The 122,310-nt window shown below is 41.8% G+C and overlaps 4 protein-coding genes across 20 annotated transcripts; 2 read left to right on the forward strand and 2 right to left on the reverse strand.

Annotated features, from left to right (window-relative positions):
* The first annotated feature begins 2,819 nt into the window (after nucleotides 1–2,819).
* On the forward strand, nucleotides 2,820–90,319 carry CCDC88A (coiled-coil domain containing 88A). Of its 12 annotated transcripts, XM_065682494.1 has the most exons (35): nucleotides 2,820–2,886; nucleotides 3,433–3,807; nucleotides 3,922–4,022; nucleotides 24,813–24,921; nucleotides 31,086–31,155; nucleotides 35,764–35,822; nucleotides 36,568–36,651; nucleotides 37,197–37,337; nucleotides 38,462–38,631; nucleotides 42,200–42,281; nucleotides 42,794–42,952; nucleotides 46,934–47,080; nucleotides 47,842–47,986; nucleotides 48,488–48,672; nucleotides 51,625–51,762; nucleotides 54,574–55,644; nucleotides 56,209–56,336; nucleotides 60,142–60,283; nucleotides 60,902–61,075; nucleotides 61,624–61,785; nucleotides 64,513–64,790; nucleotides 64,981–65,124; nucleotides 66,214–66,400; nucleotides 66,803–66,948; nucleotides 67,543–67,635; nucleotides 67,828–68,042; nucleotides 73,053–73,136; nucleotides 74,167–74,370; nucleotides 74,665–74,736; nucleotides 75,257–75,343; nucleotides 75,697–75,777; nucleotides 77,183–77,448; nucleotides 78,918–79,407; nucleotides 83,538–83,637; nucleotides 84,184–90,319. In XM_065682494.1, exons 2-34 carry the CDS (start codon nucleotides 3,745–3,747, stop codon nucleotides 83,600–83,602), a joined length of 5,742 nt encoding a protein of 1,913 aa, XP_065538566.1. In that variant the 5' UTR covers nucleotides 2,820–2,886; nucleotides 3,433–3,744; the 3' UTR covers nucleotides 83,603–83,637; nucleotides 84,184–90,319. The 12 variants fall into 12 exon arrangements, with proteins under 12 accessions (XP_065538566.1, XP_065538565.1, XP_065538567.1 ...); XM_065682493.1 differs by having other exon boundaries at nucleotides 83,538–90,319; XM_065682495.1 differs by lacking the exon at nucleotides 75,257–75,343 and having other exon boundaries at nucleotides 83,538–90,319.
* On the reverse strand, nucleotides 89,617–93,316 carry LOC136015882 (prolyl-tRNA synthetase associated domain-containing protein 1-like). 3 transcript variants are annotated; one of them, XM_065682505.1, is made up of 4 exons: nucleotides 93,212–93,316; nucleotides 92,246–92,337; nucleotides 90,828–91,194; nucleotides 89,617–90,143 (listed from the first exon to the last, which is right to left on the reverse strand). In XM_065682505.1, the coding sequence occupies exons 3-4, from the start codon at nucleotides 90,912–90,914 to the stop codon at nucleotides 89,706–89,708; spliced, it is 525 nt and encodes a 174-aa protein (XP_065538577.1). In that variant the 5' UTR covers nucleotides 90,915–91,194; nucleotides 92,246–92,337; nucleotides 93,212–93,316; the 3' UTR covers nucleotides 89,617–89,705. The 3 variants fall into 3 exon arrangements, with proteins under 3 accessions (XP_065538577.1, XP_065538578.1, XP_065538576.1); XM_065682506.1 differs by lacking the exon at nucleotides 92,246–92,337 and having other exon boundaries at nucleotides 90,828–91,152; XM_065682504.1 differs by lacking the exon at nucleotides 92,246–92,337.
* A 1,174-nt stretch (nucleotides 93,317–94,490) lies between these two features.
* MTIF2 (mitochondrial translational initiation factor 2) lies at nucleotides 94,491–105,466 on the forward strand. 4 transcript variants are annotated; one of them, XM_065682498.1, is made up of 15 exons: nucleotides 94,491–94,544; nucleotides 95,117–95,237; nucleotides 95,899–96,130; nucleotides 96,642–96,747; nucleotides 98,009–98,180; nucleotides 98,634–98,794; nucleotides 99,350–99,526; nucleotides 100,050–100,189; nucleotides 101,215–101,339; nucleotides 101,896–102,100; nucleotides 102,671–102,923; nucleotides 103,621–103,761; nucleotides 104,550–104,714; nucleotides 104,915–105,055; nucleotides 105,213–105,466. In XM_065682498.1, exons 3-15 carry the CDS (start codon nucleotides 95,906–95,908, stop codon nucleotides 105,380–105,382), a joined length of 2,181 nt encoding a protein of 726 aa, XP_065538570.1. In that variant the 5' UTR covers nucleotides 94,491–94,544; nucleotides 95,117–95,237; nucleotides 95,899–95,905; the 3' UTR covers nucleotides 105,383–105,466. The 4 variants fall into 4 exon arrangements, with proteins under 4 accessions (XP_065538570.1, XP_065538571.1, XP_065538572.1 ...); XM_065682499.1 differs by lacking the exon at nucleotides 95,117–95,237 and having other exon boundaries at nucleotides 94,525–94,544; XM_065682500.1 differs by lacking the exons at nucleotides 94,491–94,544; nucleotides 95,117–95,237 and having other exon boundaries at nucleotides 96,050–96,130; nucleotides 96,606–96,747.
* A 542-nt stretch (nucleotides 105,467–106,008) lies between these two features.
* RPS27A (ribosomal protein S27a) lies at nucleotides 106,009–108,325 on the reverse strand. The gene is made up of 6 exons (XM_065682503.1): nucleotides 108,275–108,325; nucleotides 108,118–108,179; nucleotides 107,797–107,851; nucleotides 107,569–107,654; nucleotides 106,916–107,047; nucleotides 106,009–106,199 (listed from the first exon to the last, which is right to left on the reverse strand). Exons 2-6 carry the CDS (start codon nucleotides 108,163–108,165, stop codon nucleotides 106,050–106,052), a joined length of 471 nt encoding a protein of 156 aa, XP_065538575.1. The 5' UTR covers nucleotides 108,166–108,179; nucleotides 108,275–108,325; the 3' UTR covers nucleotides 106,009–106,049.
* Nucleotides 108,326–122,310: the final 13,985 nt, after the last annotated feature.

Below are 122,310 nucleotides of genomic sequence, written 5' to 3' on the forward strand. Positions count from 1 at the left end.
GTCTTTCTGCAGGAACAGTGGCCAACAGCAATGCTGGGAGCACATGCAAAAACTGGTGGTGTAGATGGAAGTGAAAACATCTAAATTGTTTAATCAAATCTTTATCTCAATGTTATGGAATTTCAGGATGTTTTTCAAGAACCGGGGAGGGACTCGTCATTAGGGACTGTAGTGATAGGACAACAGGTAATGGGATTCAAACTGAAACAGGGGAAGTTTAGATTGGATATAAGGAAGAAGTTCTTTACTATAAGGGTGGTGAGGCACTGGAATGGGTTTCCCAGGGAAGTTGTGAACATTCCATCCCTGGCAGTGCTCAAGGCCAGGTTGGACAGAGCCTTGGGTGCCATGGTTTAGTGTGAGGTGTCCCTGCCCATGGTAGGGGGGTTGGAACTGGAGGATCTTAAGGTCCTTTCCAACCTTAACTATTGTATGATTCTATAACTCATGAACCAGTTTATTAGCATGTGACTACTGTGTGGGTTATCAACTTCTGCTACCCCGATTCTTAATTCCTAGAAATGGCTTTATCCCAAAGCCATTACTGCCTAATCAGAGCCCACAAGAAACAAACTGATGAGGCAGGTAAATTCCGCAGCATTGCATGCACTGTTGCATGTTATATACTGTTGCCAGACACAGGGAGCTCAGCGGCTGGTTAGTCAGGCTCTTACAAAAATGCTTTTGTAGTTGCCTTTAGGGGTTAGTAGTTGATTGAGAATTATTTCACCCGCGGATCACCAGATTCTATTCAGATCCAAGGCTGCAGACTTTTCCTCTTAGTTCTTTTGTTTCACAGGAGGACTGTGGGGAGAAACTTGATGAAATTTAACAAGGGCAAGTGTAGAGTCTTGCATCTGGGGAAGAACAACCCCATGTACCAGTATAGGTTGGGGGTTGACCTGCTGGAAAGTAGTGAACGGGAAAGAGACCTGGGGGTCCTGGTGGATAGGAGGATGACCATGAGCCAGCAATGTGCTCTTGTGGCCAAGAAGGCAAATGGCATCTTAGGGTGCATTAGAAAGGGAGTGGTTAGTAGGTCAAGAGAGGTTCTCCTCCCCCTCTACTCAGCCTTGGTGAGGCCGCATCTGGAATATTGCGTCCAGTTCTGGGCCCCTCTGTTCAAGAAGGACAGGGAATTGCTTGAAGGAGTCCAGCGCAGAGCCACAAAGATGATTAAGGGAGTGGAGCATCTCCCTTATGAGGAGAGGCTGAGGGAGCTGGGTCTCTTTAGCTTGGAGAAGAGGAGACTGAGGGGTGACCTCATCAATGTTTACAAATATGTGAAGGGTAGGTGTCAGGATGATGGAGCTAGGCTTTTTTCAGTGATATCCAGTGATAGGACAAGGGGCAATGGGTGTAAACTGGAGCATAGGAAGTTCCACGTTAACATCAGGAAGAACTTCTTTACTGTAAGAGTGACAGAGCACTGGAACAGGTTGCCCAGGGGGGTTGTGGAGTCTCCTACACTGGAGATATTCAAGGCCCGCCTGGACAAGTTCCTGTGTGATGTACTGTAGGTTACCCTGCTCTTGCAGGGGGGTTGGACTAGATGATCTTTTTAGGTCCCTTCCAACCCTTGGGATTCTGTGATTCTGTGATTCTGTCACTCTAAAGATCTGGATTGGGAGGGAAGGACATGACTTTTGCTGCGAATGTGTTAATTGTGTGAATTAAAGTCATTTAACTACGCAACTCTTAAATGTTACATATTAATAATTCAAAGCCCGTAATTTATTTCCCCAATGTTTTACTTACACATTCTCTTCAGCTCCACATACGGGGAAAAGGTCATGACTGGATATTTTTTTCTACTCTTGGACCATTAGGATTAATACTATACCCAGTATTTGGGTTAAAAAGCTTAATCTTGTGTTATCTGTTACGTGGTGGTCTCCAAAAGGACTTCATTTCAGTTTCACTGCACTGTTCAGTAGTGGTGGTTTGGGCTTTTTTGCTAAGCTGTGCATAGAAAACTAAAGGTATTTGGTCAAACACTGCTGCAGTTTAATTTGTACTACATGGGAAAGAAGCCGGATTTACTCCGAGCTTTCGCAAGACGCTTCGTGAATAAACTACACGATCTATGAAGCAGACACGGTCCCGTATGGCAATGCGGAGATGTGAAACACAAGTAGCAAGAGACAGCTTAAGGACAATAGCTTAGGCGAGCAAACCGCTGTCATTATTCGCCTCCCAGCAGCCAGGTCGCCCCCCTCCCCGCTCAGTCCCTGCCGGGTGTGCCTGGCTTTCACCTCAGGAGCAAACCCGTCCTGCTTCCCGCAGGCGGGAGCGCCGTGCGGTGCATCCCCCATTTTACCCTTCAAGGGCGTCAGCGACTCCAATGGGAGTCTCCCCCCTCCCCTTTTTCTTCCCACACAACGAGGTTTTCCTCACGGACACCTCATTTTTCCCCCCTTAAAAGCGACTCGAACAGCATCTCCCTCACCCCAGGGGCAGACCTGCGTGTGCCAGGCCCCCGGGCGCTTCTCCTTCCTCCTCATCCTCCTTCCTCCTCATCCTCCCTCCTCATCCTCCCCTTAGGGCCGAAGCCGCCTCAGCCGCTCTCCCGCCTCAGCTCCCCCCGCCCCTGCCCCTCACGCGGCGCGGCCGTTGAGCGCGCGCTCCGCCGCAGCGCGCCGCGCACGAGCCCTGCAGCGGTTCCCCCCCCCCCCCCCCCAACTTCATTCTTTGGCCCCGCCCCCGAGCAGCGGGAGGGGAGGGAGAGAGGAAGGGCCCGGGTCCGGCGGAGGGATCCCCGGTTACCGCGCACACAGAGCGGGGCGGAGGGATCCGTGCGCTGGAGCCGCCCGTCAGAGAGAGAGAGAGAGAGGGAGGGAAGGAGGGGAGGGAGTGATGCGGCGCAGCCGGGCTGGCTGAGGAGAGGTGGCCGTTATCTGGGAGCAGGGAGTGGGAAGCGGGGCTGGTGCGGCGGGAGGCTGAGGCGGGGTGGGGGTAGTGGGGTAGGCGAAGAGCTGGACACGGGGGTTTAGGGCTGGGGAAGGGGGTCGGGGGGCTCCGGAGGCCGTGGGGAGCGGCCAGTGCGGGGGAAGGGCGAGGTTGTGGGGCGAGGCGGCGTGTGCCGGTCCTGCCGCTGTGTCTCGTTTGGTGGAAAAAGGGAAGGGGCTAGAAAAGGGAACTGCGTTAAAATAGCCTCTCATCCCTGCCGGGGGCTCCTTCCCCCTCTGTGGCTGCCGTGCCACTGCGGGGAGGGCAGCGGAGGGGCTCTCTCGTGTGCGGGAGCAGCCCGGGGGGCTGAGCTGGGGGTCTCTGCCCCTCATTGCCTCCCCTCATCTGGATTTTTGTGTGTGGGGAAGGGGCAGGATGAGCCTGCGGAGTTTTACTGGAATTTCTCCTTCCTTTCTGAGGAGCTGCCGCTGCTGAAGCAGATTTTTTCCTTCCTTCCTTTTTTTTTTTTTTTGTCTGATGCAGAATCCCAGTAGCTAGGCAGCCTCCCTCTTTTCTTCCGTTCTTCTACCCCTTCGGTATGTAGGAAGGGAGAGACATCAATGGAAAAGCTGAAATACGCGTAGATGGACTTTCAGATGCCTTTTTTCTTGCACGAAGAAGATAAATCCCAGTTGCCAGCGCCCTGACTTTTTGTTGCTGTTGAATTGCTTGGTAAAAATGGGGTTCAGTTCCTCCAGCTAAATCCTCGGAGCAGTTCAGAGTTGCTACAGCAAAGGACTTCAGGGTTTTTTTGCATCGGAGGAGCTACGTTGATGTTAACCGTTTTCTTGTAAGATGGAGAACGAGATATTCACACCCCTCTTGGAGCAGTTCATGTCTAGCCCTCTTGTCACCTGGGTAAGCATTCATCTCACACCTTAACTCATTTATGTGCTCATTGTTTGATGATAAACGCCTCGCGGTGGGGAACAAGGTGGAGTTAGTGTCACGGTGGTGATGGTTGTGTTTTAGGTTAAGACATTTGGACCGTTAGCTGGAGGAAATGGGACCAACCTGGAGGAATATGTGGCGCTTGTGGATGGCGTGTTTCTGAACGAAGTCATGCTGCAAATGTAAGTGTGTGCGAGTTGTGCCTTGGGTTCATTTTTCTGCTCTTCTTTCTCTTGCGTGGTTTTATTTAATACGAAAACTCTTTTTTCCCCTCCCCCATATTCACCTTGGTAAGTTTCTCTCTTTCATACTTGAAGTAGTAACATGGTTAGTTAAGAGGAGACTTGGGAGCATAGCAGATACTCTTCACAGTTTGCTATCCGAGTGGTGTATTTGCAGGATGTATAGTGTAACGCAGGCTGAATCACGATATGCAGAACTTACTGGAAAACTGGATGACTGTAAATAGTTTCCCAGGTTTCCAGTGGGGAAGCATAAGGGTTCATTCTGCTGTAAGTCATGCTTGTAAACAAAAATCTGAATAAATCTGCTTGCTGATAAGATTCTAATACATGTCTTGGTTCATGTGACATGCTACTTAAGGATCATATGCGAGTCACATAATGTTGTTTACTGAGCAAACGGACTGTCCTTCAACTCCTGCTGTATTTTTCACAGTTCTAAATCAGAGTAGGTAGTTGTGCAGTGAAACTGATGTTTTAGTTGACTCTATAGAATGTTTTCTGGCTGTGAACCAGTGATGAAACATTTTTACATGGTTTTATAAACTGCTTATTCAAAACTCTGATTGTTAGAAACATTTCTTTATAGTGACTTTTTGTTCATTGTAGTTGTGACTGGAATGTTGCCCACTACTGTAATGCTGGAGGGTAACTCTTTTGTCAAGTGCTTACTGATCTAATCATAAAAGTGTTACTAGTGGAAAAATCTTCTCCATGCCTTTTTTTTTTGGGGGGGGGGGGGGGGCATTTTAAGTCTTTACAGAGAAATACAGTCTTTGTTTGTATAGGTATGAAAAAATGTAGGTTTATGAATGGCTGGATAGATACTGTTGTGGTGTGTGAGCAGCTTGTGTTGACAGCTGTTCCTCAGCAACACTGCTCAGTGATGGGCATCCTTTTACTCTGTTTACAGTTTTGACTCATATTTAGTACTTTAAAGGTTTTTGCTGTTGGTATTCAGCTTGTACAATTTGTCTATGTAGAAAGATCCACACATTAACCATATTCAAGTTTGAATTTGCATCCTTGTGAAATCAGCATTTGCTTTTGTCATCTACTTTTGTGCAGCTAAAATTCCCAGTGTTCACTCATATAATACTGAGAAGCATGGAAAACTTAGTGGAATTTAACTTTTTGGAAGAAAAAAAACATCTTGAGCGTATTTCTAGCATATTTTAATAAGAATTTGAAGTGATGCATTCACTGAATCATGCTGTTTTTATTTTATGTATTTGTTTTCTTGGACTGCATCTAAATGAAGTAGTTTCTCAATGGTGACCATGCACTGAACTTGTGGAGCTTGTATCTGGTGAAAATGTTTGGAAGCTGGATTTGGTACTGGAACTGGATCAGGGTGGTTGTGAAGAATATAGCCTTGAAATTAAACTTTTTGAACACTTAAGAGTATAAATTGATATCTGATACTTACGTGGGATATGTGTATGTAAAATGGAAAGCTGCAGAGAGGGAACGTTCCCAGCTTAAGCCAGAGTGCCTTGAATTTGGCTTTGACTTTGTGCTTTCTTCATCCCATACAATGATTACTGTAGTTAACTTAGGAGTTGGTTGTGTGTGTATTAAAAAAAAACATGCGCATGGGATTTAAATGTAAAAATAGCTTGGTAACCAGAACACTTAAAACCTGCCTTAAACTAGAGGTGTGGTATAAATAAAATTCATTTTACAAATATGTACCTACACTGGAAGGTGTATTTCATTGAAAATACCTTTTTTGGGGACTGAAATGTATTACAGTTGGTTACTATGTAAGAGTACAGTTCTGGAAACTTCAGTTCTGGTTTGGAGGGCTTTAGTTTGTTTTGGGTTTTTTGCCAGGCTTGAAAGAGGGGAAAAAATGTTTCACGTTTTGCAGGCTGATCCATCTCTGGTGAAGTCACTGTGGAAATCCGTGTTAGCTTCCAGTCCTGTTCACTTTGAATAGCCACCTATTAAACACATCTTCATTTGCAAAAACATTTCAAAGATGCAGCTCCAACTACTCATCTCTGTAACTTATTTTCAGTATTTTCCCATTTTATTAGTATTTCTCCCTTTCCCTTTCAGTCTTAACTGCTGTATGTTGAGAAAATGGGGCAGAAAAATTTGTATCATGTGATGTCAAAAGCAAAATATTTTGCTACAGAATGTTATGTTTTGGGTAATTTTTCTTTTAAGCCCTCACTGACTTAATTCACATGACCTCGAGTTCTGTGGTTAGGAGCTGTGGCTCTCTTAAAAGCTACAGAGAAATGTTCCTGCAGAAGTCATCAGGAGTGTCATTTGTAGAAATATGTGGAAAGCACCACTAGAAGTTGCTTCTCTTACATGACTTGTGTTATATAGCGCTTACTATTTGCACCAGTTTTGAGATACTAAGGCTGTTCTGGTGTGGAAATACAGCTAGCGCATACCTGTCAGCTAAGGGCTTTGTGATGTGGTGGTGGTGTAGATCATTTTCTGTGGTTGTAAAGCTTTTTGCAGCATGAGGTGCTTTAAAGGCCCTTAAAAGCAAGAGCAGGTGGAGGCTGTTAGAGGTGCTGTGGTCCTGCTTTATATATGCTTTCTTACTTTATTTTTGCTAAATGTTGAAAAAACAAATTATCTGACCGTAAAAGTGGGTGCTAATATTGGATTAGGCATGGTTTGTAAACAGTTACACAGTCAGGAAAAGTGGCTTTGTTACTTGGAGAAGGCTTTTTGTTCAGTTAAAAAAAGAGTTAATCCCGCCCTCCATCAGCTACAAGTGAGTGGTAGTATGGCATTTATTTCTCCTTGTGCTTGTCTAGACCAAATCTATTTTCATCAATTGTAATGATTTAGACAGAGGAAACAGATGTCAGCATTGGAATAGTTGCAGAATAATGGTACTGAGATGGTTGGGTTTTCTCAGCATTGAGTTTATTAGTACCTCACACATGAGAGAATAATTCATTGAATTCCGTTTATGTCTTTTGCTTTTGAGTTTTTGGACATTTTAGTACATGTGAAAATTATACAGATTCCATTCAGTTTTACATCTGAAGAGCTCTTTCTTTGCTGGAGATGCCACAGGCCAATTTTATTATTATGATTTCATTTCATTTTTAATTAAGGAGAGTTCCAGTGTTACAATATTAGCTCCTAACTTGAGAGAATGTCTCTCATTTCCTGTTTAAATTTAGGTCCAGTTCTACAAAAGTATTTGGTTACCTACCTTCTGCTGGGATCAGTCAGTATCTGATACCTCTGGATAGAAACCCATCTGTCTTTCTAAATCTGAGCCTTTATCTTTGTGTTCTTTGATACAAACGGAGGTCATGCTTCTTGGAAATAAATCAGAACTCAAGAGATCACTGCAGTGGTGTTCTGCCACGGCAGGGAGGTGGAGGAACATACCAAGAATACTTCATACCTTTACTATACTTCTATATCATAATGTTTCTAATGTTATGAAGTGCTTGTATACTTGAGTAAAATAAATGAAACAGTATTTTAATGGATTTAGTCACCTGTTGCACATCTTGGTGCAATTACAGTAAAATAATACTTAGTTGTCTTAGAGATGTTTTTCCAGAACCTAACACATTTATTTTAGCCTCAGTATTGCACTGCTTATATGCTCTTCTGATCCAAAAAGACAGAGGTTTCTTACAGAAACACTCATTTTCTAAGTGTTTTTAATCTTCATTTCTGATATGTTAATTGACTTCCAAAAGGATTGTATAAGAAATGCTGAAAGTCTTTTAGTACAAACTGTGTTTCCCAAACTGACAAGAGTCTTACTGGTTCCTTTGGATAAAAATAGGCAGCTGCAAGGAATTAAGAGATTGAGACTTTAATTGCATTTAGCACCACCATTAATTTTTGTTCAAGTAACAAGAAACTGTATTTTAGTTTTAAAGGTTTTACTTTATTATGGTTTGTATTTGTGGAAATGGATCTGTTCGAACTATTGGACAAATACTGTGTGCAGAACCAGTATAGGACCAAACTCTGAAATAAGGTTCATTTAATCCACTGTCTGGAGAACCTGTCTGTGTTCATCACAGTGTTATGTTCATGACTTGTCTTAATTGACTGTATTTATCAACATTATCCATATCAGTTGCATCCAGACATGCTGAAAACTACTTCAAAGGATCAAGCATTTTATTGCTCTGTTTTTTTTCCTCTTTGCTGCTTTCCCCCTGTTTTTCACTGGCTGGATCCACATGCCTGTGTTTCACACCCATAGAATTTTCCAGGTGGACTGGCTGACTCGTTCCTTCCATCACTCTGGTGTGTGCCTAGAATGTGTAGAGTACTTCATTGAGTCTTATTCTGAGCTCTTAAGTCTCAAGTTGTATGCTTTTTTCCAAGCAATTGAGCTTGCCAGCCCATACTTCTGGCTTGCATATATCTTTCCCTGAAAACTGGACTCCATCTCTAGTGCTTGAGCCAGCTGCCTGTCTGTGTGGAAGGCTTCAGGAGCATGCAGTTAACTCTTTTGTGAGAAGAAGACCAACTGGCAAGAGGCAGCTTCAGGTGGGGAAAAAAGGCTTTGGGAAAATGAAATTGAGTTTGGCAGTAAAATTGTGAGCATGTACTTTAAAGAAAAGTCAAATATTATGAAGTCTGTACCTTTCTCACCTTCTTGAAGCAAATGGATTTGACTCACACCTTTCAGCTGTCAGGCTTCCACACAAGGAAGGTAGATGTCACTGTAGTAGCTGGTGAGAGTTCTTGCTCCTAAGAGTGGTTTTGCAGCTGTAGAGCCTACATTTTTCTTAAGGAAAGCTGGATTTATGACATTCATTTTTCTTGTAAAGAAGCAAATTCTGAGGTATCCAGAAGAATGTGCACCATGGTCAAGTTTGCTGGAATTACAACCTTTTGATTACAAAAAAGGAAAGGGTAGTTCTTAAGGTGTAATGATGATTAATTTTGCAGTGAACTTTGAATTGGGCAAATGAAGGGAACATACCTATACTTCTGAGGTGTTTGGGCCTTTCATGGCTAAAGGGAAGTGTGGCTTGAATGTGGAATGCTTAAAGTATTTGCTCTTTGCTTATGCGTTAAGTTTGATTAGGGTTTTTTATGCTTTTGTATTTTTTTTTCTACAGTTGGTGTCTGCTTTCCTTCATCCTGTCTGCTCTGATTTAGTAAACTGTTCTGTGGTTCACTTTAGTTTCTTGCAGTATTTTAAAGATCAGGAAGTAAACAATCTTCCTCTGCATGTATGCATCCACTTGTTTATCTCTTCTGCATGTGCTATCTTGAGTATGTCTCTTTCGCTCTGTCTCCTTGTTTCTTTTGGTAGTGTACTACTTATCCCATCCTTAGTCCAGGCTGGTAGCAGTACCTGTGTCCAGGGAATAAAAGCTGAGTTAAAAAAGCATTTCCTAATACATACAGAGATGCTCCCTTGAGTCTACCTGCCTGCTCCAAAAATAGCAGTCTTGGTTGAAAGATCTAAAATCAAACTAACTTGTTTCAGCAAGGAAAATACTCTGGCAAGGGAACAACATATTCATTATGGTTTTACAGTTTTATTTTCAGTTTATTTTGCATTTCACTCACATTCTATATGCTGTAGAATAATGAAATGAACCTACTGAGAGCTTTCTAGGCTATATATTATGTGTTTCATAAAGGTAAGAGTGTGCTGACACACCATCTCCTGAATAGCTGAGGGCTGTTTTGCTTGTAGAGACACAGGGATGCTGCATTGGAAGACTACACAGCAGAGGTGCCTGAGCAGAATAATGGAGGAGGTGCAGCCAGAGAACACAGTGCAGCACTACTAAATAGAGCTGTTGTTACCCAAGGTTGAGTTGGCTTTAGCTGAAGTCAGAGGACCATGTGGGGAACACCACGAGTGTGATGTTGAGCCAGAGGAAGACATCTCCCCTGTTTGGCAGTAGTGGCTGTGCTGTGTGCTGTAGCAGTTCAGGCGTGATGGCTGAGTGGTTCATCTAAGCATCATTTGCCCTTTGCAGCGCCCAGCATTCAGGCTGGGTGAGCTTTCTAGTTCCAGTTATGGCTGTCTGTGATATTTCTGTTTGTGGAGCTGACTTTGCTCTTTACCTGCCTCTGCTTCTGTGCTGTGGCTGTCCTGTTTCCCTGTGTTGTAAGAAAAGGCAAAACACAGCTGCTTTTGCTCTACTTTTTGTACCAGAAAGGCCAATTTGCCCAGGTGGCTGAGATGCCTTGAGCCACCCTACGATGTTGACATATTTCTTTGTTGTATAACAGCAGTAAATTCCAGAATTTTGGATTAGCTACAGATGTCTTGCCTGTGCTGATCAGCTTGCATCTTCCCCTGGCAAGGCTGCATTTCTTCAAGTATCATGACTGGTCTGGGGATCTCTACACCACAAACCTTTGCCAAGTATTGCTGTGCTCTTGATAGTTCTTTTGAAAACTAATCTAGTACATTGACAAATTGGTTGCTAAATCCTAGTATGGTTTGTGTTGGAAGGGACCTTAAAGCCCATCCCGTTCCAACCGCCTGCCACAGGCAGGGACACTTTCCACTAGATCGAGTTGCTCCAAGCCCTGTCCAGCCTGGCCTTGAGCACTGTCAGGGGTGGGGCAGCCACAGCTTCTCTGGGCACCCTGTGCCAGCACCTCAGCACCCTCACAGGGAAGAGCTTCTGCCTAAGAGCTCATCTCAATCTCCCCTGTTCTGGCATGTTAAAGCCATTCCCCTTGGCCTGTCCCTACAGGCCCTTGTCCAAAGCCCCCCTCCAGGTTCCCTGCAGCCCCTTTAGGCACTGGAGCTGCTCTCAGGTCTCCCCTTCAGGAGCCTTCTCCAGGCTGAAGCAGCCCCGCTCTCCCAGCCTGTCTCTAGAGCAGAGCTGCTACAGCCCTTGCAGCATCTCCATGACCACATCATCTGGGCACATCTTAAGCTCATTTTAAGATCATTTAAGCAGATCTTAATCTTGTGTAAATTCAAGGTTTTTCTTATGTATTTCTTCTGTTAAGAAGGGATTTTTTAGCTTTGTGTTCTTTCATATGTTCCATTTGGTTTCTCCTCCTTTTTCTCTAAATATCAATTTGTTGCCTGCCTTGTCTTTCACACTGTACCACTTTTCCCTATGCAGTAATTATTTAGGGATCAAGACTGTTTTCAAAATGCTGTTTTGTTAGAGCACATGACCTCAGTGGTCAGAGATTATATGGTAATAACTGTGCAGGAGTCTCTATTTGTTTGTTTGCTTTGGTTTAGAGTCCTGTATCTCAGCCTTCAGATGCTCCAAAGAGGGATGGCCTCTTGGGCAGTTGTTAGTAAGCAGTACTTAAAAAATGCCCCCTGTTTGTTTCATTGGACTAACGTATGTTAAGGCATTGAATCAAAGCAAGACTACTGCTTGACCCAAACTGTTGGTGTGTTTTCCATTGGCTTCCCCTAAAGAAAAGGCAATAATAACCTTACATTGTATGTTTAGACTTGAAAATAGTAAGGGATGAACTTGTCAACAGTTTGTATTATATTCCTGTGTGTTAAGTGACTCTTTGAATGTGTTGCACATTTTGATACACTTGAAAACTTGCTTCCGTTCCTGTACTGGTAGGAGATAGAGTCTACTTGGGCTTATTACAGGATTTTATCTGATTTTAAGCTGCAGTGAAATATTTGCTCTAGTTTTTGTTTGTATTTTTATTTTCTTAAATCAGCCCTTGAGCAGAAAATGTCAGGTGTAATTTCCTGGCAGTTTGAGAATATACTTGTATATTGAGAGTACTGTGTATGCCAGACAAAAGCAGAATACAGATGCTAGTTTATGTATGGTAGAATGTAGAAAAATGTCATACTTAAAAAGTGCTGGGTTGCATCTTAGCCGTAATATTAATCCTTTAAGAGCTTATACGTATGCTTATCTTCTAGCTTGAGGTAGTCAACAGGGGTAAGGTCCTTCTGGTATATCTATATATAAAAATCAGTAGGAGATTGTACATGCATTGATATGCACGCAGAATCTGCAAGGCATTTCAGTTGGTGTGCTGAAGCAATGAAGTTGCTCACATGGATGAGATTTTTACAAGAAATGTAACTTATTTTCTTTGGCAATCCCCGTCTCTCCAGGAGCCTTGCATATGGATTTGTCTCTTTCTCTAGAATAATCTGGGCAAAGGCTCAGATCTGTCAGCAGTTGAAGAATTGGTACAGGAAAAGATGAAGATGTATATTGTTATTAGCTTACTTACAGAAGGGTTATTGTCCTTCATAAGAAAAGTCTAGATTTGTGTTCTAACCTGAAGTATTTAATTTGATAATATGATTATCAAATAAAGCAGAGTGCATAGTGCTGTGGTGTTGGAAGTTCAGGTAGGAGAGAAAAAATACATACAAACTTAATCTTTTAAGAGTTTTTTTTGGGGGGGTGGTTAAGCTCAAGTAAAGAAGATACATAAATGTGTCTTAAATTCTACATAAATTATTTTCCTTTATATTAATATGTGAAACAACTTTGCACATTAGCTCTACAAATGTCATTTGCTGAGGGCAATAAATGTTTATTTCCTTCTCTTCTGTTCTGCTTGCTGCTCCCTATCTGTGATGACAACTTTCTGGCCCTATTCTGCTTCTTTTATAACTCTGTCTGATGTTTCTTCCAGACCACTTAACCTGTATGTTTGCAGAATGTTCTTTTCAAGGTAGATTGTAAAAACATTTTCTCACTTTAATGCCTTCTGATGTTTGGTATCAAGTCGTGCTGCATCTTGTGATCCAGATGGGAGAGTGCTTACTTGCGTAAGGCTAATCTTTCTGTCACTGGATTATTGGGGGTGTAGACATTTGCAGTGTTTTAATGGCCCATTACATGAGGTGTTAATCAGGAAATCAACTAGTTTTCACTTACTCTGTTAAATAGAATGGACTAAATAGATCTGAAAGCTTAAACTCACTTTAGAAATAAGAAATGTTGACCCTCAGAGGGAAAATAACACACAGTGGAACTGTACAAAACTTAAGTATTGCTTGTCCTCAGTACTTTTTTTTTTTTTCTGTGGTATGCCTATCTTCTGAAGGGGGCCTACAAGGATGCTGGAGGGGGGACTCTTCATCAGGGACTGTAGTGACAGGACAAGGGGTGATGGGTTCAAACTGAAGCAGGGGAAGTTCAGGTTAGATATAAGGAAGAAGCTCTTCACTGTGAGGGTGGTGAGGCCCTGGAATGGGTTGCCCAGGGAAGTTGTGAATGCTCCATCCCTGGCAGTGTTCAAGGCCAGGTTGGAGTGGGCTTGGAGCATCCTGCCTTAGTGGAAGGTGTCCCTGCCCATTGCACGAGGTTGGAACTGGAGGAGCTTAAGGTCTCTTCCAAACCAAACCAGGCTGGGGTTCTATGATTCTGTAGATTTTCCTTTCCATTACTGGCACTTTTTGGTTTGGTGGTAGCCAGTTTACCTCTTCTCTGTGGAGCAGAGGCTGCTCCATGTTCTCATTGAGAGTTGCAGGGAGCTCACCCGAGTTACTCAGTGCAGTTGGTAGTGATTCACCATTTTCAGTCTTTGGCAGAAAGGTTTGTTTGAGGTTTTTTTACATAATGTGATAGGAAAAAGAGTACATCTGCCAGTCAAGCTGAAACAATAGTAGTAAAGTTGTTCCATGCTATGCGATGATAAAGACAGCTGTTGATCTGTAAGCTTGGAAGGTATGGATTTTTGGGGGGTGTTAATTCAGTGATACAAGTGTGTGCTTAGTAAATGACAAGTAAACTGTTTTATTTCCTTTTGTTTTCTCCTACATGTTGCTCACCTGCATGCATCTTCCTTATTACCATTAAGGAAAAGTGACAGAAAATCTGGTCTGTTCTGGGCTCTCCTTCTTTTTTAAAACCATGGGAGGTATACATTAAAGATCAGCCACCAGCCTCTTGAGTGTACTGTACTTTGAGGTCTTTAATGCCATAAGTTAGTGGTGGACTTGGCAGTCCTGGAATAAAAGTTGGACTTGATCATCTTAAAGGTCTTTTCCAGCCCCGTTGATTCTATGATTTTGTCTGGCTGTTTGCACATTCAGATGTAAACCTGGGAGTGCACAGATGTGAGGGGATTTCTCTTCCTTCAGATAATACCACTGAAGGTGGGACCATCCAGCAGAGCAGTGTTGGTCAGAGCAGCCCTGAGGTGCAAGGTGCAGCAGGCCCATGTTGATGGAGAAGAGTGAGGCAGGGTTACTTGGCACAAAGGCTTGTGGCACTTCTTCAGGTACAGTTATTGCAGCACACTTTAGCCATGAGTAATTCGGTAGCTCCTCTGCTGTGAGTGCCAGCAAGAGAGCTTACGCACTGTGCAGCTACCCTGTGAGTAGTTCAGTCTGGTCAGATGGTGCAGAGGTAAGGCAGAGAGTAGGAAAGCTGTCTCATAATGCTCAGTATCTACTCATATGTTCTTGGCACTGTTCCCCTTGATCCCCACTAGCCAATCAATTTGTTGTAGGCCACTTGGTCATGGTTTTTTTTAACGTAAGCATAGAGCTTCGGCCTCCTGATAGTTTATGATATTGGATGTAATCCTGGGAAATGGGTTTTGTGCCCGGGCCAAAAGGCTTTTGATGTCAGACCTACTTCCTAAAACTCACATTAGCTTGAAACAAAAAAACATTGCTACCAGCTGCTGAACTTCTGCACATACAGTCAATCTTTGCCAAGTGCAGAGTTAGCAAAGTGTGCTTAAATGGAGATAGTAATGGGCATCTTGTTTTGTGGTGAAGGATATCATGCATTTGTAGTGGTATCTTTAGATGTTTAAGCAGGTGTCTGCAGAATTACATGACCATGATTGCATTGATTGCTGCTCAAACACTGTTGTTGGAAGGGTAAAACTACAGGCACTTTACAAGTAAGAGATAGATTATCATAAATGCCTGTTGAAAAGCCAAGGAGAAGTGGTTAGTATAAATCATGTTTGCTTATCTTATTGCAAGTTAGGATTAGAGCATCCTTTTACTGGATCCTGTGTAGATAGAACAGCTGAGCTGGATTCAGAAGTGAACACTTCTGCAACTCTAGAAATTATATCCCCTGTGTCTTCAGCAAGTCAGACTGTGGCTCACCAGTTGTATCAGTTGTGTGCATTGTGTGATGTCACTGGGCCATCATGTTGTTCAATATTTACAAGGGCCTGTAGGGACAGGCCAAGGGGAATGGCTTTAACCTGTCAGAAGGGAGACTGAGATGAGCTCTTAGGCAGAAGCTCTTCCCTGTGAGGGTGCTGAGGCGCTGGCGCAGGGTGCCCAGGGAAGCTGTGGCTGCCCCATCCCTGGCAATGTTCAAGGCCAGGTTGGACACAGGGGCTTGGAGCAAGCTGCTCTAGTGGAAGGGGTCCCTGCCCTTGCCAGGGGTTGGAGCTGGATGAGCTTTAAGGACCCTTCCAGCCCAAACCAGGCTGGGATTCTGTGAATATCGTCAGTACATTGCAGCCTTTGGGCTTGCGTGTCTTGCATGATACTCTTCAAGAGGTGAAGGGACTTTATTGCCATCTCTTCTTCAGATAAGAATGTGTTGACTTACTTCTCTGCAGGGTTCAAGAATGGATAGTCTGTGTCATAGGATCTTAGAATAAACTAGGTTGAAAAGACCTTTAAGATCAAGTCCAACTGTTATCCCAGGACTGCTGTCCTTAGGGAAGTCATCCATTTAAATCCATTTCTGTCAACACAGGAATTCTGGCAAACATGTGCTGGAAGTATAGCAAAGGAGTTAAGATTTTTTATTTATTTATTTTTTTAATCTTTTTGATAGGTTTAGCGTGGAAGCAGCAGCAGTTGATCATACTGATAGATGCAGGAGGACTTTGAAGTATGCCATCTTGTCCCAGCCTTTCTAGAACATATATGGTCAGAAGGTTCAGCCACTGAAATACTGTACTTCAAAAGCTGCCCTATCCTTTGATACAGTAAATCCTGCAGGCTGACCCTTTGGCTGTGATCGATGAGTTTAAAACTGATCCAGCACTACACTGGTGGAGGGCAGTGTTCCTTTTGTCCCACATGCAGAGGTGCTTCCAATAGATCCATTGCCACAACTACCTGCTTTGTCTGGTGTTGCTTCAAATGCTTGAAGCAAAGTGGAGATTATCAGTTATTCTCCAGTGAAGGCCCTGATCTTACTTCAGGTTTCACAGTAAAAGGACACTGCTGTATTAAATTTCTTTGCAAACCACATTTTGTATGTGTGTATTATTTTTCCTACTAATAGTAGATAATGGAAATGCTGCTTTATCATTTGAACTCTATCCCAAAAATCCAGTATCAGTAATTACTGAAGTATTTGGCAGAGAGGAGGAATAAGCCTCAGTCTTCAATTAAAGGAACTTCGCAAAATATGCAACTTTATTAGGCAAACAACACTTACGTGTAGGTGAATACTATGCTGCTGTAAATTAAAACAGAGAGTAACAGTCAGTATGTTACCCTTTGAGATGCACACTTTTGGAGAATTTCTTCCAAAGTGCTTGTTTCAGCATTTCACTATATTGAACAAATTCATTCAAACAATGATATATTTAGAATTAGAGTGCGTTGTAATACTAGAGTTAATCATGAAGCACCATCAAGGAACAGATGGCAGGAGGGGACACAACTGGTTTGCAGTCTGCATAGATTTAAGCATGAAGCCATTAAGCTATCAGATTCCCATTTCTGATAGATTTTGGTCAATGAAAAATTAAAGACACCTAATCCCTGATTATATGAGGTCTCAATCTGTAACTCATGAAACTGGTAGGATTTCAAAATCACTGAAGTTCTCTAATCAGGAGTTTTAAACTAATGCATTATTGGGATAGATGCTCCTGTCTGGTTTTACTGCATTGAAATTAATGTATCTTGTCATAAGTAGGTTGCTCTTAAATGTAAAATTGCTTAAGGGTATCTTTTACTGCTCTGCTTCCTATTGACTTCCGGACAGATTTGCCCTATTTTGCCAGGCTATTTGCTGCTGAAGCAGTTCAGTATCTCCACCTAATAAAAGCAGTTTAGAGCATATATTTGCCTTAACAGTATTTACAGTGTAACAAGCACAGTAGCCATTACAATCTCATATTGTTTAAAAAGTCTTTTTTAAAGATGTCTTTTACAAAGGTCTATTTTAGATCTGATTTCTTTTCAAAATATTTGATTTGCATCTTATTCCCAATAGCACATACCAGTTTATTTCAGTGGTATTGCACCAAATGTATCCTAATGAGCAAAACTGTTTGGTATTAACATGTAATTACTGCAACATTTTCTTAGTCATAGAAATTAAATAATTCATTATAATACAAGTAATTTATTAAAATCTGTTATAAATTAGTTGCCAAGAAAATGTGAACAGATTTAAAGATGCATGCTCTTGAAAGTACGGATTCTGGTGGCTTATGTTTAGAACTTTATCTTTCTGTATGAAAAAATAGGCAAATTTGATTAGTTATTTCAAGTGCTTGGTGAGAAAATTAGTATGTCTGTTCCTGGCTTGGACCAGACTGACAAATTACAATTATACAAACAGCATATAATGGAAAACTTGTAGCTAACATTGTGCTGTGTTATTTCCTCTGGGAGACGAATGAGTTAAGACATCAATATTTAAGAAGATGGACTGTATTGACTAACTGAAGATAATTTAAAATGGTGTTTTGTGGTTTAAGGAGACTACTGAGCTTTAAAGTTGGAGGCTCAGAGGAAATGAGACCTGGTTATCAGTATTGGGAATGAAGGTGGGTTTACTTTTTACAGTAATAAATCTCCTGCTGAAGGACCTAATCACAGCTCTTTTGGTAACAGTGCACAGTGTGAGAAGTGATCTGTCAGGTCTGGTCTGGCTGTTCAATGCACTCTGCAAGTCAGAACTGACAGTTCAGACATAATCTGAAAGCTAGAAATCAGTGACTGTGGATGAAGGAACGCAAACACTGAAAGATTCTTCTATCAACTGGTCTCTATTTTAGATGTTTATGTTTCAACAGGTGGGTCATTTTAGTAGGGAGCCTATTAACATCCTGTGTTTATAATCACTGAATGACATAATGTGGTTAGAAAGATTTAAATGACCATAGCAGAGAGGTAAAGGAAAGGTATTTGCACAGGAGGGTATTGAGAGCAGGATATCACTCCAGGAAGAGTTAGAGGAAGTTTTTTTTCTGAGTAAAAATCACCCTAGTCATTGCTCACATGTATTGAGTGAGAGTGGCAATGACAGCTTACCCCCCTTGTTTGAAGGATAGCGAACCAATACAACAATCTTTACCAAAAATTACAAAATCAAGGAAATAAAACTTCCCAAAGGCTATAGTGCGTTACGTTGTTATGAGGATGATCAGGGGTTGGAGCACCTCCGGTATGAAGACAGGCTGAGAACATTGGGGCTGTTCAGCCTGGAGAAGAGAAGCTGTGTGGAGACCTCAGAGCAGCTTCCAGTATCTGCAGGGGGCTGCAAGGATGCTGGAGAGGGACTCTTCATCAGGGACTGTAGCAATAGGACAAGGGGTGATGGGTTCAAACTGAAACAGGGAAGTTTAGGTTGGGTATAAGGAAGAAGTTCTTTACTGCAGGGGTGGTGAGGCACTGGCACAGGGTGCCCAAAGGAGTAAATGCTCCATCCCTGGCAATGTTTAAGGCCTCAGGCGATACAGTCTGGTGTGAGGTGTCTCTGCCTGTGGCAGGGGATTGGAACTGAATGATCTTAAGGTCCTTTCCAACCCAAACCACTCTATTTCTATGTTTAACTGCATTAGAAATGATTGGTAGAGATTAATGTTAGTACTGATATTTAAGTAACTAACTTTATTAGCCCTCAAAAACAAGGGGTTAAACTTCCTGTTACCACAATCTGTTTTAAAGTTCTGTTGAGAAATGTCAAGGGAACTCTGAGGTCTGGTTTTCTGGTGGACCTGGTGTTGTAATCTTTTGGAGAAATGCAGTTAATTCTGTGCACCAGGTTGTCCTGGGGCTGACATTCTGATTTTGCTTGGTGATAGTCTGCACTAGCACAGGATCATATAACTGGCCTGTGAGGGGGTTTTTCAAGTGGTAAAGATACAGTTCCAGAGCACATCTGTGGCCCAAGTTTTCCCAGCAAAATTCAGCCTCCGTAAACTCCTGCCTGCAATTCATGCCAAAAAGAAAATGCCGAGGTTGAATGCTTTCTGTTCTGAGATACAGGAATGAATCCTTTTGATCCAGAACAGTATAACTTTTATCAAAAAAGAAGCCTGGAATTTTCATAAAGTGTAAGGAATTTGTCAGCAAGTGAGTTGGTCTTGATAGATGCAGGTATGCACAACATAAGAAAAAATATATCTACAGAGAGAGGGGGATATGTGGGTTGAATTGGTGGAAATAAATGAATGTTGCTTTACTTTCAGCAGCAGTTGATACGTATCAACAGAATATCTAACTATCTTTGGCAGTGTATAATTTGGTAGAGTTGATTAATATGCTGTTGGTTTTCTAAGGATTATGATGGAGAAGATGAATCATAAGAATGATTTGCAGTGATGCTGTTGCCAAGCGTCCACTAAAGTGTTCTGTAAGTGCCCAGATTCCATTGTATCTGTAGTGCTCACATGTGAGATGTGAATTACTTACTTTTGTACTGTGAGGGGAAATGCTGGTGTTCAGGAGCAACATCCAGGTACCAGTATAATGACATCTTGCTATTCCTGATCTGACTTCAAGGATTTATGTTTGTAACATCAAATAAAACACAAAGCTCATATGTTCTGTCTTTGGTGTATATGAATCCCTGTAGTGAAATATTGTCCTGCAGAACTGTCAGGGTCTAACTGGAGGAAGCCCCAGTGTCAGACCTCTTCTGTTTATGATCCCAAGAGTGAAATTGAGACGCAAGTGAGGTCAAGGACTGTAATCAATCAGTTGGTTTGTTACAAAAAAGACTATTATTATAAACAAGAAAACTATTATAAAAAAGAGGTAGCAATAGGGCAGACTGGAAAAAGATAAAAATGAAGCAAAGATTGGGGTTGCAGAGAGAGAGTCACCACCATGGATCCAGCAGTGTCCTCAGGGTCCGTACTTGTCCTTGGTGGTGGGAGTCCCCCAGGGTCCATAGTAATTGTCGGAGGTGGGTGTCCCAATGGTCATTACCTTTTCCCCCTTTTATTATGAGTTGGGGGGAATACCTGTGTTCTTAATTTCATGTACTGCACTCGTGGACCAGTTTCACTGGCCTTGCAGCCAGCTCTTCAGCTGTGTGTCTGTAGCAATTCCTCACACCAGTCCTTGAGACAATGGATGAAAGAGTCTTGACTCCTCCCACCCATCTCTCAGGCAATGGATGGTGGAGTCCCATTTCAGTTCCTCACACCCTTTTCTCAGGCAATGGACACTGGGATCTTATCTCAACTCCTCCCATCCATCTCTCAGACAATGGACAGTGGAGTCCTATCTCAGCTTCTCATGCCCATCTTCGAGATAGTGGATGGTGGAGTCTGATTTCAGTTCAATCTCTCACAAGAACATGAAGATAGCAGTGGTGCCAAAGATGTGGAACTAAGAATTTGTGTCCCAAGAAATCTCGGGCTCTATCTGCCCATTTGTTAATTCTTCCACACCAATATCTTAGGCACTGTTCAGGAATTTGTTTCTGTGTTAATTTCCCATTTGTACTATTGGTATATGAACAATTTGTATTAAAAATGTGTAAAGACTTACAGAATCACAAAAACCACAAGGTTGGAAAAGACCTTTCAGACCATCAAGTCCAGCCATTCCCCCAGCACTGCCGAGGCCACCACTAACCCATGGCACTGAGGCCTCCTCTCCAAGGTATGTGAACACTTGCAGGGGTGGTGCCTGCAGCCCTGCCCTGGGCAGCCTGTTCCAATGCCTGAGCACCCTCTGGGGCAGGAATTGTTCCTCAGCTCCATCTAAACCTGCCCTGGGGCAGCTTGAGGCCGGTTCCTCTTGTCCCATCCCTTGTTCCTTGGGAGCAGAGCCCAGCCCCTCCTGGCTCCATCCTCCTGTCAGGCACTTGTAGGGAGCCATCAGGTCCCCCCTGAGCCTTCTCTTCTCCAGACTGAACCCCCCAGGTCCCTCAGCTGTTCCCATCACACTTGGGCTCCAGGCCCTGCACCAGCTCCATTCCCTTCTCTGGCCCAGCTCCAGCCCCTCAATGTCTCTCTTGTAGTGAGGGACCCAGAGCTGAACACAGGATTCGAGGTGCGGCCTCACCAGTGCCCAGTGCAAGGGCACAATCCCTGCCCTGGCCCTGCAGCCGCACTGGTGCTGATCGAGGCGAGGATGCTGGGGGCTTCTTGGCTGCCTGGGCACAAGCTGCTCGTGTTCAGCTCCATCACTCAGCACCCCCAGCTCCTTTTCCATGGGCAGCTTTCCAGCCGCTCTTCCCCAGTCCTGGAGTGTTGCATGGGGTTGTTGTGGCCTAACACGGTGGTATGTTTACATACTCATAATGAAGACATAGTGCTATGCAAATGGTAAAGTTTTTGTTCTTACAAGATCTAAATTTTCTAGTAAAGCTTTTGAAATGAGGAAGTGGAAAGCCTGAGCTTTTATGACGTTTGTATTTTGAATTCTTGTGGTTGCACACTAATTTTTGTGTTGATACTGAAATAAGAGCTATTACAATATCCAGGAAACTCCAGTGCCCTCCTTTGTGAGTGCTCTAAAGGGCGAGCCATGTGAAATACATGGCTGTGGAAATGCTGCTGAAGATGAAAAAGCCTGGCGATAATCTGATAGTCATTAAGATTAAAGATGAAGATTAAGGGCCCAAATCGGCCATTTGGAGATACGAACTAGGGGACTTCAGCTAATGTCTGTATGCCGGCAGGGCAGCAGGATTTGTCCTGGATTTTCTCTTCTGATTTTAACCGATTTAAATGAATTCAGTTTGAAGAGGTGCTCAGTTCTACACATCTCCAAAGCATAATCATTGTTAGCCCATTTAGTCCTGTTTGCAGCTGCAGGTTGGCTGAATTAATAAACCCAAGGTGACATCTTAGTCACATAGTTTGGGGTAATGTATTTCAAAATGTACTTTGTTTATGGTATTTTTAGGAAGGTGGGGATGAACATTAGGAATGAGCAATTACCCATTTAAGAATCCATGTCCTAATTTTCCTAGATTTATATTAATATATGTGAGAAAAAAGATGCTAAGCTTACTGCTTTTCTTCTAAAAGTGACTGTGTTGGAGGTGCGTTTTATGTGTGATCTCACTTCCTTTCCCTGTATTATTTTTTTATGTTATTTCTGTCCATGCTTACAAACCAGGAAATTCTGATAGCAGTAAACTGAAGAAAACAATATAGATATATCTCCCTAAATGTCTAGCATGCTAAAACCAAGAAAAGCTGTAAAAGGTAAATTAAAGTTTGTGTAGGTAACTTACATGTAAATATTGTTTACACGTGAAACTACCAATCAAAGTGATAAATTGCATCAGAATAAATCATAATGCTACGAAGTTCAGTGGAGTAGAGGGAATAGCTCAGTTTGGGATGCAGGTGGTTTACACTTACACATTACAGTTGAGTATCTGTATAGAAGCATATGAGTCACACGTATATGAATTATGTGGGCTGCTTACATGTAGTTTCTTTACATATGTTCTGTACAGTGTACATCCTTTTTCTGGTGTCCTCTGCGCAGCCTTCAGCTTGTGTGCATCAATAGCATCTGGTATTCAGGTTGCAGGTTCTGGGTGTTCTGCCAAGACAGCTCATGCTGACCTGTAACCTGCTCCATTCACTCTCCTTCTGAGGAACTCTGTGGGAATAAATACACTGTGTTCTGAATGTGCTGTTCAATAGGCAGTTCCTGCTCTCCAGGGGCATGTGGACCTGTGTGTAACCTGGCAATACAGTGCACCCAGGTGACTGGGGAAAGGCTGTGATGAGCCTTTACATGCTGCTTAGAACCCAGGTGATTCACCTGTGGAACAGGTACAAATGCAGCCCTTCCCTGGAGTGTGACTGTCTAGTAACTGAAACATCATCTGTACCGTGTATAGAACCCCATGTTGGAAGGGACCTTAAAGCTCAGGGACCCCTTCCACTGGAGCAGCTTGCTCCAAGCCCCTGTGTCCAGCCTGGCCTTGAGCACTGCCAGGGATGGGGCAGCCACAGCTTCTCTGGGCACCCTGTGCCAGCGCCTCAGCACCCTCACAGGGAAGAGCTTCTGCCTAAGAGCTCAGCTCAGTCTCCCCTCTGGCGAGGTTAAAGCCATTCTTCTTGCCCTGTCCCTCCAGGCCCTTGTCCAAAGCCCCTCTCCAGGTTTCTTGTAGACCCTCTTAAGGTACCTCTATTTAAACAATACTTGTGCTAAAAAATTGAAGAATTAAGGTTTTTTGGCAAATTTGGTAAATTCTTTTGCCTTAGTATTTGGTTGTGTCCACTATAATACTCAGGTCATTTTTGTATTATAACAAGTTACTCCTCTTTCTGCATTTGATTCCTGACTATAATCCCTTTCCAGTACGTGTTGTTATTGAATTCTACTATACTGCTGTCACACCACCTTTGCACTTTATTGTGATTGTTCTCAACTGCCAGAATGTTCTTTGAAGTTTTGTGTGTGTTGGTTTGATTTTTTTATTCCTCCCCATTTTTGCCAGTGGCAGTTCTGGTAAGAGTGTTCTGTATTCCATTGTCTAAATCGTTACTGACAGTGTTGACCGAAACCAGACCCAGCAGACACACACCCCTGCAGGAACCTCCAGTGTGACAGTGAGAAATTAGTAGTTTGAGTGTAGTGTCCCAGCCAGCTGCACACTTATCTGACAGTAATGTCATTAAACAATGCCATAATATCATTAAATATCCAAAGTTGTGTTGGGCAACTGTATTAAGTGTCTTTGTAAAAGTTAAGATACTTCACACTGACCTTAACTTTTGAGTTCTGTACAGGGTGTGGGAGAGCTGCACTGATTCTGCATTGTTTTCCCTGAAAAATCATGAGTGATTGTCACCCTGTCTTGTATGTGACTAATAACTTGGTATGTTATGAGGTATTGAAAAAGGCTGACTCATCTGCATTTCCTCAGATCCTTTCTGCTTTGTGAAGGAAAAATGGATTGATTTCCTCTTTGAAGCCAGGATAAACCAGGGGAAAATCTGGTAGTATGTGAGAATACGTGACAATAACTCCAATTAATAATGCCTTTGTTGACAGATTTCACTGAGCTGTAAATAACTGTGAGATAATTTAGTATGTGCTGGTGTGATGGATTTCATATTGCTCATTGTTCTGAAAGTTACATTCTGGCTTTGTGCCTCATGATAGTTAAATAGCATCATACAGCTTTCCAGTATATAGATATTTGATAATGTAGCCAGACTGAATTCTGTTATTGGTAATTGTCTGCATCAGTGAGAATGATTCCTGATGTCTGCAGTGTATATGCTGGGATATTTACATTACAGCTGTGTTCTGCTTTCTGTATTCTGTCAGGGAGAAGTGCAGAGCCAGAGCCACAAAAACTTTCTTCTCGTATTCGTTCTCCTGTAATTGTGATGGGTGCTCCCAATTACATATTCCACTAATAGCCAAAAAGGGTGCTAAGCTGAGTAGCTCTATCAGAGACACATGTTTCAAGTTATTAAGTTGTTTCTTTCTGCCTTTGGCAGTCGCTTCTACAGCTCCTCCTTTACTTGTGGAGGGGAAAAAAAGAAAAGAGGCGTGGTGATGAAGACAAGAAGCTGTTATGCTGGCACATTAACTGTATCATTTGTTTTATAGAGAGCGCATTAGAGATTAATGTTCAGTGCGTTTAATTTATCCTTTCTTTCTTTTTCCAGTAATCCAAAGTCTGCTAATCAGAGGATAAACAAAAAAGTAAACAATGATGCATCACTAAGGATTCAAAACCTGTCTATTTTGGTGAAACAAATAAAAACTTACTATCAGGTCAGTAGTTGTTTCTTGTATTGTGCTTTGCCTGGAATTGTTTTTGAGTATTCTTTTATAGTTATGCCTAATAACAAAAATAAGATTAATATTTTGAGATACTTCATGGGTGGTTTATAAATCTGGTCACGTTTTTCATCATCGTTAATTTGCAGCTATGGTAGTAGTCTGGAAACACTTGGATATGAGTGATGATGATCTGTTTATATAATAGATATTCTTCATGTTTGAATACTCATATAGTACATTAAGCAGTATTGGTTGGTATTTTTGAGTTGAAGCAAGTTTTGTGCCTATTGCAGAAGTCATCGCATGTACATTTAGTGTTATCATTGGAATCTTTGTAAGAGAAATGTGGTGAAATTTATTGGGCTTAGAATTGATTTAATTTTCAGGAGGAAATATCAGTGAGGTGATAATGATCAAATAGGAATTCATAGTAAATGCAGTGCTTATCTAATCTAGAGCTGTAAAATAGGCATTTAATTTTTGTGTATTTTGTGTAATAGGTAAGACCTGGTACCTTCCTTTCTAGCCTGGAGAGAGTGGTGTACACATGGGCACACTGTAGTAGAATCATAGAATGGTTGGGGTTGGAAGGAACCTTAAAGCTCATCCACTTCCAACCCCTGCCATGGGCAGGGACCTCTTCCACTGGAGCAGCTTGCTCCAAGCCCCTGTGTCCAACCTGGCCTTGAGCACTGCCAGGGATGGGGCAGCCACAGCTTCTCTGGGCACCCTGTGCCAGCGCCTCAGCACCCTCACAGGGAAGAGCTTCTGCCTAAGAGCTCATCTCAGTCTCCCCTCGGGCAGGTTAAAGCCATTCCCCTTGGCCTGTCTGTACAGGTGCTTGTCAATAGTCTGTCTCCTGATTTCTTATAGTCCCTTTAGGTATTGGGAGACTGTTACAAAATAGGAATGCACTGCAGATATCATCAGTATCCCTTGTAGTGTATCTTTTAATGCCCTTCCACACTTCTCTGCTCCTTTTTGCTGAAAGAGTCTACATCTGGGAGAAAATCTTTGATCTACCTCTGGCACTGCATCATGGCAGAGCCTGCACTGATGTATGCTTTGCCTCATGTGTACACAGTGTGTTTTCAGAAACTCCAAAGTGCACTGACAATTCCCAGCTGTCACTTCCTGCAGTGGTCAACCACTGTACATCTTTCTAGCTCACACTTTACACATATGCATACTTCACATTGTTCTTTACTTGGCAGCTACTATATGTGGATCTAAGTGCTGCTGCAAAGACCCATATGCTTCTCTATTTCCTGATGGTACTAATTTTCAACCAGGCATTAGTATTTCACAACTGGTCGAACACTGGCAGGATTGATCTTTCTTTGAACACAAAGCATTCCCTGTGCTGCTTTGGCTTTATAGTATCAGCAATGCTATCAGGCAGAATTGCTTGTGTTTAGGTAGCTTATCTTGGAATGACTCCAAACCTTTGTTAGAAACATTTTATTATAGCTTTTTAAAAATAAAAAAGTATTCTTAATAAATGTTAAAATGAGGCACCAGGCCTTTAGTGGTTCAAGTTTGTCCTGTGTAAGTGTAAGCTATATGGAACTGCATACACTTTCTCCCTCTTTCCTTCCTCACTCTCTGAGGCTTGTGAGATGCCAGCCTCCCCACACAGTACAAGTGAAGCTACGTGCAAGCACTGCAGGTCTGGTATTTGAGTAGGAGTAAAGACATTTAGTAGCCAATCTGCAACACTTGTTCAAACGTAAAATTGCTTTTTCCATGTGTTGATGGTCACTCAGCGATGCCCACATGTGTGCAGGGAGCTTTACACATTGTGGTAGTTCACTGGATTTGGAAAGCAGTGATGAAGGATGAACTGTAGGCTGTGTTGCCTCTCAAGCATAGTGCAGCCTAGCACATGGAGTGTTTCCCCACAGCCCCTCCGTGGGTTAGCAGGGTAGCATAGCATGCTCAGTTTCAAGAAGGAGTCAAGTTAGTTCCTGTCACCTGTAAAATTACCCAAGGCAGAAAAGCTAGTGCTTGATGGATGCCTTGTAATCAGGCTGAGAGGCCACTCCTAGCCTGGGGTACACCTTGGCAGAGCAGAGGCATGAGCCCTCACACCTGAGGGCTTCAGAAAGCTGTACAGGTATCATGCTAGGTGTATGTTCTCAATGGGCTTCCTGAGATCTGAGAGTAGTCAAACATGTCAGTAAACACTGTCTTGAGGTACAAGATTAAACAATGTCTGGAATATTGCAGTAGGAATAAAACATTAATTGTAAGGGGACTTTTAATTTTTAGCATTATGTTATCCTAACTGCGAAATCTAGAGAGAGACCTTTTTGTGGCCTTTCAGTACTTAAAAGGGGCCTATAAGAAAGATGGGGAGAGACCTTTTAGCTGGGCCTGTTGCAATAGGATGAGGGGTGGTGGTTTTAAACTAAAAGAGAGAAAATTCAGGCTGGATGTGAGAAAGAAATTCTTACAATGAGGGTGGTAAAACACTGGCACAGGTTGTCCAGAGCGGTGGTGGCTGCACCATCTCCAGAGACATTCCAGGCGAGGCTGGATGTGGTTCTGGGCAACCTGATCTAGTTGAAGACATCCCTGTTCATTGCAGGGAGTTGGACTAGATGAGCTTTGGATGTCCTTCCAAACCCAAACTGTTCTATGAACTTTTTATTGTGAGCTTGTCCGTGCTGGTTTGTTCTATGTGGTTTTTATGACATCTGTGGAAAACATTTGTTTAGCAAATTATTCCATTAGTGTTTTAAATACATTTATCAAAAAACCTGCACTTATACAACATTCAAAATTAGAATGTTATGTGAGATTATACAAGCGTTTTGGTTCCTGTGTCAGCTTTGTTCTTCTTTGTACTTAGAATTGCAAGTCTTTTTACCAAGGAAGCTGCTTTATTTGCTTTCAGCATCTTACTAGGTCCCAAACGAGTCTTTTGAGCCTGTAAGCGTGTGAAGCAGCTGATTCAGGAGAACTGATCCCCTTATAAGTTTCGGTGGGCTTGGGAGGTTTAATAGTGAGCCCCAAGAGTGCTCTGTCAGCCTCATTGGCAGATGATGTGCGAATCTTTAATAGAATAAATGCTAATGAACACTAAAAGTTTATACAAGCAGGATTCTGTAAATAGGTTTAGTTTATTTTTGCAGGTTAAACAACAGTGAAGTATGTGAATTTTGGAACACACGAGTTCCAATTGCAGGTTTTTAATAGAAGAAACACAAATTGAGAGCAGTTGTACCAGGCTTACTGATGCAAGTTAGCACCGTGTGACAGAAAAGGTGATAGACATCTTTGAAGCAGGGTAAAAGTGTTGTAAGAGGTGATAATGGCATTGATCCTTAGAAGATACATCCTTTGGTTATCCCTGCTTGTTACTGTGCTTCACAATAAGAAAAGCTTTATAATAATAATACATAATAATAAGCATCATGGAATTATTTGGGCTATTACAACAAAACAAAAAACCCACCAAGCCCCCACTTCTTAACATATGTAATTTTCTTTTGTAGTATCTATAAATACTCATTGAATTCCTTACATTTTGCCTGTTCTTTATATTGATTTAAAACTTCCTGTGGGGCACTTCATATATGTTTTTTTTTTTTGTTTGAAAATTGGCTTTGTCAAGATCTCAGGATCATAGAATAGAATAGACTAGGATACAAAAGTAATGTTTGAAATTCATGATGTTTGAGTAGGTCAAAGCTATTTTCTCCCTTCTCATAATGTCTTAGGTGTGTGCAATCAGAGTATGTGTTTTTCAGTCTAGTGTTAATTGAGATATGGTTTTTTATGTAACCCTATTTTCAAGAAGGAGAAATTAGATGACCCAGGGAACTACAGAGCAGTCAGTCTCACCTCTGTGCCTGGCAAAATCTTGGAGCACATTCTCCTGGATGGCATGCTAAGGCACATGAAAAACAACAAGGTGCTTCGTGACAGCCAGCATGGCTTCACTAAGGGGAAAATCCTGCCTGACCAATTTGGTGGCCTTCTATGATGGGGCTACAGAATTGATGGACAGGGGTGGAGCAGTTGATGCCATCTACCTGGACTTGTGCAAAGCGTTTGACACTGTCCCACACAACATCCTTGTCTCTAAATTGGAGAGAGATCAATTTGATGGATGGACCACTCGGTGGATAAAGAACTGGCTGCACACAAAGAGTTGTGGTCAATGGCTCGATGTCCGGCTGGAGACCGGTAACGAGTGGTGTCCTCAGGGAGCGGTATTGTTCAACATCTTTGTCGGTGACATGGACAGTGGGATTGAGTGCGCCCTCAGCAAGTTTGCCGATGACACCAAGCTGTGTGGTCCGGTTGATACGCTGGAGGGAAGGGATGCCATCCAGAGGGACCTTGCCACGCTTGTGAGGTGGGCTGATGCCAACCTTATGAAGTTCAACCATGACAAGTGCAGGGTCCTACACCTGGGTCGGAGCAATCCCAGGCACAGCTACAGACTGGGCAGAGAAGAGATTCAGAGCGGCCCTGCAGAGAAGGACTTGGGGGTGCTGGTGGATGAGAAAATGAACATGAGCCGGCTGCAGTATGCGCTCACAACCCAGAAAGCCAACCGTATCCTGGGCTGCACCAAAAGGAGTGTGACCAGCAGGTCGAAGGAGGTGATCCTGCCCCTCTACTCTGTTCTTGTGAGACCTCACCTGGAGCATTGTGTGCAGTTCTGGTGTCCTCAACATAAAAAGGACATGGAGCTCTTGGAACAAGTCCAGAGGGACTGGAGCACCTCCTGTATGAAGATAGGCTGAGAAAGTTGGGGCTGTTCAGCCTGGAGAAGAGAAGCTGCGTGGAGACCTCAGAGCAGCCTTCCAGTATCTGAAGGGGGCCTATAGGGATGCTGGGAAGGGACTCTTCATTAGGGGCTGTAGTGATAGGACAAGGGGTAACGGGTTAAAACTTAAACAGGGGAAGTTCAGATTGGATCTAAGGAGGAAATTCTTTCCTGTGAGGGTGGTGAGGCACTGGAATGGGTTGCCCAGGGAGGTTGTGAATGCTCCATCCCTGGCAGTGTTCAAGGCCAGGTTGGATGAAGCCTTGGGTGCCATGGTTTAGTGTGTAGGTGTCCCTGCCCATGGCGGGGGAGGGGGTTGGAACTGGATGATCTGGAGGTCCTTTCCAACCCTAACTATTCTATGATTCTGTGTGTTACACTAACTGATACACAGGTATAGGTGATAATTTCTACAGTTGTTTTTCAAGAATATTGTAATTTTACAAATTTATCATAAAATTAGTTGACTTTTAGGTTAGATTTTTAGTTTACGATATGACACCTAATTTGTGCCTTTTTGATGTAAAAAGGTTGTTTTGGAATACATTGCTTATGAATATGAACATTTTATGTATTAATGAGAATGTAACTGTGAAAAAACAAAAAGCTGCTGATGGGATGGCATCTGCTGTCAATAAACATCTGGGAACAGGAGGAAGACTATTCTGCTTCAGAAGAATTAGGCTCTGTCTAGACTGGGGATTTGACCTGATTACAGCCACTACTGGCTGACAGGGACTATGCATTGATGCATTCTATGGAATAGGTAGGCAAAGCTGCTGCTTTGAGCAAACTAAACTCTGCTTGATCATGCAAATAGGGGTTTGTACCTTTATGGTTAGGATTTTCCCAGCATAACTGCAGCAACCCCCCTAATTTTCACATCCATGTTTTGGTAAGGCCACTGAGACAAGGGACATGAAATAGGGGAAATTGATCTTTGGTACTGTAAATGAAACTGAGAGTCAGTAAAGTAAATCTTATATCCATGAGCCAGCAAGAGAAACATGATCACTCATAACTTAAAGGAGTTTGCTACCTTCTGGGACACGGGATGTAGTTGACACAAGATCTGTTAGCCAGCTCATTGCCATGAGAGGGTTTTACTGTGTTGTGGTGATCTTGCAAACCAGTAAAACAAGGCTTTTGTACAAGTAATTCATATTTGTAAGTTTGGCTTGTTGTTTTTCTTTTAGAGTCCAAATAATTAAGTATTGAACATGTGTGTATTAAGACCTGAAACATTTTAAACTACTTAATGTAATACTCTTCAATGTATGTAATGTAATTTCTCTTCAGTGATGGTTAGTATTTGATGTTTGTTTTTATTCAATGCATATGATTAAAACAATATTTTAATTAACTTTTGTAGGAGAATTTGCAGCAGCTGATCATGATGTCTTTGCCAAATGTATTAATAATTGGCAAGAATCCTTTTTCTGGTAAGTCTGGTTTTAACTCAGATGAAAATTCACATACTTATTATATCATTTCACTTGAAATAGAATTCATGTAGGATTGAGCCTTTCAACAGAAGATTGTGTAAATACTTGTAGCAAATAAGGGGTTTCGTAATGACGAGTAACGTTTTCTTTGTTCACACCAAGGTCCACACTTTACAATAATGTGCTCTGTCCAAACCTCAGCACTGGCTGTCATTAGGATTTATACTGAAAGGAAGTGCATTCCCAAGCAACCAGTGAGCCGCTGATACAACAAAGTATAAGTTTGGTGTGTTCCCAGTTACCACGCTTTCAACTTTCCTTACGTGAGCGCCCCCTGAGAGAAGAGGCAGTTCAATGCATCTCACTTGATCCAAGTCCTAATCCTTGTTTTTCCTTCCCCAAAACTCTCCTGCTTCTCTTGCATCGTTACCTGAAAAATATTGCAATGACCTTCTTGCTTTCTCCCCTGAACTGACACTGTCTTCTCCATGCTCCCACCTTCTCTGCTTCCAGCTCTGAGAGTTGCAATTTTCAGACCAAGAAAATTAGCCTGTGTGGACCCAGCTGACTATCCACAGCCACTTGGGAATCTCTGCACCATGCTCTCAATTCCAGAAGCACGGAGCAGACACACCTGGCCTGCATGGAGCCACTATGGATTGGGCAGAATTTATTTACTTGGGTCTAATGTGTCCCAGGTGTTCTACTTCTGATGTTCTAGCACCTCAGCAGAGAGGTTAGGAACTACTCTAACAGGCTGTGTAGCTTCCCCTGGCTGTTTTTATTCATTTGAGATGTCTTATATGCCATGCTTCTGTGTATGTGGGACAAGATTCTTCTCATGAGCAAGAAGCCCCATCTGTGTTACTTTGCTTTTCAGTTCCAGGGTTCATAACATTGATATTTTCCATATCCCATCTGCATATATGCCATTTCTGTAGGTATCCTGATTTGTTTGATTTTCACTTGCTGCTTTTGAATATTGCTGCTTTTGCTTCTGAGGTCACAGCCTTTTAAGTTTCTCTATGTGTAGATGCTGTAATCTGTCATATGCACAAAGAAGTGTGAATGTGGTCTCTTCTTTTCCAAAAGCGTAGAATGCATTGTGCTTTTATAGTTTGATTCCAGGCTTTCTTAAGGTTTTCAAAAGCCTTCATGGATTTGCCTAGAAACCAGATTTAGTGGAAAAACAGATAAAAAAACCCAGGTCATAGTATTGTTTTTGTAGTGACATTTTTTAGTCTCTTCAAGATACTGAAACAAAACATGTCTTAAGAATATTTTATCGTATAAGATGAAGTCTTATTTAAAATGCACTACAGACCCCCACAGAGCTAAAGTAGTATTCAGTTGTATACATAGAAATCTGTTCTTTAGTCGTTAAAACAGAGGCTTCTTCCTGTTCGGAGACCTCAGCTAAGTCTATGCAGCTTTTGTGGTTTGGCAGCTCGAACCTCTGCTGGTGTATGCCCTGCTCTCCTGTGGGGATGTTATTGGATTTGTGAGAAAATACAGACTTTACTGTAGCGTAGCCCACATTTTGTAAAAAGAAGTGCTATGAACACACAGTATTCCTGAAGATGTTTCAGATTCCTGCCTGGGTTCATCATGGAGTTTGGTCTGAATCAGAAGATAGACCTGTTCTCTTGGGTGCCATCCAGAACCTTTCCCCTTTGAAACTTAGGCCTGCTCTTGCAGTGTCAGCTTGAAGTGGGCCTCATCCCTACAGGGATTTTAAAGCTTTTTGCTTTGGTGGGAAGTGTAGTGAAATCAAACCTCAGTGACCTTTTCAGAGACTTGCTGTGCAAATCTGATTGCACCAAGGCCAGTCCCCATAGTAAAAGTCGATTCTCTGATAATGATTTGGATTTGGTCAGCTAAAGCTTAGGCTGTAGCTGTGATTTTTCACAGGGATGTCTCCCAGTTTTCCCCCTTTGCACTTCAGGAATGATTATTAGAGAAATGCCAGAGGATGACAAATTGCAGAAGGCCAGGGCAGGTACGATCTCAGGAAGAGAAACGTGTTTGGCTGTATCAGAGGCAGTTGGCTAACCAGGGAAAATGCAGCTAGAATGCTGGATTTGAGCTCTGGTATAAAAAAGAGGTCATTAGAGGCTTGATCAAGAAACATTTCAGTGGAGCTAATTGGCAGGAAGCCAGTTGGAGGAGAGAACTGGAGGAGAAGTGCTACAGACTGTGACTGTAAATGTGAAGTTAAATTACAGAGGAAAAGAAGAAAGGAGATAACAAGGTGAATGTTCTTTAATGGGGGAAGAGGGAGGATTAAAACAAGTTTGTATTTCTGAGGGAGCAAGCCTGAGGAGGATGGATGGCTACAGAGGGGATGGAAGTCAGGGATAAGAGTGAGTGCAAGGAAGATCAAAGGAGGATACGGTAGGATAGGGACAAAGTTCAAGTAGCAAGTTGAAGGGTGTGGAAGAGAATGATCTATTTTTGTATTTGTGATGGGGACAAAAAAAAAAGAAGAAAACCATGCAAAATGCTTGATAACAGTGGGAAGCTGAGGTTGTTCAATATTTTGCCATGTTTCCTCAGGGAATATGGGGAGAGACATGGAAACAATATTCAGGTAGGCTTTTAAAAGGTGGTCAAGAGATGTTGAAGCAGAGTGTAAATGAGTGTCCAAGGAGGAGTACAGGGATTGCTTTAAAAAAAGGAGAAAAGAAGTGATGAATTTATTAGGATAAATGAATGTAGGATGCAAGATGCTGGGATGGATTCCTTCTACTGCAATATCCTGGTTAACCTTTATTGATCAAGACAGGCAGCCAGGTGGAATTCCCCTTCTTCAGCTGAAGTAGTGAGCTTCTGATGAAATATGTTCCTTGATGTTTTCTGTTTCTGTGCAAAAGGCTTCCTAGCTCGAGTCTTTGGGATACAAAGTCTCTATAAATGATTAAGGCTCTCCCATTTGAGCTCATGTTCTTTGTAACCTATTTACTTGACAAACCTCTTGGAAAACTTTAAAGTACCATGTTCATTGGGATTATACACACTTCCCTCTAACAAAAGGAGGTTGAGTCAGTCTTGAAATATACTGAATATTCTAATGCACAGAGAACTGGAGCCATAAGGAAGGTGGAGAAGCTTAGCATTTATCTTTCATCTCTGCTTTACGGCAGCAGGCTTGACTCTTCACTGAAAGCTAGTAATAAACATTAAGCTTTATGTCCTTTTAGGTTTTTTCTTGATTTCTTTTTCGTTTCCTCTTTTAATCAGGATTACCTCATATCTGTAACTTTTTGAGAAGGATTTGACATTTAATTCACTTACAAAATACTGTGGATCAAAGCAAAAGACCATTTGCTTGTAAGTGAATAGTTACATCTATCTCATGTGGAGGTTCATCCTGAATAGCCTTAGTTGACAAGTGTAGAAAAAGATTGCAAGCTGCCATTTCAGAAAGAAGGTTCTGATGAGTTTTCTTTTAGATGCTTATAATCATCATAGAATCAACTAGGTTGGAAAAGACCTTTAAGATCATCAAGTCCAACCATTACCCCTTATGATCATTGGAGATCATCTGTGTTTACCAACTGTGTCCTTCAAAAAAAGGGACTTCAGTAACTTAGATCAGGTTCCAGAATGACTGTGCATACTTTAGTATATGCTAGACATTCGCTGTTTGGTATTTGGACTGAGTGTGACTCTTGGTATCAATCGTAGTTATACCAGCTGTGTCACAGAGTTTTGCAGAACAGAAGTCAGGTTTCTAGCCAGACTCAGCTTTATTATTTTTGAGAGCATAACTTTTGTCTGGTTAGCTAACAGTGAAATAAACTACTGGCTGAAATCCAGAGTATATTGGAGAAAGGATCTTGTTAGGATCTTTTTATTCCTAGATAGCTGCATGGATAGTGGTTTTTGTTTCAATAAAGCAAAATACGTGACCATATAGAATTTAATTCCAACCAGCCCGAGCTATTTTGCCATCCTGAAATTGGTTGCTTTATGGCATTTGCATTCTAGATGCAGCATATATGTAGTACAAGATGAGGATATTTCAAATGTAAAAAGTAAGAAACATCTTTACTATAATCTGTAAGCGGAGTCCTTTAACTTAAGCTTCTTTAGGAGATTAAAATGCTTAAAGCCAGATGTGGAAATACATTTTGATTTTTAGATGTGCAGATTCTAATACAGCTTTACAAAATAATTCAAATGAACTCATCACCCAACTCTTACAGCTTGGGGGTGTCAGATAATTGAAGTGCTTGTTATAACTATCTTGAGATATCTGAGATTACAGTTGAAAACTTGATTGTAGGTCTCCAGAGCACTTCTGAAAATGTCACTCACAACTTTTGCCTTACAAAGGGCTGAAATGCTGTATTTTTTTCCACTTAAAGCTGTTATGGCTGTTAAGCTGTTTGTTAACACTGAAAGTTGGCAGTTAAATGGCAAAAAGAACTAAGTTGAAAGCTGGCAAAATGGGGTTTTATTAATCTTTTTGCTTTCTGAACTAGGTTAACATAAGTTATATGAAAATAAAGAGAAAACCTGATGTTTTCTGAGGGGTAGGGCAGGAAGCTCAAATTCCTATTTTACGCCTACCATTTTCTTACAGTTCTGTTTTCCTCTTAGAGCCAGGTACAGAAGAAATAAAAAAACTCCTTCTGCTTTTACTTGGTTGTGCAGTTCAGGTAAGTTTAATGATGTTTATGTCCGTGTGAAATAGTTTTAAGTGTTACAGATCTCTTTTCTTACTATTTTAATGCTTTGACCTTCCTTTCTGTATTGGTACTATTGCCTTCCTGGAAAATCTGGATATTCTTACAGTTAAAATGGCTACAACGTCTCATGTTTTATTGTACAAATATAGCAAACTCTGTATATGCCATTTCTAATAGTTATTAACTGTAATATTGTTATTTACCTGATACCGTAAGGAAAGGAAGAAAATTGTAAAGTATTACATCCACTTATCGTACTGATAAATCTTATTAATAGTGTTTCTTGTATTTAATGAACTTTTTGGATGACCTGATGTTCCTATTAGGGAAATTTGTACCATTCAGCTAATTAATGTGAAAAAATAGAACCAGTTATATGTTCATAACAACTTAAATAATTGAGTACTAAAGGAGGACACTGAAAAAATACCTGTGGAACTCACTATCATAAAACGTGAATAAGTAGCTATTTAAGAAATCTCTTCCTTGCCTCATTTCAATATCTGGTTTTTATCATTTCGTTAGTGTTGAAAGTTATAATTACTGTAACATGGCATAAACCAAGTATTTATTGTTCCACAAAATTTTTGGATACTAATTTAGTAATGTGATGTTATGTCAGCTTTATTATTTTAGCTCTTAGATATGCAAAGGAAGAATGTAAATACTCAGTATGTATAAAAAATGTATATAAAATAGATCTCTTTATTTTTAGTGTCAGAAAAAGGAAGAATTTATTGAAAGAATCCAAGGTCTGGATTTTGACACTAGAGCAGCTGTTGCAGCCCATATTCAAGAGGTATGTTGGGGTTTTCTGTGCTTTTAACTTATTTGGAGGTGGAATATTGTGTTGTAGGAAGATTAATTACAGTTGTTCAAAACCAAGTAAATCAAGTATGTGATTTGTATACCAAGTGGTTTTAGTAAGGCAAAAATGCCTTCACTTTTTAACTTGGTTCACAGAAAGAATTCATGATTGAGGTTTTTTTTGGCCTACATTGTTAAAACAGGACCAGGGAGCAAGTTTGTTGCTCCAAGAAATTCTTATTGTAGTTTAGTGAATTTGTCATGTGCAAATTTATTTATAAAGTATAATTCTAATCCCATGTATGTGCTATGTAATAGATATTAAGTCATAGTCACCTTTTGCTTCTCATTTTGCTAGAAGTACAAAGTGCTACTTTGAAGTATTCCATTACCTACAGTTTAATCTACTTTAAATGGTTTTCCATACCTTGTCTAGGGAGTTTAACCCATAAAGTTTCAGCTTTATTTTCCTTATGCTTCCTTTCTATCTCATAATTTAAAGGGAATGGTTTTTCTCTTCCATATCGTTCCGTCCAGGTAACTCATAATCAGGAAAATGTATTTGATCTACAGTGGATGGATGTCATTGTACTGACACAAGAGTATGTTGAACCTCTCTTGAAAAATATGGCATTACATTTAAAAAGGCTTATAGATGAAAGAGATGAGCACTCAGAGGTATGGATGTGGTTTTTTGCTTAAGAGAAGTATAAGAAATTCTTCTTTTAAGATGATCCAGCTTACCACTTTCATAACTAATAGTTTAATATATGTTCTGCTAGCATATATAAGCAAGGATTCCTTACTGCCAGAAAGCTGTTTCGGGTAGTGTTGGTGTGCATACTAGTTGTTGAATACTGTGACAAAGTAGGAAAGGTAATAGCACATGATCTTCTCCATTAACCAGAGTCTGTAACAACTTTGAATAACCTTCCTCTGTATCTGGAAACAGAAAATCCAAAGCTGTATCAGCTGAACTTTCCAGGAATCACTAAACAGTTTGCAAGCCATTCACTGAAAGATGTCTGTCACATTACTGTATCCTATTACACAGGTTTGAACTGGAGCAGGATCCATACTAGGAGAAGGAGCTTTTACAAGCTCATCATGTGGTACAGTCACTGTTCTGTGTGAGAATCAAGAAACAGAAGTGTAATCAATAAAAACCAATTTATGAGTCATCTTGATGGTCCCAGTAGAGTGTGGATATGTTCATGTTGCAATTATTCTGAATGTTCCTTTGACATCAACTGTCTGTCCAGTTCACAGCCTTAATGAGTAAAACAGAAACTGGACAGTGAGGCCAGACAATGTGTGGTAATGCTTTTCTGCAACAAAAAGGCAAAGTAAAATACAAGAGATCTTCGTATTAGGATAACACCTTTATTTATAGGATGAACTAGGAATATTCCTGTAGGGCTGATGCTATATTCAGTTGGCAAGGATGCTGTTGCTCATTGAACACCAGTTTCTTTAGAGATACATGTTTATCCTCATGTTCAAGGAACTCATGACCAAATCCATTCTTTGCACTGATAGTTTTGTGGACTTAAAAGGCTAAATATGAGTAGTTTAAGAACAGTCAAATGGTACTGTTAGAGGTGGTTGCTTTTGATTTGCTTTAGGAGCAGAGGTGTATTTTAGGGCTTCTGACTTCTTCTAGGGCAAAACTTTTCCATTATTCTTTGCTTCATTTCAGTCTTTGCTTTATTAAGGCAGTGAATTATAGCGGTTTCTGACATAAAAGGCTCTCTGAATGCAGTTTTGTATTGCTTTATCTCTTTATTTTTAAAACTCCTTAGACTATCATAGAACTCTCGGAAGAACGGGACTGTCTCCGTTTCCTACCTCACGCATCGGCAGCACAATCACCTTGTGGATCTCCTGGCATGAAGCGCACTGAAAGCAGACAGCACCTCTCAGTAGAGCTAGCAGATGCCAAAGCAAAGATAAGAAGGCTTAGGCAAGAGCTGTGAGTACATCGTGGAAGTGTGTTCAGAATTACAGGGGTTTAAATGTTGTTTATTTCACACAGTAGTAGTTCCCTCTAGACAAATCCTTTGTTCTTTCAGGTGTTAAATTACAGTTTTGAGTGCTTTTTTTTTACTTACTGCACCCCAGGAAGCATAGCTCTTATAATGTGAGCATATCTGGGGACCAGTGTGACAAATGCAAGTTTTTATCTGTGTTTGTCTTAATTTGTATTATGAATTATATTAATGTTTTAACCATGAACACATGGAAATCAGTGAACTGGTGCTGTGCTAATTTTGTGTCTTTTGTACTCTGAACTGACTGTGTTTGAGCAATCCCTTGAGCATGTTACAATGCAGTACTGAGCTCTTTGTTCTACGTAAACTGTTTGTCTTTTAGAAATACAGCTAATCTAATGCAGCCTTGCCTTTTCTCTTACATATTGTGTCCATATTGTTGTTTCAGAGGCAAGTTCTTTGTGCTTCCTCTGTTGTTCATTACCATTAATGACTGTCTGACTGTAGTTTTAATATATCTGTGTTTATATATGCTTCTAAGACAATAGCTTTGCACTTGAGGGAGTTATGGGGTGACACTCAAGAACAATTACATGGGCAGGCAGGTAGGGACTGAAGCAAGAGATGCGTCCTCAGCATTCCAGGATTAGTGACAAAAACATCCTTTTTAAAGGGAGATTGTGCTGTAGCGATTCCTGGTCAGCAGCATGATTGAGTTACCTGTTTCTTGTTGGAAATAGAGTAAGAAATAGTCATCTGTGGTTCATTCATGGTTTATGAAACATCTTCACTTTTTGCAGAGAGGAAGAATTTATCATTAATTTCCTGTCCCCCATCTCTTTGTTTCTTTCTGTGTAGAAGATTCCTTGTCTGCACAACACTTGTTTGCTCATGCCCTTCAATGCTGTTTCACTCTACAGAGAAAACTGTAGAGTGCCATGCCACTTTACAGAGAAAAATGAAAGAAAGAAAGGGAATTCTGCAGATCAAACTCCTCTGAATCTCTTGACCCACTGCAAACCTGGATGCAGTGAAACAGACCTGAAGTTTACTGGCAGGGGGTGGTCATTTATGTCTAAGGAATATATAGTTTGTAAAATGAGTAAATTTTGTAGCTTGGGTCAGTTATGGTTTCTTACAGTTTCCAGCTTTTACATTAATCCAGTTAGGGGTTTGCCCTCTTCTCCTGCTGATGGTGACCTCTTAGCTAGGGGTATATGCCTCTCCTTCACCTCATCCAAGTGAAAAATTAGTCCCATTGTAACAAAGATCTTTGTTTTTCACATTCTCATTAAATTCTCCTTTTATCCCTTCTATTTTATGAAGAAAGCTGATTCAGTAAGTGGGTACTTACTCTGTCTTCATAGTCTTGAAACAAATCTGAGCAGTAGTGAAGAGTTAGAGAACAATAACTGTCAAGTGGAGAATCTGTTTCTCCCTATAGCAATGTGTAATGTTGTTTTAGCAGAGTAAAGTATGTGCAGTCTGAACTTAAAATACAGACATCACATCTGAAGAGGTTCAGTATGTAAAGCAACTTGATATAGTTTAGAAACAGCATAAATAAAGAGATTTTTCTTTCACTCCAGCATATCTCATGGAGAGAGGAAACAGGTAAAATTAAATGGAAAGTTGAAGGTAGCAGAAGTCAATTACCAGCTCACTGGTCTGCTCTTAGCAGTGTTTGTGATCAGATCATCTCTAGCTGGCTGGGTTAAGTATCTGGTTGATTTACTCAGAGCATCCCCTTCCCCCACTACATCCTGGTCTTCATGAAGAATAGAGGACAAAAAGATAGGGCTCTTTTTTTTCCTGATGTCTGTATTATTATGTGTCTACTGAAATGAGCCCGCCCAGGATATTCTATAAACAGCTGCACCAAGAAAATTAGTGAAAAAATTGCTGTTATTAGTTTGATTGACAGTTAATAGATAGCCTAAACACTGCACACTGCTATGCTCTGTATAATTTAGTACAATCCTCTCTAGTCTGGAGCTGAAGCATGCAATTAGGGCAACAGTGATGGCTCAGAACATCTCACATTTTGCACTCTATTTGAATTCAGTTCGTAAATAAATTTCCTTTATGCATAGCAGTATATTTAAAATACTAGACTTTGATGAATTAACTTCTGTATGTGGCATTTGTTATTAAATGCTGAGTGGATTTGATAAATTTAAAATTAGATTTATTCCAGAGTTGAAAATGTTCAGCTGAAAATCTATTTATAATCTGGTTTTGGCAATGAACCTGGTTTAAGATGCACTGCAGCTAATACAGTTTCATACAAAGGGTCTGTAAAGACGGTTCTTTCGGTTGGATGCAAAACAGCTATTTGAGGCTTGTAATAGAGAAACTCCAGAACTGGAAATTGCACACGTAATTTTCTGTATTACGTCCTGTGTCGTTCTATGGAGAACAATAATACAGGAATATGAATGTTAATAGGAAAGTTACAGTGATCTAACATAGCAGAGAATACATTTGTATTCCTGTATGGTTTCTGAACACCGATGCAGAAGGAAAGCTCTGGTATCTGCTGTGCACAGTCAGCTATGCATAGATGAAACCTTGTATACTTGGAGGCTGTCAAGAAAGATAATTCATGGTGAGATTTGGCTCATTTTTGAAAACAACTGGTCTAGTTTTGTTTAAAACAAATATATTTTCCATTAGTATGATGACTTTTAGATTGTATTATATGCTTCAGTCCATTAAGTTCTCTTATTTCCTCCTTTTTGTTTCATATTCATATTCCAGAACATTAAATAATACAGTAACATGTTTGACTACGCAGTCTATCTTTGACAGATCTGAACTATTGGATATGGCAGGTTTTTTCAACAGTGAATACTGGTTGTTGTAAGGTGCAGTTGAACTTTGAACACTGGGTATTCCATGTCTTTGAGAGAATTAACTATTTCCTTTGCACTTAGAGTTTAATGAACTAATTTGTTGAGTATTGAGAAGCTGGAAGTTAAGAATTAGTCATGTAAACGTTGTAGGATTCTACATTTTTCTTATTGCAGAGTTCTACATAGACTGAAACAGACACCGTGGTGTTTCCATAAAATTAAAATTCATTAAGCATTTCATAAAACTAAGGTTGTGAAGTTCCTCATTCTTTTAATGGATAAAAGCATCTGAAAACCTTCATTCTTCTCCCTAGGAAAAATAACAAGAATCTAAAGGTGCTTTGTGAGTTGGCTTTACCTGCTCTGTGACAGGGTATATCAGCGGTCACTGTCTGGTTCTCCTGGGAAATACTTGGACCTTTTGAACGTATACTTTGAAATTAGTCTAAGTTTGCTTTCGGGTGTGAATTTCTGGTGCACATTCATGTGCATTGTCTGGGCTTTTTTACCAAAAAAGTTCCTTATCACAAAAAAATACCCCTTATTGCACCCCAGTGTTTTCTGCTCCACATCTCCATGAAATTGTGGATTAAAAAAGGGAAGTCTCACAAATTTTAGTGTATTGTTGTCAAATGAGATGATGTTTACCGCGTTTTGCAGTTACATCCAACTGGTTTGTGTTTTCTCTTTTAAGTGAGGAAAAGACTGAGCAGTTGCTTGACTGTAAGCAAGAACTTGAGCAGATGGAAGCTGAACTAAAGAGACTTCAGCAAGAGGTACAGGGTTTGCAGACGTATTGTTTAATAAAGAAAGGGGGAGAAAAAAGTGGCCACCACCAGAACAATTCCCCTTCCTCCCCCCTTCTCTTTGTCTTAGGAAGTATGTTTTCATGCATTTCTTTATTCTGCACTTTGAACATCAAATCAAAGAATGGTTTGGGTTGGAAGGAACCTTAAGATCATCCAGTTCCAATCCCTTTCCACAGGCAGAGACAACTCGCACTAAACCATATTACCCAAGACTCCATCCAGCCTGGCCTTGAACACTGCCAGGGATGGAGCATTCACCACTTCTTTGGGCAACCTGTTCCAGTGCCTTGCCACCCTTACAGTAAAGAACTGTTTCCTTATATCTAACATAAAATACATGTTTTTTTCTTTACCTTTGTCAGTATTAATGTATATCCCTCTGCATTACCCCAACTTAAGTAATGAAGCAACCATATTACCCCTCAGCGTGTACTGCCCAGTATTCTTGCCTTTAATTTCTGTGTTTTTGTATTTTCTAGAATATGAATTTACTCTCAGATGCCCGTTCTGCCCGAGTGTATAGAGATGAATTAGATGCCCTTCGTGAGAAGGCAATTCGAGTCGACAAGCTTGAAAGTGAAGTCAGCCGCTATAAAGAGAGGCTGCATGATATTGAGTTCTACAAAGCTAGAGTGGAGGTATAGTAAGGAAAAAAAACACTGAATAACCATCATTTTTGTTTGGTCTGGCTTTCTCAAAGTTATTTTGATGACTGAAACATTGGGATGTAAAAACAGTGTCACAGCTTCTGGCTCTGGGATATATGATAGTCAGTCTTTGTGATAAATAACAGGTTTTAGGGAAGAGTCCCTGTGTCTAATAGAATCATAGAATAGAATCATACAATAGTTAGGGTTGGAAAGGACCTCAGGATCGTCTAGTTCCAACCCCTCTGCCGTGGGCAGAGACACCTCACACTAAACCATCCCACACAAGGCTTCATCCAACCTGGCCTTGAACACTGCCAGGGATGGAGCACTCACAATCTCCCTGGGCAACCCATTCCAGTGTCTCACCACCCTCACAGGAAAGAATTTCCTCCTTATATCCAATCTAAACTTCCCCTGTTTCAGTTTGAACCTGTTACCCCTTGTCCTGTCACTACAGTCCCTGACAAAGAGTCTGTCCCCAGCATCCCTATAGGCCCCCTTCAGATACTGGAAGGCTGCTCTGAGGTCTCCACGCAGCCTTCTCTTCTCCAGGCTGAACAGCCCCAACTTCCTCAGCCTGTCTTCATACAGGAGGTGCTCCAGTCCCCTGGTCATCCTCGTGGCCTCCTCTGGACTTGTTCCAGCAGTTCCATGTCCTTTTTATGTTGAGGACCCCAGAACTGCACACAATGCTCCAGGTGAGGTCTCACAAGAGCAGAGTAGAGGGGCAAGATCGCCTGGTATGCAGTCTGATCTGAAGTCAGCAGTATTCACCCTAGCTCTAAGCCAGCAAGACCAGTAGGAGCCTCTGTTTAGGATATTGAGAAATCCAAGGAGAAATTACTTAAAAATAGGCTATAGATGTGATAATTCATTTCTCCTCTTGTGGGTCTTCTACGAGAAGGTAATTTTCCAAGTAAAGTGTTGAGGAAATAGTGGCTATACATATAAATAAGTGTAGGATGACTGCATTCCATGGGTAAAATATACTAAAAGGATATACACTGATACCAGCCAAGAGACACCTACAGTTCTGTCATGAATTAGGAGTTTAGGAAACCAGTCATCAGCATGCAGGATTTTATCAGGCCGTAATTCTGCCTGTAAATGGCCAAATTGCTGGGGGAATGTCAAGGCGGCAGAATTTGTGAAAGAAACATTTGTGGGAGTCAAAACTAATGAAAGTTTAAAGGCATTTTTAAGGTGGTTATTGAAAAAAGAAACTCTTAGTAAAGCTGGAAGAACTCAAAACGAATGCTTGTTGGAAAAATATTATGTTGCCTAGATGTAGTTGCTGAGATGCTGGTATGAAGCCCTTTCTTTAGAGTCAAAATGACTGAAAAGGAAAACCAAGATACTAGGCTAGGTTGTGGCATGGAATATTTGTACATAACTTCTTCATTTAATGTGGCCCCTTGGATTAGGGCCTGGGTAGGATCTCAGGCATTCATTCAGTACTTCTGCTTTAAGCATGGTGTTTTTTATATACCCATTCGTCTCCAAATGAGAGAGAGCTTGGTGTTAGCCAGGGCTTTAGGACCTGAGTGATGAGGTGTCCACAGCCTTTTATAGCAGTGTTTCACACTTTGATGATGGCTTTACCAGTTCTGAATTGTGTGTTTTCTCTACACCTTCCAGTGTAGGGACTCCAAAGCAACATCTCAACATTGTGATCTGTGGTAACCTCCTGATTCAGTTCCCACTGAACTGCTGCCTAGACATGATACAATATCCCCAATGTTCTAGTAATTGCATCTGAAAAATGTCATAATACTAATGACCAGTGATAGAGCATCCTCTAGAATGAGTTGAAACCTTTTAATGAATGTATGCTTCATATGTCACAGCATAAAATAGCTACTACTGATAAAAGCTGATGATAATGAGAAGAGGAAAACTGCAAGGCAAAACCCAGATATTTTTGATGTTCAATGTAGATCCTTCATCTAAAATTTCTAGTAGCTTTATTGAGAAATAAAGCATACCAACCAGCACGAGAATTACTTGTGTTTTAATGGAAAATTAGATAGAGTTTTTCCAAGTGACCTGCAGTGTAAAAAAGCTAACAATGGAGTGTACTGAGAGATAGGTGCATGGTGCAGGTAAGATGTTGTTAAAGGGGCTTTAGACATTTCTGAAACTTAAAATAAGTCGTGGTTCCCATGGCTTTTTATTATTTTCAAGATGACTTGTTCTTAGCCTTGCGTGTGGAAATTAATTTTACCATCTTACTGTGTAATGTGAAATAATATGATGAAATTGGAAGAAGCTTTCTCAAGATATACCAAATACATACCTTAGTAGCTGTCACTGAAGCATCCATTCTTGAGGGGGCTCCAAACCTGCCTTTCCACACCACTCAAAAACACAGGCTGGGAACCACATTCCAGCTGTGGATCTTTTCTCAGTGCTCAACGTATTTTAAACAAGATGTTGCTATTCAGCATGAGCTCAGTGATAAAGGTCCAGTGCTGTGGTTTATGTTCCCAAATTTCCTCAGAGTTTGTTGGCTGTTACCTCTGTGATGCAGTAGTTCAGAATACCTGGGGCTGTTGGAAAATCAGGTACTCTTGAATGGTAAGCATTAGCCTGAGCTTAATAATGCATCTTAGAAAACCTTTGTGTAGGAGCTACTTGAAAACCATCTTACATGAATGACTTTCTAAGTCATGATTGTATCTACTACTGCTGTAAGAGGGACTGAATGCATATGTTTAAAACACCTGGTAAAGGAAAAGAGAGTAGTGTACAGGATTTGAAAATATGTTGAAACTGTAAAACCCCCTAAAATTTGTTTACATGTTTCACAGCTTTTAAGCTCTGATTTTTCAAGCATGCTTGAATGGAGACAGATGTTAATTAGTTGGGTTTGCTTCATTATAATAATTATAAGTTAATTTAATATTTGTGTAGGGAGGAGTATGAAGGATAAATATTTATGTGTTCTATTCACTGATCTTTATTTCGGAGTTTGCAGCTGAAGTGTGAAAAGTTGTCTTTATATCATGAGTAAAATTGCCAGCACTATGTTTTTACCCAATATTATTTTCATCAGATGTCATTAAAAAAATCCTCTATGTACATAAATCAAAGCTGTTTGGGACCTTTGATTGTGGTTGTATTTTAAGAACACGGTTGCGTTACAGCATCATGTCCTGACTTTGGGCTTAAGTAAGTTACAAACCTGATTATGGCCTATAGGAAAAATACTCTCTTAAGTTTTATCCTCCGTAGCCTGCAAGCCAAAGAGTAAGGAGTTCATTGTGATAAGATAAATTAGGGACTGAAAAGGAGTATCTCCATCCGCCTCCAGTCTTTGACAGTGGCCAATAGTAGATGCTTAGAGGAGAATAAAAGAAAAGGGCAGGCACTTGACAGTGCTTTCCTGTTGTGCTCTCCAGCCTCCAGCTTAGGAAAATCACACTCAGAGGTGGTACTTTGGGGCTTTTCACCCTTCTCTTGCATGAATTAGGTAACTCTCACACATGTAAGCCTTTTACATCTACACAATAATGCAGCAAGGAACTCCACAATTCAGTTCAGTGGTGTGTGAAGTAATTCTGTTTGTTTGAGCCTGACACCTGTAATTTATATTTGATGTCAGTCTTTTGCTTAGCTGTAGTCCATATATGTGCAATACATCTTTCCAGATCACATCTCAAATACAGACATACTTACGGTTTGATTGTAGTTATGAGCACCTTACTTATTCCGCTATGGTTTAGGGACTACTTAATTTCTCTTAAATTATGTAAAATTTACTTTTTATAAAGATTTCATAAGTTAGTTATGTGAAATTGCTTTATGTAAATTTGCTTTATGTAAATAGTCTACTACAGCTTCCAAATAAATGTTCTAGCATTAGAGCAACCTTTCTAAAACTAGTTATGAGTTATGATGTGTATCAGCGTTTGTGTGGAAAGGAAATACTTCTGTTGTGAGTTTTTTCTTGTTGCTTAATTCTTGCAGGAGTTGAAGGAAGACAATCAAGTGTTGCTAGAAACAAAGACAATGTTGGAAGATCAGTTAGAGGGGACCCGAGCCCGTTCTGATAAATTACATGAGTTAGAAAAAGAGAATCTACAATTAAAAGCTAAATTACATGATATGGAGATGGTAAGTGGAGGATGGTAGAGACAAATGATATGCATTGAATTTCATATCCATTTTTAGTAGAAGTTCCAGACCCAATAGTGGGAGAGAGGTGGAAGGAATGTCTTGATTTACTATAACAATTTTCAGATAGTTTTCCTACAGTAACACTGGTTCTACCTAGAGAAGGAAAAATTGCAAAAGCAGTACTCTTCCTAAAGGCAGGACAGTGCTTAATTGAATAGCTAAAATATGATAAGAGTTACAGAGACTCATTAGTAAATATGATAGGATCCATTGTTTTTTTATGTGAAGATAGTCTGTTGTCACTTAAATATTGGATGCAAGAGGTTATTCATGTTTCAAATTCTGGTAGTATAGTGACATATTTATCAGAAGGTTATTCCCAAAATAATTTCTGGGTTTAACCAGTTCTACTCCAAAAAGTAAATATGCTAAAATATGAAGTCAATTTGATATATTATTATATATTATAATAAATACATTGTCATGTATACTTTATATACTTTGCTGATACTTGCAGAGAAGTGAACTTTGAAAAAGAAACAAGTAATCATTGCCATAGGCTCTGATAAATAGAGGTTCTTCTCTGCATAATTTCTTTGCTAGTTGTAAGTTCTCCATACTTTTCCACTCCCTGTCTCACCGTGTGTTAGGACACCAGAAAATGCACTTTTGCGTTGCTCTGTGGCATACTTGATACTAAAATACTGTGTATGTTGAGACATCCTTTTTTTAATGTTACATGTGAAATACCTTTTAAGGAGCGTGATATGGACAGGAAGAAGATTGAGGAACTCATGGAGGAAAATATGACTCTAGAAATGGCCCAGAAACAAAGTATGGATGAATCATTGCATCTTGGCTGGGAACTTGAACAGATAAATAGGACTACTGAACTTTCTGAAGGTAAACCCTAGTAATACTTGCAGCTTAATAGATAAAATAGAAAACCTGGAAGCTCATTTAAGGTTCTGGATTCTGTAACACAGATCTAAAGTTATCTTGCTTTACTGTTCTCCAAGTTAAAAAAGACTTTTTAAGGCTTTTCAGAGTAGTTGTTTGCAGAGATAGCTATGGCAAGAGTTTTGAACCTTCCAACGCAGCGTGCTTGGTCATTCATTGGATCCATACAAATTATTTGTGGAAATATACCAGTATGTCCTCAGTTGCAGGAGACAAATCTCTGCTGTGAGTAAGAACATCAGGTTGAGTAGAACATTTCCTTTCATGCATCTACAGTGTTAACTGTTGGGTAAGGAGGGTGGGTCATTAATCCTGACTAGCTCTATTCACCAAGAATGCATTGGAGGACTGTCAAAAGCTTCAGCCCCCTAAGCCTAAAACCAAAAAGTCCCAAGAATTCAAGGTAATAAGTAACCTTTTTTTAATGGTGTTTTTCTCTTACAGTGCCACAGAAATCACTTGGTCATGAAGTGAATGAACTGACATCAAGCAGGTTACTGAAGCTGGAAATGGAAAACCAAAGTTTGCTGAAGACAGTGGAAGAGCTACAAAGTGCAGTGGGTTCTGTAGAAGGCAGTAGCTCAAGGATCCTGAAAATGGAAAAAGAAAACCAAAGACTTAGCAAAAAGGTAATAATCAGTGTCTGGTTTGAGCTGTGTATGAGTTACTTGATGCTGCTTGCCGTTTTATGAATTGCTGTTGGTTTAGGTGAAGTATTATGGAGCCTGAATAGTGTTTGTAAGTTTATGGTAAAAAAAGAAAACCACCTCAAAGGTTTTTATGTTTTCTGGTTATGCTTTTTCATTGATGTAAGTCTGTGACCATTTTATTCAGAATGGTGTTATACCATTGAGGAGAAAATTACTGACATATTGGGGACATAATAAGTAATGAAAGTATTTTAAGATACTTGATAACTTTATATTAATTTCTGTAATTATTGAGTAGGGGAAATTATGTGTGCAGGAGTGAAGGGTGATAAGGCTAAACCGAAAACTTGGTCATGTATCCTCATTCATAACTGAAAATGCGAGAAGATGGGCCAGGGAACTGATGAGCAAGTGAATTAGAAGAGTTTGTCAGATATATCTGTGCTGATCTACAATATTTTACTCTCCAAATTATCTGTATCAAGTACAGTCATTTAGTGATATTTATAGAGAATAAAAAATGGGAAAAAACTGGAATTAATTGCAGTGGAGTGAAATGAAATAGCTTTTTCTTCAGCAATATTTCAGATGTTAGACTATTCTTGGAGTGGGTAAGAGATCATTAAAAAACCTAAATTGAAAGAAATCCCTCGTGTATTCCATGCTCCTGTGCCTTTTCTGATTTCTTAACAATATGGTGGGTTTTGCAGCAGCCTCTGTGCTGCTTTGGGTTTCTGCACAGTACCAGAATGAAGCTGGGAGTGTGCGAAAGAAAGAATAGGTATATAAGGTACATTATGTAATATATATATAAGATGTAGCTATATAATGTACAAGAAAAGTTGGGGCTGTTCAGCTGGAGAAGCTGCGTGGAGACCTCAGAGCAGTTTCCAGTGCCTGAAGGGGGCTACAAGGATGCTGGAGAGGGACTCTTCATCAGGGACTGATGTGATAGGACAATGGATGATGGGTTCACACTGAAACAGGGGAAGTTCGGGTTGGAGATAAGGAGGAAGTTCTTCACTGTGAGGGTGGTGAGGCACTGAAATGAGTTGCCCAGAGAAGCTGTGGTTGCCCCATCCCTGGCAGCTTTCAAGGCCAGGTTGGACAGAGCCTTGGGCAACGTGATCTGGTATGAGATGTCCCTGCCCATGGCAGCGGGTTGGAACTGGATGATCTTAAGGTCCTTTCCAACCCAAACCATTCTATAATTCTATATAAGCAAGCAATAGTAGATTCTTGTGATTTTCTGACACTGTTCCTACCACTCTGAATATCTGGCAATATGTCCTTTTCCTCAGTTAGAATCATAGAATAGTTAGGGTTGGAAAGGACCTCAAGATCATCCAGTTCCAACCCCCCTGCCATGGGCAGGGACACCTCACACTAAACCATCCCACACAAGGCTTCATCCAACCTGGCCCTGAACACTGCCAGGGATGGAGCACTCACAACCTCCCTGGGCAGCCCATTCCAGTGCCTCACCACCCTAACAGGAAAGAACTTCCTCCTTATATCCAATCTAAACTTCCCCTGTTTAAGTTTGAACCCATTACCCCTTGTCCTGTCACTACAGTCCCTGACGAAGAGTCCCTCCCCAGCATCCCTATAGGCCCCCTTCAGACACTGGACGCTGCTCTGAGGTCTCCACGCAGCCTTCTCTTCTCCAGGCTGAACAGCCCCAACTTCCTCAGCCTGTCTTCATACGGGAGGTGCTCCAGTCCCCTGATCATCCTCGTGGCCTCCTCTGGACTTGTTCCAGCAGTTCCATGTCCTTTTTATGTCGAGGACACCAGAACTGCACACAATGCTCCAGGTGAGGTCTCACAAGAGCAGAGTAGAGGGGCAGGATCACCTCCTTCGACCTGCTGGTCATGCTCCTTTCGATGCAGCCCCTAGAAACAGTGTTCTGAATGGTGATCAATTCAGCAGAAAGCTTGAAGTAGAACAAAATGTGTTATGAATCCTGTACACATAGTCTGCTTCTGTCTTCTCCTTTGCAAAAGCCAGTGAAAGTGCCAGTATCCCTATAAAATGTGCACTGGTCTGCTAAGCAACGGACCGGGAACATCTGGGTTTGAGGGGAAGAAGGAGAGGGAAGCAGAAGTCAAACATTAGTATTCTCATCCCAAGAGAAGGATTTCATTCAGGTTCCGTCCTAATTATTGCCATGCTTTGTGCAAGTTCCATTCTGCTACCTTTTGTGATTTTATTTCTCCATATTCTTTAGCAGCAATATAATGTATAATTCAGATAACTTGTTTCTAAAAGCATTCCCCTGCCTGGGATCTGAGTTGTGTCTGAACTCCTCTAGGATCGGGTAATGCATCAATGGACTTGAGTTAAAATATGAACCTTCCAGCAGATGGTTGTTTAAAAATACAATGTATATGTTGCTTTTAAGTGACTAATTACAACTTATACCTGGGAGAAAAATCACACTTGTCTATTTTCACTTATGAGCAGTTTTGTTGTCTGGCAGCATTGCAGGCTGGAACCATTCGCCAAAACAAACCTCTATGTTTAATTCCCAAGGAATCACCATAGTATCTCTTGAAAGAGTTAAGTAAAATTAAATGCTCAACCTTTGTAAGTTAAAAGGGACTTGGAGGAGCAGTTTAAATCTCACTAAAATGGAATTTTAAGAGGAAAAAAAGATGCTTGGAGAGGTATCCAGAGCCTAATAAAATCTGATGTTTTTCTTATGCAAAAGTACTTTATAGATACAGACTGAGCCAGGGAAAAAGTCTGGCAGAAAGAAATTTTACTCCTAGAAGAGATGAATTGTTTCAGATAAAGAACAGAAAATCCCATGTTATTCTTAACTTTAACCTTTTTATTCATTTTTATAAGAGTACCTCCAACCCGGCTCAGAGTAATGCTGTTGTCATGTGTAAGTACGTTGTAAAAAGCTTGTTTCTTTTTCCCTAGCTTGAAGAGCTAGAGAATGAAATTAGCCAAGAGAAACAAAGTCTTCAGAACAGTCAAAATCTGAGTAAGGATTTGATGAAAGAAAAAGCACAGCTTGAAAAGACACTTGAAGCACTTCGAGAAAACTCAGAGCGCCAAGTGAGTAGCAGAATTGAAAGTCTTAATTCTGCATTGCACTGTACTGTTCTCTTCCTGTGCTTTTTTACAGTCATAAAGGGATTGTCAATTTAGCAGGCTTGCCAAAAGGACCTATCTGCAGCAAAATAGCTTGTCTGAGACCTGCAGGCAGTGAGAGACATGACTCATTTTTAGCTGAGGCTTTACTGTTAGTTTTAGAAGTCTCTTAGTGTTCCGTAATGCTGCTGTGGCTTTCGTGGGCTGTGCATTCGCTGTGGTTGCTTAGAGGGCGTAGCTCAGCCAAAACAGAAAACTGGGAACTTTGGAGGTAAGCCAGGCACCTCTCAATGGAGGAAAACAGGTTCCAGACAGCTGGACAGTGTTTGAAGTAATGCTGGAGTACTAATGAGAGTTACAGCAGCCTGTCCCTCGAAGGGACCAGACCAGTGTAGCAGAACTGCTCTGCTGCTGACTGTTCCTCCTGTGTCACCCACAGTTTTGTTTGTCTGGAGTAGGATCCATCATACTCAGATTCATAATATTTCCCTATACTGGAATGTTTTCTAGCTGTGGCTTATAGGTGGATGGCAGAATGTATTTTTGGTTGCCAGAAACTGGGTCTTTGTAAAACATTTGAGCTGTATTTGGGAGGGTTCTGGATGTCACTGGTTTGCCTGTGTCTAATGGGTGCTAACACCTTCTCAAGGGCTTTGCAGAGCAATTCAGGGGACCTGTGGAAGGCAGCTATTAGGAAACAAGATTTATGGAAACTTCTGGAAACCCCGTATTTAGTAATCAAGTCCTTCAGAATCAGAACTGCAGTTATCTTTTATACATTCCACTGATCCTTCTTGATGAGATCAGCAGCTTTTTAAAGTACAGCATTCTGAAATACAGAATGTTGTATTTCAAAGATCCTGATACATTTAAAGGCTCAATTTCATCAGTAAATGAAATTCCAGACATAGAACAGAAAGGAAAAAAAGCTTGCCATTGAAGCTGTACTTTCAGTTAAAGAGAACAGTAGGGATAACTTTAAAAAAAACAAGCCAGCTTGTCTTGTTTAGAAGTGTTAATTGCTATAGAAATTGATTTATGCATTGTATTAGAAGTGTACTCCAGGGAGAAAAGAACTAAGACTTTCTGGAATAAGTCCTAAGTCCCAATTCAGCCATACATAAACTGTTGTAAACTTTTTGGAGTAGGACCGACATTTCAGTGGGGCTGATTCTGCTTAAAATAACATACTTAGGAGCTGTAATGGGTTAGCAACATCTTTCATGTCGTTTATGAATCCTGTGCTGGAACTTATGGGAGTCAACTATACAAGGTTTATTTGATTTCATCAAAATTATGGATGCATTGATCATGATTTTTTTGTTTAGTTTGGATTCTAAAGGCAGAATTGATGGAAAGGAATTGTGCATGTGCAGTAACATAGAAAAGAAGCTGAAGACCTCAGAGCTGCCTTCCAGTATCTGAAGGGGGCCTACAAGGATGCTGGAGAGGGTCTCTTCATCAGGGACTGTAGCAATAGGACAAGGGGTGATGGGGTTAAACTGAAACAGGGGAAGTTCAGGTCAGAGATAAGCAGAAGTTAGAGTGCTGAGGCGCTGACACAGGGTGCCCAGAGAAGCTGCGGCTGCCCCATCCCTGGCAGTGCTCAAGGCCAGGTTGGACACAGGGGCTTGGAGCAAGCTGCTCCAGTGGAAGGGGTCCCTGCCCGTGGCTGGGGTTGGAACTGGATGATCTTAAGGTCATTTCCAACCCAACCCATTCTATGATTCTATGAAAGTTGTGTTTTTAGACACCTGTTTATTAGTTTCTAGTTAATGGCTTCAAAACAGTTTGTCATTGCGGGGGATGGAGCTGTAGACCCTTTAATTAATAGTTACATTCAAACTCGAATATGAAAGAATAGTCTATAATTTTCTCAGGCTGTTTTTCAGAGCAGCCAGCACTTTTGCTTCTCTCCCAAGCAGTTTATTGTTGAAGCATCCTTTATGTTTTGTTATTAGTGTTTCTTTAAATATTGGTCTAAACAAATTGCTGGATTTTACTCCCTGTAGTTACGTACCCAAATAGTTTCAACTGATTTGGAGTAACTGGAAGAGTCAAGAAACACTGAAAAGGAAGATGTGAATTCTGCCTTTATACTTGTAGGAGATCTGGGAATATGTTACTTAAGAAAAGAATTCAGTTCCAATATGATTTACTTTCTCTGGAAGCTGTTCTGGAATATCATGTCCAAGGGTTCTTTTTAACTCAAAACTTAATGGGACTTTGCTGTTTCTTCGCAAAGTGTTACTGTCTGTGATCAGGATGCCCTTGTATCCCACAATACTTTTTCCAAGGGAAATAAAGACACTTTTGTGGCTCTCACACCTCCCTCCACGTAAAGTTTGGTTCATAACTTGGCTGCAGGTTTGTTTTTTGTGGCTACATATCTCTGGGAATTAGAGTTGAAGAAAAATAATCCATATCTGGTTAAACGCAAATGAAACTGAAACGATGCTGAGAAGCAGACTGAGCTTTGTTTTGCTTTGTGCTTGTGTTGGTTTTGGTCTTATGTTATCTATTAATAGCCAAGAGGAAGAGACTTTCATTTTGACTTACTTTGTTGTCAAGCCTGCACCTGTGTACATACACAGTGTGTGTAATGCTTCAAATAAATAATTCAAATAGAGTAAAAGGATAGTTCTTGTTTTAACTAAAAATGAACGAGAAATATGATGGAATCTTTTAATCTTAGTAACTTTCCGTTTATATATGGAAATAATTACTTGTTGGAGTGTTGCTCACCAGAGTTTACTGTTTTTCTACCCAAATTAGATTAAGCTATTAGAACAAGAAAATGAACACTTGAATCAAACTGTAGCTTCTCTAAGACAACGCTCCCAAATCAGTGCTGAAGCCAGAATGAAAGAAATCGAAAAGGAAAATAAAATCCTTCATGAGTCCATTAAAGAGACCAGCAGTAAGTTAAATAAGATTGAATTTGAGAAGAAACAAGTCAGGAAAGAGCTAGAGCACTATAAAGAGAAAGGGGAGAGAGCAGAAGAACTGGAGAATGAGCTGCATCGTCTCGAGAAGGAAAACGAGCTATTACAGAAAAAAATCACTACCTTAAAAATCACTTGTGAGAAGATCGAGGCCTTAGAACAAGAAAACTCAGACCTGGAAATGGAAAACAGGAAACTGAAAAAGACTTTGGATAGCCTGAAAAACCTCACTTTTCAATTAGAATCCTTAGAAAAGGAGAATTCGCAGCTTGATGAGGAAAATCTGGAATTAAGAAGAACAATTGAATCCTTGAAGTGCACAAGCATTAAAGTGGCACAGTTACAATTAGAAAACAAGGAGCTGGAGAGTGAAAAGGAGCAACTTAAAAAAAGCCTGGAGCTCATGAAAGCCTCATTTAAGAAGACGGAACGCTTGGAAGTCAGCTACCAGGGCCTGGACACAGAAAACCAAAGGCTACAGAAAGCCCTTGAAAACAGCAATAAGAAGATTCAGCAATTAGAAAGTGAACTACAGGATTTGGAGTCTGAAAATCAGACTCTGCAAAAGAACTTGGAAGAGTTAAAAATCTCCAGTAAGCGCTTAGAGCAGTTGGAAAAGGAGAATAAGTTGTTAGAGCAAGAGACTTCTCAACTGGAAAAGGATAAGAAACAGCTAGAAAAGGAAAATAAGAGGCTTCGCCAACAAGCAGAAATCAAAGACAGTACTTTAGAAGAGAACAATGTAAAGATTAGTAACCTGGAAAGGGAAAATAAATCTCTGTTTAAAGAAATAGTTGTATATAAAGAGTCATGTGTGCGCCTGAAAGAACTAGAAAAAGAAAACAAGGAACTCGTGAAAAGAGCCACCATTGATAAGAAAACCCTTGTCACTTTACGAGAGGTAAACAGAAATCAGTTACCACTCCTGGCATGTCCTGTTTGGTATGTGGAGAAATGATACCTGTGTGTTTCAGAAAGATCTTATATTTTGTAGTTTCTGTGCTTTAATCTGCATACTAATAGCATCCGTAATGGGTACAAGTAAGGAAAGTGTTAGACAATCAAAATTTATACAGTCATAATAGTCAAATGGAATAATAGAACCATATTACACTTAATTCTGTAAGGTTGCTTGCAGATTGTCATGGAGCCTTTGTTAAATGAATGTTGCTCTATGCTTCATGTCAGTATTGGTTCTGGCTGAAATCTTTTCCCTTCACTGTAATGTTCAAAACCAAGTTTGAAAGGGAACTCCTACAGCAAGGAAGGGAGTGAACACCTAGGGTGAAATCATACTGTAGTTGCAGTGTGATGTCTGGTCTAGCTGAATGGGAAGGAAAGGAGAGTTACCATTGAGTTATTCAAGTCATGTAGTCACAAAAGACTCTTGCCTCAGCACTTCTAGGGTTAAGAGTGCATCATTTTATTTACATGGTAATTCTGACTGTACCTTTCTCTGTGCAAGGACTTGGTGAATGAGAAACTGAAGACTCAACAAATGAACAATGATTTAGAAAAACTGGCCCACGAACTTGAAAAAATAGGCTTAAACAAGGAGCGCCTCTTGCATGATGAGCAGAGCAGTGATGACAGGTGAGGATGTCAGGGCCTACCTGGAACAGGCAGAAATGAGGCTCTTTTTCACTCATAAAGTAGTCCTACAGACTGGTTTTGTGCATACTCTGAGATTTTTTTAAGGCACATTAATAGACCCAAATTGGAACTTGCTATTCTTTGAAATAATAAGGTAGTTGATGTGCTTTTCCATTCAGCTGTCTCTGAAAGAGAGTTGCCACTTTTTGTCACCAAGAAATTTCTTGAAGTCTGTCAGTACATAGAGCTAATGTATAATTAAAATGCTTTATGTTCGAGTTAGCAGCAGGAGCAGGAGCAGTAAAAGATAATAGAACCAAAGTGGGCTTTTTCCTTCTTGACTGCTTGACTGATAGAAAGGGTTTTTACACTTTGTCACACAGTGGTTACCTTAAACTGTCTCACTCTTTCCTTCCACTGTTTCCTTCTAATCCTTCCTACCAAAAGGAAGCTGCTTTCCCACTCAGACTGGTTGGGAAGTGCCCAATACTTGAGTGTCTCCAAAACTTCATAGTGGCTCTATCACTCTACCACACCTGCCATTATAAAGCAGCTGCTATCCTGACATCTGTTTTCTTCTACTGTATGTTGTGTTCTGTCTTGTCATGCAGGGATTTAGGGAAAACTTGTGACAGGAGAAAAGCGTGGGCTTCTAGCCAAGCTTTATTCCATGATGCTATTCAGTTGTGCTATTGAAGAAAACAAGAAAAGCTGCTGCCATGGTCTGTCATTATAACTGATTGTCATGAACATTTAGATTGATTTTGGGTCTTCTACGTCAAAATATCTGTATCTATATCCCCCCCCACCCAATCAAAATCAGTTTCTCTTTCTTGCTGCCAATGCTCTGTAGGTGGGGTGGTGCCAGAATCCTGTATGAAGAATCTGTTACCACCTCTTGTTTTGTGCTTGTGTCTTTCATCCACCTTTTATCAACCCACAGACCAGGAGTTCTGTCAAGAAAAGTCCTCAGAACTTGACTAGTGAGATCCCTTCTGATTTGAGCATTACTGTGTTGCACGAATATACCAGACAATGAAAAACAATCATTGAGCTGAGTTGAAGCTTAAACTGCTTAGATGAAGAAGTCCAGATTGAGCAAGGTTTTTCTAACCCATGTTCTAGATTCCAAGTGGTTGGAGTAAGTGCTCCCATGAAGGGAGAGAATGTTGTCCTGTGAAGGCACTTTTGTAGATTATACTACATGAAAAATTTGAAGCTACGTCCCCTTTCCAGACAACAGCATTTGTCCTTTGCTAGTGCTTATACTCCTAAAGATCAGCTGTTGTGGGTTCACTTCTTATAGGTTAGTTGGTTTGTGACATTGGGCCATATAACACTGGTGTTTCCTTCGCGTTCTACTGAATGATGTTACGTTTGATCTATAAATTATAATTTGGAAGATAATTCTGGAGTTGCATGTCTCTGGAAGAGGGAGTTTCATCCAGCTTTCATTAAATTATAATCCATAAATGAACTTTCAACATACTTCTGGCATATTTCACGACCCGTTTCATTTCTTCCTCTGCTTCCAGGTTAGCTGTGTGTGGGAATTACACAAAGAAGTTAATTTTCATTCCCTCCACATCCCTATACTTCTTTTCTAATGGGTATTCCTTTTGCAAGGAGCTCCTGCACCTTTTTGCTGTGTATGTATTAAGAGCGCAGCTCGGGGCAGGCTCAAGCATTGCATACTGATTGACCTGCACTTGGCAAATGGCTGCTGCTGGCATTAGATCTCCTGTAATGTGGTGCTGCTCAGCTGCACTGCATAAGAACAGCTCATGCCTAATTCTATGCAGATTGCCTTGCAGAAGGAGATAACGCCTGTCTAGAGGGGTGTTCATGGTGAACTGGATTGTCCAGCACTGCCCATGTGAAAGTACCACAAAAGCAGATGGAAGATTTGATGGTTCATGATATTTGGCCATCAGGCTGTTTGGGTGTGATGTACCTGTTCAGGCTGATCCGAGGAGGTGAAATGTGTGGGAAGCATTAGATCTTGAAGCTTACCTGGAGCACTGTTTAAAGCTGATCTTTGAGCTCAGGCTTGTGGCCACATTGTTTTAAATGTGAAGTGATTTGGGCTACACTACAGTTTTCAGCTTCTCAAACTTCGTGTAGAGTTGGAGATAGTGAATGGGCAATATTTGTTTTCAAAGTGGAAACATTGGTTGGTTTGAAGTTTTGCTCTGCCCCTCTCCTGCCTTTCCATTATTCTCTACTTCCTCATTCATCCAAAAGGTACCTGGGTTTATTTCCTTACATTATTGCATAGGTGAGGCATTAGCAATTATTTCATCATGTACATTATGGCCAGAATGACTTCTCAGTGTGTTTTTGGTCTGCCTCTCTCATGTTGGTGATGGGAATTAAAAATGCATAATTTCTCTCTTTTTGCTTGGAGAGAGCTGCTTGTGGTTTCTGTTGGATGTTCTTGGTAGCACTGCAGAGTTTTTCTCTTGGGGCCTACTACGTCTGATGAGTTAACTTTGAAGCGTTTTCCATTTTCTCTATCCCTTCTAATAGCTGTTGTCTTTAGGCAAACAGATTCATGGACGTTGACCCTAAAACTGAAATAGCCAAACCTCAGTGGAGTTAGAAAGTTCCTACTGTCTTTGATTATGAGGTGTTCAAAAGGAAACTGGAGATTGGGTCTCTGCTATTAGTCTTTTCTCTTCTTTGTTTTCTGTGTAATGTATAACTGGATATATGCTTCAGCTCAAGAAGATGAAACACTGTCTATTCTACTTGTCATAGACTGCCTACTATTTCTTAAGTCTCTGAGAATTACTTGTCAGACCTTAAAATGTAGGATTCTCATCCTACTACATGATGCTACTGGACAGCTCTCGACTTATTAATCCTCTTACCATTGGTCTTCTGCTCCAGTTCCTGACTAGATCTAATGCTCTTGTCCATTCAGGAGTCTTTTGCAGTCTATTCCTTTCACTAAGCTGATAGATTCTTCAGCAGTCAAGATTAAAAAGGGGGATATTAGTGGTTTGCTTTATTTAATCCTACTGTGGGGAGAAGTGGGATGTTTTCCAGATTCTGAGCACATGTACAGAGACTGAACTGCTTAAGAGTGATTAATGAGTGTGGCTTTTAGTGTTTTCTAAAAAGGAGATAACTGTTCTAAAGGGATATGTTCTAAATCTGACCATTTCTCTCCCAAATATGTAATTAGGGAGGTTTAGGTGCCCTAAAATATTATAAATGTAGTAAAAAAATGGCAGTTTTACACATTGGGAGTGGTAACAGTCTTAAAAATAGCAGCAGCTGGGCTGAGTGAGCAATTTGCACACTCATACATCAAATGAGTATGCACCTGCAAAGTGCTGCGTTCATCTCCCTCCCTGCTCCTCCTCTTTGTGAGCCAGCAGGAAATGGAAATTGATGAGAATCTTGCTCTCCAAATACTTCACATCCTAATTTAGTTCAGGTCCCCGCTGGATTCTCTGGAGGGGAGCCAGAAAGAAGAGTGCTGTCATCACACACGTGCTAATGATCCAAAGCCAGCGCCCTGCTGCTGTGGCTCAACGGGGCTTTTTGTCTTTCTGATAGGTTTTAAAAGAAATAAGGTTTCAGAAATGGGTTTGGCTGTCATGTTCTGGTGTTTTAAACACAGGACTTGCTATCACTACTGAGGTGCGTTCATGCTTTTGAATAGAGCAGCATCCAAGCAGTTTTGCATGTAGCTTTGAGGTTACTGTTTCAGAACAGTTTAGAAGTGAAATACCTCAAACAATCCTTTAAAATACAGACTTTTATATGTGTGTGTGCGTGTGGTGTCATTGACCAGTAGGTACAAGCTTTTGGAGTCAAAGCTAGAATCCACGCTTAAGAAGTCTCTTGAAATAAAAGAAGAGAAAATTGCTGCTCTGGAGGCACGTTTAGAAGAATCAACAAATCTGAACCAGCAGCTCCGTCAGGAACTTAAAACAGTAAGAGAATGGTGATTTTTTTTCAATAAGATCAAATTACTCCCATTTCAGTTACTGTTATTTCTACACTCAACCTTGTGTGAGACAACAAAAGGTGGGCACCATTCAGGTGATGTAAAGCAGGACAAATGCATGCCTGCCTTTTAAGACTGTAGTGATACAGGCCCAGTGTTGAAATCACAGGAGAAGTTGATGAGTTTATTCATTGGTCATAGAATGTGTCAGGTGGATGAATAATCTGAGGTTGATTTGATTTGCGATGTCAGAAGCAGTCATTTTCAATTACATGCCATGAACAGCCCAAGTGGGCTGGTTAAAAAGTGAAATAGAATCTCGTTTGTTGTAGTAGGTGGTATAGTAGGTGGGGGGATACAGCTGAAAGCACTGAAATAAAACAGAAAATAGAGGTCTTTTTCCTTTAGAAACTTGTTAGGGTTAAGCTATCCATATCCATAAATATCTTGTACATCATCTCGCAATCATATGCAAAAAGCAAATCTACCAACACAGTGATGTAGCACTTTCTGTTCTTTGAAAGATGGTATGCTCATGTAGTCAGTTAGGATGTAGAAAATGGAAGAGGTTGAACCTAATGTAAGTTGTCCTAAATAATTTCAGGTGAAAAAGAACTATGAAGCCCTCAAGCAAAGACAAGAAGAGGAAAGGATGGTTCAGAGTTCTCCTCCGAGAAGTGGGGAAGATCAGTCTGTCAATAAGTGGGAGAAGGAAAACCAGGAAACTACTAGAGAGTTATTGAAAGTTAAAGATAGATTAATTGAAGTGGAGAGGAATGTAAGATGTGTTTCAAATACTATTCTGATTTAGGTATTTATTGTGAGCTGTTCCATTAATATAAATGAGAGGATTTTTAAGGAAATACGCAATTTATCACCTACTTTATGATCCAAGCAGAATCTGAGTTAAATATAGCTTGTGAAGCAGCTGGATTTTGCTGGATTCTGTTCTGGATTCTGCTGTAAAGCACTTGACCAGCATATAGAAGGAAATGTGGAAACCTGAATTTGCCCTTTTGAATCCATAAATATCTCTAAATCCCTTTTATATGATCTTTATTTAAATGAGTCATGGAGATTTCTCTGCTGGTTCTCCATAGGTACAATAGTAGTTACATGTTTTTTCAATCTTAACCTGTAGTGATAATATTGCTGTGTTACATGGTTCTACAGGATGATTTACACACTGGAACAGAACTGTAAATCTCTGTGAAGTCATGCTGCTTTGTTTGTTTAGAAGAAACAAACTCTAGTTTAAGTATTAACTTCGGTTCAGTAAACAGCTTTGAACTCTCATTTTCATTATATTTCCTTTAATGTTCTAAGAATGCCACACTGCAGGCAGAGAAGCAAGCACTCAAGACACAATTAAAGCAGCTTGAGACACAGAACAGCAATCTGCAGGCTCAGATTCTTGCACTTCAGAGGCAGACTGTTTCTCTACAGGAGCAAAATACAACTCTACAAACTCAGAATGCCAAACTGCAGGTAATATTTTCCTGGTTTGCTTTCAAAACTAAAATGAATGCAGAGGGTTTTTTCACATGGAAGCATTTAAAGCTAATGGCAATAATGGATTTAAAGTCACAATTTGCTTCTGGTACCGACATGGAAAAGAAAATGATGTGCAAACAATCTGCACTACCGGCAGTCAGTATTTTGTTTGCTGATGAATAACAACATCTCTGGAAGTCGGTTTTAATCCTTCATGTTTGTCCAATTTAAACTCCTAACTTTATCCTTGGAGTGGAGAAAATTCTCATATCCGGTCTTCTAAGATATTTTTCTGTTTATATTTCTTTTGTACTTCTAAACTAGGTCAGGGTAATAAGGTGTCCAAAGAGACACATAAAAACTACTCCTACTACTACTTAGATTGGATATAAGGAGGAAGTTCTTTCCTGTTAGGGTGGTGAGGCACTGGAATGGGTTGCCCAGGGAGGTTGTGAGTGCTCCATCCCTGGCGGTGTTCAAGGCCAGGTTGGACGAAGCCTTGGGTGGGATGGTTTAGGGTGAGGTGTCCCTGCCTATGTCAGGGGGGTTGGAAGTGGATGATCTTGAGGTCCTTTCCAACCCTGACTATTCTATGATTCTACTCAAGTATGTGAAGATTGAATTCAGATAATTCAGAGACAGAGAAATGAGTGACCATGGGCATTACAAAAGTGATTGCCCACAGTCGTGCAGCTCTTAGAGCCAAAATTCAGATGTCATTCTTCATACTTTCAGAGGGTTATTAAATACATAGCTTGTTTTCCTCTGGTAAATGAAATATTCTTGTTAATAGATGTAATGCTTTTTGGAGCTCTGAGAATTAAAACTACTTAGAGAGGGAATGCAAAGTCCACAAATCAGCAGAAATAGTAAACAGTGTCAGGAATGATGGAGGGTGGATGGAAGTCCAGGAGTGAAGGAGTCTTTAAATGAGTAAACAGTAACGAGTAATGCAGTTTGTGGATGTCTCCAGTTATCCTCCTGCCTGTTTCTGGAGAGCAGGATGTGGTTGTACCACAGATGCACTTTCCATCTACCACACTGAAATCTGATTAGTGCACTCCCTTTTGTGGCTGGAAAGGCCAGGAATGGAACAGGACAGCGATGCACGCACTGTGTCTTGTCTAGTCATTAAAAACTAGTGGATGTGGGCATGGAAATGCACCATTTTAATCAGATGAGGACATATCTCTGAGATTCAGAACTCTTTGAGGGTTTTGTAATACCATTTGTCAAAAGAAGTATCTACGTGGTTCCTTTTTGTCATGAATTGCACAACAGCACAGGCCTTTCCTATTGGATAAACCTGGAGGATGAATTAACTGCAGGTATTTAAAGTATTGAGGCAGTGAGTTGGGAGAAGGAAGCACTTTTTGCTTTTATTTTAAATCAAATATTTTTGTGGTGAGCTTCACTAAGCAATATAATTTCTGTTGCTGGGAGTGACTGGGTGATGTTACACCCAACAGTCAGAGAAAGGGAGTTCTTTTCTTCCTCAAATTCAGCTATTTTTTGCTCATAGCTTCAAGCAAGTTGCAAGACAACTGTCCATCAACTCTGAATCAAAATGAAAGGTGAAATTTGTTCATGAAAATAAAGTGATTTAACTATTAGCTAAATCTGAAGTGCAGACTGAGCTGCTCTACACGGGCTATGTCAGAACTGTCCTTAGGCAACTCTAATTCTACCGTTCCTTCCAGTTCCCGTAAGGAGCATAGAAGAGAAAAGATGTCTTAAAGGACAACTGGGAATTCTGAGCTACTTCAAGCTCGGGCTTCAGTCTGGGAAGTTTCACAGCATACACATGCCATCAGACATTACTTCATTTCCAGTGAGAGGTTCAGCTTTCTCGTCTGTAACAAAGAATGCTGCAGTTCCAACAGAAAGGGATTTGTTCCTTAGTAACAGTGTGCACTGGAGTGATAGATTTTGGGGTTTTTCCCTTAATAGATACCCTGAGGGCATTAGAAGCCTCAGTAGTTTGTGGTTTTCATCTCTTGAATAGGAAAGAGAAGGAATCTAGCCTAACACAGGTCAGATGACAAGCATGTTAAGTATCAGCCATTCTTTTAAGATCATCAATGATTAGTTCAGGTTAAGCTGTCCAGAGGCACAGAAAGTAAAGTTGTTATTGTTTTGGGGTTTTTTTAATCTGTCAACTGTTGAAGGCTTTAATGTGTTAATAGATATTAATACTCTTCTGACATAATCAGTGGAGAAACTGTACACCAGCTCTCACATGTACATGGTGACCAAGTGACATTACTGCTGTTGGAAGAGAACCAGGGATGTGCAGTTCCTCAGTAAAACAGAATATGGGTGGTTCCTTCCAGGTGCTATTGTTTCATTTCCTTTACTCTCTGTTAAATGAATGCTACTGTTTGAAGTCTCATTGTAAAGAATATGTGAGTACAATAAGAATTTTGTGGGAACAATAGAGATTCTGTACAATAAAGATTAAAAAAACCCAAACTATGCCAATATGAAAGCTCATTTTATTTTAGTCATATCAGGCAAATGCTCATCTCATCTATACAGCACTTTAACAGGTATTTGAAGGTAAATAATAATTTGATATCCTCCCCACCATGGCAATAACTTAGAAGGTTGCTAAGATGCTGAGGGTTAAACTCAAGAAATCTCTCAATAGGAGGAGATGGACAAAGCTAATCCAGACCGTGGAATTAACTTGCAGCTCTTGTCAAATGTCTCTGACTGCAGGTTGAAAATTCCACCCTTAACTCTCAGAGCACATCTCTTATGAACCAGAACGCGCAACTGCTGATCCAGCAGTCTGCTTTAGAAACTGAGAACGAATGTGTGCTCAAGGAGCGCGAGGATCTGAAGTCACTGTATGATTCACTTCTCAAAGACCATGAGAAACTGGAGCAGCTGCACGAGCGCCAGGCTTCTGAGTACGAATCTCTGATTGCCAAGCATGGGAGTCTGAAATCTGCACACAAAAACCTGGAGGTGGAGCATAAGGACTTGGAAGATAGGTAAATACTAATGGGCATAAGTGAAATTAGAGTCTGCAACTCCGGAGGAAAAGCCACTGTATAACTACTACGAATAAAATTAGTATTGAATGCAACATTAAGATCTTTAAACTTGGAAACTTTTCTCCAAAATTCCATATTTTCTTGTCAATCCACAAAAAAGTAACTAAACTATTATTTTTGTTTGCAGGTACAACCAGTTGCTGAAACAGAAGGTGCAGCTGGAAGAACTGGAGAAGGTACTCAAGGTAGAACAGGAGAAGATGCTGCAGCAAAACGAAAAGCATGAAACTGTAGCAGCAGAGTATAAAAAGCTCCGCGATGAAAATGAAAGGTAAAGCAGAAGTCAGATACAGAGTGGTGCATATGGAATAGATTACACATAAAATAATACACATACTCAGATACAGAATATGTGTGTTGGCAGAGCTCTGAGCACTTGCTAGTACATTCTAAGTAAGTGTTGTATCCTCTCTCATTTCTTAATACCTGGTGCTGCAATTGAGGACATTTACAATTCACACCTTACAGCAACTCCTCTTGTTGGTCTGTGATACAGTCTTTTTAGAAAGGCTGAATAGGAAGAAACCAAACTCAAGCCCACAAAATGTAATTATTATATCCTGAGGATACTTAATTCCACATACTGTCTTCAGGAATGCCAGGCCAAGCATGATGCAGCATGGTTGTGAGCTGTAGAGGGAGCAAACCACTCCGCATGAGTTGCTTAAGGGACAAGATAATTGAGGTTAATACCAGTAGGAGTAGAAGCATAGTGGGTGGTGAAGTCCTGCTTGACCCCTGCAACTGAGATACGGCTTGCCGTAAGTACTTAGGTTTAACAGTAGTATTTACATAGCATGATACTTCCCCCCTCAAGCAGAGGCATTAAGGTTTGTTCATCTGGCAAAGAGGCTCACAATTAAATGCCTCCTACCTTTGGCGTTGTGTGAGGAGGATTAGTAGGGGCTGGAGGTTGTTTTTAGAAAGGGACATGGCCAGGCCCAGCAGGGACAGAGGGAGCCCAGAATCAAGATATGAACATCCATCATTGCCAGAGTTTCGATTGTTCCTATTAATTACTGGTTTGTGTTGGGAAGAAATTCTAGCTTGTTTGTAAGATTCTTGTATTTTGGAAAGTGGGATCTTAAAAGCAGTTGTGATGTCTGCATTTAGAAATCCTGCTTTATTTTTAACCATACAGAGAACCCAGAGTGGTTGACTTAAATCAGAATGCATACCTAGGAAATCTAGACTGAGATGACTTACCTCCAGTGTGTGATAGCAAGAAATGGTTGTATGGGTTCTATGGAGTAGCAGAGAGCTACTCCATAAAGAAGTGTCATTACTCGCATGCCCTCTGAAACATGGGTACACTTCCTTCTATCTACATATATTCCCTTATGATGTCTTGTAATTCCAGGCTTACTCACACCTACAGTCAGCTCTTGAGAGACAACGAAGTTCTCCAAACAGACCATAAGAATTTGAAAACACTATTGAACAATTCCAAACTAGAACAAACGCGATTAGAAGCTGAGTTTTCCAAACTCAAAGAACAGTACCAGCAACTGGATATTACATCGACAAAGCTAAATAATCAGTGTGAGGTATGTGGGAATTATGCTATTTATCATGACTGATGTCACTGTAATATTCATATAAATGTATTTTTAGATTCACAGAAGTTATCCTCCTGCCTGTTTCTGGAGAGCAGGATGTGGTTGTACCACAGATGCTTGAGAATTAATCACTGGGTTTATAGATAATGAAGTGGGTCTGAAGACATTAATATTTGCCTGTTGTGCAGGCAGTACAAAAACTGGGGCTCCTGTTGGGTAAAACTGATTTAAGTTATTTAAAGCATCGAAGAAGCTTTTATCAGTTGAGTCATGATAAATTTTTCTGTTTGATTTGAGTCCCTTTGTACACCTCAGTTTTCTTGGTAATCTCATTCTGTGTGTAAATATGCTCACATATATATGCATGTACCATTTCATGTATTTTAACAGCTGCTTAGCCAGCTTAAAGGAAATCTGGAGGAGGAAAACAGACATCTACTAGATCAAATTCAGACATTAATGCTACAGAATAGAACATTACTTGAGCAGAATATGGAAAGCAAGGATCTCTTCCATGTAGAGCAAAGGCAGTACATGTGAGTCTTTAAAACAATGAAATTATTGTCTTTAGGGCAGTTACCGTAATACTTCTTCAAAGCTTCTGTTTCGTATAGAAATCAGCATTCTGAAATGTGCTCCTTCTGAAATGTTTCTCTTTTTAAAAGACAAATGTAAATTATATATGAAAAGCAGATAAACTACAAACACATTTCTGGTCCTGAAGGCTCAGTGCAACTGTGTTCATTGCTGATGATGCAAATGAGGACTAAAAATGTTACGTATTCCTCATTCTGCTACAAGCAAAGTTTCTGGGTTGATTTGAATTTGAGAGAATAAGTGCATGACTAAATGATTCTATCAGAGCCCCGGTGCTCTTTATTATTGTTCAAAAAGGGGGAAAGTTCTATTGTGTAATAAAAGCAAATGGGTTTTTCTTGAGTTTATATCATAACATTAAATGTAAGACTTGGTTTGCTGTATCTTTCTGGAGTTTTCAGTAAGAAACATGCCTTATACAAGAATTCCTCATAAGAGACAACTTTGAGAGAACAGCTATGTAAAGGAACGTGCTACTTACACATTATACATGCATTTTTGAAGCATGCATTATCATTGATTTCTGTTAACAGCGACAAGCTGAATGAATTACGGCGACAGAAGGAGAAATTGGAGGAGAAGATAATGGATCAGTATAAATTCTATGAGCCGTCTCCACCAAGAAGGTACTGATGAACATGATCTAAGCACAGGTCTAACCCACGGCATACCTGTTCTGCTCCAGCTGAAAATCAAGATCTCTTTAAACTTCAGGGGAGCAGAATCATGTCTGTGTTCTTGCTTACAAAGCAGGAAAAGTCTGGAGGTATGAGTGATGTGTCATTAATGCCTTCGATGTGCTGTGTCGTTGGTAACAGAAGGGGCAACTGGATCACTCTGAAAATGAGGAAGCTGATAAAGTCCAAGAAGGATGTTAACAGAGAGCGCCTCAAGTCCATGACTCTTACACCCACCCGCTCAGAGTCCAGTGAGGGCTTCCTGCAGCTGCCCCACCAGGACAGTCAGGATAGCTCCTCTGTGGGCTCCAACTCTCTGGAAGATGGGCAGACCTTGGGCACCAAAAAGAGTAGCAGTGAGTACTGCAAAACATTTGTTTTTCTATTAATAATCCTTGGCTGAATGTGGTTTTGATGTGATTAAAAGTTAAGAGGTGCTGGAAAAGGCTCTGTGTTTTGGAAGGTTTAAGTCTTTAGGAGTGAAGCCTGAATTCATTTATTAATGACAGGTCTATACCGACTTCTTGCAAACCCTTTGAGTGTTTGGGCAGGAACTAGTTCTTAGCATATCTTCAGCTCTAAATACTAAAATGCATTTACAGTGCTTGGATAAGCTGAAGCAGGCGCTGTTCCTGGGTCAGGTGAGCAGAATCCTGGATATACTATGTCCTATGCCACCACTAGAACCCTTTTCTGTTTGTCCCTCTTGTCCCAGCATGAACCTTTCCCCTTGCCTTGGAAGTGCTTTCCAAGCTGTGACTGTGCTACCATCCTTTAGCTGTCAAATAGATCTGTCTGGAGGTGTTTCTCCAGCATCTCACAAAACGAGTGATGAAGAACTTTTATACTGTTTGAATAGGCAACAGGAAGAGGCAATTTATAGACATAACCTGTTAAGAAGCCTAAAGATTGGAGTTAAGGGCTGAGGGAGACTGAGGAGGGTTACAGAGGTGGGGATGGATCCAATATTCCAGACACAATTTGCTCTCCTTGCAAGAGCCCAACAGCTGTCACGTTAGGATGCCCGTTGTAAAAAGGCCACATGCTGTGCAGTGTGTCCATTTATTATCTATATATTTTGTAATCCACTCGTGGCATGAATCATAAACTGCCCAATTTCTCACAACTTGAGCGATAATATTGCAGCCCCCGTGTCAGGTTGCAATGATTCCCTTTAATAGTTACGCACCAAAAGCATTTTGGCTGTGCATGTAAAAGCATCAGGCTATGCGTGTGTTAACAGTCACTTTTGCAATGCTTTTATAAATGTGATGTCTTGGGTTTCAGAAGACAGCAGATTGGTATCCTGGCTTCTGTGCCAGCTCTGAATTTGCTGTGTTAGAAATGATTGAAGCCATGATGATGCATTTTTTCTTCTGTACTTCTTGCAGAAGCTTAGTCAAAGCTAAAAACATCTAAACCCACTATGTCAGGGGAGCTAAAAATCCAATTTTAAAATCCAATTTGTGAGTACTTTATTAATAACTGAAGAAAATAGTAAGTTTGAGGTTACATTTTACCACTTTCTTGCTAACTTGGCTTTTTTCAGTGAGGGTCTGTTAAGGTTCAGAACAGGTACTTTTGAATTGAAATGAGCAACTGTTGCTTTTACATCTCAACTGAAGTCTTGTGGAACTCGGGAGTGGCTGAAGCTACAGTGGATGTGTTTGCAAGTGTGTTAGTTTGAATCCAGAGTGTGCATGCTTTGGTTCAGACCATCCACATCCGTGTCAGTGATTCCATGTTCTGGAAGGGCTTTTGTGTGTGACAGTTTTCTCTGCATGATACTTGGGACCTTGTAGGGTGCAGTTACCTCCTGGTGGAGCCACGGTTGAAGTTCCCATGGCTGATCCTCAAAGAGGTTTGAAGTTGTTCAGACCTCATTAATTTCTGCTCCATGGACTTTGTTCATGTTCCCCTTCATCCCAGTGTATTTATCCATACACTGGAAGGGCTGATCCAATCCTGGATCCTAACCTTCCTCCATTACACATCGCCATGGAAACCACAGTTTTTGATAGAATTTGGAGGACTGATGTGCCAATTCAGTGCTGACAGTTTGCACCTCACAAAGCAGGAGAGTATCTGGGTGTGAAGTACCAGTAATGGTGCACATTTTGCAGTCTGTTTCTCCTGCTTTAAGAACAACTGTAAACCCCAAATAGCAGGACACTGCGGCTTTCTTTTCCGTGAGAAGTGGCTTGGCAGTAGCAGCTTCCACTGAAAGAAGCTACAAGAAAGAGAAAACCTCTGAAGTTGCTGCCTGTCCACACATGTGCTCAGGTACTGTAGCTTTCCACACTGGTTGTAGGCAGTTTGGGGTATGGGAAGAGACAGGTTCTGTTGCACCCTGATCCCCTGTGCCTAGGAACGGAGATGGTTCCAAAGGAAGTGTCCTCTGGAAAGCAAGGGAAGGCAGCTAACATTCCCCATATGGCAGTCACTGGCACACATCACAATATTCTCCAAAGCCAGAGGACAGAGTAGCTGACTTGGAGTGAGCTATGTAGGTTTCCTACCTCATATCCCCTGTCACAGAAAGCAGGAGGAGATACTGGCTCCAAACTGAACTATCCTGCTACTAGCACTGCTGACAGATAGGTTCTCTGGGTGAGATCTGTGGATTTTCTGCTTTGGAAGCTGGCGATGGAGGCTGCTTCCCTGCTGCAGGACACTTTCTGCTGCAGATGTTTTCAAGAGACCTTGAAACACTCATCTTACAGAGACAGGTGATCTTGGAGCAACAGTCAGGTTACCCTGTTCTGCAGAGACAACAGCACCTGAGGTCTCAGAGTGCTTGAAGTCCTTTTGGCTCTTGAGGTGCTCTGGAAAGGAGGGGAGGACACGTCGTGTCATAGTGGAGGTAGAAGTAGTATATTGGGCTCCATTTTCTACTACCAAAGCATTCAGATGTCTGCCTAGCATTTTCTTGTGGCATGAACAAAGTGATTGGAGGATTTTAATACTGTCCATACAGAATTCCCCAGAGTATTTCTGGCAAATGGCAGGAAGATTACAAAACGGGAGGTTTCCTGATCAGTGGAGGAATCCCGCAGTACTCATCATTCATTCTCAGCTCAGGGAGCAAGAACATGTTCATTGAATACTGAAAAGAGAAAGAAAAGCTGATGAACTGGAGTTTTTTGAGTATGATACAGTCTGTGACTACTACGACAGATACAGTCTTTCTGCCATCCTGGCTTTAAAGCCTTGTGGAATAAAGGTGTAAAGGGCTCAAGCTGCCTAAGGTAGACTGTGGTGCCTCTTTGTTCCTGCTGTAGCTTGGCCATTCCAGTGGTTTTGTGCAGGATGTTTCTTTAGTTGTATTCTATGCAGAATTCCCTTAGGTAATTGCTCCACTCCAGGAGGGTGCATTTTGCCAAGGGGCAGGTTTTGATGGATGATTTCCAGGCCATCGATAGTTGCAGTAGAGTTTCTTTTTGGTGCAGTTGCTCAGAGCCATAAATCAGTCCTCTGGGAGGTTTCTGTGTTAATGATCAAGAACCAAAGGTGACTTGGACATCCTCTGTGTGCTTTTTGGTAAGATTTGGGTGGTCATTTTTAATGAAGAAGGATCAGATATCTATAAAGTATTATAGAGTGAGGGGGGGGTTGTCTATAAAGGGTTAGAAGGCACAAAGAATCATGTTTCACCATGATGGCAAAAAGTAGAGCAGGATTGCCTCTGGTTTGATGGGATTAATGCTAAACCTGATTATTTGCCTGTTAGAAGCCTAGTCTGATGCTGTGCCTCATGCTTCTTTGGCAGGGTTCTGTATACTATTAAATACACAACACGCTTCTCCTTTGTGGGAGGTTCAGCAGTGCCTCTGCTGTTTATGAACCAGGCAGCATCCTTGTTTGTGTTGGATTTGGCTTATTTCCTCAGGGTCTACAAGAGCAGGAAAGCATTATTGATCTGATAAAACCCCAACCAAAATAACTGCTTATTTTGAAGTACATACAAGTATACGTAGATGATAAAATATATTTGTATAGCTTATATATACCCAAATACTGTATACTTCTGTAGTGGATAATTCACTAAGTGCAAACACAGAATAATAGGGAGATTAAAACTATAGATACCTCTCCAGTATAGGTGGAGAGGGAGATGTCCTTCTCTTTCAGGATAGTTTATGTGCACTTGTAAACACATACGTATATATAATGCTCTAAAAACTAAACTGCTATATAACAAGCTACTGGTAATGCAGAAACCCAGTGTAAATGACAAAGTACGTGTCCCAAGAGTGACTTGAGGGAGATGAAATGAGCAGATCTTGGGCTGATAGACTGGGCTTTCAGACCTGCATAAAGGATGCTGGTCGGTAATTCCATGACGGATTTCTTTATGGATCTTTCCATGCCAGTCGTTTGCATGTGGCTCCTGTGTGCTTGGCAGCTGGCTGACACCTCTATCTGGTGATTGAAAAAGCAAGTGTTACTAGTGCCGAAGAGCTGAATCTAAGCACTAGATTCACTTGGGATTCTCCCTCCTCTATCTTACAATACTATTTGTAATCTTAACTCTCTTTTCTGATATTTTATATATATTGAACTGATCTCAATTTTCTCTTAGCCCTCCCAAAGTGTTGCAGCAACACTCACATTTGGATTTAATTCTTCTGTTTTTTGATAAATCTCGTATTTCAGCGAAAAGATTTGGTCAGTCCCATTCCAGCCCATAAACCGTGACTGTCCTTTTCCTATTACAGATTTGAAGTGGATTATTTCAGTAAAATACTACAATCACTGCATACAAGCAGTAGATTGAACATCAGGTCCCTGTCATTTTCCAACAAGACAGTAGATAACCAGTCATCAGTTAGCACACAGTATAGCAAATAGAGCCTGATAATAGATTGGGTCCTATTGGAGATGCAGGGCAAGGCATTACCGGAGTGCTTAATCTCAAACAATAATGGTGTGAACAGATTTTAAAGCAGAATTTGTACTTAGTTGCTTTCATTGTAAGCTTTTTTTGCTTCACATTTTCTTTACGTTCAAGAAATGTTATTTTTCACAGTAAAAGCTAGATAATCCTCAATTTCTATAATAGTCTGCGAAGTTACCTGTATGTTTTCCAAGAGCTTGGCACTTAACTTTCAAACTGTATTACATCTTCACCATTATTCTCAGTGCATTTCTGAGGTTGTTAAGGTTTTCCTAGCGTGGCTTTCATATATCAGTGTAGCTTTCATGTGTCATTGTCACACAGAAGCATGAGAACGATAGCGTGTAGCATAGCTTAAACTCAGACATTCATTTCTGTCCTTAGTTTCAACATTTAACTTCCATCTGTTCTTCTCCCCTTTTTCTTTCATTTCCCTGTTTCCGTTTTTCCTCATGCTATGACATTAAAGTGGTTGCACTGAAAAGACTGCCCTTTTTGAGGAACAGACCGAAGGAAAAAGACAAAATGAAGGCCTTCTACCGTCGCTCCATGTGTAAGACTTTCTGACAGTTCAGCTTCTTCTCAATGGCTACACTGGCTTCCATTACTAATTTTTCACTAACCTCTCCCTGGACTGCGCTGTATTTTACCTCCTCTTTTGCAATGTGCAAGTCCTGCTACAATACAAGGAGCTGGAGCTTTTCCCTTTTTCCCTTTTTTTTTAAACCTTGGCACTGAATACTTTATATATGTGCACCCCCCCCCCCCAATACTATACCCACACTATACACACACATGCACATACATATATATATATTCAGTGCATTGTGACTGCATATATTTGTATACATAGTTGTCTATATACACATCTCTATGTGTATATAAACTGACAGTGCACTGTGTTAAACTAAATAGTTGCAAATCACACATTTCATAAGCCTTTTGTTAAGAAATCACTGTAATCTTTTGTTTAAAGAAAGGGTAGAAGATAGTGCGAGGCTCTATGGTGGTCTGTCACTCTTCAAGTATCCATCAGTCGTTGTTGCCAAAGTGTTTGTATTGAGTTGATTTATTTGGTTTTCCAATGAGGGGTGGACAGTTTTCTCTAGTTAAAGTGCAGTGAAGGGGAATATCATCAGATGTCATCTTTTCCAGACCCTTTTATTTGTTGTTATGTGAAATCCAGTATCCCTGCAGTAACCTGCACTGTACAAGGATCCCGTATCACTGTTGACATCATGTTGTATTACACCTTTGCCCATTTTATCCTTCTCCATTCCATTTTCTCATTGCAAACAGTGAATCAAAGCTTCTAACACGCATACTGCAGCGCAAGCATGGCAATTATATGTAATAAAAGCAGTTTTAAGACCCAAACTGAGCTGAAAGGAGTCGCTTGACTTACACCACTCCTCACTCATTGAGCTGATTGCATGTCATAACACGGATGATCTTGTGCTTGTATCTTCCAGTATTCAATATGCTTTAATGCTTAGAAAACTGTCCAACGTTTTGCAGTACAAAATAAGACCAGAAGCGAATACATTGACCACGCTGATCATTTGCTTTCATTTGCATCCCAGCCATGAATGACCTGGTGCAGTCCATGGTCCTAGCAGGAGGACAATGGACAGGTAGTTCTGAGCATCTGGAGGGTCCTGATGATATATCTGCGGGTAAAAGGAGGAAGGAGTTGGGAGCTATGGCCTTCTCTACTACAGCTATCAACTTTGCAGCTGTCAACTCTTCTGCAGGCTTCAGATCCAAGCAGTTGCTAAATAATAAAGGTATAGGTAGAAGCTTTTTGCACCGTGACGTGACTGTATGTAACAGCAATTTCGTGTAAATACTGGGTTTACTTCTATGTTAAGTTATTCCACAGAAAGCAACTTCAATAACTTGAGTTGCAGTGCTAAGATGTGGCATAGGTTTAATAACTGTAGTTATATAAAGTGTTGGTGGGGTTTTCCTACAGCGTGTTGCCTAAGTAAAACTGGATTGGTTTGAAAAATGCCTCAGTATATTTTACCTATTTCAATAATCATTTCATTTTACATCTTCTTTTATGTCTCTGTGCTTAGATACCACATCCTATGAAGATGTAAGTCCACAAGGTATTAGTGATGATTCTAGTACAGGATCGAGAGTTCATGGTAAGAGGTGAACTTTAACTAACTGAATTAAGGATACATTATGTGAATGTTAACCAACTTTGCAAGGAAGAGTGAATGGCATGGTTAGGAGCGAGCATGCTTTCTGTGATTTGCCTCTCTTGAATGTGTAATCTCATTTCTTCAGATTGTTCTTTTCTTTCTTAACTACTACATCAGATATTCTATATCTCTAGTAGATATTCTATCTAGTAGAAAGTATCTATGAAGTGCATCTGAACAGGATCAAAACATTTTCCCTTTAAGAATGCATTTGGAGTTAATAGTAAAAGAAAAGAAGTTATGATTTCCATCCTAAAAGCCATTTTAAACCCAAATCTGAATCTGGCCTTTATCCTTCAGTGAAACCTAAATTTGTTATGTATTTCATACTGTCATTTCCTTCAAGCCACGCTTGAAGCGAAAGCTGCAATAGATTCTGTAGCAGTGAAGCTTTAATAAAATGAGCAGGAGCACAGACCTTTCTGGGGACAGTAACAGCGCGTTTCCTTGTGTTGCATAGGAGTGCAGGCCGTTATCTGTGCAGATGCTCTTGCTCCTCCTGTTGGTGGCATTTCAACTCTGTGCAAGGTTCCTTGTCAAATCTGTTGTAAGTGACCTGCTCACCAGCCGCTTGCTGCACGCCCTTCACCTGCAGACCCTGGTTTCCCACTAACCAGCCTGGTTCAACTCTAAACATACACTCTGTTTCTCTATTTCTCTTTTCCTCTCCCTTGTACCTTTACTATTCCTGTAGTGCCCTTTCCTAAAGTGTCCTCTTGGGCTGCCTGGAAATCCCTTCGCTTTCTGATGTGTAAGAAACCACTTTGTTGGCAATGGGCATGCTCAGCCTGTGCAGTAGTGCATGATCCTGCCTCTGAGCATTCTGTGAGCAGAATGTGGAGGTGCCGTGCCGCCCGCTAAAACTCGGTTCCTCATCGTGTCTCCTCATTTCCCATTTAGCTTCCAGACCAGCCAGCCTTGATAGTGGCAGAACATCCACTAGCAATAGCAATAACAATGCTTCACTCCATGAAGTCAAAGGTATGCTGTAGGCGAATTCACATACGTGCTTCATGTTCATTGTTTTCTCTGTAAGATCATCTATTCTAGGTTAAAATAAGTGAAAAATAAAAGAATTCCCACTAAACACCACAGACTGATTTTGTTTTAGGTGTTTTATAGCCTTTGTTCCTCAAATTAGGAGAGGATACTTAATATAACTCATGTTTTTCATAAATATTAAAGGGGTGATATTGGTACATAAGTTACAAACTATCGTAAACCAAACCTAACCCAAGGAAGAAGGTTACAACATAAGAACTCCCCCAAATGACTTTAAAAGGGCTCATTTGGAAGCAAGGAATTGCTCCATTATGGGTTTTTTTCTCCTAGCATCCTACTGCTGTAAAGCTCTGTGTGTAACACACAAACTGGACAAAACGGCGGCTGAAATACCAGCCTGTAGTCATCTGTATTTGTTTCTAAAGGATGGATAACATCCCTGGATTCATAAATTTCATAGATCATAACTCCTGAGACATTTTTGGTTATAATGGGAATAATAATCTCTAGCTGGAGACCATTGGATGTACTAGACTAGAATGCTGCCAGCTGAAGACTTCATTTAATACTAGTGGTTTGCATTTATTAAACAGTATCAGGTTGGAAGCTGAGAGGTGAATGGCAGCTTGCGATTCGGATTAGTTTTATTAGTTTAATTTGTGTCTGTTCCATGAGTCTTTGGGGTTCTCCTCACCCCATTTTCTGTACAGCATTGGAAATCTTGTTCTTCAAAGTTAATTTCGTTTCTTGGGAGTAACACAGCATAGGAAATGCTTGATTATTCATCAGTATTTCTCAAGCAATTCACAATTACTGAGCAATAAAAATCGGTGCTGTGGAATTCATTTTGCATTGGATGCTGTGTGCTTCCTTTAGGCCACAGTTGTCAGAAACTAGAAGTAACAGCAGAAGCTGTGGGAGAAGCAGTGTGGGAGAATTGTCTTCATTGAAGAACTGTGTTTAAGAAAACATTTTCTGTCCATTCCATGCTTTGTATTTCATTAAATGTAAAACTCATTACTGGTGCAGTAGAGCATGTGCCTCACAGCGATGCTGAATAAGAATGGGGGCTCCTCTTTAGCCCCTTGGAATGTGATGTTACGTAGGTGGAGGCCCAGATTATAAGTGAGAGGTAGGGGTTGTATTCAGAAACCCCCATGATGTTTAAAGAGCCGTAAGAGGTAAGTCAGGGGAGTGCAGTTGTGTTAAATCTGCTTGGTTTGAGTAAGAAAGGACAAGTGGCTTTAGTATTTTAAACTGGATTTAATATTTTAAGTGGACTTTGTTAACTGAATCTGATACTGTTCCAGATGTGCGTATGGTTGTACTGTTCAACAGCTCCCATATATTCCTATGGAATCACTGAATGCCGTTTGCCCCAAAGCAGGTGCAATTCACAATCAGAGCAGGCCCCAGAGCCACAGCAGCGGGGAGTTCAGCCTGCTGCACGAGCACGAGGCGTGGTCCAGCAGCAGCAGCAGCCCCATTCAGTACCTGAGGGCTCACACGAGGTCTAGTCCTGTGCTGCAGCAGAGAACGCCCGAGGCGCTGGATGCTCGTGGCAGGCACCTCCGAACGGGTTCCCCTGGAAGTGAAGTCGTGACCCTGCAGCAGTTTCTGGAAGAGAGCAACAAGAGTACCTCCAGCGAGGTTAGTTTAACGGATGCTGTAACTACGTTATCCCATGCGCAGAGTCAGGGGAAGACTCAGAGCGAGTAGAGTGGCTGTAAACTGTGTGGAGTTACTGATTGCGTCTGCATTAAGGAGTGGTGCGGACGGTATCCTGATAAACTGCACTCACTGTATTACACACAAAATCAGTTGGGATTTTGCAGCTTAACTCCTTCCAGGTTACTGAATCAGGCAGGAAAGTCCATCTCTCTTGCACAAAACTGACACCTGGTGCACTCACCAGAGCTCAGGTGAAGGCCACGCACTCAGAGCAGGTTTACTTCCCATTCAGCTCTTGTCCCCAGTAAGCAGATGATGCTTTACTTCATCCCCTGAGGAGAGGCTCTTGTCTGCTTCAGATTCATCTTTTAACTGGGCACAAAAACAAAGAGCTTGGAGCTCATTGAAATCTGAGAGGAATCAGGCAAAGAGAATGTTTCTTTCAGTTGGTGGCAGTTTGTTAGAAGCCCAAAATCACCTTGTCCCTTAGTAATTCAATTGCTTCTTCACTAGTTCTTGAGTAGTAGAGATGTCCAAAAGCCAGAAGAGCTGTAGGATAAAGCAAGCCCATTACTGTGACTAGGCCCTGCCCTGAGAGAGGACCAGAATCCATCTGGTTTTAATGCCACAGTTGAAAATGAAGAACACACGTTCACATCTGAATTGATTGGGGAAGTCAGAGGTTCCAGACTTGAATCTGGAACTGAGTTCCTGGATTTTTTTGCTAGATCCTTCCAGTGACCTCTCACCTGTGGAGTCCCTCACCAGAATTTTGGGGTTTGAGCATTAGACAATACTCTTCTGGCAACAGAAGCAATAGAAACTACCTGAATTATCCATCCACTGCTGTTCGTGTACCACAGACCTATTCACAGCATCACAAAATCATTCGGGCTGCAAGGGGATTCAGGAGGTCTCTTTCCAGTCTTCTGCCAGAGTATTTCCTGAATGCTTTTAGCGGAATTCTTCCCAAATTGCCTCTTTCAAGAAAAAATGGGGAGCTCTCTGGTCCAGATGGAGGCACTGCGCATGCCCCAAAGCTCTGTGCTTTGCGTTGCCGTGTGAGGTTTTTGTCTTTGTTATTTGAGCGATGGAGGAATTTGAGCTTTCAGCTCCCCATGCTCAGTGTCAGTTGCAATGAGTCCACATGAAATGGTTCAGGAGGTATCAGTGCGTGATGGCACAGGGCAAATGAGTGAGAAGATGGAGTTTTGAGCATATGATTTGCTGAGCTGATCAGTGTTAGAGAAGCTAACTCCAGAGAGTTGTGCTCTGTCTGCTTTTCAGAGTACTTGTAAGCTCTACAGAAGTCTCAGTGGTATGTACCATAAACATCTAATGCTACTTCTAGATCTGAGAAATCAAAGTACTTTTAGGAGTTGTTCTCCATTTATGTCCACAAAGGTGAGGATTCCAGTGTATAAATTCATGTTTCACCTTTGTGACAGATGAAATCAGCAAGTGAAGAGAATCTGTTAGATGAAGTGATGAGGAGCTTATCCGAGTCCTCGGAGCTGGCAGGGAAGGAGAAGCTGAGGAAGCAGCCGTCTGCCGGTTGTGGCATCGTGAGATCACTGAGTGTCAAAGCCACCATTGACTTCTCCGACGGACGATCCCTAAAGCCAGAGCAGCTGGTGAGGCCCAGCCTTCGGAAAAGCGACGATCCCACCGTCACTAGCTCTCCAGTGAAGTTGACAGGAGGCACCCAAGGGAAGGCCAAATCCGTTAAGGAAAAGCTCCAGGGGAGCGTTTCCCAGCGCCAATCCCGCGATTGCAATCCCTACGCCACCTTACCTCGTGCCAGCAGCGTCATCTCCACGGCAGAAGGAACCACCCGAAGGACGAGCATTCATGACTTCTTGTCTAAGGACAGTAGGCAGCCTGTGTCAGTGGATCCAGCGCCAGCCCCCGCCGACAGGAGCGTTCCATCGGCCTCTAGTGAGTACTCAGCACACCAGTTACCCTCTCCTTTTGTTCACTGTGTGGCTTACAGAGTAGATTGTGTTCCACAGAGCGATGCAGCTACTGCAGTTAAACCCCGTACTGTAGGATGTCACTCAGAGGTGCCTAAAACTTCCAGGATGGAAAGGTCAAATTTCCGGGAGAGAACTTTGCTAAGCTCAAGTGTGTTTACTGATAAATCCTCTGGTAACGACAGCACAGGGTCGCTCACTGTGGCTCAGCCATTTTTATCCCTTAACACTGAATTAGTCAGTAATATAAGTGGGTTGCCTCACAGACCTACATCCAAACCAACTGAGCAGGCAAATCTGTCAGCATTTAGATCAGTGCCAAAGAATCCAGAGCAGCCCCCTGCTCCCCAGGAGCCTGCTCGTAGTGACCCACGGTCAGCTCTGAGTAGTGAACTTGCTCCTACCCCGTGTGTGAACACCAGGGAGGCTGAATCCCCACTGCTGGTTTCTGAGGATAACAAAACTGTGTGGTACGAGTATGGCTGTGTATGATAAGGAAGTTGTATTTTATATATATATATATAGTCTCACACAACACATAGGTGTTCTGCTCAGTGTCCACTGGACTCAAGAGATTTCACTCCAATGACAGAACAATCCCATGTTAGATCTGCGGGTGGCTGTTTGTAGAGCTCAGTTGTGTACTCCAGCATGTCTGAATGTGTAATTGTAACCTCACCAAAGCCTGCATGAACCATTAATTGCACTGTATATATTTTGCATGCCTTGAAAAGTCTTTATAATGCAAGCTATGGTTTTATTTGTCACGCATCACAGATACTTTGGTTTCTCCCCGTATGATGTTACTGAATGCATGTCAAAGCAGTCGCATGCTGCACTGCCACAAATGGCACCAAGAGCAATTCCGGTACAAAACCAGGACTTTTCAGATGTAACAGTAACACAGTGAGGATGTATTGGGAGTAAAAATACTCCCCCCTCTTCTTGCGTAAATGAGATACTAATGAAGTGGTTAGAGAGATTCCAGTGTCTTACCCTTTTCATTGATGCCATAGCCTGGCGTAAACGCACTTTGCACAAGGAACAGGTTACAGCCCCATTAATTCAATGCCTCCAGCTTGCACAATAAACATGAATTACTGCTCATAGTTATTACATTACTTGAACATTAATAAATGCAAAGACCATTCATAATCCTAATAAATCTTAGGAGGAGGTGATAAATACTCGCATGATACACAGCACTTGTAATGAAAAAATGACCCTTTCCACCTCTTCCCTTTTGTATGCTTTGTCTCCACGCCTGGTGTACAAATGTGGTGAAGTGTACGGTTTATTAGGAGTCAAATAATGGAGTTATAGGAGACCCCTTGTGATGTGTGGTAATAAAAACCTGTATTGATCGTGGTGGAAGCTCATTTTTTCTTCTGAATAGAAGTAACACTAATACAAATAGAAAAGAAGATGTGTGACAGGGATGACTGTTACATTAACACAGCTAAATAAAAGACACAATCACCAAGGCATTGCTTGTAAAGTGATGTGAGTATAGGGATGCTGAAGCGAGTAACTCGTTAAATCCCAAATGACCAACTACAGAGAAATGCTGAAAAGGAATTGCTTCATGTGCCCCTGTGGCTGCAATGGCTTGAAACCTCCTGATGGTGAATATATAACAATATATATATAATCTTATAATATATATATATAACAGTTTAAAATCGTATCGTACTTAAATTCTCATTCATTAGGCTTCAGATGACCACTTTTTTGCCAGAGGCCGTAGTTACCAACAGTTATGGCAGGCGAACATTACGTATGCTATAAAGACCTGAATGACAATATATCTAGAGGAGAAATACTTCAGATCTCCAATACTGGAAATCATGAATGCCATATTCTGAGTTGTACGTTTGAATCTCTTTTGCCGGCGGTTCTGTGGCACTCATGGTACTGCCGGAGCTTTAATTCCTGAGTCTTTCACTAGGGAGAGACCAAATTCACTGCTCTTTGAGGGAAAGCAGCAGACACATCCCGTATCTTAGCCTAGAAAATCGCCATTTCAAACATGAGAGTTGTTAATAGGACACGGAGATAGCCCTTCCCAGAGCTCCAGCTCCACTCCAAGGTGGGGAAAAGGAACAGGGGCAGAAGTTTGGCTGTTTCAGAGACATTTTGTGCAGGATAAAATGACAGTTTCACAACGTGAAGCAGCCATCCTTCCCCATGGCTGCAGGCGTCCCTTGATACAGGGCTGGTACGTGTTGCTCAGGCGAGCTGTCAGTTATTGCCGAGCTCCTCTAGAATTGTCTCACTGTTAAAAACCCCAACCCCAACTCTGAAATACCATCTGCATTTCACAGGCAGCAGGATCAGTGTGTGCTGCTCTCTGGCCCTGTCACTCGACTTTGTTTCTGTTAATCTCTCAGTGTGTTGGAATTAGCTCTGAGGTGAACAGTGCTGAAGCGACATGCGCATAGCACATTTTGCGGGCTATTTAAGGCATTATAGAGCTCCCAGAGTACTTATTATAAACTCACACTGTGCTGCCAGTATCTGTATCATCTGCTTAACCGATTGCAAGCCTGTGTCTTGCAGCAAGGCTGCTTGTTAGGATAAGAACAAGGTTTGTAGCTCGGGGTAGTATCTTCTCCTTAGATCAGCTGCCGTTGTCCGAGACATCAGATAAGCTTTAGCGCATGATACTACCTCGTTTGCCAGCTTTGTCCTGCTTAGGTCCTTAGACTGTCAGAGCTACAAACCCCGCCAGTATTGTCTCCCGATACATTGCAAACCCGTCAGCATTGAACCCTGACTGTAGTCAGGAGCAAGCCTAAGGTCTAAAGAGAAGTTGTAGAGGTCACCCCCATAGAGTGAAGGTAAAGCTGCTGTCTGGGCACTGGATATGCTGTTTCCAGCCCCTGCCCATGCAGCACTGCAGTTTCAAGCATCTCATTTCTCTTCCTAGCACTGAGCTTTCCAAACAAACCAAACCTGGCAGTGAATATCTTTACCTTTTAATGCCTTTTCGCCTGTGTTTTGCGTTACCCCACTGCAGGGGCAGCATTAACACAGTTGCTCTCTTAAACCCAAAGGGCTTCAGAATACCTGTTAGTGCCTTGGAACATGAGTGCTTCTTATCCTCTACAGCAGTTCTAGACTCACCTTGTCCAGGTCAAGGTGCCATTTTGCATGGTTTATAACCTTCTAATGAACTGCATTTCAGTTCTGAGGGTACCAGCTTTCTGTGCTCCTGGGTTTGCTCCACAGAGTTTAGCACAGCAGCACACGCACGCTGCTAGAGCTTTTAGCTTCTCTGAATGACAAATTGTCAACATTTCTTTATTATATATGAGAGAAAGCAAGTATTTCCTGTACAGAAGGGTTGTGTTTTCTTCCTATTTTATTCTTTAACAATAATATCATGGATGTCTCTTGTGGTCTGTGCTCAAACAGTGGAAGAAGCTGTGAGGTTCCTTTCAGACCAAACTGCTGCCACTCCTTAGCCGTGCAGATGGTGCCCTTGCTCATTCCTTGGTCCCTGCTGCCTTTAAAACTGAAGAGTTTAGGGCTTTGCATGGTAATTACAAACACTAAATAGGTGGCTGCTGGCCAGAAGAGGCTGTGTTGTTCAGGCTCAGTGATGTGCTTGCTGTTAAGGTTTGCTCGATGCTTTGCTTGCAGTGCGTAGTAAATCGAGATCCTGCATTTTGCACGTTCAGGGTGTTGCATGCAAAGTTAATTCTGTGTTTTGCAGAACTGATGAACACAGATGAGTCGAGTCCTTGCTCTGCTGGGTTCAGTCAGCCTGGGTTCCATTGGGTTGTGATCGTTTCCTTTTCATACAGGCATTTAGGGTTAGTGTATCTGAAAGGGAAGTGTATCTGATTGTGGTCTGGAGAACAGTACCTGGTTATTCTGATTGCTAGGATGAATTGTAACAAGTGTGGTTGAGCAGGCGCTTCCAGTGAGTTTCTTCCATCCCTCTCCTCTGTCCTTTCCTCTACGAACAAACAAGATGTTTAAGTGTATCCTTTTGCTCTACTAATGAGTAGAATGTATTTTAATGCATGAGAGGTTTATTTTCATGTCCTGGTCAACACAATGAATAACGTGAAATGCTTTTCTCTGCAGATGTGGAAGCTATCCCAGAAAGCAGAAATTCAAAAAGCAGGTCTAGGGAGCAACAAAGCTCCTAATTCTATTACCCACTACCTGAGCTGTGGGCCAAGTGGTGAGTTTCCTGCCCAAGACGTAAATGAGATTAATTTCATTTACAACAAACTAACAGCATTACCTATGAGAACAAGTGCCCATTGCATTAACCAGTTGTAAATGCTGCTTGCTTAACTGGCTTCTGTCTCGCTTACTGGTTAGGCCGGAGCAGGATGGTTTCCAGCAGTTGTTTTGCCTGTGTAGGAAAGGGACTATGATCCAATCAGCCTTCTGCCTGTAAAAACGACATTTACTTTATTTCTCATATTTCTTGAGGAAGAAAGTTAAAGAAAGGAGTAATGTTGAAGTCAGTTCTTAGAAAGGGACTGATACATCTAAAAGGACAGTTTAACAGAACAAAAAGTGTTCCACAGCACAAGGAGACTGCCTTTGTACAAAGCTTGTCTTTGGCATCCTGTCCTCCTCTTGACTCCATGAAACCACCTTTGCTGCATGCTGTTAGTGCTGTTAGTTCTGTTAGTGACTTAACTCCTGTGTTTTATACTTCCCCGCTTTTAAGCTTTTCTTATGTTCTTTTCTCTTTCCACCTTTCAACTGAACGCAGAGAGAAAAGTGTCCTTCAGTATCTCAGTATGAAGCCTTTATATCTGAAGTAACAAGACAGCGACTGTAGGAATCAGTAATAAGAATTAAGGGAATTTTTTACCTTCTTCGTGACTAGAGCAGGCAAGAAATAAAAACCTACCTACCTTCCTCCTTCCTTCCTTGAATCAAGGAGCTCTACTGGAGTCTGCTGCCGGAAACTTGTAGATGGTCTTAGGAATTATTGCACATTGCACTGTTAAGATCTACTGAATAAAGGACAGTTCTCATCTCTCCCTAAGGACCAAGGATTTTAAGGTCTCAAGAATTTACTCCAGGGGAAAAAAAAAAGAGAAATACAAATACTTCTTTCCTCTTCTGTTTATGAAATTAGCCACTGATTTGCTTAAGCTTCTGCTAATAATTAGCCAAAAACCCCCCTAACAAGCAGTTTCTCTTCTGTACACCTAAAATGCTGTAGTATTTTGTTGGAATTGACTGTAAATACAGCTCCAGACCCCTCCCCGCTTACTGGCACTTCACTGCCTTACTGGGTTAGCATAATCTGCATGAAATTGCTCTTTAAAACGTTTCTGCTGATTTTTGTTGCGTTCTGCAAGGGAAAAAACCATGTTTACAAACCTGACAAAGTTCGGTGACGAACACGTGGGAGCCATGGGATGATCGTATGATACAGAGATCGTTTGTCAGTTGTGTTCTTCACAGTCCCACACGTTACTCCGCGGGTGTATGTTCAGATGTTCCCGGCAGGACGTTGTCGGGTATGATTTTTCTATGCCTTTTCTTTTACTACAAGGCTGTTTTCAACAAGTGGCATTGCCAGGATCAAACTGTCTTACGATGTGTGTGTACTGACTCCTTTTTTTTACTTGTTTGTCCTTTGACATGGGCTGGTGGTGGCTTTAGGAGGTTTCTTGATAGCAAAAGAAAGAAATGTAAATAATATCACCTGCATTTTACAGTCGGTTCCCCTTAAGGTTATCTTTTACTAGCAAGATACATTTTGTTCATTATTGATTTATATTAAAGTCGACGAATGTTATTGGTACATTCAGTGGTTGCATATATTTGTCGTCTTGAAAGCCCATGGGGAGAGCTCACAGGATGTGTATGTGAACTTGCAAGCAGAGCCAAAATGAGGTTCCTGTAGTTGTATTTTACTACAACCCCATAAGCACACTCATGCTCCAGTTCTAATGGGTTAACTGTGTAACCTCCTCCCATCCCATCCTCTGACAGGCGTGCAGGTAACTTCACCTCCAGCTATCTCCACTCACCTAAGTGAAGGTAAGCTGACGTGTTTGCAGGGTTTAGCACTTATAATGCCTCGAGCTGTCAAGGACAGTTGGAATGGAATTGTTTTCACTGGAGGGAAGATGCAGTTCAGCAAATTCAGAAGCATCCTGGCACCTAATTTATTTCATTTTACTGAGATTTTGTCAAAAAGGGTAAAAAGAGGAAAGTTGGAGAAGCTTTCAAAGGAAATTCTCTTGGTTTTCTTCCTTAAAGCGACTTCCTTCTGAGCTACCTTTGATGATAAAATATCCTAAAAGATCCAGATCTGCACAGAATGTTCTGGGTTTACAATAGAAATACTCGGTTCAGTCTGGGATTGTTTTCCCGGAGAGCTTAAACATTTTTAGTTGTTTTTCTTAAGTGAAAACAGGACCAGTTGCACAGCTCTGCGCCCATAGAATGTCCATTCTTCCTCTGCAGACATTTCTGGTGTTCCATTAAAATCACTGGCTTATTGTGACCAGCTCACACTGGCATCCGGTTCTGGTCCCTCATTCTCAGTGCCAAGCTTTTCACTGGTTCCAGCAGAAGCGTGGGGTGTTTTGTGGAGTATCCACACAGAGCTGCAATCCCAGGAGGATCCGAAGCCTGCAGTGCTCCTGGTGTCCGGCTCCACAGCGGTTGGCTGCTTTTGTTGGAATCTGGAGCTCAGTTCCCCACGTTGTAACTGGTACAAAGATGTTTTGAGAGGGATTTGGGCATCCCAAGCCACACAGTAACAGCCATGCTGGTTGTATTCATGGGATCCAAGCAGCTGGGTGGGTTCAGGTAGATCCTCTTGGACCCATTGGGCAAGAGTGTAGTGCCGTGACAGGCATTTCTCTGTGAGCAGCACTGCTGGGCACACATAGCCTGCCCTCACCACGTGTGGCTGTGTTAGTTTTGGCCCATGGGCATCTCCTGATGGTTCATTTATTAGCTCAGCTCTTTTCTGTGTTCATTAAGTTGTCCCGGATCACCCATCACAACTTCCACACTTGCTTTCTGCATGTTGTTACACCTTCCTAAAGCATCGGTGCAATCACAGCCAGGGTTACAACTACTCATTAACTGATAACGGGTGTTAGAAATGAACCCCCCATCCAAAAACCTACACAAAGTTTACTTGTACAAGAGCACCAGCCAGCGCCTGGGGACAGAATTCCCCCTGCAACCCAGTCCTGGCTCAGGCCTGTCTGTGCCAGTGTCAGTGGGTTTTTACTCACTTCACCTGCATCAGCACAGAGGCCAGAGCGGGATTTGGGGTTGTGACTGCTGAATTAGCCAAGCCCAGCACCAGAGACGCGGTGGTGTTTGAGAGATCAGGATCTCCTTCTTGCAGCACTTTGTTTTGCAGACGTCTTGGAGCAAAGGAGCTGTCAGGAAGCTCTCCATGCTCTGAGAGTTCCGGTTATTTTCTTTCTCCTTATTAATCTTCCCAGTCTGTGCCCTTCAAATACAATAAACGTGTACATTTAATTAGGGAGCTGCTTCACGTGCTCTGAAACACAATCTCCCAGGGGAAGACCAGGGTGGCTGTTCGACAGTGTGTGTACAACAGGGGTACAGACACTGCTTTCTCCTCAAGCACTGCCAGATCTGTCACTGCTGGTTCTGGATCACAAGCAGGTTGTAGTGCTGTACAATGTGTCAGTTTGATTTACTTTGCTGAGAGTCTGCAGAGGATTTAGTGCTATTCAGAACACGTCTTGTGTCTGTTCCCAAGACATGCTGCAGCCCCAGCGAAGCAGCTCATGTATGATTCGTGGAGTTAGATGATGATGATGATGTGTGTAAATAATGCTTTGATATTAATAAAACTGCCTTAAAGGAATGTACCGAGGTGTGAAACAACACTCAAAAAGCTCTTATTTAAATCTGTAATTTCCTTTACATATTGATTTTTTTAATGTTTGCCACTGTAAACATTTATTAATGATGTTATTAAAATGCCAAACCAAATAATTCTTACTCTTGTGTGTACATCAAGACACACTCTCTCTGGAGACTGATGTTGCTGGAAGGATGTTGGTGTTCAGTTGTGGTCAGTGAGTCCTTCTCACTGCTGGTGCAGAATCTTTCCTGGACAGTGTTAGTTTGTGTTGTTTCTCTGTGTGTGGCTGCTCACTAGACACTGTTTTGATATTATTTAAATAAAAAAGGCACTAATTTAATAAGTAAATGCAAAAAGAAACCATTATGGGTTTGCTAAATGTAGCATTTAAAGCTTTGATTTTGCCTGGTTGTTACTTCTGCTGAGAGAAGTCTCAGAGTCTCTCCTGAGGACAAAGGTAGATAGATAAATTTTAGGCAGTACAGAGCTGGAGATCCATGAAGCACAGTAAAGGGCTGTGTGCATGCGTCTTTAAAACAACTTTTCACATTCAAAGCTTTCTGGATATAAAAACCTTGACAAGTCGAATATCATTTTGGGTTTAAGTTATAAAGTATTCTGGGGTACCACAAAGAAACCTTAAAGGGAAGGGAGACTGAGTGGCAAGCAGAGGGTAAAGTAAATTCTACTCTTAAAGACACATAAGACAGTATCCACATGTTCCTTTCAGTCATTTCTTTATAAAACCACATGTATCTGGACATCATTCTAGTGGCTTTTCCTACAGCATCAACATTTTTAGGTCACCTCTTTCCCACTTGAGATGACTGCAGTGATGGGGTTGGTTTGTGTCTTTGGAATATGGCCGGGAGAATTTAACAACAGAATGCTTACAAGACAGCAGTTCAAGCACATGGCTCTGAGAACAGGTTATCAGATCCTTTGGAGGATTTGAAGGACACCGTGGTAAGGCTGTTTGTGCAGTGACTGACTTGCTTTGCCCTGTAAGATGCTTTTTCTTAGTTGGTCACTCTGTAGAATTTAAAGTTTTACTTTCTTAATAAGAAAAAAACAGGAAAAAAATGCTGCATCCTTTAGAGTGATGCAGTAGCAAATAGACATCCAAGATCACGAGGTCTTTAATGTGGTTTTTCATCCTTCTGTGTTCGGTTCTGTCTCCAGTTCGTTGGTGTTATTGCTTGTATGTGACATTTTCGTTAGGCTGTGTTCAGAAGCCCTTTTCCTCATCATCTTCATACTATGTCCCTTGCTCTCACTGCTCCCCTGTCTCTGCGTTTTGGAAGGGTACGTGTTGCCACAGCACATTTACTGGGCTTCATGGAGTTTCTGCTGCTTCTGTCTTCAACACACATTCTATTTGAAGGGGGTGTATTCATTTAGGCGAGAGAGGAGAAGGAATTGAGAGATTGCGTGTTGAGCGTGTACTGGTCTTGGGACAGCAGATGTTTCTCTGTACAAAGTATCACCTACTGAAAGCCAAATCAGCCTCCCCTCAACCTCTTGGAATGCGTAGATGGTTGTCAGGGGAAGGCAGTCCCCTTCTTCCTATGGGAGAAGCTCAAGTACAGCCCCTTGTTGTATCCTCTCCACTTCTGTAGGTGCTGGTTAAAGCACACTGGAGCACAGACACAACAAAACCACACGCAAACGTTGGTACAGCTCCCGATTGTATTAACTTTCCTCCCAAGCATCACCAACACAGATCAGGAACACACAGTAATGTTACTCCTTCAAGCTCCTCCATTAGAAGGGAGGCTGTTACAGGGGTTTGCATCCCGGTTGCTGAGAAGCTCTAGAAATGAGAGAGGTGCATGTCTGTGCTCATGGGGTAAGCACAAGGTAACTTCCCAAGGGGAGGATACTGTGAAAGTGAAAATGCAGCTTAAAACATAGACAATCAAATGTGGTTCTGGTAGTGTAGGCAAACTGTTTCTTTCTAGGTGAAAATAAGAAAGCAATGTGTAGTAGAGGATGAGTAGGTACAGGTACGCAGCAGAGACACCTCTGTCCTGTGTGTACTGACAAATATTGTGGAACTTTTAAGTTAATTTCTTAGATCCTAATGATATTTTAAGTTTAACCCTTCAAGGCCAGTACCACACATGGGAAGTTCCAGTTTTATCTGTTTCGTTAATAAAGACTGTAACATTATTTAAGTAACACCTTTTCTGGTTACTCAGTGATAGACTGCAAACATGTCTTGTCTTTTTAAGAATATCCTGTTCAACTTCTAATGACCCAAAGACAGAATTTTTTCTCACCAGATTATAAACTTACACAATTGAAAGAGTAAAAAGGAGTGAGCCTGTTTTTTTCCAGTTTTATTTGTAATGGGACTTTCGCCAGTTTTTCTTTACAAAACCTATGCCTCGTCATAAAAAAGTGAACTTCAGTTACTTTGTGTCCTCATCAAAACGTATGATGATGGGATCGTGCCCTGTTGATCTCACAAACCTCAAGAAGTCGTCAGGGCTCAAACCCATGGTTGCAGAGTTTGTCATTGGGTGGAAATACACCTTCTCGTGGCCACCCTCCAGGAAGGCAGCGTCCAGCACCAGCTTCACCTCCCCCTGGTCACAGAAGAGCGCCAGTGGTGTGGCACAGCCCTGGCCCACCTTCAGCTTTTCCAGCATGGAGTTTTCATCAGCAAACCTCAGGTTCCCGCTTCCAAGGCCCAGCTTTTTCGCGAGATCAGTTAAATTGATTTGCCTGTTGTGCAGGAGAGTCACCAGCCAGAAGCCTTTCTTCTTTTTGTCTTTAAGGAAAAGGTTTTTACTGTGACCTCCTTTCATGTGTTGGACATGAGGCATCATTTCTTCAACAGTGAACACCTGGAAAATGCCATCAGTGCAGTGTGAGACACTGTATCCCCATTAGACTTTTGGTTGTGTACTGGCAGTATCTTTTGTTAAATACTTAGAAAATGACTGAATGTTACACTCAGCCTAAAAACTGTACCCTTTTATGAAGGAGTTTTAAGAGAACACAAATAAAATGTGACATACTGCTCCTGCTCACTTCCTGATTCATTTCTGTCTCCTATACAGCAAGAGTTACACTTTAAAGATGCAGACAGTGCTGACAGCATGGCTTTTAGAGGCAGACGGGAGTGACGTGGCATGCGTGCTTTTGAATGGGAGTGAGAAACACTCTGGAAAGCTTTAGATGCCCTCAGCTTCTAAGTGAAGAAGTGGGTGAGCTGCAGCTCCTAAAACTTGAGGGGGAAAAGGGGATCTCGGGAACAGAAACGCAGAGAGGGATCAACCCAGTCGTCGTCCCCGTCCCTCCCCACCCCCCCCCCAAACATTCTGCCAAGCCAATGGCTGCAGGTCCAGTGGGGGAGAAAGTCCATTTCGATTCTTAATTATGCTATAAAATCATCTACAGAGCATAACGCTGCCCTGCAGCTCGCTCTGCCCTCTCTGTGTAACTGCATTCCTCTAATTAAGATGCGGAGGACGCAGAGAGAGGCACGCTCGGAGGGGGCAGAGCTGCGGCCCTGCGGCGGTCCCTACCTCGGGGTGCTCGGCGGTGACCGTGGCGATGCCCAAGTCCCGCAGCCGCTGCTCCAACGCCTCCCGCAGCTCCGGCGCCGCCGCCATCCCCGCCGCGCTTCCGCCCCTTCCGCCGGGCAGCGCCCGCCTTCCGCGGTGCTAACGGGGCGCCCGCGCTGCTGTGGCCCTCGCACGGAGACCGGGATAGGAGCCGGGTCGCTCGGCTTGCAGGAACCGGAGCTGGGTCCCTCGGCTTCCGCCCTGTTGCGGGGATCGGCCGGCGGGAGTAAGCCCTCGGCAGCGCAGTGGGTCAGATGGGAAGTGCGGTCTCGGCCATCCGGTCGAGCTGAAAGCAGGGGAGTTTGGAGCTGGTTGCAGAGCTCTTCATCTTAAAACCAGGACTGGATCAGAATGTGAGGTCTCCATCTGTGCGGGCACTCAAAACCCGAGGGGACGTGATCCTGGTCAGTCTGGGATCCGACCCTGATCAAGCTAGGGTTTGAGACCATCTCCAGAGGTGCATTCCCACCTCCACTGCTCTGTGATCCCACCACACAGGAGACCAGAGCTTGCTGTCTCCTATGGGGCAGATGAATCTGTCTGTCCCTCCTGTCATACAGCTCCAGGAGCTTCCTGCCATCCCCCTTCAGCCCCTCCTGTCTGGAAAGCAGTTATCCATAACACTCCTCCATACATCCCCATACCTCCCCTCCCATGCAGCTCAATACATTCCGTGTTTCCTAAGACATTCTGTGTCTTTGTCACACAATGACTTTAGAACAATACGTGCTTTGACATACACTAGGTTTCCCCATCCAACATAAACTGTATTTGGTTCAAACACTGGTTTCAGAACAGGTATTCATTCTATATATATGCATCTGCATGTGCTCACTGTAATTTCAGGTGCCACCTTAGTTTTGCTGAAACATTGCTGCTAAAGAAGGAAGTTAAGAAAGAATCAAAGCCAAAAAAAACCCAAACTCTTTAGCCAATGAGACAGATTAAAAAGGAGAACTGCAAAATCAGATGTTTGTGGTTTACTAAAGGCAACCAGTAATAACGAAGAGCTGCCACTAAGGGACAAAGCCAAGCACTAACGGCCACAGTTAACTGGAAGCTATTTCTACAACCCAAACCATGGTCCTGACTTGTGACATCAGAAATTGTTTCTTTTCAGTTTGCCCTGCAGGAAAACGGGCGGTCTGTAATGAAGCTTTAAATTAGAACATGGATTAGAACATGTCATTTAAATTAGAACATAAATTAGAACAAGCATGAATCTGTGGTTAAGAGACACGTGGACACAGTATGACCCACACTAACTCCCAGAGCCTTAGAGCAGCACACAAAGATTTCCAGGCAGCATCCAGTGGAAGATCAACCCAAAAAGCAGATTTGCTGCAAACTCTGGCGACTGTTTTGCATGATAAATTTACCTTTTAAATAGTTTCCCAGGTGAATCCCAGGCTCATGTGAAGGACACGCTGCCCTCAGGATGAGAGCTGGCAGCTCTGTGGGTCATAGCATCCTAGAACAGTCAGGGTTGGAAAGGACCTCAAGATCATCCAGTTCCAACCCCCCTGCCATGGGCAGGGACATCTCACACTAAACCATCCCACCCAAGGCTTCATCCAACCTGGCCTTGAACACCGCCAGGGATGGAGCACTCACAACCTCCCTGGGCAACCCATTCCAGTGCCTCACCACCCTAACAGGAAAGAACTTCCTCCTTATATCCAATCTAAACTTCCCCTGTTTAAGTTTGAACCCGTTACCCCTTGTCCTGTCACTACAGTCCCTGATGAAGAGTCCCTCCCCAGCATCCCTATAGGCCCCCTTCAGGTACTGGAAGGCTGCTCTGAGGTCTCCACGCAGCCTTCTCTTCTCCAGGCTGAACAGCCCCAGCTTCCTCAGCCTGTCTTCATACGGGAGGTGCTCCAGCCCCTGATCATCCTCGTGGCCTCCTCTGGACTTGTTCCAGCAGTTCCATGTCCTTTTTATGTTGAGGACACCAGAACTGCACACAGTGCTCCAGGTGAGGTCTCACAAGAGCAGAGCAGAGGGGCAGGATCACCTCCTTCGACCTGCTGCTCACGCTCCTTTTGATGCAGCCCAGGATACGGTTGGTTTCTGGGCTGCGAGCACACACTGCCGGCTCATGATCATTGTCTCATTGACCAGCACCCCCAGGTACTTCTCTGCAGGGCCGCTCTGAATCTCTTCTCTAAAAATCCATGTGCATGACCCATGTGCGGGTCCATGTGCTTGTGCGGTCTTTGTGCCCAGTGCACCTCCCTGTGCAGGAACACAGACTGCACTGAGCACCTTTGTACAAACTTTGATATTTAAGTTTGGGGGTTTTTAATTCTGGTTTATGTTTTAGATGTTTTTTCCCATCTTACCTTTGGAGAAACACTCGAGGGCCCTGTGCATTGTCAAGGCATCAGTCCCTGACACATTTGTCAGCAGGTGGTCCCTTTGAAATACAGGACACGGTTTTTGGTCAATACCCTGCATCATAAATGAGCAAATACAACAGTGAGATACTGAGGGCTGCACAACACATAGATGCCACCTATTCTGTGTGGAAAACCACCTGTGTGAGCTACTGGAAGTCCCACATTAAGGGCAAAGTGTGTAAAATGAACAGCTCAAACATATAAAGTTATGGGTATTACTCGTAACACACAATTTGCAATCACTTCATGGGAGAGCACTGTAGAAGCAGTTATAATTTGGGATTATCTCCGGGTTTTACAAACAGCATTGATTGAATAGTGAGTATTTTACAAAAAAAAAAAAACCAACAACAAAACAACAAAACAAAACAAAAGAACCCACAAACCCACAAACATTTACAGAGCTTCCTCTCAGGTATTTTTTCCCCTAGTCTATTAGGTGATATTATTTTAGAGATGCCAAATTAGAGAGAACTTTAAACACAGCCAGCCATGTTAAAGCTTTGGAGGTGGGAGGACACAGGATCCCAGCCTGGTTTGTGTTGAAGGGGCCTTAAAGCTCCTCCAGCTCCAACCCCTGCCACAGGCAGGGACCCCTTCCACTGGAGCAGCTTGCTCCAAGCCCGTGTCCAACCTGGCCTTGAGCACTGCCAGGGATGGGGCAGCCACAGCTTCCCTGGGCACCCTGTGCCAGCGCCTCAGCACCCTCACAGGGAAGAGCTTCTGCCTAAGAGCTCAGCTCAGTCTCCCCTCGGGCAGGTTCAAGCCATTCCCCTTGGCCTGTCCCTACAGGCCCTTGTCCCAAGCCCCTCTCCAGGTTCCCTGCAGCCCCTTCAGGCACTGGAGCTGCTCTCAGGTCTCCCCTTCAGGAGCCTTCTCTTCTCCAGGCTGCCCCAGCCCAGCTCTCTCAGCCTGGCTCCAGAGCAGAGCTGCTCCAGCCCTCGCAGCATCCCCATGGCCTCCTCTGGCCTCGCTCCAACAGCTCCACGTCCCCCTTGTGGTGTTGGACATTGCAAAGAAAAAACAGCATCTCCTCACAGGCAGAAGAACCCCAAATGTAAGTGTGTGTGTGTGTGTGTGTGTGTGTGTAAGTACAGAGCCGCAGCTCAAACACCACCCACAGCTCCCTCCGTCCTGTCAGGAGATCTCCCGCCTTCCGTGAGGAGAGGCAGCGAGCACTGACAGTCGCCGCTGCGCATGCGCGATGACCGGCGCGCCGCCGCCGTGCGCCTGCGCAGTATGAGCGGCTGAGCCCGGCGTCCGGTACCGAGCTGAGGTGTGGAGGGCGGTCATGGCGGTTTCTTGGTGGGGCGGGGTGCGTTGGGTCCGCGCTGCCCTGCCCGGGCTGCGGGCGGTCCTCGGTGCTGGAGCCCCGGGGAAGGGGATGAGGGAGGCTGTGACCGCTGCAGCTGCCGGGCCTGCGGTGCCGGTACGCGGCGGTGCGGCGCAGTCCCCCCGGCAGCGAGGTGAGGGTGTTGTGAGGCGGCTGCTGGTGCCCTGCCCTCAGGGGTGAGCGCGGGTTGTCAGGAGGAAGGTCTGTGCAGATGGGAGGCTTCTGTGCGGTGCCAGCCGAACCGATGAGCTGAACTGGCATCGGGGAGCGCCCATCCCGGCACTGCTGAGCCTGAGAGCCGGGGGCGGTTTCCTTGCTGTTAGCAGCCTTCCCGAGGTTTGCGCTCCGTGAGCTTGTTCTGTCTCATCCTGACCTTGTGCTAGTTTTCTGTGTATGCAGTCTTGTGGGTTCCTTGGCTTTACCGGTTCTGTCCCTTTAAAGTTCTCATTAGGGAATAAAACCCCACCAAAGTAGTTGGTTTTGGTTGGTTAGTTGTCGTCTTCTCACTTCTGCAGGTATCTGGATACAGGAGAGTGTATAAAGTGACTGCAGTTTTGGGAGGAACTGATAGCATTTCACTCATTCGGAGCTGCTTGGAAGATGGTCCAAAACCACCTCTGAGGGAAGAGGTAGAAGGTATAGGACATGGCATCGCTGAGCACAGGGACTTAAATAGCTCTGAACAGGAAAAGAAGTTCAAATAGGAGACTGTTGTACAGCGTAGTTCACAAAATGACCCAAGCCAAAGTTAAGATGGTTAAAACAAGATGTGGGATGATCTGACAGAAGCATCTTGGAAAGCTTAGTTGCTAAGGCAGGGCTTAGCCTCAAAGGACATCTCTGTCCATGTGACAGCACTGGTATTACTACAGCGCTACGGAGCTGTAGTGGTGTATATGCTCTTGTAGAAGCATACAGCAGATGTGGTTTACAGAGGAGCTTGTTGCACCTGGGTAACTACTGGTATAGAACAAGACATGCAAATGTCCCTTTTTTTCTGGGTAATGTCAACCCAAAATGTATAGTTTATATTAAAGATCAGTGGAGGAAGGTGTAAGATTTGTAAGCTGTGGTGCTATTAGTAGATCTGTGTGTCTGCAGTGAAATAGTGGAGGGGAGTGAAGCACTGAAGGGAACTGAAAAAACTGGAGCAGTTACTGAACAGATCAACTTTTTCAGCATTAAAAGACCTGTTTTGAAACACAACACTCGTGCCTTGTGTTCCTGCCTGTATTATCACAGGGAGGAGTATCTTTCAGCTTTGAGTCTGATTTCAATGTGTCCTTTGTATTTGCAGTGAGGAAATGAATCGGGGGTTGATCCTGAAGTTTGAGAATCTGTTGCAGTTACATGGTGCTTGTCGACAGCTGCGGACTCTGTCCTACAGGAAAGTTTCCAGGGCACAATGGAAGCCTGTGCAGTCACCTGCACATCCCGTGGGATCAGTCCTTCTGTATCCACACTTCTGGCAAGAAGACAAATCAATCAGTATTGCCTTATCGCAGCGCAGACATCTAGCTACAAAGGAGGTGACTGACAACATCCAGTGATCTCTGGGTTTATGTGGAAAGTACAAGAGCTCAGTTTGAAGGTTTTAATTACAGAAAGCTTTATTAATGAATATAGAGGAGCTTTTATAAATGTATAAGACAGAATGTACTTAATATATGACTGCACTGTGACTTCCTCTCAAATGTTAGTGTTTATACCAGCAGCATCATGAATCCTGCAGAGGCAGGAGCAAGTCAGTTATTATAAACAGAAATGAAAATTATTTTGTTAATTTTTCCCCTGGTTTTGAAATATTCAGAATGAAAAAGATTAAATGTAGTATCCTGTACATTTTAAATATTCACCATGGTGTGTTAAGTCATTCATTTATCATAGTTCATTACTATCATAGTAAAAATACATGCTTACATCATGTGACTTGATTTTTTTTTATTAGTGATTTACATAATTATCTTTTTAATATTGTTTTTATTATTTCTTACTTTATGCCAGCTGTGTGTTCCTATATATGTGTCTAATTCCATGTAGGAGACAAAAAAGAACAAAAAGAAGGTACTGCTAACAAAAGGTGAAGTGGAGATAAGGCGGAAGATGACTGTTGAGGAACTTGCACGAGCTATGGGTAAAGACATAGGTGAGACCCTGCCCTGTTTGAGATCAAGTGAAACACAGCAGTTAAAATCTGTCATGCCGCTTTCAAGAGTGGCAAAGGGAAAGCTGTCTATGATGGCATTAGTCAGTGGTTGTTAATCCCTCCCTTAGCAAGGTAGATTGCACCCATACCAAAGGAAATGTTGGTTGACACGATGGCAGACTAAAGAGACAAAAAATCAGGTCATCCAAATTTCTTTAATGTGAAGAAGTCAGGACTGTCTTCCATCCCAGTAGGAAGGCTTCAGATCCACGTGAACTGCTCTTCATGACTGTTTTTCTTACTATTAATATATAATTATTCTGGGAGGAAAGACACTGCATCCTGGTTTGTCAGTGCTGGACCTCTGTGAGTAAAGAATTTGTGGCTAAAGAGAGAAGGCATAAAAGAACTTCAGCCTGTAATCCAACCCTTGGATCTTGGGTTCAGGAGCAATATGTATTTCATTAAAACAAGTCATTTGATTAACTGGGAATGGGAAGGACTGGTCTGGAAACACTCCCCTCTTTAAGTTACTGCCGTAAGAGCAGGGTTACAGAATCAGCCTTGTTCTTTTAACCCCACAAACCATTCAGGTTCCACAGTGGCTCAGCTTGACCAGTTCCAGTGGCGTTTTGAGGGTTATTATCATGTTTTGACTGTTGATATTTGGAATAATTCCATACTTGTATAATGCCAATCTTCAATCTCTTTTTCTCCAAAAAGGTGGGTACTTTGTGTGGCAAGCTCTCCTCTCAGCAATGAAGAGAGAAGCAGAAAAGTCTGTTGTGTCTTGCTGTACATTTCTGAGTTAGATTTGTAATGGTATTAGGTCACTGTGCAGCAATTTTTGACTAGTGCATCATGGTCTGTATTTCTGCTGTCAAAGAAGGGGGCATATGAACAGATTTATCAAATTTCCTCCCTCCTTGAATCATTTCTTCGCTGTTTGGTTTAGGTGAGTTTTAGTTGTTTCCTTCTTAGGGGTTAATGGAAAAGCAGGCTCTGAAAATCTGAGTGAAAAGTAAGATTGCAGCCTCTAATAAGATAGTCATTTTCAGTAGATGCTTCTCAGTCAAGTTCTTCTCTGCAAGTCTGTAGCATAACAGGGACTTGCAGATCAATCTAAAGGCGAAATGCTTTGTGAATGAAATTTATTAGCATGATATAAACGACTAATGAAAAAGTCTTAAACTATGTGAAGTGGGATGTTTTTGTCCCACATTTTTGTGGATATAATTGTTAAATGTCTGTCTTTTTACAGATCATATTTATGAAGCGCTGCTGTACACAGACATTGACCTTGATTCACTAGAACCAGATTCCATCTTATACGAAGACCATATCAAGCTGATTGTTAAAAAATCAGGAATGAAGTATAAATCGGCAAAACTGAAAGAGGAAAAAGAAAGAGAAAACACAGATGCTGTCAAGAGGCAAGTTGTGAACTGCTCTTTTTGGTTCTTTTTATCCTCCTTGCTCCTGCAGGTGTTTTTCATACACTGTATTTCCTTTGTTCTGATGACATGTTGGTAATATCTGATACAGTCATGATCTGGTAATATTTAATAGGGAAGTTTTACTATTTTGATTTCTTTGGCCATAAAGTTGATACTCGGATTTGATTTTGTTTAGGTGAGGTTTTTCTGTGCTGTTTCCTGGAGAAAAGCCAATTCTTTGCCTTATGGAATTGCTGTATTAATTGCTGCAGTAAGACTGAATACTAACAGAGCTAACTGTGGTGTGTAGCTGGGAGTTATGGTCTCAGTGGGGAGCCTCACCTGTTCATCACTAAGTTCTGGTAAATGGCTCTTTGTTAGCCGTAGTGGGTGTGCATGTCACTCAATGAACTTTGGTATTTACAAACCACCTCATTGCTGTAATTGTAGGCCTCCTGCAGACCCAGCAGTACTAACCCCCAGACCCCCTGTTGTTACCATCTTGGGCCATGTAGATCATGGGAAAACCACCTTACTTGACAGCCTGCGGAAAACTCAGGTGGCAGCAATGGAAGCAGGAGGCATCACCCAGCACATTGGTGCTTTCCTTGGTATGAATCATGACTACATGCTTGTGTAGAAACCAGCTTACTCTCCATCTCACATCTCGCGCTGACTTTCTGCCTGTTCGTTGGGGAAAAATCTTGCAACATTAACAGTGTATATGTAAGCAGTGAAAAAGGAAATCATCAATTGTGATAACTGTCATAACTGTGTGGATGGAACTTAGAAGCGGATTGTCTGCACAGTTGATATTAAACTAAATGTTCAAGGCCAGGTTGGACAGGGCTTGGAGCAACCTGCTCTAGTGGAAGGTGTCCCTGCCCATGGCAGAGGGCTGGAGCTGGAGGAATTTTAAGGTCCCTTCCAACACAAACTTTGTTTCTACTATGATTCTACTTTGGATTATTGAAGATCCCAGGACACTTTTTCTTCCCTGAGGAATTAAAAGCAGGTTTCACTCCATGCCAACAGTTATCCATTTGCCTCAAATATGTCATTATTATTAAAAACAGTTCTTAAAGGAGTGATTCTTGATTTATAGTAGGTCAGATAAAGTTCTGAGAAATGCTGATTTTAAATGTACCATATCCATTTGTTCACAGTGCATTTGCCTTCTGGGGAAAAGATAACTTTTCTGGATACTCCTGGACATGCAGCTTTTTCAGCCATGAGAGCAAGAGGTACCCATGTTACTGACATCGTCATACTGGTTGTAGCAGCAGAAGATGGAGTAATGCAACAAACTATAGAATCCATTCAACATGCTAAAAATGCAGGAGGTAACGTGTTCACCTTGTTAATATTACACTTTGGAGAGGCAAGTCCAGTACTCAAAGTAAATATGTAAGGTGTATGTTACTGTGCAGATCAAACAATGAATACTTTGCAAACGTTTATTTACCTCTTAAAAGAAACTCTTGCACTAGAATCCACACACTTGGGAAGTAACTATTCTAGTGCCCTTCCTTCTCCCCTGCGAAGGTGTTTGAAAATGTACTGAATGTTGCAGTAATACATAAAGATGTTAAAACACTAATGTTTTTGCAGGACTTGCACGTTTGTGAGAGCCCCCTCATAGGGTGTGTCTGTCGGGGTTATTGGGGCTGGTTTTCCTCTTCCATAGTAAGAACTCCTCCAGCTTACTTGTGGTAGTTCAGATCTCAGTGCCTACTCAGGGAATAGGCACAGAGTGAAGTCATGTGCTCTGAGTGGCCATAACCTGCTCTGACCTTTTATTGCAGTTGTGTTACTAGCAGCAATGTATGGTTAGCTTGGTAAAGAGTTTGTGTGTTCTCCTTTTAGTTCCTCTTATCCTTGCCATTAATAAATGTGACAAACCTGAAGCTGATCCTGAAAGAGTAAAGAAGGAATTGCTGGCCTATGATGTGGTCTGTGAAGAGTTTGGAGGTGACGTTCAAGCTGTAAATATTTCTGCACTCAAGGTAAAGTTTTGGTGGAAAGAATGATGGTGTTCATGGGTGTCTAATACGTGCATGCAGCTGCATTTCTATTTATCAGCTGGAAAATAAAATGCTAATTGTCCTGGTATTTGACCCCTTACTATGACCTGAGTGCTGCTGGCTCTCACCAGAATCATTTAAAACATCCTCCTGTCATATTTTGAGGCTCAGATCTTCAGTCAGCAATAATGTATCAGTTTTCTTCTGGTTATTTTTTCATGTTAATGCTAATTGCTGTTTCTTCATATATTTGCTCACTGTATGAAATCAGAATCAAGGTTGTTGATAGTGCTATGCAGGAAGAGGAAGATTCAGACAAGGGTGAATGAGTATTTTCCTAACACATGCCTAATCACAGGAATGTCATTCTGTAGTGATCTGACAGGATTTACCATAATCCTGGCAAACAACTGAGAGGTAGAAAGTGAAAACTCAAGTAAAATCAGGACTTCAGTTTTGTGGTGGCCAAAGCAGCTTTGTCCAAACTGCTGCAGCAGCATCTTATTGCAGCAGCATCTTATTGCAGCAGCATCCCTATTGCTGGCTTTCCAGATGTATCCCAAGTAATTTTCTAAGTTTTCTGGCAAGTTCAAGACCTTTTGAAGCCATGTCCTTATACTTTAAATAGCCATACATGAAAGTGGCTTCTTTATTCACTTCTGTAACACACATTGTTGCCCTGATTCATGTAGATCTGGATCTGCTGACTGACAGCTGGCTCGTGGTATCTGTTCTCAAAACCAAAACGTAATTAGAACAAACTGGAGGGGGGGAAGAGAAGAAGATAGACCAACAGTTTTGTCTCTGTGGTGTCCTGGAGTCCTGACTGGATGGTGGATGTCATCAAGTCTCTGTTTGGGTGGTTTGGCTAGTTGAGGTTTTTGGGGGTTGTTTGGTTGTGGTTTTGCTTTGTTTTTCAATTTGCATTCCTAATACACTTGTAGCAAATTATTGCAAGGTTTATAATTAATATATATATATATTTGTGTGTATATGATTTTACACAGGGTGAAAACTTGATGGTTTTAGCAGAAGCAACTGTTGCTTTAGCAGAGATGTTAGAGCTGAAGGCAGATGCCACGGGTCTGGTAGAGGGGACTGTAATCGAGTCTCGCAAAGACAAAGGGAAGGGGTAAGTAACCTGCTGCCTTTTCAGCAACTTGTAACAGTGCAGAGATACTGTTCAGCTGGTTTGTACCTCAGGATTTATGTTTAACATTGAACTTTCTGTTGTTAAACTGTAACAGTTTCTCTGCAATGTTTGTGACTGAAGCGTTGAATTGTTACTGTACAGCATAAGGGGCAGAAAAAGAAGTCATGAAGTGATAGAGCAAAATTCATCATCTCACTGAAGTTAAGTCCTGTAAGCACAGGAAATAGCTTAAAATGCTACAACAAATGCAATTTTTTAAAGCTTCATTAAAAATAGGGATGATGAAGTTTAATATTCATAATACATACACAATTTTTGGTGAATTATGTGTAACATGACATTGTGCTCTTTTAAATATTGTAGTTCCTTTGCAGATTCTCTGGTAACAAGGTGTGTTTTGCCCTCTAAAAATGAACTGAATTCTAGAAAGTTAACACTTAATGTGTTAAATGTGTTTTCTTACTAAAGCTAACTGCAGAAAACAGAAGAGTCACTTTAATTTTGCCTGTTATTTTCCTCCTCTGCTCTTCACTAGTCCAGTTACCACAGCCATCATCCAAAGAGGAACTCTGCGAAAAGGCTGTGTTCTGGTTGCGGGGAAGACATGGGCAAAAGTGCGTTTCATGTTTGATGAGAATGGCAAAGCTGTAGATGCAGCTTCTCCAGGCATCCCAGTGGAAATCATGGGCTGGAAGGATGTCCCTTCAGCAGGAGACGAGGTCCTTGAAGTAGAATCTGAGGTACAGAAAGACCTCTCTAATGGAAAACTCACACTGCAGTGAGGTGGAGGGAAAGGAGCTGAATGAAAAACAAGTGATAGCTTTCATTGTAAATAACCTGGATAATCTGGTGAAAGATGAAGGATGAGCGTGGGTATTGAGACCTGAACTAGGTGCTCTGAAAGAGGAATATCCACGATATGTTCTGTGTTCCCTTCCTAAAGGCACAGAAGACTGATTATACTATCATCCTACCTGAGGAACAGTCCACTGCTTAATTATATCAGTGTTTTAATTTTAGAATGAGAGAACTAGTTTCTGTCAAGAAGATGCATAAAGTACAGCTTGAAATAGGTGTGGTGGGAGCTGGCCAAACACCACATGGAATAATGAACAATAATTCTTTTCTGCAGTGCATAAGAATAACCCTTGAGTCATGTTGTAACCCAGGAAAGAAACTATTGTGCTTATTCTCTGCTATACTTGGAGCAAAATCTACTGTTAAATGTGATGCAAAATGCTGAAGCTGCATTACTGTGGAGTTTCCTGGTGCAGTGCTGTGAAAAATAATGTTTCTGTCTTCCTGCCCAGCAAAGGGCGCATGAAGTTGTGGCTTGGAGAACCTATGTTGAACAGCAGGAGAAGCTGAAAAAGGATGTGGAAGTTATTGAGGCAAAGCAAAAGGAGCACAGGATGGAATATGAGAAGAAGCACCAGCAGCTAGCCCATCTGACCTGGAGGCAGAGGAAGGCAGTGCTGTACAAGGAGAACAAGCACGTCATGTTTTTAAAGCCTAAAGAGAAAACAGAGAGGGACAAAAATGTGCTCTCGGTAATTGTTAAAGGTGCTGCTCTATTCTGTTTAAACATTGATTCTGTGTTTCTCAAATGCTCAGTTTGAAGTGTAGCACTAAACAAGTAAGAACATTCTGTTACCAGCGGTTTGATCAGTGCAAACCTGAACAGGTTATTGAACCTCTCTCAGTCAGAGGACGGGCATCCAAAAACAGCCAGTGATCAGAAAGATGCAATTTCCAGGAGGGACAGAGAAACAGGAAAATTACAAGCCTGAAGCCCTTACCCAGAAACTCCTGAGTAAAACCCATATAAGTGCCTCTAGATATAAATATATATTAAAAATATGTATATTAAAAGAATTAAGTACAAGCTGTATGAGCAGCAGTACTGCATCAGCAAAATGGAGGACAGGAACAATTACGTATTAGTTAAAGTGGGACAGGGAGAACTTGGTTTGACCTCGCATTTAGCGATACACAGTGACAGTAGCAGCTGATAAACCACGCAAACCTGACCTGAAAATGACTGCAGATGTAGATCCTCTGTCCTACTGTATTTATTGAATTCATTTTTGGAATTAATAAACTTGTTAGATGTGTTTTAACATACTGCTGAAAACACAGTAAGAATGATGGACGTCAAAAGACTTGCTGTTGCATAGTGTGGAGTTGCCAAGCACTTAGTTCTACTTCAGTGTTTCTCTGATGTGTACAAAGTGAGCAGTGCTTCTGTTTATACACACAGGTGATGTGGATGGTTCTCTTGAAGCTATTCTGAACATTCTGGACAGCTACGATGCTGACAGTGAATGTAAATTGGATATCGTCCACTTTGGCATGGGAGATATCAGTGAAACTGATATAAGTCTTGCAGAAGCATTTAATGGTGCGTGTTTAAAAATGGATTTACAATTAGTACAAGCTCTTTATTGAAATGGGTAGGACTCATACTGGTTTAGTTCTCTCAATAATAATTAGCAGCATCAGTAAGGTAAACTTGTTAAAGGAAACATTTTTAAGATACATCAGACAGTACAGGTAGGGGAGACTAGAAATACCACAAACCAGAAGGACTTTTGGCAAGTTGGATTGTTAAGGTTAAACTCTGACTCTTCACTCACGTTTTTATGATGCTCAAACAGGGCAAAGCTGGAGAAGTAGTTACAGAAGAATACCCTTTTGCTCAGGGAGGTAATTGGCAAGACTGTGTTGGAAGTTGTTCCCATATATACTCCCTCATGCTTGCCTGCTATAGACCATGGGGTCATTGCACCTGTGATAGTCCACAGGTAGACAAAAATGATTTAGAAGTTCACTTCCAACTTTATTTGACAGCCAACCTGTTTTTCTAGCCTGAGAATGGGAGGTCCTTATCCTTCACATGAACTCAGGCGAGTTGTAAGCAGTAGTTTCTGCTTTGATACATCCAGTATCAGAACAGGCAAATGTTCTCTTACGGCTTTTTTAGCCATTAGCTTTGATTCAAGGTTAGTAGCAGTCCATGTGCAATAGTGGTAGAAGGGTCTCTCCTTAAAAGGGAAGTAGTAAAATGCTGGTTTTTGTTTTGCTAACCACTAATTCTACCCTGTCATTGCAAATGCAATGTTACAGAATATTTATTGGTTAAAGCATGATCCCTTATAGTCATGGCTTGCTGATTGTTTTATTTACCAGGTGTTATATTTGGATTCAGTGTGAAAGCCAATGAAAGCATTAAACAGCTGGCTGCTAAAAAGGGAATAAAAATTAAACTTCACAATATCATCTACAAACTTGTTGATGACTTGAAAGAGGAACTGAATAGCAGGCTGCCCCCCTCTGTGGTGGAGAACACAATAGGTGAGTTTTCGTGGACTGAGAAATTCTTGCTCCCTAATGTGGCCTAAGGTTTATTCTCCAATGAAGTGTTCCTATTGAATCAAGTATTTCATATTCTCCTATATCTGTTATAAAGCTTGGTCAGTGGAAGAGTGGAGCTTGCCTTCTGCTCATTGCCGGTTTCCTATTCTCATCTCCCTCATACAACTTTTTCCTTTCAGGGGAAGCTTCTGTTCTCAACATCTTCTCTGTAACAGTAGGAAAAAACAAAATTCCAGTTGCTGGATGCAGGGTACAGAAGGGGCTGCTGGACAAGAAAATGAAGTTCAAGTTAATCCGCAAGAGGGATGTTATTTGGAAAGGTAAGTGGCATTGCCACAAAACAGGAATTGTGTCCAAGTGCTGCTGATGCCCTGTGAGGTTAGTGCAAAATGTACGTTCATATTCACAACCGAAGGGCAAACCAGAACACCCCCTCTGATACTGGTGACTTTCTTTGATGCACTTTTGTCTTTGTAGGATCTTTATCATCACTGAAGCATCTTAAAGATGATGTCCAGGTAATAAAAGCAGGCATGGACTGCGGATTGAGTTTGGACAAGAACATAGAATTCATTATTGGAGACGAAATTATTTGTTATGAAGAAAAAGAAGTTCCACAGACAACTTCCTGGGATCCAGGATTTTAAAAGGCATTAACACTAAAGGACATGTATTGTTCCTGACTGGCCTTCAATTCTTAACATTAAATGGACTTTCAAAGATGCACATGACCTTCTTCCTCTCTGATGTTTATGTAACAGTGTTCTGCTTTTAAATGTCAGCAACCACCTTACCTCATTGGAACATGAGATAAACTGTAACAATTGATAGCAAGCAGCTCAAGCATTTGAAACCATCACCCTCTATGATGTCTATTGGTTCCACATAGCCAGACCATCTTCTTTCTCCCCCTCCTCAGTGCTGCTATAAAATTCCTCAGTACGTAGTAGGACTCTACTACCCTTTTCTCTAACACTGAGCATTGTAGACATAACTTCAGACCTCTGTTTTTCCAGACTGCGTGTACGGTTTACTCCTTTCACGTTTAAAGAGACCACTTCCAAGGTTAGCCAGTATCATTTTTTCCCCTCTGCCATTGCTACTAGTTATCTCCTTTCAAGGAGACATAACTAACCAAGGCCATTCCTTAAAGAAGTTGCTGCTTCAATCTAGAAACAAACTATTTCATCCTAGATGACAGCATCTAAGTTTCAAAGATTTTTCTCACTTATCAGAGAAGAAATACAATACCACAGGAACCAAAAAGAACTACTTAAACCGTACAGAAGTTCAGATTTTTATTGTCTAGTACATTTACTTGTCTTCTGGTTTATTGAAGCAGTACGTCAGACAGCACTTGCCACAGTAATGTCTGTCAAAGTGACTCGCCATGAAGACTCCAGCTCCACACTCCTCAGAGGGGCACTCCCGGCGCAGACGGCTGATCTTGCCGTTCTCATCCACCTGGGAATCATGGAATCAGAATGGTTTGTGTTGGAAGGGACCATAAGATCATCCAGAGTTCCAACCCCCTGCCACGGGCACAGACTTTCCACTAGAGTAGGGTGCTCCAAGCCCCATCCAGCCTGGCCTTTAACGCTGCCAGGGATGGGGCATTCACAGCTTCTTGGGCAATCTGTTCCAGTACCTTACCACCCTCAAACTGAAGAACTTCATCTTTATAGCTAACCTAAATCTCCCCTATTTAAGTTTAAACCCATCACTCCTTGTCCTGTAACTATAGTCCCTGATGCCCCGATGAAGAGACCCTCTCCAGCATCCCCATAGGTCCCCTTCAGATACTGGAAGGCTGTGCTGAGGTCTCGACACAGCCTCTCTTCTCCAACAACCCCAATTTTCTGTTTTCATATGGGAAGACAGAGAAGCAGCATCTCATAAATGCCCTCACCACCTTTTAGCACCAATGATAAATTTGAGTTGGCTTTTTTTTTTTTTCAGTAGCAAAGTAGATTTTTGTGACAGTTACTACATCAGACTTCTTGAAGCAAAGTTTGGAAGTGCCCAGTTGCAACAGTTAGTTTCTTTTCTATTTAACAGGTGGAACGCGTGCAAATAGAAGGACTTTAAATATACCAGGCTACATACAGACTAGTTACAGGCTTCATGTCCTTCCTGGTGAGAATTCAGTTTTCATCAAGCTAAGAGTTAGTTCTACATACCTTGTAGTACTTCAGCACTGCAAGCTTAACCTTCTTTCTCTTATGCTTGTTCTTCTTGGGGGTTGTGTAAGACTTCTTCTTTCTTTTCTTGGCACCACCACGAAGTCTCAGCACAAGGTGAAGAGTTGATTCCTATTTGGAAAGCACATGAAATAGATTAAAAACGCATTTAAGCAGGCTTTTATCTACAAGAGCTCCAAAAGGATTATTCTATATACAGGCTCCAGAGAACAGCGGCTCCTGCATCTCAAACCCCAGAAGGTTCAATTGCTATGCCTGTATTCTCAATTCTAAGTGGAACTGCAGAATCATTTCCTGATGTAACTACACCAAAGTGACAGCTTTTTGTAGCTCCTCCTTCCCAGTGGCACTCACTGCCCTGTCAGGTTAATCTGGCAGACGTGAGCAGGATTTTTCACATCGGCCCCCTAACACAGCTCATCCCCGTGTGCCATGTGCCCAGGCTGATAGAAGGGAGATGCTGGAAGCAGAATCTTTACACTTCCCCAGTCAGAAGTGCCACCCAACCCTAAATCAATTGATTTGGTTAAATCCATCTGCACCATTTCTTAGGCTCAGCTGCAAAGGCCAGTCTGCTCCAACAGTGCCAGCTCGTAGGTTCTACAATGCTCTGTGCAGCCTCTCCTACTCACTTTTTGGATGTTGTAGTCAGACAACGTGCGTCCATCTTCGAGCTGCTTTCCAGCAAAGATCAGTCGCTGCTGGTCAGGAGGAATGCCTGATGGGGACACGAATCAAGATTAAGTGAAGAATACAGTCTAGGACATTCTGGAGTAAAATACTAGCTTGCTGCAGATGATCACAAGTACATACGATATACATCAACCAAAAAGAGAACAGTAAGTGCATCCTGAGCTTACCTTCCTTATCCTGGATCTTAGCTTTGACATTTTCTATAGTATCAGAAGGCTCAACCTATTAAAAAAATGAAAGAACGGACTCAAAACACACTTTGCCTTCCTGTTAGCCCAGAGATGCAGCAGAGCCACGCGGAGCTCCAGGCTCGCCGCCTATGCTGTCACGGCTCCCCACCACGGGCAGCCAGCTCCGGGTGAGCGCCCCGGGCAGCGGCAGGGCCGGCGCTGCTCCGTGCATCCCGCACAAGGCCCCGGCCGGCCCGTCCCGGCGGCGGGGCCTCCCTCGGCTAAGGCAAACCCTGCTAATGACCCGCAGCGGCTCACCTCGAGGGTGATGGTTTTCCCCGTGAGGGTCTTCACGAAGATCTGCATGGCGAGGCCGGCACCTGCGGCGGGGGAGAAGGGGGAGAGGCGGTGAGGGGTGGCCGAGGGGAAAGGGGGGGCCCGCGGCCACGCGGGCGGCGGCGGAGCGAGGCCTCACCCGCGGCTTCCTGCCGGAATGGCGGCTCCAAGAGAGCGCGGCGCCGGCACGCACGGGGTTTCTGCCGCCCGGGCCGAGGGGCGGGACTACATGTCCCGGCATGCCCCGCCGCCGCCAGGCGCGCCATGGACTGCCGGGAGCCGCAGTCCAGGCCGAGGGGCATCATGGGAGTGGTAGGCGGGGCTGGGAGCGGCTGGGCGGGGGTACTGCGGCTCCCACAGTGCATCGCGGCCGTGAGGGGAGGAGGCGGGCGGTGGGGAGGGCAGGAGGGTGGGTGGTGCTGTGCTTGTCAGAGCCGTGCCGGGGTTGTGTGTTGTGTGTTGTGTGTTGTGTGTTGTGTGTTGTGTGTTGTGTGTTGTGTGTTGTGTGTTGTGTGTTGTGTGTTGTGTGTTGTGTGTTGTGGGGCCTGAGGGTGTTTCTGGTACCTGTGTCTCCATAGATTTGTGCTGAGGCCTGAAGTGCCAAAAATCGGTGTCCTCGCCTCGCTGCAGGCAGCTTAAAATCGCCTTACGGCCGTCTTGATAAATGTAGGTTCCCCAGGATCAATGTCGAGTTTATCAGGGCTTCTAGCTTTAGGATTAGAAGAGTTGTAGGTAAGTGAGGAGGAGCAATGAGAGCCACATTAATTTGGAATTATTTGTTAGGTGGGTTGATGCATATGAATTGAATATGGGAACGGTTAAGCTGAAAAAATTGCGTGAATAATGTATCATCTGATGCTCTTTTAACCATTTCACCTACTTTAGGGTTTGATCTGAGGCAATTGTTGGACAAGGAAGGAAAGAGGTTTAGACTTTGTGTGAGAACTTGCTGTTATATAATGAAAACCATTTGATGAGAGCAGAACAATGTTCTGTCTTCACTCCTGCCCTTAAGAAGAACAGGAGATGTCCATACGAGCATATATATGGACAGAAATTGAACAAGAGGGTTGTGATGAGCAGGGATCACCTGAGGAGTGTTACATTATAGACAGTAAAGCATTTCACAAGGTAACATTTCTCATGCAAATGAGAAGTGACCAATAATCAGTGAAAATTGGTTTGCTCCTGCTTTGTCTTCTGAGGAAGAAGCATATTAGCAGACCAATTGGGACTTGTTGGTCAAGGGCAGGTATGCTTTCAGCTGGTTTGTGCCCCTGTGTGCGCTGTAGTCAAATAGAAGCCTCTCCAATAAATTTGTATTACTAGAAGTTACAGCAGCGTTCATGCTTGGTAACCTCTTTTCATAACTTTGTGGCAATGATAAACCAAGAATAAATATTCTTAGTTTTCAAGATGGATAGGAATAAGGGTTATTGGATCTGCTTTTAAATCTTGGACTGCCATTTTAAGATACTAAAGTGCACAGTAACCTCTCCTTTGGTTTTCTACACCTAAGAGTGCTGAATTCATTTAGTGCCTTGTTACTTGCCTCTGGGACTGTTTCTTAATGTTTTAGATCAGTGCCACAGAACTTGCTCCAAGGGCTATCCAAGGAATATTATTTTGTCTCTTCATTTCATTTTAAACCTATTATGCTTATTAGAAAGTTCCAGAAAGCTGTTTTACTGTTCATTCTCTTCAAGTATTATGTCAAAGAGACATTCACATATAAGAAAGTATGTTACCATGTACAAGAATATCCTGACTTCAGTCAAACAGGAACATGAGGCCTTTATTGCCAAAATCAAGAGTGGCCAAAGGAACATCTCTTGTCTTCAGGAGAGATTGACAGCTCTGGAATCAGAGCTTGTAACTCTGAGATCATAGAATAGTTAGGGATGGAAAGGCCCTTAAGATCACCTAGTTCCAACCCCCGTGCTGTAGGAAAAGAGCAATGGATTTTGAAGACAAATTAATAATGTTTAAAGGAAAATGCATTGTTTTAATTAGGACATTAATAATTTAGTTGTTGCTGGTTTCTCTCATTTTTTTCAACATTTCAGTTCTTGTTTTATTTTTATATGCAAGCTGCCACTGGTTGTGTAAAACCTTGCTAACACGTGGGGTTAGACTTCTGCTCCTGACATCCTGGTGCTGATTATTGTGCATTCAAACTTGAGGTGTAATCAGCAAAGGCTTTGCTTGCAGAAAAGCTGGAGGATCAGTCTCAGAAGTTAAACACACACAGATTCTGTCCACCTATGGGAATAGCATAGCCTGAAAATGAGGCTGTTGTATTCCTAAAGTGCACTGTCTGAGGTGGAGAAAGTATTTGCTGATGTCTATTCTTTCTATTATTTTATTAAATTCCAAATTCAGTGTAAGCATAGCCCAATGAAGCAATACCAACAGCTCCTTCTGAAAGACACATTTTGCTTTGGTTGCTCTTAGCCTTTCTAACAGCACTGTAGGCTCCAGTTTTGCTTGAGCCTTTTTTTTCTCTTACACTAACAGTGGATATAAGATTTGTTACAGCCTTCTGTGTTTTAAAATAATAATTACTAGGATATTAATTTCTCCCATTTTATTGTTGATGTCGGTACCAGATCCACAGTTTCAGACACACACTAAAACCATGCTTAAACTGTAAACCCTATACCTGCACTTGGCCTTTCTTTTTATGAGGATAGGATACGATCATATTTGAATTTCTAGAAATGCATCTGTTTCTGCATGTTTGATCTGGAGAAGACATTAAACTGACAGCGATGTGTTTTCTTAATGCAGAGTAGATTTGTTTGAAATGGTGAGCAGCTTTATTAGAGTCTGGTATTAAATGAACTGTAACGGGTGCCTCTCAGGTGAAGACTCCTGTGAAAAGCAACAGCTTTTTTGAATGCTAACTTGTATTTTAGTTTTAAATTGAGATTCTGAATTACCTTGTGTCTGGGTCAAAGTACCAGTTCTTTGTTTAAGTCCTAACCCATAACCTATCCTCCTTTAGCCTGCTCTTTTGGCATGCTGCAGTCATCCTTGCTCTTGGAGTAGTAAGACCTCACTACTTACATCATCACACTGAAACAGTGTTTCTTAAGCCATGCTTTATGACCACCTTGGGAATCACAAATTATTACAAAACACAATGTGAGTAGCCAACAGCTTAGTTCCTCTGGGGTGAAAGAGTGAAAAGCAGCTGTAGTTTCTACTTTCGAGCCTTCCAGATGTTTACAGTAGTCAGGGAGCTGCAAATGGCTTTTAATTGTTTGCTGGAGAAGCCTGTTGAAAGATAGTCTGTTATTGAAACATGGTGATGCTTTGTTTGTGTAGCTCCATGTGAGCTTCACCTCCTGTTCCAAGGCTATAAAGTTCTGTGCTGATTTTAAAAGTCTTTCGCAAATTCCAAACATAAATTAATCCTAAACCACTTAGATTGTAGCAAAATTGGTAGCAATGCCTGTAGCAGACATATAGCACTTGACAATTTAAATTCCTGTAGTTGTTAACACTATCATTCCTGTAACTGTGGCATATAACCAGTACTGAGCAGATCTGCTTCCACAGCCCAGTCTTTTTCTTTACAATGCCTGGGCTAGGCTAAGAGAGGTGCTTAAATTTAAAGATACTATTTGTGAAAATTAGGATTTATGCTTCCATAGCTTTGCATCTACTGTGCTTTTTGTGTCTTGCTCCAATAAACCGCCTTTAACTTGAGCTCTGCAACTCCCCTGTCATTCTATTGCTCTTATGGATTTCAGAAGTGATCTTGAGTGCAATCAAAGGTATTTTGAGTGCAAGTTATTTTGGCCTTTAGGCTTTTTATATTAAAATAAGCACTGTTTTTCCTATGGGCCTTTAATTTCATCAGCTTTTTCTTTTTATTTTAACTCAGCTTTAGGATTTATAATCCATCAGGAAAAACAGTGAGTGGTTTGTGCAGTATGTTTAATATGAATAGTAGGAAGCTTTTTAGGGCAAATATAGCATCTTTAAATGCAGCTGGGTTTTTTCTTAGGTGCATTGAACAGGTTATTCAAATGATATCGTCTGTACTTTGTGAGACTGGAATAAAATAGCAGTTGTTAGTGCAGAAAATAGGGCTAAAATGTTATCTCAAAGAATCGTATCGATTCTCCCCTCTCACAGGATGGAGTGTTTGAAACCTCGCGGCTTGAAAAACATGCGAGGATAATGGAACATGTTTTCCGGTAGTTTTACTCTGTAACAACAGAGGGAGCTCTTACAGAAGGCAAGCGACGAATCCTTTTAGCTCTTTGTATGAACTGGAGTAAACACTAAGCATGAAAAAGACAGTGCTGAGAATTATTTTCCTATCAAATACTACTTTTTTATCCCTTTTAATATGTCCGTGTGAGAATGTGTGCATGTTTGCGCTTTGTTTAACTGAAAATGTATTCTCAGTGTAGAAGAAAGTGGACATGTTGTGCTCTGGAATGGTATGGTAATGGTATACATGTGCTTTCCATTCAGTTCTCAGCTTTAGTAAGTCTTGTCTGTCCTTTAATACAGTGCTGGAGGGAGATACCACACGAGGTTTAGAACCAGCATGGCTAAGAGACACTGGTCTGAGTGGATCATCACTCTGGACAAAGAGCTGAACAAAGGGAGTGTGGTGTACGCATACCCTGATGCTTTGGTCCTTTTGTTTTTTCCTGCTAGACCATCACTGGAGTCATAGTACAAGTTCGATTATCAAAATAATCCAACAAATCCTACCAAAATAGAACAAATGTTTACTTAGATCAGATTTAGGCTTCGGTTATATGCATCCACCTCCTCTTTGTATTGCTGTGGGATTTGAGGACCATATTACACTCTCAGATCCAGTGCAGGAATTTGGCTTAGGCTGATTATTAAGAGTGGGGTAATTCAGTCTTTATGGGAAGGCAGATGCCCACTGCAGTCATACACCAGCAGATGCACTGGGTGCATGTTGGCAGAGCCTCTTGATAGCGCTCAGCCCACAACCCCCATAAACAGGAAGAATGCTGAATGTCATTTGCTGTTGTCACTGTGCTACATGTTCCCAAAGAAGAGATATCTCTATAATTAAGCTAGATATAACTGCTGCTGGTTTGTGTCAGTTTTAATGGGCTTTGGCACTGTTTAAAAGCTGCTGGGCCATACTCTATTTATTATATGGGTAAATCTGCACGGTTAGGATTCACAAGAGGACTTCCTTTAAAAGAGAATTACAAGTCTACTGATACTGTAAGTGTTGTGTGGGTGAGGAGAAGGGAAAGGTATGCAAGTTCAGTTTTCAACATATAGAATAATATCTTATGTAAATATAACCCCCAAGTTAATATATAAATGTAGAGATATAGACCTGAGGAATCTTTCAGCAAGAGAGAATACGGCTAATAGCGGTAAAAGGGCAATGCCCCATTCCACATGGTGGTTCTGCACTCACTGAAGTTAAAAGTTGGCCTCATCCCCTATCCCAGATAATCCTGCTTATAATTAATTAATATTTCTGAAATAAGTTAGTATTAAATATTTTTCCTAGTAATGCCTGACTCATAGTAGTGTGTTTCCAAAGGCTTGTGAATTATTACTACTCTGCAGAGCTTGCAATTAATGCCATTTTTTAGTGATACACTCTTCGTAATGAGCATTAGAACTTCTGCCTCAGGAGTGGTTCAATTCTGTCAAAGGCTGTCCAGTTCAGTGGTGCTTGAGGTATATTCAGTGCTGCAGAGAAAGGTAAGTTCTGTGACCATGGGAAGCCTTGCCAGGATGCTTTCAGAGTTGTCTAGCTGATCACTTGTCCTAGGTTGGTTCTTTTTAATCTGATGCAGTGTTTTCTGTACTCCATCTGCTATGCTGATAAGGAACTTCTAATATTTAAAGGGCAGTTGATATGATCCTTTTTGCAGGAGAGGTGGGAAAAAGAGCTGATACTGTCAAAAGAATGTGAGTAGAGGGATTTAAACTATTTATTAAAGCCTCAGTTTAATGAACATAGGAATAAGTGACTTGTGCAATGTCTACTTTACATATTGCAGCTGAATATTGTCTGATGTTCAAGTCCATTTTTCCCAGAATTCTGAGAATGGACTACAAATTGGGAATGGTGTTTTCCCTTTTAGTGCTTGTTGCTATTCATGTAACTGAAACGAATGCAGTCCTACCATTATGAACGTCTGTGCTGATGTAGATGCTCCAGGAGCAGTCAGGTGAAAAGGTCAATGCTGGCAGCTTCAGTGAGATTTCTGAACACAGCCCATCTATAAAGCAGTGCTCTGAGCAAGTGCTTATGATTGGGGAAAAAAGTACTGTTATTTCTGTAACAGTAGAGCATTCATTGCTGACACTTGATCTTTTCCTTATAGCTCTGCTTGACACCACCTGAGTGACTGCAGACTTCTGCACTTCCTGATTGTGAAATGCAGAGCAGCTGAATGCCATAGAAGAGAGTATTCCACAGCCTGGTGTCATCACACACGATGAATACAGAGGTCCACAGCCATTTCTCTTCACATTTATACAATACACTTATAAAGTTATGGAATTCTACTCGCGACCAACTTGTATTGTGAAGTTCAAATCTGAAGTATATCTAAAACCCAGGCATAAGCAAGGGATCAGAAAGAGCAGCAAATATCTTTTGTATGCCAGTAAAAGAGAGCAGATAAAAACTCTCAGAAGCAGTAAAACACCTTCATGAAAAAAAAATAGTCCATGCTAGATGAAAATGGATTTATTCTTAGACATTTCTGTGCCTACTGAAACCTCAAGTTCCATTTTCTCATATTATGCTGGTGGATGTATATTCATCTTAATGGTGCTGTTTCTCATTCAGTATATGTAATGAGTGACAAAAGGTCATCATCTGATTAGTTGCCACACTGATTATAAGACGGGGTGTTTGATCTTAGATACACTGTATATATTGTAACTCAATTTACAGTATAACATGCATTGGATTTTGACCAAAAGGATGAAAACAGGGAATGAAAGATTACTGACATTCTTTCTGCACTAAAGCTGACATCATACAGGAAAGCAGTGCAGCTGTAACTGATAATCCCCAGAGTGATTTCATGGGGATTGTTTAACATTTGTTTAATATTTGCAGCAGCTCAAAATGAAAGTCCTTGTTAAATCGATCAAGACAGTGATGGGCAAAACCACAAAGTTTTATTCTTTTTCTTTATAGCCATTTTTGCTGTGCAGAAGTGATTTCTAGCAAGGATACAAGATCAAATGGCAGGCCGGAGGTAAGTGCCTCTTTAGTTGGCCTACTTGCTAGCTGTTTTGTACTTAGTGTTCTCTGGAAGCTCTAGAAATCATGCTACATAAGAAAAACAATGCAAGTGCAGTGTCAAATACACTGTTGGAGCAAACACAACTGTTACAGGGGAGGATTGTGCAGCTGTTGCCTTATATGCCTTCTTTTCCTTCAGAATTTGGTGTCTCCCAATCCAGGAATCAGTTGCTAATCATCTGCTGGGATTTAAAGCAGTTTAGACCTGTGTTTTATTCAGCAACCTCAAGAATTTTTAGTCATCTCATCTTGAGAAAAATCACTGTTTTGAGCATTCGATTTAGCAAGGTGACAGTCTACTTTTACCCAAAGTGTCCATGAAAGCCAAGTAGTATTTTAGTAATATTTGAATAACCAACATTACATATAAAGAAGAGATGGAATTTCAACAAGATAGAGACATTTGCAGGTTAAAAATCCATTCCTTACAAATCTTTATGTTCTCCATCTCAGATATTATTTTGAAGAAGAGTTACCCAGTTTCACAGCAGTGAAGTAGGAGAGCTGTCTTGTCACCTCATTGGTAAGAGAAATTTTGAAACATTTGGCTACTCACATTTCTTTTTCCTCTTATTTATTAATCAAATTCAGAATTTATCATTTTCCCAGTGTTTGACAGACTTTTGACTTGGATAAAAGAGTCTGGTCAAAATATAATAAAGTGGTGGTGAGCTTTAAAATACTTCAAGACTGAACAAAATGTACAGATACACGAGTGCACAGCATCATGGTGCTGTGCATTTTATTACTGCCAAGCTCTGGCTGACTTTAGTTTCCATCTCTACTTGACTCGTGTGCTGCACTCACCTCCTTCCAATACAGACTTAACAGAGGTCAGCCAGAGATTGATACCTTGATCTAATGAAGAAATTAGGCTCTTACAAGACAAGTGCTATGGGGGGGTTAAAGATACTGGAATGAGAGGAAATGTTGTGAGGTTAGTTATGTAGCCTAGTGCCTGGGACATATACCCAAAGGAGGAATCATAAGCCGTGCTTCCTGCTTTGTGGAATTCTTTGTCTTAGAACCGTGCTTCCTGCTTTGTGGAATTCTTTGTCTTAGAATTAATTCATTATTCATCTTCTGTCTTTAAATTAATTAATCACTGGAAAAAGTACAAATCCCCTCCAAGATCCACTTCCCAGGTGATCCAAGATCCCCTCCAAGATCCACTTACCATATATGAGATGGGGTTTTTCCAGCCCCCCCAAGAAATTTCGGTAGAGCTTAAAGAAGTGATAGTAGTGTTTTTATTGCATTGTTGTCTTTGTGAGATGGGGTTTTATGTTACTCTGGCAAGTTTTATTAAAAGGAGATGACCATAACTTAGCTTTTTGCATGCTTTAATCCCCAAATTCCTGTGTAATGTGAGAGGTTTCCTGAGGTTATCAAAAGCAAATAAGATTTTGTGACAGTTTTCACCAAAAGCAAACCACAGGGAGAGGGTTATCAATATGAAAGAGTTTGTATTGATAACTAGGTAAATGATAAAAATACTGATAAGGGTTTACATTGATAAGAGTCCATCAGTGATATTCATAGAATCATAGAATCATAGAATAGTTAGGGTTGGAAAGGACCTCAAGATCATCTAGTTCCAACCCCCCTGCCATGGACAGGGACACCTCTCACTAAACCATCCAACACAAGGCTTCATCCAACCTGGCCTTGAACACTGCCAGGGATGGAGCACTCACAACCTCCCTGGGCAACCCATTCCAGTGTCTCACCACCCTAACAGGGAAGAATTTCCTCCTTAGATCCAATCTAAACTTCCCCTGTTTCAGTTTTAACCCATTACCCCTTGTCCTGTCACTACAGTCCCTGACGAAGAGTCCCTCCCCAGCGTCCCTATAGGCCCCCTTCAGGTACTGGAAGGCTGCTATTAGGTCTCCACGCAGCCTTCTCTTCTCCAGGCGGAACAGCCCCAACTTCCTCAGCCTGTCTTCATACAGGAGATGCTCCAGACCCTGATCATCCTCGTGGCCTCCTCTGGACTTGTTCCAGCAGTTCCATGTCCTTTTTATGTTGAGGACACCAGAACTGCACACAATGCTCCAGGTGAGGTCTCACAAGAGCAGAGCAGAGGGGCAGGATCACCTCCTTCGCCCTGCTGGTCACGCTCCTTTGGATGCAGCCCAGGATCCGGTTGGTTTCTGGGCTGCGAGCGCACACTGCAGCCGGCTCATGTTCATTTTCTCATCGACCAGCACCCCCAAGTCCTTCTCTGCAGGGCCGCTCTGAATCTCTTCTCTGCCCAGTCTGTAGCTGTGCCTGGGATTGCTCCGACCCAGGTGTAGGACCCTGCACTTGTCGTGGTTGAACTTCATAAGGTTGGCATCAGCCCACCTCACAAGCGTGTCGAGGTCCCTCTGGATGGCATCCCTTCCCTCCAGCGTATCAACCGGACCACACAGCTTGGTGTCATCGGCAAACTTGCTGAGGGCGCACTCAATCCCACTGTCCATGTCAGCGACGAAGATGTTAAACAAGACCCAGTCCCAACACTGATGCCTGAAGGACACCACTCGTTACTGGTCTCCAGCCGGACATCGAGCCATTGACCACAACTCTTTGTGTGCGGCCGTCCAGCCAGTTCTTTATCCACCGAGTGGTCCAGCCATCAAATTGATATCTCTCCAATTTAGAGACAAGGATGTTGTGTGGGACAGTGTCAAACACTTTGCACAAGTCCAGGTAGATGACGTCAACTCCTTTACCCTTATCCATTAATTCTGTAGCCCCATCATAGAAGGCCACCAAATTGGTCAGGCAGGATTTCCCCTTAGTGAAGCCATGCTGGCTGTCACCAAGCACCTTGTTGTTTTTCATGTTCATGAGGCCCTTTTAAGGAAAATTAAGATACTAAATTTTAAAACATTTTTAATGTTGTTTTTTCAGGTTTTTCCCACTATTTAACTTCTTTCCTTCTAGTTTTCTTGTATCTCCATGGACCAATTGTTCTCATACTTGAAACCACAGAATGGTGAGGAGCAATCTTTCACTGGTAGAAGATTAATGGTGACCTAACACACATTTATGTGGTCTATTTCCATCCTTCCGGAATCCCATTGAAATCCATGAGTCACACTAAGGATGTTTAGCTTCACACCTTTTCCTTCAGTCAGTTTTGTGACCCTATGAGCCTCCTTTCTGGTTTTGAAAGCTGTATATACAGTCACTTCCCTGCTGAAGCCATTAGTCAGAAAGAGCTATTGAAGAGGCAGCACTAGAGATACCTCACCAGTTATCTCAGCTCTCCCAAGCGTAATTACTTATGTCCTAGATGTATTAACATCGCTTTGACAAATGGTTTTGAAACTTTCAGATACATTGAGAAATCCTGATAGTTTTATTCCAAATGAATTGGAATCTGCTATCATGTCGCAGTGCTCCAGAATTCATTAATTAAAGCTTCTCACTGGATTTAGTAAGCTATAAATTCTGGACTGTTTTCTGCAGTGATACTCACTCTGACTGTTCTGCTGGAGAGCTGAAAATGGAAGTAGGTTATCTCTGAAGATAGCAGAGCAAAACAAGAAGTATTAGTTGCTGAGCTTTTGTGGTTGGGTTCTGTCAAGCTTAAACTCCAGTCCTGCAATCAGCAGAGCAGCAATTACAGTCATTCTGATGAGAAACCATCAAGGAAGAGGGGAGGCAACCCACAGTGTTTCATGTGCTGGAGGAACAGAAAACCTTAGAAGCAGAATCCTATTTTTTAAAACAATAAAAGGCTTTCTTTCAGTAAAACAATAATAGAAAAGGAATCTCTGCTGGCTATCTTGCAGAGATTATTGTTTCTTATACAGTGCTAGCACTGAGCTACAGTCTCATTTTACCAGGTATTGTTCAAATACCAGCAGACAGACAGCAAAGGTGAAAGGAAAGCAAAGTATAAACACTGAGGTGGGTCTGGAAAGGTCATTGGAAGCTATGTTTGTTGTGGGTACTTCTCTGAAGCCTAAAACACACAATGAAAAGAGCAAAGGGAGAAGGAGACACTGTAATAACTTGATATTTCTAGAGCATGTTATTCTAAAGATTCATTACCAGATAATTTGTATTTCAGAGTTCTATCAGGACCAGAATTGAAGTGTAACAAATGTGCCTGCTTTCTGAATAGAATCTGGGTGTGTGGATAAGCTAAACCACTACTTGTTTGGCAGTCTTGAGTGTTCTGTCATTTTATTCATCCTTGAACAAAACTATAAGGTGCTGCAGTGTCCCCAGCACATAGCAGGGCTGTTACCCCTAACTCCAGGCACCAAACTTGGCAGAAGGTTCATTTCCTGAGGCTGCAGCCATTGCTGTCATGCATTGCAGGGTCAGAAAGCAGCACTGCTGTCGATAGCACACAACTGGGCCAGAACATTTCCCCACTCCCCTCCTCAGCTGCTGTTGCTCAGGCAACAAGATCATTCAGCAGCAGAAAAGCACAGAAGGAAACTGTAAGGAGTGGGAGGAGAGAGATTTCCTGGGGGCTATAGAAAGGGTGGAGGAAAGAAGAGAGAGAATATTGGTGCCTGTCTCAGGGAAAACACTTGCCCTTGTTGTTGCACTGACAATGGTGCCAGAGGCTGCTTCGGAGCGCTTCAATTAAGCTTCTTTCTAAATTTCCCATTTGGAGTAGTTTCTTCCCCTCTCTTGGCTTTCAAAAGAGGGGAGCAGATCGAATGAGGTGCCTGGTGTTGGATAGTGTTAATATCCTGCTGTATACTGGAACGGTATTTTTTAGGAGTCATTTAGGTGCCTTTACGTGGTAAACTTGGCATGAGGGATCTCGTCTAGTCAAATGCAAGCTGAGGTTTGTGTTGAGCCAGCAGCAAAGTTGTTCTGGTGCACACTTGCATCTCTCAGAGGAGCGATAGGACCTTTAGGCTGTTGTCGGCACTCAGGGCATCTCCCCTTGGCTCTCAGGAGATCATCGTGTGTATTTTAGGGCTCTTGCCATATGAAGGCATATAAAGGTAGTTACCCTTCTGGTTACTAGTAACTAAGGGAAAATGGTGTCTATGACCATCCTCTCTTAGGGGTAGAGAAAGCATTTTTAAAAGTAGAACAGCAACCCCATAACTTTCCATCAGTGTTTCTACGTATGTGTTGGCAGTATTGATGCCCTTATGAAAGCTGTTAAAGGTGAGGAATTGTTACTGAAACTTCTTTAAACTTAACACATGAAAAATGAGCTTCAGTTCTAAACATTACCTCTTCATTATCATTTGTTTCAATAACTATTACAGTTCATCAGTTACAGAACACGAGTACTCTGTAGCCTTTACTGCAGTTCTGATTGTTCTGATTTCCAATGAATTAATATTGATTGGCCAAACTAACAATCACTATTATTTAATTTTTAACAGATTTATTTTTAATGTATCTTAGGAAGTATTCAGGTTTTCCTTCACAGATGTTTTACTGCTGTTCTCTGTTAGCTATTATGTGCTAAAAACTTGACATTGTCCAACACAGTCCATATGAAAAAGAAGCATTTTAATCTTTAAAAGCTGCATTGCAGTCGAAGTCTCTATTGACAGCTGGATTGTTTTTCTTAATTGCAATGAATGGTATTTTTTTGCATCAACCTGTTTGTTTTTGCAGTTGCTTTTGGAAAGTTCTTATATGAATTCTTATCATGACGTCTAGAAAATCTTGATCACAACTGTGTGATTAGTACTTCTCATGTTGGCCAATATCATTATCTCATTACTTCCCTTGTAGATAATTTACACGTGTTGTGTCTCAGACAGTAAATTCTTCAGAGCACTGATTGTCTTTTGTACTATATATAGCACCTTGCAGATGAAGTCTTGTTTATGACTTGGGCTCCTGTGCACTGTGGTAATAGAAATCTTAATCTCCTCCTGTATATTGTTCCATTAATCTAGGTAGAGGTGGCAGCAGCAGAACAATGATGTTAACAGAGGAGTTAATGCTGTTTGGGCTGGGCTGTGTGGCACTCACAAAGGCTGCAGTGTGCTGACAGAAGTGGGTTTGCCCCTGCTTCAGAACAAAAAGTCATTCAAGGTTTTACACTTACCTCCTCATTTGAAGTTCTTCTCTTGAAGGGAATGATCAGGAAAGCAACCACTAATTCATAAAGAAAGATTGAAGGAATGTCAGAAGACAGGCATATCTTTATTTCTGTCATCCCATGGCCCTTCAGTTGATGGATGTATAGCTTTGATACCTTTCATTTTTAATTGCTGTAGGGGAGTCTTTTTTTCCTACTTCCTTTTCACTGAGCTTTTCACTAGAAGGAGATACAGAAGCCCAAAGAATGAATTTAATGGTTTACAGTCATATCAGTATTGAACTGAAAATCCAGAAAACCAAAATTATTCTCATTATGGGAAGGTATATCTTAACAGTGTGAATATTATAGAAGTGTTATTTGGGATTTTTGAAACTAGATTGGACAGAATACCTGAAAGGTGATTGGTGACTTCCTAAATGTGCTGTTTGTGAGCATGGATGATGCAGAATTGGCATGCTGAACCACCATTGCTTTCCCTACACTTGCAGCAGGTCTTTATCTTTAATTAGGCTCACAGACAAGTAATGCTGCATGAATTTGCATCCCTATGGTAGTATTCCAAGCTGGGATTTGAAGTGCCATTGGGGACTGGCAGCTGCTCATGAAATACTTGAATTATATTCATAATTTTCCTTCAGCACTCTGCTCTCGTGAGACTTCACATGAAGCAGTGTGTTCAGTTCTGGTGTCCTCAGCATAAAAAGGACATGGAACTGTTGGAACAAGTCCAGAGGAGGGCCACGAGGGTGATCAGGGGCTGGAGCAGCTCCTGTATAAAGATAGGCTGAGAAAGTTGGGGCTGTTCAGCCTGGAGAAGAGAAGGCTGCGTGGAGACCTCAGAGCAGCCTTC

This window comes from Lathamus discolor, chromosome 5 (genome assembly GCF_037157495.1).
Source record: "Lathamus discolor isolate bLatDis1 chromosome 5, bLatDis1.hap1, whole genome shotgun sequence".
Lineage (NCBI taxonomy): Eukaryota > Metazoa > Chordata > Aves > Psittaciformes > Psittacidae > Lathamus > Lathamus discolor.

Coding starts and splice junctions, on each gene's coding strand:
- CCDC88A (XM_065682485.1), top strand. CDS start 3,745: ATGGAGAACGAGATATTCACACCCCTCTTGGAGCAGTTCATGTCTAGC. Junction 61,786..64,512: donor CTCAGAATGCCAAACTGCAG/GTAATATTTTCC, acceptor CTCTGACTGCAG/GTTGAAAATTCCACCCTTAA. Junction 66,949..67,542: donor GTAGAGCAAAGGCAGTACAT/GTGAGTCTTTAA, acceptor TTCTGTTAACAG/CGACAAGCTGAATGAATTAC.
- LOC136015882 (XM_065682506.1), bottom strand. CDS start 90,914: ATGGCGGCGGCGCCGGAGCTGCGGGAGGCGTTGGAGCAGCGGCTGCGG. Junction 90,144..90,827: donor TCACCGCCGAGCACCCCGAG/GTAGGGACCGCC, acceptor GGCATTTTCCAG/GTGTTCACTGTTGAAGAAAT.
- MTIF2 (XM_065682498.1), top strand. CDS start 95,906: ATGAATCGGGGGTTGATCCTGAAGTTTGAGAATCTGTTGCAGTTACAT. Junction 100,190..101,214: donor TAAATATTTCTGCACTCAAG/GTAAAGTTTTGG, acceptor GATTTTACACAG/GGTGAAAACTTGATGGTTTT. Junction 101,340..101,895: donor CGCAAAGACAAAGGGAAGGG/GTAAGTAACCTG, acceptor GCTCTTCACTAG/TCCAGTTACCACAGCCATCA.
- RPS27A (XM_065682503.1), bottom strand. CDS start 108,165: ATGCAGATCTTCGTGAAGACCCTCACGGGGAAAACCATCACCCTCGAG. Junction 107,655..107,796: donor TAAGATCCAGGATAAGGAAG/GTAAGCTCAGGA, acceptor TGTCCCCATCAG/GCATTCCTCCTGACCAGCAG. Junction 107,048..107,568: donor CTGACTACAACATCCAAAAA/GTGAGTAGGAGA, acceptor CTTTCCAAATAG/GAATCAACTCTTCACCTTGT.